The sequence below is a fragment of the Arachis hypogaea genome, chromosome 5 (genome assembly GCF_003086295.3).
Source record: "Arachis hypogaea cultivar Tifrunner chromosome 5, arahy.Tifrunner.gnm2.J5K5, whole genome shotgun sequence".
Classification (NCBI taxonomy): Eukaryota; Viridiplantae; Streptophyta; class Magnoliopsida; order Fabales; family Fabaceae; genus Arachis; species Arachis hypogaea.
The window spans coordinates 93,044,488-93,188,666 of record NC_092040.1 but is presented as its reverse complement, the minus strand read 5'-3'; the positions used below and the strand labels follow the sequence as shown (position 1 = coordinate 93,188,666).

The window sequence follows — 144,179 nt, the reverse complement described above, 5'->3', positions numbered from 1 at the left end:
TGACGCTACACGGATTACCTATTTCCCCATCAGAATGATTCTCAGCAAATCAAATTCAAAACAAGTCCGTGCCTGTAACGAATCAATAAATCATTAGTCTCACCAATTACTACATGTTATAATTTGAATAGAATTAGAATCCTAACCGATCATGTCACATGATACTCCACACACACAGCATCATGGGAATAAAGTTATCTGACGGGCCCCCTCAAAGGGAATCACAACAAAGTTATTATGTTTAAGTTTGAAGTATCAAATTGTCTTCAAACATGCTCTTTTGGTATGTAGATGCTCATTTTATAAAGCAATTACAATGTATTTTCCACACAATTAACTTAGATGTTCATTTTCCTACGACATTACATGTTCACTTTTGCAGTTATTTGGATGGTTATTCTTCAATTTAATAAAAAAGATAAACCCCCAAGGGAAAAGAACAATTATGCAAACAAGTGATCATCGATCGAAACCAACCATCCAATATCATGCAACATTTACCATCTACTTATTTCAAATAGATATCGGTAATGGAAAAAATTGACCTATTTTAAACCAAGCTTTTGCATATCTTCCCGCGGAAAAATAACATCGAAGCCAACAATTCACATCACAATTTTAATCAACAAGTTCCGGCACAATAATCAGGCAGCAAGGTGAGGTTTTCACTTTCATAAATTCAACAACCAAGCGATATAAACAGTAACCAGCACTAGATATGGCAGCAATAGGAATCAGGAAAAAATAATGAAGCCACTTACCGTATACTATGAATAGTGGTGGGTGTGATCGGTCAGGCAGGAGTTGGGACCCACGATGCCGACTAACGCGGATGGCATGCGCTTCCAACGTCGGGTGATGCAAGACGGGTCAGCTACGATGCGGGGTCGGTACTATTTCTGAAACATTTGTAATTTTTTATATAAAAACCAAGCTTTCTAGGAAGATTATTGAGTAAGGACTTGCATTGAAAGAATCTAGCCGTAAATTCATTAGATAAAATCTACAAAGGAGCCACCTTGATAGATAAACAACCATACATCTAATATTATAGCAACCTGAGAATGCTGGTGTTTCACAAAAGACAATAGCAATCCAATTTTTAATTGATTGATTGACTGAGTTCTTAGCTTGACTTGAGTAAAAAATACACCTTTATATTACTAAATCGTTTCTTAAAGAAGAGTAACATAGAGAGCTTGGTTGCTTAAAAAAAACAACACTTCAAAATAGTGAAATGATTAAGATAAATCACAGCCAAGTAACATGCTAAAATATTTTTTAAAATATTTAAAAAAATTGTTAAAAATGATTAAATAAGTAAAATGATTAAAACAATATTTTTTAAAACAAATCACATCCCCCATAGTGAAAAAAAAAAACCGTCAAATAACATGCTAAAACAACCCGCCAAGTAACATCAAAGCCAATAATTCACATCACAATTTTAATCAACAAGTTCCAGCACAATAATCATGTAGCAAGGTGAGGTTTTCACTTTCAGAAATTCAACAACCAAGCAATATAAATAGTATCCAGCACTAGATGTGGCAACAATAGGAATCAGGAACAAAAATAATGAAGCCACTTACCTTATACTGTAAATAGTGGTGGTGTGATCGATCACGCAGGAATTGGGACCCACGACGCCGGCTAATGCAGGATGGCGTGCACTTCCGACGTCGAGTGATGCAAGATGAGTCGGCTACGATGCGGGGTCGGTACTATTTCTGAAACATTAGTAATTTTTTATTTAAAAATCAAGCTTTCTAGGAATATTATTGAGTAAGGACTTGCATTGAAAGAATCTAGCCGTAAATCCATTAGATAAAATCTACAAAGGAGCCACCTTGATAGATAAACAACCATACATCTAATATTATAGCAACCTGAGAATGTTGGAGTTTCACAAAAGACAATAGCAATTCAATTTTTAATTGATTGACTGACTAAGATCTTAGCTTGACTTGAGTAAAAAATACACCTTTACATTACTAAACTGTTTCTTAAATAGAAGTAACATAGAGAGCTTGGTTGTTTAAAAAAAAACAACGCTTCAAAACAGTGAAATGATTAAAACAAATCACAGCCAAGTAGCATGCTAAAATATTTTTAAAAAATCGAAAAAATTGATTAAATCAGTAAAACGATTGAAACAATATTTTTTTAAACAAATCACAGCCCCCAAAGTGGAAAAAACTATCAAGTCACATTCTAAAATAACCTGCCAAGTAACATCAAAGCCAACAATTCACATCCCAATTTTAATCAACAAGTTCCAGCACAATAACCATGTAGCAAGGTGAGGTTTTCACTTTCAGAAATTCAACAACCAAGCGATATAAACAATATCCAACACTAGATACGGCAGCAATAGGAATCAGGAAAAAAATAATGAAGGATGAAGATCTAGTCTCAAGAAGTATTAAATAAATCTAAATGAACGAAGAATATAAACACGGGTGATGAAGTCCTAAACAAGGCAACAAACATTAAAAATTGAAAAGCATCCGAACGCATGCCAAAATAACCATCCGAAAGCATGCTATAATAACCATCCAAACACTTTCAACTATAGGTCAACAATAGTCAACTAATCTAGGTGTCATAACATGTAAAGGACCAGACAGCGAGCGAAATATTCTATGCTAGTGGACGAAACTTTTGCAAACCTTCCCGCGCTAAGATTATTTCAATATCAAACATGTACACCTACCGGTTCTTATGCACGTTCCGGCGAATCGAAATTGTAACAATTTATTTGTTCACTATGTAAAACCAAACACCAACACAAAGGTCAATGCATGTTATTCCAAAAACAACAAGAAACAATTATAATCACACACAAAAAAAACTAAATACTTCTCACTAACCTCCTTCGACGGAAAATTCGTGGGCACCCCTCACTGGGTGCTACATGCGCCAAAAGAGGAGTGCGATGGAAGGTGGAACGCCGGGTCTGGTCGTGCCGCCAGTGGCTGGGACTCGGTCGTTTGAAACAGCGCTGAGGAAGGGTGAGCCGCGGTGTTCCGGTACGACGCTGACGGTGGGTGACCCGGGGTAGGTGTTTCGGCTCGACACATCTTCGGTTGAACTGCCGGCGTCCTGTACGCCTGTGACCGAGGGCGAGCCGCTAGAGTCTGGTGGGCGGGAGACATGCGACGGAAGCTAGCGGTGAAGGATGCCCAGTGCTGATCAGAGTTCTATTGGGGAAGACGGTGGGATGTTCAACATTGTTTTTAAAGGGTTTGGTTTGAAACGTCACGATAACGAAAAAAGAGGTGATTGAGAGAAAATTAGGATTACTGATTTTTTGGTGGTGGATATCTCAAAAATAAGCATCACTTTTGAAATAAGGGTAAATGTGGGTAATTTTAATTTTTTATTCATATTGGATCAAAGAATCAGCTCATTATACACATTGTATACTTACTTCATTAGTTTTCTAGTGAAATTCTTCTAACAATTTTAATATTCAATTAACTTAAGATGACATTATAAAATACAACGTTGATTTATTTTATATAATTCCACAAGAATTTCTAATTATTAGTAAAGCTGATATCTTTTACATATATATATATATATATATATATATATATATATATATATATATATATATAGTAGTTTCATTTACAACATAGATGAGATGTTTATTAAGAAAGGACTACACATTTAATTTGCACACGTGAAACATATAGTTTTTACGTTAATTTAAAGGCAATGACATAATTATTGGATTTGATTATAGTCTTCATCATCTTCATGCTCATACATATAGAACTCGGCGACGATATTCTCCCAAAGCCCATATGGGAAATATGTTTCGATACGATGCGTAATTTAGAATACAGTTCCTCATAAACACTCCTGTAGTTTCCTGTATTTTTTTAATGGATAAACAAAATATTAGTGAGAGAAACATAGATATAAGATGTTAAGCGTTTTAATTGTAACTAAATTAATTAGTTTAGTGAAAATTAATTACCTGCTGAGGAAAGTCTCCGTCTTCCATTTGTGAATTGATTAGTAACTTTATTCCACGATGTATGGGTGTTGGATCAATTTCAGCCTTTTTATTTTTAAACAAACATTAAAATTATATATTAGGAACAAATAACATAATCAGCAACAATGTTCGGTTTCATTGAATAATTGTTTCATTTATGTTTTTATTTTTCAATACAAAAACTTTTCATTTTGTTTTCAATTTATTTCGTTTTCAAGATTTTATACATAAGACAATAAAAGTAGGAAAATATTAATGAGAGAATTAAAAATCTCGAGCATTTTTGTAACTAGAATTGATAGTAGCTAAAGAAAACTAAACTCCTTAAACAAAACAAACTAATTCATTTTTTTCATTTTTAATTCAAGCTTCATTTTTGGACTTGAATTGAAACCTCTTTTCAAACAAGCACCGAATTCTATTGGGCAAACCCACAACAATACTTGTTCAAGTATCTAGGCCCAATTCATTAAGACTGAAGCTTTTGATAAAAATGGTTTATGCAATGATATTGTTGAATTTGTTTTATGGACTTGAGTCATATTGTTGATTAAACCACTTTGAGAACCAGAATGAATCAATGGCTAGAGTTAGACCCATAAAATTTGGGAACTAGTGAAAAAGAACTCAGTCCAAGAAAGGAAAAATGGACCAAAAAGGGGAATTATTTAAGTTGCAGCTGAGTCCTTAGTCAAGTGGCAAATCATGCCCCTCCAAAAAAAAAAAAAGTGACAAATCAAGTGGCTTTTAATATGCTACACTCGGGTTCAAAATTTGGCAAAGACTAAGTAAAACCTTAAGTGTATAAGTGTGTAGTATGGATGAGTTTGTGATGTAATGTCGACTAAAAATAATAATTTAGGTTTAATTTTAGTGTTGTAATCTTATTTGGGTCTTTAGGCCTATTTCAATAAAAAAAATTTTCAAGATTTCAAAATTTCCTAGTGACTCTTTATAAAATCATTCTATATTAATAATCCATTCTGAGTTATATGAGGTGTTTGATTTGTTTCAAGTAATCTTAAAGGTTTGAGTGGGTTAGAAGTAGTAGTTTTATGAGTATATATTACAGAATCTTAAACCGTATGAGTTATGACTGTTTGGCTCTTTTATTTGAATGTTTTGTTTTTGGAGTCTTTGTATTCTTGACTTCTCTTTTGGGGAATTAAGCATTTGCATATATTAATTATTTTTAAAAAAAAATCAAAATGATCTTATGCTGTCTTTAATATCATGTATTCTCTTTGTCTAACAGTTTATTATTTTCTCAACTTTTTGTTCATCAACATTATATTATCCTATTATCCTTATCAATCACAAGAAGAAGATTTGTTATTAGGTAAAATATTTAAATCTATCTTTTAATAAGCCTTCCATTTAATTTGGACCTTAAAGTCTCAAAAATTATGAATAAAGAATATGGAGATATGCTAATTATTACTAATTAACCTGGCCAGCACCAATAAGGGATAGCAAAGCCCATGAAGTTTGAACCACGTTAGCACGATTGCCTTCTAAATTTGTATACACCTATTTGTCAACAAAAAAAAAAACATATTATGATAAATCAAAATATGTATAGACACAACAAATTTTTTATGCATAAAATATGATATTAATCTTGTTTGAATTGTACCACACACATTACACTTGAAATCTTTATATTTTGGTATACTAATTTCCTTTGAAGGTCAATTTACATATGATAAATCAAAATGAATCACATTATCGTCTAATCTTAAAGAATCCACCGCAATTTACCCCCGATTTATTTTTCTTTGATTCTTTGTACTCTAATATTTAATTTGTACTGTGGAGCATAATTTCCAATAATATAATAATAATAATAGACCTTGTTTTGACTTGATAAGTAACTTTCACTCCAACCACCATTGGGAAGTTGCTTGGACAACAGAAATTGACATGCTTTGCGCAATGAAGCACTGTTTTGATAGTTCTTTCCACATGCTCTCAGTCCCTTTACAGCAAACCAAGTTCCATAGGTATAACAAATACCCCAGCAACCATACCTATACAAATAACTTCTTAATTAATTAGTTATAACATTACCAGAAAATTCGTGATAGATTTTGTGTGTTTGAATAAAAAAAGCATATATTATGCATGTTAATAAGATGACAGTTATTTGAATAAAAAAAGTCAACAATACCATGAGCCATCTGGATTTTGTGTGTTTTCAATGTAATGAATTGCTTTAGAAATGGAGTGATTTATTTCTTTTCTTCTGTGATTTGGATATAACTTTCTAAATAGAGCCAAAGCTTCCATTGCTGATCCTGTGCATTCTACATACCTATTATTTCATTCACAACATCAACCATATATATAACAAGTGGCAAGTAAGATTGTACATAAGGCTAAATAAACAATACTAATTCAATTAATAATTCTAACAATAATAACAACGTATATATGTAATAGTCTTACTCCATCTCAATCAGAGTATCTTCAAAGAATTCGGTTGGATTGAATTTCTGCAATGCACATAATAGTTTCTCACACTAATTAAAACACTGTTTCTAATATCATCTATTAAAGAATTTTTTTCGATAATTAAATTACTAATAATTGAGTTAACATGCGTCTTGTACTTTTAAAAATATATGTTAAGGATATTAATTAAAAAAATTATAAAAATTTCAATTCATAATAATTTTAATAATATTTCATAGATAATATAATCATGAAATTAAAGTTTTATTTTATATATATAACTAGATTTTCCTTAATTAAAATGGAACTATGTATATGTATGTGTGTGTGTTTTTTTTTTTGTACCTCTAACCATCGATAGGCTCTTTGAGGTTCCCAAGCAGGAAAACCACCATTGTTGCTCTGTAGAGAAAGGATGACATTAACAGCATCATAGAATCTCTCTGATTCTATTTGTTCTCCAACCACATCAGATGGCATTTTTGACAATAAGAGCGCAGCCTATAATTAAATTTAGTAGCAAGTGAGAGAAATTTAATTAATAATTAGTTCATAATGGAAAAACTATCATGATATTAGACTTACCATAAAATAAATTTAATTTTAATGCACTGTAATTATAAAATTTAAACATTTCTCTAATCATATATTATTGTATTAGCAAAAATTTATAATAACTCAATTATTTACCACGTGAAAAATTTACGAATTAAAATAAATGATTGATTTTATTATAAAAAGTACTTTCACAGTTAAGTGTAAATCTGTGTCACTGTTTGATATCATATTATAAAATTATTTATCTAAAAAATTTTAAATTATTAGGTCAAAATATATAATTGATTATATATCTAACTTATCTAAATTAAAAGATTAATTTGGAGAGGATTTGTATGAATACTATATATAAGATAACTTTAAATTACTATATATTAAATAAGATAACTTTAAATTACTATCTTCTTAAATTACTCCTCACTAAATTAGAAATTACTTTATAAATTTATTAATTAATTTATTGGAAGAATTTGTGTGAACCTGTAATCCTTCAGCTGTGCAATCAGAGACTTGCCAACCTTGGTCATGCATTGAGAATGTCCATGAACCTTTTGAGATGTGTCTATACATTCGCATGAAGTCACCACTAGGGTTTTCACTAACCTTCAATTTCAAATTAAAGTCTCTTTTAATAGTATAGATATGTATAATGAAGAAACATTAATTAATTAATTAATAGTTATTAATTGGTACCTGTGAAGCCTTGACAAAATCGTGAGCTTTTTTAAGTGTAGGACCGTACTCTTCACTTAGATTACAAGCAAGTATTGCTTGTATAGCAAATGCTGCATCCCACGTTTGACTACCAAAACTCTACATATCATTTTGAAGAACAATTATTAATTACTATTTTTTTATTTCATTTAGCGTAAAAAATTTTTACATTTTACATCTTGTTGTATAATTAAACAAAATTATTTTAAAAAAGCAATAATTACTTGAATTTTCAAGCCATCTTCGGCGAGCCAAAAATAATCAGGAATTCGAGCTAAATGGAGTTTGTATGCCTCCGAATTAGGATCTTCAACCCAACGCGCAATCAAACACAAAACCTGCATTATATCATGATTTTCATTTGCTTCAATTGATCATATATAAGATTATTGTAAATGAATAAAATATAAGATTATTTATTATTACCTTCTCTACACTTCCAATGCAAAGGTATCTACTATTCTCATCCTCATATCTGACATGACTAATTGCAATTTCTAATGCTTTTTGTCTAAGCTTAGAAAAGGGCCAAGAATTCAGCAAAGGCTCTCCCACGTGATGAAGAAATCCCCATAACATATCTTGAATTAAAGGATGTGGATAATACAAATCCTCCTATATATATATATTTGTATCATGTATGTCATTATAACATTAATTAGGGATATAAATATATAAGACAGCGTTTGAAAGAAAAATTGAGACCATAAGATTAGGAGGAGATTGAAAAATAGATTAAATCGAGTATTTTTATTATATTTGGTGTAAAATATATTAAATTAATGAGTATAATTTAAGATAAATATAAAAATTGAAGAATAATAAAATTTAAAAAATTAAATATAAATATTTTAAAAAAATATATTATTAAAATTTTAGTCTTTTATATTCTATTTTTGAAAAATACTAAAAGAACTAAATTTTATATTCTAAAACTGAAATTTTAGTTCCAATATTTAATTATCGAACACAATATTGAATCCAATTCCTTAGTTTTAGTCTCAATACTCTCTCAAAATAAATAGTACCTAATTGCATGCATGACACAAAGCACAATATTTAAATGAGTATTAATCATTATTAGAAATTAAATAAATATTCAATGAACCTTAGCAACACAATTTCGAGCTTTATTCCAGTTGATTTGATCATAAGGTTTATTGTACATTTCTTCTCTCAAAGATGTGATTAAATTGGTGACAGGACCCACAAACTTCTTTCCATATAAATATGACATTGGCATATAAACCAAGCGACAGTAGCATAACATATTCCCTGGCACAATATTTGTTAAAACCACTTAGAGAAATTAAATGGTAGTACCAAAAATAAAAAAGAAAAGAGAATAACAAATTATGAATCTTGAGATATATATACCTGGGTGAACAGAGATGAAATTGGGAACAAGCCAGAACTCTGGTGGAGACCACTCATAAACTCCAAGTACCTTCACCAATAAATCAAATTAAACATGATTCATATTCATTTTAGATAGAAAAAAATAATTTACTTATTCAACAAGTAAAATGAAGCACATATACATTATTAACGACTAAATTGAACATTACTTGTAATAGAAAAATAATAGTTGATAAGTTTACCGAAACCCAGAATTTTCCCCATGAAGGAATAGCCACCAAACCACCATGGTCAAGGATCCATTTTCTGGCTCTAGCCATTGCCATGTCTTCACCATCTTCAAGTCCTTCTCCAAGTATTCTCAAAGCAATGTAACTCAATCCTGATCCAAACATTGTGCTGTGTCCCTCTATATGAAAACCCCAACCTCCATCTTTGTTCTGTCTCATTAATTACCATGGGAAAATGCCAACCAATAATTCTATTGGGTATTCATCTTTTCACTTATTGACAATTTAAATTAAATGGACATGCTTCCTTAAAAAATATTTTTTTTAATTTTTTATAAAGATATTTGTTTAGTAACATAACTTATAAAAAAAAAGTAACTATTTAAAGAAAATAACCATATTTTTAGATAAAGATAATACTTTTATAACATCTTAAAATCAAATTCAACAATCAAATGGATAAAAAAATATTTTTTCATATGAAAATAGTAAGAGTCTTCATTGTGGTATTAAAAAAATTACATAAATTTTATATTATATCTTTATAAATATCCCATGCATGAAAATGGTGAAGAAGTGTATGTATATAGTAGTAGCTACCTGGTGATTATACAAATAACGAATAATTTCTTTCTTGTGTTCTGCTCCTAAAACAACATCAAGGGATCCTGTAATATATAATGTCATTACCTGCACACATGATAATCATGGTCAATTAAATCAATAATTAAAGCTAAAAAATACTCATTAACATCCATGCATATATATTTATATTTATATGATATCATCTCAAAAATAAATAAGATTACCAAACATGATCAAATGTAATGCCAGCACTTACTTAGCAAAGTGACATAATTATTAATAAGAGTTAATACTCAAAATCGTCCTTGAAAGATACTCGATCTCCATTTTGGAACTCAAAAGATAAAATTAATCGAAATCGTTTCCGAAAGATACACGACTTGGTCACATTAGTCCTTTCGTCAGTTGGATGATGATGTGGTAGGTTAATGTCACGTGTCACGAGATGATTGGTTGACGTGTCAGGTCAGTGACACGTGTGTCACTTGACATGTAAAAAAGTTATTTTTAATCAAAATAGTCTTTCAAAGTTCAGACGTAAGTCATTTTCATCCCTAAAATTTTAAAAATTAATCAAATTAGTCTTTATATAATTTTTTATTTTTTTTGATAATATTAAATTTGAAATACTTTTTGATACTACTAATTTTAATAGAAATGTAATTGACAAACAAAAAATTAGTAATTGTATCTTTTCTTCTTAAAAATTTTGTCAATAAAATTATCTCTCTCCTTTAATTCTTCTGAAAATCTCTCTTATTCTTTTCTATTCTAAAACATTTTTCTTACATTATCACATTTTGCTGGAATATATATATACTCAAAATTGAAATGTATGTATTTGTTGACCTAAACAAAGTTATATGCTCAAAATCAAAGTTTATGTATTAAAAGAAAAATTATATAATCTATCTCAAACATATGAAACACACAAAAATTTATGTATCAAAAGAAAAATTATATAATCTATCTCAAACATATGAAACACACAAAAATTTATTATGATAGATTATATGTGTATTTCATATGTTTCATATGATAAATTACATAAATTTTTGTGTGTTTCATATGTTTGAGATAGATTATATAATTTTTTTTAATACATAAATTTTGATTTTGAATATATAACTTTGTTTAGGTTAACAAATACATACATTTTAATTTTGAGTATATATATATTCTAGCAAAATGTGATAATGTAAGAAAAAGATTTTAGAAAAGAATAAGAGAGATTTTGAGAAGACTTAAAGGAGATAGATAATTTTATTGACAAAATTTTTAAGAAAAAAAGATACCATTACTAATTTTTTGTTTGTCAGTTACATTTCTATTAAAATTAGTAGTATTAAAAAATATTTTAAATTTAATATTATCAAGAAAAAATTTAAAAAAATTATATAATGACTAATTTGATTATTTTTTAAAATTTTAGGGATGAAAATAACTTACGTCTGAACTTTCAAAGACTATTTTGATTAAAAATAACTTTTTTACATGTCAAGTGACACGTAGCACGTGTCACGTGTCACTGATCTGACACGTGAACCAATCATCTCGTGACACGTGGCATCAACCCACCACGTCATCATCCAACTGACGGAAGGACTAACGTGACCAAGTCGTGTATCTTTCGGGGACGATTTCGATTAATTTTTTCTTTCGAGGACCAAAATAAAGATCGAGATATCTTTCAGAGATGATTTTGAGTTTTAACTCTTATTAATAAATATAAAAAATAATATATATATATATATATATATATCATAAAATTATTCATTCCAAAAGTTTAGACTAATAGGAGAAAACAATATGAATAGTTATATTTCTAACACTCTCTCAAGTAAAAGTCTCTTTTGAATTTGTTTGATTCTTGTATAGACATTTTTTTATTTGCTTTATCTTTTTTTTTTTTTACTTTTGGAATTCACTAAAATCGAACTCTAGATCTTTTGAAAATACCATATCATAAAACTATTCATCCTACAAACTTAAATTGATAAGAGAAGAAAATATAAATAGTTATATTATTTCTACCGATATAACAACTTTGTATAGCAAATAGCATAGAGGCTAAAATTGTAGTATTAAAATACTAAAGCTCACCAAAGGTTGAAGGAAAAATAAAGGGCCAGCAGATTCAGCGGGCCAGTGACCATCATGTGCTTGAATAGAAGAAAAGAAAGTGAGAGATCTTCTCATTGTTGTAATCAATGCTTCTTTTGTTATCTTCTCTTCTTCTCCCACTTTCACTGCTTCTGGTATTGCTCCACATCTGTTCTCTTTTGTGAGCTGCCACCGGTTAAATGCATTTCAATTTTTGTCAATACTCAACCACCCCATGACCAGAGTCATAAGTGAAGTGATCAAGTGAGTCATAGCAATAATTGTTTATTATTGTAAATGTGAAGTTGGCAGAAAAAGAAGAAGAAGAATAATACTTGATTTGACTATATTTTAGCTGATGAAAAAAGATAATAGTTATATTTCTAATATTTCGTAAATTTTTATTGTACGTATTGTATAAGTATTCTATTGACTCTTCGTACCTTCCCTTAATATATATATCTACTTATTCCTACTACCTTATAGTTGAAAGCTTTCCTATAATAATAATAGGGACATGGAAGAGATTCGGTATATTTCTTAAAAAAGATCATTTATTACATATAACTCATGAAATTTGTTATTTATAAAAATAAGCTAAAACTTTTTAATTGGAATATCATGCGCATTCAATTATATTAGGTGTACATTACAATCAGTTGCTAAAATTAATTATTTGTGTAGAATACGTATTAAAATACAAAATATAAAATACACGTTAAAAATAAATTAAACTACATATATATTTATATAAAAATATATTTTGGTAATTAATTTTAATGTGTAAATAATATTTTTATAATGCATTATTATCTTTACTATATATTTATTATTATTTCAAATTTGATATAGTAAACATGAAAAGTATTTTACATAATATATGATATGTGCTCATATTTAGATAAGTAATTATTTATGGATAATTTTTTATTTATTTAAATATTTGAAATAAGTAGGTTTACGATATTATAAAAAAATATTATGACAAAAATATTTCAGAATTTGATCTTTATTATTTTTAAAAGAATGATTTTAGTATAAAATAAATAAAAAAAATACATGCAAATTTTATATAAATTAAAAATCAACCATAAAAAATAACGGTATAAAATATATTTTTCTTACAAATGAATCATTAAAGAATGTAATGCTACTTTTTAAGTGGTGGTGGTGGTTAAAACAAAGTGCAATGTGAGTTGTGGGAGGAATGAAGTGGTTTTTCCATGTAATAATTTAAAGAAAAATGTTGATATATATGAGGGGAGATTTTCAACTTAAGAGAAAGTGAGACAGAACTAGTGATGTATTCTTTTGAAGGGCTACAATGCAAATTGAAGATGGAGTTTTGGCATGATGTATGGATAAGGGATGGATAAGGAATACACAACAAACAAAAATCGAACTCTAACTCTTTCGGACATTGATACAAACCATTGAAAAATTACCTGCATCCTCATTAAGAGGTCAGAACTTTGTTTGATGGAAAATTTATTTTTAGTGAACTCTTGGCGTAGCCTTTCAACCTCAGCACGTTCTTGTGGTGTTCCTGCATTTGGATCGAATTCCCAATGTTGTCTTCCTATGAAGTTGTTCACTGAAACCAAGTTCTTTCCTCCTTCTGCTATCTTCAACTTCCACATCTTCAACTACTATGTATGTTTCTGTTTTTGTTTGATCTCTTTTTACTTCTCCAGTTCTCCCTCTGTTGCTACCTCTTTTGATGAAACCACAGAGTATGTAGCTTTATATAATATACACTACACTATGCAACAGAGTGAAATAATTAAATTTTGATTCTTAGACTATGTATCTATAAGAGAAATTAAATCTATTTATGTGCCTCTTTCTTAGCTTTTTGCTTAAATTTATGGAAGATATAATTTTATGACATCTAATTAGAATTTTAATAATTGAAAAATCTGGATTTTTAATTTTATTATTTCTTTAAAAAAAATAATATAAAATAAATAAAAATAAAAAATTATGTAAAAATGTAAACAAATTTAAAAAAAAAACTCTTCTACAAAAAAGTAAGTTAAAAATATAATTATTTTTATATTTTTTTATCCGTTTTTAAGTTTTTTAAAAAAACTAATTTTATGAGAATAACTTTATGTACTATATAGTATGTATCCAAGAGGGTGAAATAGTTAAATTTTGATTGTTAGACGGTGTAAATTATTTTTAAATTGTAATATTAACTTTCTGTATATAATAACGCGCCACTCACATTGGACGTTAAAGATAACTTGCGGAAGGTAATAATATTTTTTCAATAACTACCGAAAGTGTGTCCTAAATTTCAATTAGGCAAGTATCATCATATTAAACTAATCGGTTCCAGCCTCGTTAATTTATAAAAAGATTGATTTTGTAATTCATTATGCTCATTAATTTTATATTGTTATTCAATTTTTATTTTATTTTTTAAAATTCAATAAAAAATATTTTTTATATAATCAAAATATTATAAAATTTTAAAATATATTCATTATTTTTTGAAATGATATTTTGTATTAAAATTAATAAAAAGTATTTTTTATTGAAATAAAATTATAAATTTTAAAAACATGCTCACCACTCTTTTAAAATTATATTTTTCACTAAATTTTACAAAAAAAAAAATTCAAAGCATACAAATTATAAATTTCTAAAACATTCTTGTCACTCCCTAAAATTATAATTTGTGACAAATTCTAAAAAAAATTGTCAAAATAAAATATTATAAATTAAAAAAAAATCTTAATTTTTCTTCTCAAATTGTATTTTGTACCAAATAAATTTTTTAAAATATCCATTATTCTCTTAAGATTATATTTTGCTTAAATTCTATAGAAAATAATTTTTTTCTTAAAAGTAAAAAGTTGTAAATTTCTAAAGTATACTCATCACTCTTTTGAAATTATATTTTGCACTATAAATTATATTAAAAATAATATGTATATGAACACAATTTATTTATGATAAATAGAAGTATCACTTTGAATATGTTATTGTTTTGTCGATTTTTAGCAAATCGATGGTGGTTCGATATCTAATAGTTTGGGAACAAAATTTACTCCTATTTTGCAGGTACCAATTTTCTATAAGTGTATCAAAGTGTCTTGAATTAGACGAGTATTAAAATAAAGGGTAAATTAAAATTTGTAAAAGAATAAAAGAAGTGAAAAACAAAGAATTCAAAAAGTAAATTGACTAAAATAAAAAAGGGTTGCGTTGAACTTTAAAGAAAGTAATAAAGATGCGGTCAAAGAACTTTGGACATAAAAATTAAAAGTACTGAAATGTAAATTAAATACGAAAATTAAACATTGCTTAAACATAAATTTGCTTGAAAGATAAAGTTTTACAAGAATCATAAATAAAAAAGATAAAGATAATGGAAGGAACCCTGCAGAAATTAAACTCAAATGCAGACTCATAAATTCTCTAGGATGTGAATGTGCTTGAGTGTATTTCTGAAGAAAGATTCCAACCCTTATTTCCTAAAACTTGCTAATATTTATAATCTACTTCTATAACCGACCATTAATTGCATGGTGCTGCCTTCTATGCACATTCTCAAATAATTGTTCCCATTCTTTTGCTGATAAACGTTATCCATAAATTCCTCATTTGAAAACAGCCTTCAATTTCTCTACTTAGTGTAACTGTTCGATTCTTTATTTAAACTTCCGTTCGATTCTTCAATTGAATACCTATTCGATTTTTCAAGATATATAAATCGAATATGTGTAAAAATAACTTCTAATAAATGTATGCATGTGCATTATTTCGACTTTCGTTCCCATCCTAACATCTTTTTAATATTTCGAATTATCTTATCTTAATCGAAAATATTTTTTGACTAACAATTATAAAACTTAAAAGAATGAAAAATACTACCTTTGTTCCAATTAAGTATTTAGTTTTAAAACTTTATTCGGTTCCAACAAGAAGAGACTAACTAAAAGAATTAAGTAAATAATATTTATTATTGTTTTCATTACATGGAGTGGAATAAAACGGATCACAATGTTCATTGGTCATCTTTTTTATTTTTTTTAAAATTAGATGTAAAATAAAAAATACTTTTTATATTAATTAATTTTGATCTAAAATATATTTTTAGAAAAGATATGGTTATGTTTTATAAATTTATAAATTTTTACTTTTACAATTATTTTGTAGACTTTGATACAAAATATAATTTTAATAGAATAATAGTATTTTTAGAAATATATAACTTTATTTTAATAAAAAATATTTTTAGTATTGATTATAGTGTAAAATATAATTTCAGAAGAGTGGTGAGTATGTTTTAAAAATCTGTAACTTTTATTTTGACACAAAAAATTTTTTTGTAGACTTAGGGCAAAATGTAATTTTAAAAGAATGATGTGTATTTATAGAAATTTATTTGGTACAAAATATCATTTTAAGAGAATAATTAATATATTTTTTAAATTTATATAGCATTTTATTTTGACACATTTTTTATGGAATATACCACAAAGTATAATTTCAGAGGGTGATGAGAATGTTTTAGAAATTTATAATTTTTGTGTCGTAAAGTTTAGTGAAAAATATAATTTTAAAAGAATGGTGAACATGTTTTCGAAATTTATAATTTTATTTCAATAAAAATATTTTTTATTAATTTTAATATAAAATATCATTTCAAAAAATAATGAATATATTTTAAAATTTTATAATATTTTGATTATATAAAAAATACTTTTATTAAATTTTAAAATAAAATAAAAATTGAATAACAATATAAAATTAATGAGCATAATGAATCGCAAAATCAATCTTTTTACAAATTAACAAGACTTCAACCGATTAGTTTAATACAATGATATTTGCTTAATTAAAATTTAGAACACCCGTTCGATAGTTATTGAAAAAATATTATTGTCTTGATCATAAGATGTTTTTGGCATCTTTATGTGAGTAGCGCCCTAATAATAATTATAGGTGTACAAATTAAATTTATCTTTCCCATTCTCATGCAAATTACATATATATATATATATATATATATATATATATATATATGAGAGTTTTTATATATGCATATTATATTATATGAATAAATTATCATTTCTATTCATAAAAGTTTAAAATGCTGACAAATGTATCCACAAAAAATAAAAGTAACTTTATACCTATAAAAAATAAATTTTTACATACAAATATATCCAAACTTTAAAAAATTATTTAAAATTTTCAATTTGCCCTTTAAATATAATCTAATTTTATTTCCCATCTTCTCTCCCCCAATTCCAAACTCTACGTCTCTACCACCGTTCTCATCCTTTGCTATCCCATAGCCATCAACATCACCATCACTTTCGTTGCCGTTATACTCAACTCCATCTTCATCATCGTTGTCTTCAATCTCATGTACCTCAATAAAATCATCATCGTCCTCCTTGTCTTCATCTATCTCCTCTCCAGACTCATTATCCTCTTCATCAATTATAAAAAAAAAAATCAAACTTTAAAAAAAATCAGGCACCCTACAAATCAGTAACACAAAAAATCAAAGTGAAGGAGAAAAGAACCCGCGATTGAGAAACACAAATATGAACATTGTAGAGGCTTTGACGAACTAGGACTTCGACGAGGTGAGTGAGGCTAGGAAACTAAACACCATCGCTGTTGGTAATATTTATTTGTCAAATAAACGTTTTAATTTCTAACAGTAACTCTCTCTCTTTCTTTGAATACAATTATTCAATTAAGCTAAGCAAACAAAGCACCCATGTTTGTACAGAAGGGAGAGAGAGAACAAAAATAGTATAGAGACAGAAGATATGTCTATTTTTGATACCTTCAGCGGCGATCGACTCCGATCACCACCAAAACTATGCCGACGAAGACAACTTCTCCGGATACGGCGGCTACTCCAGCTTCTCCGGCAGTGATGTCCTCGTTGTTGACCACACTTCTCCGTCTACTTCACCGGACATCTTCAGGTTCAGCGATTTAGATCCAAGTTACTCCTAGTCTTCCTTCGAGTTGGTGCATGTAGCAAAAAATGGTAACGACAACGGCTACCACGATGACAATATTTTCATCTCAAATGAACCAATGCTTCCAGCGCCCACAAAGATGAAATCGGAGGAAGGTTATGCCCTTCGTAAGTGGCACTAGTAAGAAGTGAGAAATGCTGGAAAATTTGGGAAATTTGAAATATTCAAAAAACTTTATTAAGGATGTTATTAATGTTGACGATGAGAGGAGAAAGAGGTTGTTGAGAAGAGACAGAAATGTCGAAAAGGGAATACGGTGGATTGAATTGCCAAACCAACAGATTTAGGATCAAGTCTGTTGTGAGAGATGATGTGGAGGAATAAAAGGCCGTTTAAAAATTTTAAATAATTTTTTAGAGTTTGAATAGAATTATTTATAAAAATCTATTTTTTGTAAATATAAAATCACTTTTGTTTACTTTTGTTTTTGTATAAATATATTTGTGAGCGTGTTAAATTTTTATGGATATAAATAATAATTTATTCTATATTATATGATATGTTTTGATAGTATTAAATATTAATAATAGATATGGAAATAACATGTGGAGATCCTGGTAATCTGGTATGCTGGCATATATTGACTTAATTATAATTTCTTGTGACTTTTTGAGAGTTCTTTTTCTGACCACTTCCGCAAGGAACTCACATTGGCGAAACTTGACCACTTTGTCACCAATATAATATTGTTTACCAAGATATTTTAACCCTTTTTTATTTTTTGGTCAACGTATTTTTTTTAGTGACATGGTCAACATATTTAATAAACTACATATCCGTGGATTTTTATCACATGCATGTATAATTGGGTCTACATAGATCAATTAATAATTTAACTAGTCACCAAAAAATTAACAATTTAACTAGTACACTGTAAAGTTAGTGATTGATTAAAAATAGTATAAAGAGCGGATATATGAAATCTCGTAAAAATGTGGTTGATGAATACGTACGTTGAAAAGTATATTGGTATTTTATTTTGCGATTTTGAATTTGAGTCTCAAAAATAAAAAATAAAAAATAAAAAATTATATGTAGTTATTTTTATGTGAAATTATTAGTTGAAAATTTTTAAATAATTTAAAATATTTGATTATATTATTATTTAATGACTCTCAACTATTAATTTCATAAAAAAAATTGTATGTGAATCTTCATTATAAAAAGTTCTCTATATTTTATGGAATTTGAGTTAAGTTGATAAAAATTAGTCAAACTCTTTATCATCTGTAGACAAAAATATAAAATCAAAATAAATATTAGTATTGGAATATATATTTTGTTACTTTTGAGCTTTCTTAAAATTTTGTAAATTTGAATTATTAGAGTGATGAACTCACTTAGTTTGTCTAACACAAGTGTTTGTGTGGAGTACGAATTTTATTTTATATGTATTCAGGGGCGGAGCTAGGTACAAGCAAAGGGGGCAATGGCCCCCCTAATTTTAATTTTTTACATGTAAATTATATATAAATTTCAGTTTAGCCCCCCTTTAAAATTTTATTTTAGTCTTATTTTATTGTGTAAATATTTTTCGCCCCCCTCCAATATTTTATCTAGCTCCGTCCCTGTATGTATTTAATAATTTATTGACAAGCGCAATAAATTTTTAAATAGAATTTCAATTTGCGACAGATTAATCGATAGATTAAGAAATATCGTGCGAACAAAAAAATTATCTTTGAACTTTTATCTTCTTTACTTTATTTCAAATCAATAATTCCTTTTCCCCTTAAAAGCACAAAAAAATTATCTTTGAACTTTTATCTTCTTTACTTTATTTCAAATCAATAATTCCTTTTCCCCTTAAAAATTAAATCACACTCTAACATCCACACGTTTATGATATTTTCCATATTTACACGGTTACACCGATATACATAGTACATTTACAACCACCATAATTCTATATGATACCCTATTCCAAATTCAAACCCTTCCGTCAAACAAAATAGAAGGTAATATGACACCGTATACCATTACCTACTTGTTCATCAAAGATACATTCTATCATAAGTCAATTGAATGATGAATTCAGTAACATTTATAAAGTGTTAGAACTGTTTCTTATTATTATGTGTTGCATGTGTAACATTGTTGGTTTATTCTTTTTTGGTTACGTTCTACTTTATTAGGGGTGTGTACATTAATTTTTGCATGTGACCGCTGATATTTTGCAACAAAAGACAAAAGATATCTAAATTCCGAAGACAAATTAATCGACATGCTCTGCATGCATATGTTCGTTGCACCTAACCATCCATGCATCTCTTTTAACATTTTTCTAAAATCAACTATATAATAAAATTAATCGTCAAAATCAGCTGTTAATACAAAATATTTATATATAAATATATAATAACTAATTTTAATAACTAATTTTAGTGTATAAATAATTTTTTATTAAAAAATTACCATAAACGAGATTATGATTACCTATTCTATAATTGTATAATACAAATTTGTAAGATCGAAATTGGAGGTTGCAATGGGGATCTCTTTGCTCAAAGTTAATGTTTCCACAACGATGGAATTGTAAATGTAAAGAACTTCAGCGAGCAAGTAATCAGAGGTCCATGAGGACCATAGATGGATATCATTTTTCCTACCCTTTAATTTATTTATAGTGTTCGCAAGGAAATTCGAGGAGAATCCGGGTATAGATCTGTTTCGGATTTAGATAGGATCTTATACAGGTATGATCCAGATTATGTCTTTTTTGAGACGTGAATTGTCTTAGGCCCAATACACTTTTTTGGTGATGTAAGAAAGAAAAAAAAAACAGTCAAAACTTGTTTTATTTAATATTCATTAATTATTGTAAGAATTAATGAATGCTAAATAAAATAAGAGAAAATGACAAATAGGTCCCTGACCTTTTGCCCTGCGAACATTTTCGTCCCTAAGTATTTGAAAATACTTTTAAATCCCCGACCTTTACAAATCTTGGACGGTTGAGTCCCTCCGTCGAATTGCCTCCGCCAGACCCGTCGGAGAAGTCTGATGTAGCTCCCTTGAGGATGACGTGGCCCAACTAGTTGACACCTGGACTGCTTAGTGGAAAGGTGCATTCAAAAATTGGACAATTAAGTCCCTGAACCCTAAATTACGTCGTTTTGCCTTCATCCCTAATCCTTAAATTGATTGTGTTTCTTTCATGGAGGCCAGTGGTAAGGAGCTCAACCTGCATCAACCATGGCTGCCAATGTAGCACCAGCAACCTCGAGAAAAAGCCGCAGGGGAGTAAGAGAAGAAAATTCTGCTTCAAGCTCAGACCCTTGTGTTGTGCACGACGGAGACCTAAAGGACGATGTCGCCCCGAGATACTTATGTGGAGTTTATGCGATAATGTATATGTCGAGGACGATTAGCAACCCAAACAGAGTCTTCTTGGGTTGCCCATTCTATAAGGTAAGATAAGAAACCTGGGGATTTTGTTCTGTTTGAATGGTTTTACATAACTTCATTATTTTGGGGATTTTGACAGGAAAACCAACAGCATTGCAAGTTTTTTCTTTGGGTCGATGAGCATCTTGCTAGAATTGGAAGCAGTGGTTGCATCTTTGATAAAAGATCTCTGGTTGAGAAAGAGGCGGAAGTTGTTGAAGATGAAGAGGGATTTATCATAGGATGGCTATTCTGGAGGAGAAGGTTACTATGCTAGAGAAGAAAAAAAAACCATTAGCTTGTTGTGTTGTTATAGTTGTATGTGTTGTTGTGGCTGCTTTTTATGTATGTAGTGACTAAGAAATGAATTCTAGGCAATTTATGTATCCTATTATCTATCTAAATGCAATTAAAGTTAACCTATTAGTAGGTTGTTGAAATTATGTTATCAGTTAACAATGAAGCATTGAATGATTAAGGAAAGTAGGCATAGAAGTTGTATACAGACACACATAACATATATTGAAAGTTATAGGTAATATGCGACAGTCACATTTTCTAAAAGCTGCCCAAAAAGAAACAAATATGTTCAAGTGTATAGCATTATGAAGTTTAAGATCACAAAAGTAAGCCTAACAAGTCTGCAACAGTTTATAAAATCCTAAGAGCTTCTTCAAAAAACCAATTCAGAAAAAAAATATTGTTGTCACATTCAAGTTTCCCAAATGCTATTACAAGGCATAGTGGGATGCCCAAAATGTCATATTTCTTCATGTCTTTGGATTGATGGATGGTGGATTAAGAATGAATTTAAACAGTCTTGTTGTTGCTGTGCTTGCTGCTGCTAATGTCTCCTTGGAAGCTGCTATACTAGATCCTGGCCTGACTTGAGATGGTTGTGGGCCATGTGTAGCACCTTGTGATTGGGGCTGTGGAGCTGCAGGCTGACTTGGAGGTGGGAGTGAATTGGGGCAAAATGGGGCAAAGTCTTCACCTGGTAGCACTGCAGAGATTTGTTGTATGATAAATGAACCAGCCACGGACACTCATCTCCATGCATCCCACCCTCACTCTCTCTTTATCATTCTTAATCCACCTAAACTCCCTACCCTCAGCAATGAATGAGTCTTTTACAACTTCCTTAAATCTCTCTATGGTGGCAAACCTAGTCCCTAACTAAAACCCCCCCTCTCCATGCTTATAATCATCATCAAACTCAGAGAATTTATGCTTGCTAGCTTCATCATCTGATGAAATAGGTGTATGTAAATTCTTAGATTCATAATCATATACCGGGTCATCATCATCATCTTGGATCAGGCTCACATAGAACCTAACATCTTGGTCTCTGTTGGGTTGTGGGCCTCTGTTGGGCTGTACATTAGGATCAGGCCCAACATTCTTTCTGGTCTGCTGCTCATTGGGTCCACTACTTTGTCCCATCTTCTTCCACGTCTTTCTCTTTCTTTTAGCACCTGTCTTCTTTGCAGTTATTTTCTTTGGAGACACAACTTTCTTCTTTCCCTTCATTACTCTCTGCCTTTTGCTACCCTTATCATCAGCACTAGTATCATCATCATCAGTGTTACTTTCATACCCGGGAGGTGGAGGTTTGTAGGGCTCATCCTCCGTACTCTCCCTCAGATGACGAACTTTGATCATCCACCAAAACCTCTCCCTCATCAGGACTGTTACTTTGCTTTCCAGCATCTTCCACAATCTCAGGTTCATCAACAGGGTGGTCAAAGTATAGGTAAAACTCGTCTGTCTCTGTATTCTTCATTTTGTTTTCTCGCATTTCGTTAATCCCTGCATCTCCTGTCAAAATATGCAGCCCAGACTCAATATTAGGACTCCTGGGATCATACCAATAAACTGTCTTGTATGATTGGTACCCCAACCCCTTGAACAGTGTGATCAAGTCTCCGAAATTAACGAAGTCCAGGTCCATTTCTAGAAACTTCTCCACCTTCCCATTTTTGTAAACCAGAGAGCCATTACTTTCTCTCACAAAATTACCTTCATGGTGGAACACAGGCATTACAAACATATCAACTATCTGAAAAAAGAAAAACAAAAAACTGTAAACATTGATCAAAAAACAAGAATCACCCCAGAAGCTTTCTTTACCCTAACAGTAACTCAATTTCAATCGAAAAACCCCAATACTTTTTTAACAACTTCTTTCAACATGCACGATCAGTCCTTTCACAACACAGTTCATACTTGCATACGTATTTAACCTCACAATCCACTAACTAAGCTACAATACAGACTTCTTATCTCCGGTGACGAAGGCCGCAACTCAGAGAACAATGGAGGCCTCTTCGACAGCCACTACACACGGCAAACGTCTCAGCCTGGGTAGTGATCTTTTTGGAGAGAGAAACAGAATATGATGATCGTTCGTATCCTTAGGGTTGAATATAATTCAGAAAGGGTGGTATGGGTGTAATGGGTATTGTAAGGGACTTTGTAAGGGATGAAGGCAAAATGACGTAGTTTAGGGTTCAGGGACCTAATTGTCCAATTTTTGAATGCACTTTTCCACTAAGCAGTCCAGGTGTCAACTAGTTGGGCCACGTCATCCTCAGAGGAGCCACATCAGACTTCTCCGACGGGTCTGGCAGAGGCAATTCGATGGAGGGACTCAACCGTCCAAGATTTGTGAAGGTCGGAGATTTAAAAGTATTTTCAAATGCTCAGGGACGAAAATGTCCGCAGGGCAAAAGGTCAGAGACCTATTTGTCCTTTTCTCATAAAATAAATTCTAACTGTTTTTGACTAATATTTTCTGTCACCAAATATTTCGGATACTTTTTATACTATGAAAAACATGTTGATGAGGTAACTCTTTTGTATACTTCTCTTCATAGTCAAGATTCGATTTTATTACCTGTCCTAGAAGGCAAGTATAATTTGCCACTTTGGAGTTGAACTAAGTTAGGGTGAGTTTTTTCTTAAGAGTCTCCGAAAAAGTTTTACATTGGACGGTGTCTAAGGCTCCATCAAAGCCATCCAACTTTCAAAGGTGCTTAAATGGTGTTAGTTTTGTCTGTTTGTCGTCTTATCTTAGGTATATATGCATATCAAGAAGGTGTCAAAAGCGTTTAAGGATAAGTTTGTCTAGAATTTACAGAGAACGAGTGAGGATCTCTAGCTATACTTGCTAGCTTGCATCTCAGATGCATTTTGAGAGTGATTGGCGTTAAATTTGGCCCAGAAAAATATGATGATGACTTATTTTTAATTTCAGCCTAATTACATATCCAAATATTTTTGTATTCAAGTCCAACTAAGTTGGTCCAAATTTTTTTTGAGTTCTTATCACTTTTAAATTAATAATGTCACTTTTAAATTGTAGATGTTACTCTCACGACAAAACATACTTGTGACAAAAGTTTATGAAATTCAGAGTGATTTATTCCATTTCCTACCCTTTTTTAGCACTGAACTATTTTTAAGTTCAACATATAGATTTGATTCAAGATCATGTCTTATGAGTTTTCTTAACTTCTTCTCCATAAATGAGATTATCTATTTTTGGAAGGAAGAAAAATACTTCTCTTCCTTTGCAATTATTTTATTTTGCATGAGTCTCTTTTTCTATATTTTTGCATTTGGTTTTAGAAATAAAATACAAATTTAAAGAAATAGATGAAGACAAAAATAAAAAATACATGTATTAAAATAAGATAAAATTTTAAAATTTTTCATAGATGAAATAAGATTTAAACTCTTAAATAAATATTATATTTGGTAACATAATGGACCTAAGCCCAAGACAAAAGATTACACGGAATATAATTATTCGCCAACAAACCTTAATTCACATGACATATTTCTTCCTCCTCATTTCAAAGGTGTGACGAGTGTGTGTGACGAGCGTGTGTGTGTGTGTGTTATTAATTGAGTTGCAATATTGACTTTCTCGCAATCATGAAGAGCTTAGTCCACAGGCTTATTCTATTAATCTCCTGAGAACTGGCATAAACTGCAGGCAGAATCTAACCCTGTTTCCCACTACATCAAATTTGTAGAAGAATAATAACATCTAGCTTCTGGGTTCTCAGAATTTTTCCTAAGGTGCGGCTAAAAGCGTTATTAGCCGTCCCTCTACAATTTCATGATAGAATAATCATAGGAAAAGGAAAAGAAACATGGACCTTAGTGACTATTGCATCTCTATCCATTGCTGGTCTTCTTCCCCTTGGCCATCCTCAATAGACTCTTCTTCTACATTCTGGGACAATGCTTCCTCCTCCTCTTCTCCATGATTCGCATATATCATAATAGCTTCAATCATTATATATGTATTAACAAAGTTAAAATTCAGATAGCAAATGTGTACTTTGTTGTTGCTGCATATGGATATCTGAGTATATTTTGCTAGGATTTTTAGACTAGTCTAGTAGCAATGGTTTATCCTAGGATCTTTTTCAGTTTCGGGTTGACATTGGTTTGGGCTTGGAGTGTTCCATACTTGTTCTTATTAATTTGGGTTAATAGGTTCTTTGAACTACTAGAGGTATTGGGTTGGTTAGTATCATTGGATTTTTCTTTTATAGCATTTGTGCCATCATGATTTCAATTCCTGCAAAATAGCAAACCTCGTACCTTTCATATTCTGATTGTCTCTCCTTCCTTCCTCGCTCGTACCAGCCCCATTGTGCACCACTTTCTATTATCCATGGCTCATAGGCCCCACCTCCATCCTCAATGATTAGGTCTAGTCCTTGCCTTAGTGGTGGTAGGGGTTCGTGATCTCAGGAATGTCCTCCTTGGACATAGCCTCCTCTCATCGGACGGTCTTGTCGGAGAAAAAGAATAGAAAACACACAAGTGCAGTGAGAGAACAGATAAAAAAAATTTTGATCGCAAAAGTTTATAGTAAAAACCTCCTTCACTTACTACTACTAAATACTAATAGTAAATGAAAGGAGGATGAATCCCTTTGGCTCAAGTATATCCTAGTTTTGTTGAAATTAGGAATAGTAGGAGGCCTATCTACTAAAGATGATTCCTTAAATGTGTTAAGCCTACTCATGGTCCAAAACTCAAATGTCTCCAAGTTTATGGACAAAAAAACAAACTGGTTTCTTGGCTAACAACTACGAAGTGAATCAGAAGAAGTGTTTTCCAAATAACAACATGCAAACACTTCTAATCATAAGTTCAGATCATAGTTCTACTGCGCTTAATAATTAATATTGTGCTTAAAGGTTTATTTGATGAGTAAACATATTATATGTAATTATTTTAACATTTTGAATTTTTGAAAATCTTACTGAATAAATAAAAATAAAAAATAAAATTTTATTTTATTCTTTTTATATTTTTTTCTACAAATCTTGAAAATATATGCAATATTTATTCCTCTCGTCATCATTTCTGTACAATTTTATTAGTTCATTTGAGCTTACATTATGATGAACAGTTTAAGAATCAAAATCACATGCAATATTTTTCACAAATATTTTTTTTTTCAAAAACTGAAATTGATATTCCATGCATATTTCAAGAATTATACTAACCTTTCATATATTTTGAGAGACAAAATAGTTAATTAGTAAATAATATTAATAATAATTTATATATTCAAGTAATATTTGTTATTAATGGATAGTTTTGTTAAATATAAAAATATCATATCAATGATATTTTTATATTGTTATAATTAATTATAACTACAATATTCTCTGAGTACTCTTTTATATATTCATTATTAGAATAAAATATTATACATATAAAAAAATACTGTAGTTATAATTAATTATAAAATATATTTTTATATTTATCAAAATTATCCTTTAATATTTACATCACCTTCAAGAGAAAGTGAAAAACTCGTGCATAGACGTCTCCAAAACATTTTTCTTGAGGCCCTTTATTATAGCATTTAATTGATAACAGTATTTTAGTGCAATAAAAGTGTGAGTGAAGCGCAAATCACGTGTTACGAATTGCAAACGTTTAATTAGATGCAAACAAAAATTCATACAATAATTACTTAAATATTAAAGGAGGCAAGAGAAAAAAAGATTAATTATTTTTTTTGTAATTTTACTACATTTTTGAATTAAATTTTATAATTTAAAAATTTGTATTTGAATTTTTATAATTGATAAAACCTTAACTAAATTTTTATTAACTAGCCTTTGTTAAAAAATACAATGTTTTCTTAGAATATTATTTTTATGTTTAAAATAGGATGATTTTTTAAAATATTCTAGGAGTAAATATTTTAAAATTATTATATTTATTTATAAAAAAATATCTAATAAAATTTTAAATTATAAAAATTTAACTAAAAATTTAACAAAATTATAAAAATAAATAAAATAATTAAAATTTTAAAAAATAAGAACATAAAATATTGTATCTAAAATAGAGATAATATAACTTTATTTTATTTAATATTTTTTTCTTATTTCATACTTCTATCAAACAAGAACCATTATAGTATTTTTATTTTTCGTTCATACAAAATAATTATACATCTATTATTTTAGTATTTTAATATTATATATAAATAATAATATCATTATTATTAATCATAGTGTCACTCCACACATAATTTTTTTATTGTATATTTATATAAATTCAAAAAATTAATATTATCAAAATAAAAATATAAATATCTTTTATGCAAGTTAACATGTCCAACAAGAATATTCCTCTATAAATATTTGTAGAATAAATAAAAAATAGAAAAAAAGGTCATCATTCATCGAGATATCAACTCATTATTTTTCATTTTTTATTTTTTTTTATTTTTATTTTTTTTGTTGTTTTTTTTATTTGATCCAATCTTTAGTATTATTTTTTTCTTTTCATTCACACCACTTCTCCTTCTTCTTCAACCATCTCTTTCTCTTTTTCTTTGTCAGTTCCAATTCCAATTTTTTTTCGATCTCTTCAAATTTCAACTTGATCGGTCAGAACTCCAAAACCAGTCAAAAACTCCAAAACCACATTTTTTTTTTATCTCTTCCTCCCCAGTTTAGATAAACCTTACAAGATGACGTCTCTAATTTAGTATCTTCAATCAAGGCTTCGATGAATTTTAGAGTTTTTACACTTTCTATTCTTTATTTTTCACCCTTTTTGTGATTTCACTCACAAATTCGTTAATTGAGTGCTTAATATTGTGTTTAAAAGTTTATTTGATTAGTATGTTATATACAATTATCTTAACATTTTGTATTTCTGAGAATCTTACTAAATAAATAAAAAATAAAAAATAAAATTTGTTTTATTATTTTTACATTTTTTTCACTAATCTTAAAAATGCATGCAATATTTATTTTATCTTTATTTTTTATACAATTTTATTAGTTTAATTAACATTACATGGATTATGTATCGTTTAAGAATCAAAATCACATGCAATATTTTTTACAAATATCTTTTTTTTTTGTCAAAAGAAGAAATTAATATTCCATTCAGGAATTATACTAACATTCCGTATATTTTATCATTTTAAGAGACAAAATAGTTAACTAGTAAATAATATTAATAATAATAATTTTATATATTCAAGTAATATTTGTTATTTATAGTTTTGATAAATATAAAAATATCCTATAAATAATATTTTTATATTTTTATAATTATAGATATAATTTTTTATATATTTATTATTAAAATAAAATATTATGTATTTTAATTTAAGATATTATGCATATTATCTTATTTTAATAATAAACATATAAAGAGTACTTAAATAGTACTATATTTATAATTAATTATAAAAATATAATTTTATATTTATCAAAATTATCCATCAATATTTGCATTGTCTTAGAGATTCATGCATAATAATAATAATAATAATAATAATAATAATAATAATAATAATAATAATAATAATAATAACAAAACGTTACATTATATCATTTAATTGTTAACGTGATAGTGTGTATCTTAATGCAATAAAAGTGTGACGGAAGCGCCTCATACTATTCAATCCCAAGAGTTTAATTAAAAAAATTAGATAAAAAAATGATACAATAATTACTTAATTATTAAAGGAAGTTAAAGAAAAAAAAGAAAAAAAATATTTAATTATTATCTATTGATATTTTTCCATTATTTATATTTTCATATTTTTAATTGACATTTACTCTATTATCATTAGATTTTAGTATAAATATTTATTCAAACACCAAAGAAATAATTTTTTAATACAAAAATTGGATTTAGCTAGAATCTATTGTCTTACCAAAACATTTAATATAATGAATGGTTACATTTATTGATTATAAAGTTAAATCTTCACTTTAAGTAGAAGCCACAATGGTATATTCCATTATCAGTAATCAAATAATAAATACACAAAATTTTGTTTGATAGTTTTATTAATATAAAAATATAAACAAATATTTATTTATTAAAGGATTAATTATTTTTTTGTATAAATTTACTAAATTTTAAATTAAACTTTTATAATTTAAAAATTTGTAATTGAATTTTTATAATTAGTAAAAGGTTAACCAAATTCTTAATAACTAGTTTCTGTTAAAAAATAAAAAGTCTTCTTAAAATGTTATTTTTATGTTTAAAATAGGATAATTTTCTAAAATATTCTAGAAGTAAATATTCTAAAATTATTATAAATTTTTCTAAAAAAAATAGTTAACAAAGATAATATAACTCTCTTTTATTTAATATTTTTTTTATTTCATATTCCTATCAAACAAGAACAATTTTAGTATTTTTATTTTTATTTTTGTTCATACAAAATAATTATACATCTATTATTTTAATATTTTTGTATTATATATAAATAATAATATCATTATTATTTTTTATAGCGTCACTCAACACATAATTTTTTTATTGTATATTTATATAGATTTATAAAAAGATAATAATATAAAAATAAAAATAAAAATATCTTTTATATATATTGAAATGTCCAATTAGGATATTTTTCTATACATATTTGTAGAATAAATGGAAAAATAGGAAGAAAAAGGAAAAAAATAAAAAAGGTCATCACTCATCAATACATCAATTCATCGTTTTCTATTTTTTTTTTGTCTATTTCTATTTTCTTTGTATTTGGTCCAGTCTTCGGTGTTATTTTTTTCCTTTTCATTCACACCACTTCTTCTTCTTCTTCAACCATCTCTCTTTCTCAGTTTCAATTCCAATTCTCTTCGATCTCTTCAAGTTTCGATTTGATCAATCAGAACTCGAAAAACACACTCTTTCCCTTTCCCTCTTCAGTTCAGGTAAACCTTACGGGTTGACGTCTCTTCGTGTCTTCAATTAGGACTTTTGGATTTTAGGGTTTTCACACTTCCTGTTCTTTGTTCTTGATTCTTCCTTATATGATTTGTAATTTTACTCACAAGCTCGTTAATTGAGGAGAATTTAGCTCAATTTAATTTATTTCCTTTTTAACATTTTATTAATTTTTAGTTCCGTACTTCGTTTGACTAACGAGCTGTTTCACCTTTCGCATGTTTCTCAGTCATATTTGGTAGCTTTTGATACAAGGATTAGGGATTATGCTGCTGGTGAGTTTTGTGGTATGGTCTCTACCAATTGCTATTGTTGTTGTTGTTGTTGTTGTTTATGTTGTTTATGTTGTTGCTGCTGCTCTCGTCAATTTTGGTTCTAATGGAGTCTTCTTGTGCATTGACTTGTAAAAGGGAATGCTATTAGACTTAGACTCTGTGGGTATTTTCCTTTTATATATGCATTTCATTTGTCGTTTTGATTCTGAACAAAATGTTACTGTTGAGTAGGGTTTTCCTCATACCCATTTGTTTTTATTTGTGAAATTGAAAGCAATCTCTTGAATTTAGATGCAGTATATGATTACTTATTCAACAAAAAAAGGATGTTAGATTATTATATTGATAAAAGATTTTTTGCATTAATTATTTGTGAAGAATGGTAAATGAAATGCATACCATACAGGGAGTTACCTTTGTTGGAGTTGTTTTTTGTAAATAATGTTTATAAATAGAAATGCTTAACATTTCCATTTTCTGATTCTGAAGGAATAAGAAGATATAAAGTTCTTTTGTTTACAAGACTGAAAAGATGTTGGAAGGTGGTGCTAAATTCCCTGGATTAATAGATCTCAACAAGCATACAACTGACAACTATTATGATTTCTCTCAAGGCTTTTACCATAAGCTTGGGGAGGGTACTAATATGTCGATTGACAGCATGCAAACAAGTAATGGTGGGGGATCTGTTGCGATGTCCATAGATAATAGTAGTGTTGGGTCTAATGATTCCCATACTCGCATATTGAACCACCAAGGGTTGCGGCGGCGTGCAAATGATAACTACTCTGTTCAAAACAGTGTAAATCGTCGAGGAAGAGTCACACATGCACTGAGTGATGATGCTTTGGCTCAAGCTCTAATGGATAGCAATTCTCCAACTGAGGGACTTGAAAATTTTGACGAGTGGACAATTGATTTAAGGAAGCTTAATATGGGCGAGGCCTTTGCTCAAGGAGCTTTTGGGAAACTCTACAGGGGTACTTACAATGGTGAAGATGTTGCTATCAAAATCTTGGAAAGGCCTGAAAATGATTTATCAAAGGCTCAGTTGATGGAACAACAGTTTCAGCAGGAGGTTATGATGCTGGCTACACTAAAGCATCCTAATATAGTTCGTTTCATTGGTGCATGCAGAAAGCCGATGGTATGGTGCATCGTAACGGAATATGCCAAAGGGGGTTCTGTTAGACAGTCTTTAATGAAACGTCAGAATCGATCAGTTCCCCTAAAATTGGCCGTCAAACAGGCTTTGGATGTTGCTAGAGGAATGGCATATGTTCATGGACTTGGGTTGATCCACAGGGATTTGAAGTCTGATAATCTTTTGATTTTTGGGGATAAATCAATTAAAATTGCTGACTTTGGTGTTGCTCGGATTGAGGTGCAAACGGAAGGAATGACACCTGAGACTGGAACATACCGTTGGATGGCTCCGTAAGATTTTTTTTTTTTGTTTCCTTTTTCCTTCTAATATTATTTTGATGTGCATCCTGGTTGTGATCCTGAAAATTGGAGATATATGGATGATTGTATTTTGAGTTAGCATATTTCTATAATCTATATGTTTCCGGTGCTTCTGAAGAACGAGTCTACTATGTATTTTTTGATCCAATATATTCTCCAATATATGGCAGGGAGATGATCCAGCATAGGCCTTACACACAAAGAGTGGATGTGTATAGCTTTGGGATTGTTCTTTGGGAGCTTATCACTGGAATGCTTCCATTTCAGAACATGACAGCAGTACAGGCAGCATTTGCAGTTGTAAACAAAAATGTTCGCCCGATTATACCCAATGATTGCTTACCTGTTCTCCGTGAAATCATGACCAGATGCTGGGATCCCAACCCTGATGTCCGGCCACCATTTGCAGAAATTGTAGGAATGCTTGAGAATGCAGAGACCGAGATCATGACAACTGTTCGGAAGGCTCGATTCAGGTGTTGCATGACACAACCAATGACTGCTGACTGATCCTGATAAAAAAAAAAAGAAAGAAGAAAAACAGATGAAAGAGTCATAAGACTGATGATGTTTTGGAGGGAACATGAGACTGAGGTAGTAAAGGGTTGACTATATTATAGATTTGTGTATCATGTGTGTTTAATTTCTTTCTTCAGAAGGAGAAAAATTGAAAATCTTAACTGGAACCTTTTGTTTTATTGGCTTTCTATTTATTTTCTGTTTTGAATTAGTAAGAGGAGATTTGTGTATGTAATACATGCATGCACTACAGTTATGTATAGCTTTGAAAGCAAAAATGGTTGAAAATCTTGTGTTCTGCTCGTGTATGTACAATTAGGATTGATATTTTCTTAAAAACCTGTGGGATGTGATTCTCGGAATATTCATACAAATATTTTCTTGGACCTAATTTATTTAGGATGTGATCCTCCATCTCCAATTACAGCTTCGGCTTCCCCATATTCGGTGCCAATGTTAGTTTGTTACCTGAGGTTGCTGGGGGTGAGGAGGAGACCTCTAGCTGTAGTCCAGGGGGATGAGGCTATCATTAGAGGAACGATGGGGTGATACATGCAAAATTACTGACACCTAAGTCAATGTTTCGGTTGTGAGGTTAAGAGTATTAGGGTAAAATTAGTTACCTGTAGGGAGGTCAGCCTCTCCCTTTATATACTGGTTGTCTTTTTGCAGGGCCTCCCCCGAAAGAGTGGGGGTCTCACTATCTCTTAGATCTCTGCGTATCTTATAGCCATCATGCTTTTTTTTTTTTTTCGGTCATTACACTACTCACACACCCACACTTTGAGGTTTTCTCAAACCTCATCCGAGTCTCAGCTGGGGTTTGAACTTAGTGCAGCTTGATTATTGCCCACTGGTCTAAGCCTCCGCTGCAACCGTCATGCTTTAGAATCATCTGGTATGAAAATCGGTAATCCTAACATGTAGCCGAGGGGCCGAATAGCATATACGTGGCCAAGTTTTTGTAATGGGTTAGTCCAGAACATTTTTCAAATGATGAATTATCAATTCGGTCTCTATTTTTTTGAATGATAATATGACCCTTCAAGAAAAAAACAATTCATTTCGGTCCCTATTTCTTCTATAATACAACACAGTTCTTGTGGATTTTTTTGTCAAGAAAAGTATAGAAAGACAATGAGAATAGTAAACAATGTGAACAATGGAGTAAAAAAAAGAATAAAATTATTTATTTATTATTTTTAATTTCAGATTTTGGAATTTGAAAAATAAAAATTAACAATCGAACCAAATCATAGTTGGCACAGTTACTCCCAATTTTACGCTAACTTCCCATTCTTCATTTGCGATCTACGGTTTGCAGACTCACCTCCAGCGCCGCTGCGCTTCCCCGCTGTCCAGTCCGACATTGCCTAGCCTCCTGCGGACGCCGCCGAAGCATCTCCTCGTCCCGCTTGCACTCCGTAGCAACGTCAGATCGCTCCACAGCAGCGCCGTGTAGTCCCCTCCGCAGTCCCCTCCACAGTCCCCCCGCCTTCACCGTTGCAACCTCATTGTGCGCGGCAGTTCTGTCGGCATCCAGGGGCATACTTAGCAACATTTTCATACATGCATCACCCTCGCATGTAAATGGCGTCTAGTTCTCTGCAGCCGCACTTGTGCATCCCCCTACTGCTGCAACCCCCGCTGTGCCGACGCCACCAATCCCTCACTGACACCATCGCAGCCTCACCATGCACGGCAGTTCCCTCCGCAGCCACAACCGCACCCATGCCTTCCCCCTCACATGTCCGTTGATGTGGAGGGTAAACAATCTAACAAGGTAAGCAGCGAAAGTCTATGCATTGATAACGAATAATATGCCAGTTGTTTAGTTCACTAGGTTGGCAGATGGTTATTGTATTTCTTATGAGAATGGTTAGTTTAAATAAATACAAGTAAAACATGTTGAATGTTCAGTTTAGAAGGTATGCAGATGGTTATTTGAATTCTTAATTGGATGGTTATTTTGTTCGATTTGGTGATGTCCGGTGAGGGAGAGATTGACGCCGGTGAAAAGGGATGTTGATAAAGGTGCGACGGCAACATGTTTGGAGAGGAAGATGTTGATTTCGTAAATTAGGTTATAGGAGATGGTTAAAATTTTGGAATAACTGAATGAAATTTTTGTTTGAGTAATTTAAGTGGTATTTTTTTCACCTTCATTGGGCCAAATTTTCAGCCATTGTTCGCATTGTTTAGATTCTCCATTATCTATCTAGCGGAGCCATTTCTGTCAACTTCGAACGGAAAACACTAATTTGTCACAATAACTGTGTGTGCTGACACCTTTCTTTGCTGAGGCGGATGTTTGCTACATATGTGTACACCTCGAAATGGTTAGGGGGTTAGCTGTCTTCTTCCACGTTCGCAAAATCGTTGTCGTTTCCATGGGAGGAGACTTCTCATACATTGTCCTCTCATCCATTCATGACTCATTGACTCATATCCATGAATGAGTACTATGATCCATCAAAAAACCAACAACAATAATCATAATCTAAAAAACCATGTCAATTGTCAAACATCATCAGAATCAAAACAGCAAAACAATGCTTGAAAGTGGCACGTGGCTAAAATGGAATGCATCAACAATCTTGCCGTCTCTTTCTGTCTCACTGGAGCACCTTTTTTCTCCACCAGCACTGCACCTGCGATCTCATCTTACCCACCACCATCGCCACTTGCACCGGCCCCAAGCTTGGGTTAAACGCCACCGATTCTATGTTAGATCCCTTATACAACTTCCTGTCGCAATCCACCAGAGCCACCCCTGAAGGGGACCACCCACTGTAAGATGCATGCGATGCATTCGCAACCTCTAAAGCCACAATCTTTAACTTCTCATCATCAACGACCGTACCGTGTTTATTGCAAATATCACCATTTTTGGATCTCAAATTCTCATCTTCATCATCGTGGTTCATTCGGGTTCGTGTTGTGAGCCTCAACTCATTGTTTCGGGGCTCCAAGAGAAAAGGAGAGGTTTCGAGGAAGAGATCGATGGGATCGTAATGGTGTGGGAGGAAGTAAAAATTGGTCATTGTTGTCCGAAGTTATGAGGATTTAGATGTTCTCTAAATCGCGGAGATTTTGTAGGAACTGGCGTAGTCACTGCAGGGTACGGCGGAGACAACGAAGGAAGTAAGGGAGGTCTCACAATTGAGGAGGAGGTTGATTATGAGGAACTGTTCGGCATGATTGGAATGGTGGAAGGGGAGACCTGAGAATTCGAAATTGACGCCGACGTAGATGCGACCAGAGAATCCAAGTCCTACAGCAGCAACCTAGAAATTAGAGATTGGTGGGCGGACGAAGGTGTGGGTTGAGTCGACGAGAGAGATTGAAGATTAGCATGATGCTCATTCAACAACGTATGAAAAGTCTCCTTTCATGAAAACGACGATATTTTTGCAGACATGAAAGATGACAACTAACTGCCTCACTATTTTGAGGTATATATATATATATATATATATATATATATATATATATATATATATATATATATATGCAGTGAACATCCACCTCAGCAAAAAGGGGGTGCTAGCACACATGCTTATTGTGATAGGTCAGTATTTTTCGTTTAGAATAGATGAAGAAACATCTACAGAAATTACATTATGTCACAAAAATAGAAAATAAAGGCATGAATTATTTTTTTCTCTAAAAATCATATTGTTATTAAAAAAATAGATTTGTAGTTCACTCTTTTCCAAATACTAGCCTGCTAGCACTTCTAGTAATAACTTCAGATCATAGTCCTTTATTATAGTCCTCTTGTACTTAATACTGATCCCCCAAAAGAAAAAAAAATAGGGAAAAAAACCCCGATTGGTATATTCCCATTTTAACAAAGTTTAAACTAATTCACACAGAAATATCTATCATAAATAATAGGTGATTAAGTTCTATGTCTAAAATTTAACTTTTAAAAATGACCTATATGGTAGCAAGTTTTGTATGTTGTGATAAAGAAATGGATGATCGTGTATGGCTTGAGTGGCTAACTTTTTAATACTAAAGAAATCACTTTTTAAGACAAAATCAAATAAATAAAGTTTGAAAATAAAGGCTTGTTATATGTATAAATAGGAGAAGCCACGCTGATGCGTGAGTATCTTTTTTATCTTTTCCTAGTGAATTTGCATTTAAATTGTTGAGTTTAATCAAGATTTAATTACTTTTAGCCACTATGAATGCTACTTTGAATTGTTTACAATTTTTGTTTATTTCAGGTAGCATTTGGATGGATTTGACGGAGTTTTGTAGCAGAAAAGGAAGAAAGCGAATGATGTTGTCAACCCCGACCTCCTTGCACTCAAACAGGAATAACTTGAGTTATAGAAGTCCAATTGACGTGATTCTAGAGGCATTGGAAATCTAACTTCCAAAACTTTTCAACGATATATAATAGTATACTCTTTTCGTCCATTTCACTCTGCCTTCTCTATGCTGAACTTGAGCTTTCTCAAGTTCAACGTGGAATCCAACACACAGAAGAAGAATCACGTATCATCCCACGCTGAACTTGGGTTAATCCAAGTTCAGTGTGGATTCAAGCTCCAAAGGACGCGTATTGCTCTAACCCACGCTGAACTTGAGAATTCTCAAGTTCAGCGTGGACCTTAATGAACCCAATAGTCCCTATGCACTCATACAAAGCTGCGCTGAAGTTAATTAATTTTGATTTAATTTTTATTTTATTTATAATTAGGAAAAGATATTATTTTAGTTTTAGGAGATATATTTTACATTAATTAGAATTAGAAATAAAAGGGAAAAGAATCGGCCTTTGGGGTCTTCTCTTTTCTTCTATCTCATTTCGCAATTTACAGTTTACCAGAATCCTTATTTTCTCTCTGAACCATGAGCAACTAAATCTCCACTGTTACGGTTAGGAGCTCTATCTATTGTATGGATTGATACTATTATTTTTCTATTTTAATTCATGTACTGATTTATAATTCAAGAATTATTTTTGTTCTTTATCTTATGAATTTGGGTGGAACGGACGTATGACCCTTGTTCTAATTGAGTTCTTGTATAACTTGAAAAAGCTCTTTACTTGAACAACAACTTGAAAACATATTCTCTTAAATTTCTAATTATCTGGACTTAATGGGATACGTGACATATAATCCTCTTATATTTGGGTAATTAGGATTTCTGTGGCCTATAAACTAGAGTTGAACTTCACCTTCTAATTGGAATTAAGTGACCAAGAAATTGGCGGTTAATGAATTTTAGAGATTAAAAACGTCTAAGGAATTAGGGTCTAGTCACATACAGTTTTCCATGAATTAAATCTTACATGATTAAAATAGTTAGTAAGAAAAATCAATCCGAAAGATAGATATCTCTGAAGCCTTAACTGTTTCTCTATATATTATTCACAACTTGTTTTCTGCTTGTTATTCTGATTTTCTGATTTACTGTTTAATACTTTTGAACTCTCAAACATCATTTTCTGCTTGTCTAACTAAGTAAATTAATCAACCATTATTGCTTAGTCGATCAATCCTCGTGGGATCGACCCTCATTCACTTGAGGTACTACTTGGTACGACTCGGTGCACTTGCTGGTTAGTTTGTGGTTGTAATTTTTGCACAAAGTTTTTGAACGCTTGAAGCAATACATAAGCAATAAAACAATTTTCTTTCTTTTTTTATTTTACAACTATTATGAATATTCCTCTCTCTCACTCTTTATAATATTAGTAAATATATTAATCATTTCTATTATATTGAGATAGTAATTGTGGTGAATATTGTTATCTAATTATACTTCTTCATCTTATATTACATCTTTCTTATATATTTATTTATTTTACAACACGTTATCAGCACGACACTCTGATCAAATTTTAGGAAGACTTAGGTAACAAATTTTTATTATGTCATAGCTCTCTCATCTTGAATTTAATGCTCTTGATATACCTGAAAATAACTATTTATCATAAATACTAGATGCTGAAATCTATCTTGATTCAATGGATTTTGGAGATACCATTAAGGCTAAAAATAATACATTCCAGAAGGATAAAGTCAAAGTCATGATCTTCCTTCGTCGTCATCTTGACGAAGGATTGAAAAATAAATATATCATATTAAAAGATCATGCAGATCTATGGAAAGACCTTGAAGAAAGGTATAATCATCAAAAGACAGTGATACTTCATCAAGCCCGATATAAATAGACGCACTTGCGTCTACAGGATTTTAAACCCATAAATAAATATAATTCAGCAATGTTTCGAATCACCTCACGAATGAAATTATGTGGGAAAAAGATAACTGATAATGATATGTTAGAGAAAATTTTCTCAACCTTCCATGTCTCGAATGTACTCCTACAGCAGCAGTATTGAGAAAATGGATTTAAAAAATATTTTGAGTTAATTTCTTGTCTTCTTGTTGCTGAATGCAATAATGAGTTGCTTTTAAAAAATCATGAAGTGTGCCCAGCTGACGCCGTTCCATTTCCTGAAGCAAATGAGGCAAATCATAACCTCAGAAGAAGTAAATGGCAAGGTTTTGGCAACAAGAAAAATTATGGAAGAAAGAAAAATTATATTTACAAGAAAGGATCTCACCAGAAGTGGGATAAAGAAATAAACAATGGGCAAAATAAATCAATAGAGGATAAATATTTCTGTTGTAGTGGAAAGGGCCATTGGTCGCGTACCTGTCGTATCCAAAGGCACCTAGTCGATCTTTATCAAGTATATTTGAAAAAGGACGACAAAGAAACGAATTTCGTTTCAAATAATACTGAAAATTTCACCACTCATGATGATGTATCTGATTTCTTTGAAGATCTTGAAAGAAATATTGGTCATTTGATGAATGATAGAATAATTTAATACGTGAGATTGTTAAGTTTTATTTTCTAAGTTTTAAATATGATGTATATAAATAATAAAATATTAATGTTTATGTTTGAGAATTTTAAACTATTAAATGTGTTAAGTTTTAATAATAATAATAATAATAATAATAATAATAATAATAATAATAATAATGAAATTTTAGTATATGACATTATTTTTATATATAATATTTTTTAGAAAAATAATTCCAATTAAGAATTCAATTTGACTATGCATGTACTACTACTCATTTTATTATTATTATTTGTCTTTGAAGAAAATGGAAAGAATATATAATGAAGATGTATGCCTTGCGGATAGTGCAAGTTCGCACGCCATTCTCAAAAGTGATATATATTTTACCCATATTGTGCCGAAAGAAAAATATGTTAATACTATTATTGGTCCAGGCAATGTGATAGAAGGCACTGGAAGAGCTATAATTTTATTTTCTGGAGGAACAAAATTCATAATAAATAATGCACTATTATCTACTAAGTCTCTAAGGAACTTATTGAGTTTTAAAAATATTCGCCAAAATGGATATCATATTAAAACAATAAATGAGAAAAATCATGAGTACTTATGTATCACAACTCATGATTCAAATAAAAATGTTATTTTAAAAAAGTTACCCTCACTTTCATCTAGGTTGTATTATACTAAAATTAGTGCAATTGAATCACATGCCATTGTAAACCAAAAGTTTACTAGCCCAAATGAATTCATAACTTAGCATGATCGATTGGGTCATCCGGGAACAACCATGATGCAGAGAATTATTAAAAACTCCTATGGACATTCACTAAAGAACCAGAAGATTCTTTAATCTAGTGAATTTTGTTGTGTGGCATGTTCTCAAGGAAAGCTAATTTTAAGGCCATCACTAGTAAAGATTGGATTTGAGTCTCCTGAATTCCTAGAAAGAATTCAAGGCGATATATGTGGACCCATTCTTCCACCATGTGGATCTTTTAGATATTTTATGGTCCTAATAGACGCATCTTCAAGATGGTCACATGTGTACTTATTGTCTTCTCGCAACTTGGCATTTGCAAGATTATTTGCTCAAATTATTCAATTAAAAGCACAGTTTCCAAAAAATTTAATCAAAATAATTCGTCTTGATAATACTGGTAAATTTACTTTCCAAGCTTTTGATGCTTATTGTATGGCTAATGGAATAAATGTTGAACATCCTGTAGCTCATATTCAGACACAAAATGGGTTAGCAGAATCACTTATTAAACGCCTCCAATTAATTGTTAGACCCTTACTTATGAGAACAAATCTCCCAACCTCGACTTGGGGGTATGCTATTTTACATGTCGCAGTACTTATTCATTTGAGGCCAACAAGTTACCATCAATTCTCTCCTATGCAATTAGCTTTTTGCCAGCAGCTAAATGTTTTCCATTTAAAAATATTCGAGTGTGTGATATATGTTCTCATTGCACCATCTTTTCGCACCAAAATGGGATCCAAAAAAAAATTGGGGATATATGTTGGATATGATTCTCCCTCTATAGTGAGGTATATTGAAATACAAACTGGAGATATATTTAAAGCCAGATTTGCAGATTATTATTTTGATGAATCAAAATTTCCAACATTAGGGGGAGAGAATAAGCTTCCTGAAAAGGAATTTAATTGGAGTGCATCATCCTTAATGCATCTAGATCCTCGATCAAGGCAATATGAACTAGAAGTTCAAAAGATTATACATTTGCAAAGAATAGCAAATGAATTGCCTGATGCATTTTCTGATACAAAAAGGATAACTAAATTCTATATACCAGCTAAAAATATTCCAATTCGAATTGATGTCCCAGTCGAACAAATAACCACTAAACAAATTCACGCCAGAAGCATGGTAGGCCTGTCGGTTCTAAAGAAAAAAATCCTTAAAAAAGAAAAGAGATAAATATTATTCCTATTGAAAAAGGTATAGTAAAGACACATGTAGTTGTCTAAAATTCTGATATAATTTTGACGTCAAAAGACGTTCAAGTACTTGAAAATTGTAAAAATTACGAGATCTCGATAAATTATGTCTTTACAAGAGAAAAATAGGACCGAAATAAGACAATTGTCGATGAAATATTTGCATATAATATGGCATTAAATATCATGCATGAAAATAAGGATCTTGAGCCAAGAATAGTCGAAGAATGTCGACAAAGAAATGATTGGCCAAAATGGAAAGAAGCTATGAAGGCTGAGTTAGACTCACTTGCAAAACCTAAAGTCTTTGGACCTGTAGTCCGTACACCAGAAGATGTAAAACCTGTTGGATACAGATGGGTATTTGTGAGAAAACGAAATAAGAAAAATGAAGTTGTGCACTACAAAGCTCGACTTGTGGCACAAGGTTTCTTACAAAGTTCCGATATAGATTATGAAGAAACATATTCCCCTGTAATTGATGCAATAACATTGCGTTATTTAATTAGTTCACATACCATAAACTACATATGCATTTAATTGTTAATAGCCTACTTATACGAATAATTAGATTGTGATATCTATATGAAAGTTCCTAAAGGATTAAAGATATCTAAATCCCCTAATGAATATTTGCATGGGGTATACTTAGTCAAATTGCAAAGATCTTTATATGGTCTAAAGCAATCTGAACGAATGTGGTATAATCGTCTTACTGAGTATCTGGCCAAAAACGGATTCAAGAATGATGATATATGTCTATGTGTTTTTATAAAGAAATCTGCATCTTAATTAATTATAATTGTTATGTATATTGATGATTTAAATATCATTGGAACTCTTGAAGAAATTCCAAAAATTATAAGAACTCTAAAAGAAGAGTTTGAAATGAAAGATCTTAGAAAAATTAAATTTTGTCTCGACCTGCAGATCGAGCATACAAAAAATTGGATCTTTATTCATCAAACAACATACACAGAAAAGATCTTGAAGAGATTTTATATGAATAAGTCACATTCATTAAGTACCCCAATGATCGTAAGATTTTTGGATGTAGAAAAGGATCAATTCCATCCTAAAGAAGAGAATGAAGATATCCTTGGTCCTAAAGTACCATATCTTAGAGTCATTGGAGCACTAATGTATCTTGTTAATAATATACAACCTGATATATCATTCACGGTGAATTTATTAGTAAGGTATAGTTCCTCTCCAACCAGAAGACAGTGGAATGGAATCAAACACATCTTTCGATATCTTTATGGAACGTTGATATAAGATTGTTTTATCCCTATAGATCCAAGTCACAACTAGTTGGCTATGCAGATGCAGGATACTTGTCTAATTCACACAAAGGGAGATCTCAAATACGATACCTGTTCACATATGGTGGTATAATTATATCATGGAAGTCCACAAAACAGACGATAGCAGCAACCTCCTTTAATCATGCTGAAATACTAGCGATACACAAAGCAAGTCGCGAGTGTTTTTAACTCAAGAGTTTGTTCCAATATATTCTATCATCATGTCGACTAATTGATCATAAGATAGCTTAAACTGTCCTGTTTGAAGATAATACAGCATGTATTGCTCAATTTAAAGGCGGATACATCAAAGGTTAGAACAAAACATATTTCTCCCAAATTTTTCTTCACTCATGATCTTCAAAATCAAGGAACAATTGATGTCCAACAGATTCGCTCAAGCGATAATTTGGCAGACTTATTTACAAAGTCACTTCCGAAATCCTCCTTTAAAAAATTGGTACATTAAATTGGGATGCGCCGATTTCAAGACATTAAATGATGACAACAAGAGAGGGAGACTGTACTCTTTTTTCCTTAGTTAGATTTTTTTCATTGGGTTTTTCTTGATAAGATTTTTAATGAGACAGTCTCACCACAAAGGATTTTGTACTCTTTTTCCTTCATTAAGATTTCTTTCTATTGAATTTTTCTTTAGTAAGATTTTAACGAGACATAATCATGAATGGTCATGTAAGGGGGATGTTATGATAAAGATATGGATGACTACGTATGACTTGGGTGGCTAACTTTTTCAACACTGAAGGAATCACTTTTCAAGACAAAATCAAATAAATAAATTAAAAATAAAGACTTGTTATATGTATAAGTAGGAAGTAAAACAATTATTAACCGTACTTGAAGAAATACACAAGTAATAAAATAATTCTCTCTCTTTTTTATGTTATAATTATTTTGAATATTCCTCTCTCTCACTCTTTATAATAGTAAATATATTAATCATCTCTATTATATTGAGATAGTAATTATGAATATTATTATTTAATTATATTTTTTATTTTATATTATATCTTTCTTATTTATTTATTTATTTTATAATATTGTAGTCTTTTTTTGAGTAATCATACTAATATTTCATATATTTAAGAGACAAAATAGTTAATTAATAAATAATAATTTTATATATTCAGGTAATATTTGCATCACCTTAAAGAGAAATGTAAAAAAACTCGTGCGTTAGGTGTGGGAAACATTTTTCTTGTGACAAAACATAATAATAAAAGAATTATACTACCTTACTAATACAATTTAGATTTAAGTTTTGGTGACTGAAATAAATTAAACAAAGAAAAACAAAACAAATAAAACAAGGAACTGCTTGAATAGAGGAGCAGTCCTGTTTAAGACTACTCTTAAACTCCTCCCAAGGTGAAAGAAGCTCCACATGCGAAAGTTGTAACTTCATCGCCATCTTTGCCATAGTATCTGTCACTGTGTTTGCATCTCTCATAATCAAACGAAAGTCAACACGCCAATTCCAATGCATGATATCTCTTATTTTGAGCACCAATGGATCAATAAACCCAAAACCATCTTGAGTAACAAGATTAAATGCTTCCACACAATCCGTCTCACAAATAACATCTCGTTGACCCACATCCCAAGCTAAGAAATATCCTCTCCAAATAGCAAACAATTCTCCTTAAGAATACTATTACTCTCAATCATTCCCAAACACCCCATTTGCCAGCTCCCATTACAATATCTAATAACACAAGCAAAACCAACACTATCACCCGAACCAAAATAACTAGCATCACAATTAATCTTAAAAGTACCAATGGATGGGGGATTCCAAAAACCATTTAGAGTAGAGGGAAGGGACATACGTTGTAATTCAAAAATATTCCTAAACTCTTTTTCTGAGGTTAATGCCAGACAAATCACTTTTTCCGGAGGCCAAGTTTCATGGGGATTAAATATATCATTATTCCTTGCTCGCCATATCCACCAAAGTCCCGAAAAGAACTTGAACGGATGCTCTCTGCTATGGTACAAGAACCAGTTCTTCAAATCCAAAGGATGACAAGAAATATCCAACTTATGCCAGACAAGCTGAGCTTTTGGACAATCCCGAATACAATGTAAAACCGATTCCTGGCTAGAAAGACATCTTGGACACCTATCCGATGACGACATCCCTCTTCTAAAGCGAAAACTTGCAGTAGGAAGAGCCTCCTTAAGACACAACCAAGCCAAAAACTTATGCTTTTCTGGAACAAGCTGACGCCAAAGCCAAAACCAATTCTCCCGCTCCTCCCAACCAAACAGTTGCTTACACAACCACAAGTAACCATTGCGTGAGTTATAGACTTTGGCAGCAGACCCACTCCAATACCAACCCACTTCTGGACCTGCTTGTTCATCTGGATTGTAAGAGAGAATATTACCTTTCAGATTGAGATAAAGGAGAATAAAGAGTATCCAAATGCCACCTACCAACTGACCAAATATCCTGTATCCGGAGATTCGAATCAGAAATGTGAACATAATCCATCTCATTAGATAACCGTCCTTCTCTCCTCCAGCTAGAAAACCAAAAATTCTGGTTCAAATCTCCAATACACCAAGCAAACCCATCCTTCAACACTTCCCAAGCCTTGCAAAGACACCTCCAAATGGGAGAGTCCTTGTTCTTAGGATAACTAAAACAGTCATATAGAGATGATCGGTACTTGGCATCCAACAATTGGACCCATAGCTTGTTTGGCTGCTGGAAAAAAGTCCAAACTAGCTTCCCAAGAAGAGCAATATTTACACAATAAGGATCTCTAATCCCCAAACCTCCATATTTTTTTGGAGTAACCAGTACCTTCCAACTAACAAGATTCAATCCTCTTCCATCAACTTGTCCTTTCCAAAGAAAATTCCTCATCATAGACTCCAATTTACTAATGATTCCTTTGGGAAAAATAGAGACATGCATCTGGTACGTGGGAATAGCGGCGGAACAAGAATTAACCAAGCAGAGTCTACCAGCCCGATTGAGTAAACTCCCTTTCCAGCTTGCTAGCCTACTCCAATCTTATCCAGGACACCATTGAAAGCTGAACGAGTCACCCTAGAATGGCTAAGGGTAACTCCAAGATACTTGCCCAAGTCCTGGACAAATCTGATAGAGGATACCCCAGTGAAAACCTTTTTCCTTGTTGTAGAGACATTCGTAGAGCAAAGTGCTTTAGACTTCTCCACATTAATCTTCATCCCAGATGCTTTGCAAAAAGTCTCTAAAACCAACATCACATTTTGCACTTGTCTCTTTGTAGCTTTACAGAATAGAAGTAAGTCATCCGCAAACATTAAGTGGGATATTCTTGGTCCCTCTCTAGAAATAGCAACCGGCTCCCACAAGCCCAAATCAACCTGAAGACTAATAAAGCATGCCAATCGCTCCATACACAACACAAAAAGATAGGGTGACATAGGGTCTCCTTGTCTAAGACCTCGGCTAGGAGTAAAGTCATTCAGACGACTCCCATTCCAAAGAATAGATAAAGAAGAAGCAGTGACACAATTCATAATCAAATTAAGTGTAGGAATAGGAAAACCAAAGCTCTTAAGGGTATGAGCTAAAAACCTCCAGTCAATTCTGTCATAAGCTTTCTCCAGATCAATCTTAAAGGCCAGTGTGCCTTTCTTTGATTTAGTCTTCTTCATAAAGTGGAGGACTTCTTGAGCAATAATGATGTTGTTAGGAGTTCCTCGTCCCGGAATAAATCCTCCTTGAAGCGGGCCAACAATCTCCGCAAGATGAGGACGAAACCTATTAACAAGGACCTTCATGATGATCTTATAAACTACATTGCAGAGACTAATCGGCCTGAAATCTTTCATAGATACCGGTGATTCAACCTTTGGAATGAGAACCAGTAAAGTCTCCAACATTCTCGGATCAAGAGTAACATCGGAGAATGCCTGCTTAACCATCTTCCAAACATCAAGACCAATGATCTCCCAATATTCTTTGAAGAAGAAAGCTTGAAATCCATTAGGTCCCGAAGCTTTAAAAGAGTTCATATGAAAAACAGCTGTTCTGACTTCCTCCATAGTAACTGGTGCCGTAAGATTATTGCAAACTTCCTCATTCAGAGAAGGAAGAGGCACATCACCAAGGCAACCCAAATCAACATCATCCAAATGACAGAATAAGCTTTTATAGAAAGACTCTGCTTCTTGACTCAGAACCTCTGGATCAGTTTCCCACACTCCATCCTTGAGAAAAAGGCCATGAATCTTATTATGCTTCCTTCGCGCAAGAGTTTGAATATGAAAGAATCTTGTATTCCTATCCCCAAACCTAACCCACTGCTCTCTGGACTTTTGGAACCATAGGAGCTCTTCTTGCACTAGAGTATTATTATAATCATCAAGCAACTGTTGCTCTTTTTGTCGCAAATAAATACTATCCACCACTTCCAAACGCTTTTGTAAATAATTAATATGCTGCTCTAATTCACATTTCTTAACAAAAATGTTACCAAATACCTTCGAGTTAAACTCTAGTGAATTCTTCTGTACTTCCGAAAGCTTGCCATGAATCCCTCTATTACCAGACCACCATGACTGGTTCACAATATCCCTATACCCAGGATGAGTAGCCCAAGCAGCAACAAATCGGAAAGGTCGATTCCCTTTAGGCTGAGGACGACCTTTACAACGCACCAGAATAGGGCAATGATCAGACTGAAACCTATTTAAAATTTCTGCATAAGCCTCTGGAAAGATAGATAACCAACTACTATTTATACTGACTCGATTAAGCTTTTTTGCCACGTCAACATAATTTTTCACCCTTATGTACCAAGAAAATTGCCTCCCAATAGTCTTCAGATCAAACAAACCACTATCCCCTAATGAAGTAGCAAACATGTCTGCTCTTTGATGAGAAAATTGACAGCCCTTAGATTCATGAGAAAACTTGACTTCATTAAAATCACCAAGAACAATCCAAGGTCCTTGAAAAACCATGGATTGTGCAACAATATAATCCCAAAGGAGAACCCTTTTCTTAAATTGAGGACTGCCATAAATACCACTACACCTCCAAATTAAATTATCAAAGTGAACCTCAACAGTAACACCCTGATCAAAAGCATCAATGAACTTACAACAAACACCCTTCATAGAGGATAGAAACCAAATACCTCCCTTATGCCCCTCTGCTTCTACTATACCAACAGAGTGATACCCCAATCTTTCCCAAAATAATTTTAAATGCTGAAAAGGGGAGTGAGTTTCAACCACAATAAAGAAAACATGTCTAAATTTCCTAACAAGTTCCTTACAATGCACCCGGGCTAACTTATTAGAAGCACCCCTAATATTCCAAACAATCATATTTAAACTATCCATAAATAATAGGGACAGAATAAATAAGAACATAAACTCTAAACAGAATCATCAACCTCAATAGGTGGTTTGTCCTGCAGTACTGGCACACTCTGATCCTTAATAATTGCCACCTTCGGACCTCCTGACACTGCACCTGCCATGCTTCCATCTACTAAAGTTTTCTCCGATGTGCCACCATTTTTATCAACTGGCGAGTTCTGCAAGGAAGAAGGCCAAGGACACTTCTGTATAGAAATTCCACGACGTGCAGGAGTTCTGCGCAATGGAGATAGCGCAATTTCATTTTTTCTCGCTTCCCCATCCTAATGCCAATTGATTTGCCTCCATCATCATGCAAATTGAGCCTTGGAACCCTTCTCGAACCAAACTTGTGCTGCTTTCCATCTTGGTCCTTCAACCCTGATGACTGGCCCATTGTGAATTTTCCCTTACGCAGCACTTGTTGCCAGCCCTCTTCATCATCCATGCATGTCTCATTAACATGATCATCAGGCACGTGAGGAGCCAATGATTCCGTAACCACATCCTTCCCTTTAACAACTACTAATTTCTCACACAAATTACGAGAATTCTCACCTAAATCACGAGCTTCTGATTCAGCCTCTTTTTAATCTCATGATTGTTGTGTGGCACTAGTGTCGGGGATTCATTATTTTTTCCATCACCAAAGGAATTTCCGTTTCCTTCCAAGGACTCCTTCTCCATGCACAACGATTTATCATGCCCATACCGTGCACAAGTAGCACAAATCAACTGTAAACTCTCATACTCCACTTCATAAGTCACACCCTCTACTATAATATGTTTAATTACAAGCAACTCAAGATTAATTTGAACACAAGCTCGGGCATATTTTCCTCTTTCTGCAAGCTTAGTGGCCAAATCTACTTTCACCGGAATCCCTATTGCAGAAGCAATTCGCAGCATTGCTTGTTCCTGGTAGCACCAAATTGGAAGTCCCGAGACTCGAATCCATACCAGCGTTGATCCAAAGGATTTTTCGCATGGCCTAAAATCCACATCCCATGGCTTTACTGCAACATAGTGACCGTCTATCAACCACGGGCTACCAAGAATGACTTTCTCACGATTCTGCAGCAATATCAAATTTAACCAAAAAGTATCCAAACCCCACATCCAACAAATCAAACCCTCCTTTGATGCGCCATACTATCCGAAGCTTATGCATGACTCTTTGCCTCCTTGGTAAAATTGACACTTGGTGGACGAGAATCACCTTGCTTACCTGTGACAGTCGCGATACATTTCCCAGATAAAGACCCTACTAATGCAAAGGCCTTAGACTTTTCTGCACCAATGACTTTATCTCGAAAAGAGACCTTGGATGGCTTTTCTAACCCCTCTCGAGAAGAACCCTCCTTAACACCGGATACACACCCACCCACACTCTCCTCCTTATCTCTTCTGATGGCATGACCATCTTCCTCACCGTGTTTCACCCTCAACTCGCCCCCGCTCTCTCCTTCTCTCATTCTCCTTGAGTACGGAGTACGTACTCTTTCGGGTTTAAAAATATCAAAATATTAATTTAGTATTAATTTAAATTTAAATTAATATATATTCTTAGAGTATATGATCAATTTATTAATTAAAAAATCTTTATAAAAATATAAAATTTTAATTTTAATTTATATTTTTAAGATACAGGTTAATTAAATTTTAAAATTTATTATTTTTTATTAATACTCAATTAATACTTTAAATTTAATAATATAAATCAAACATTCGCTAATATTAGTAAAAAAAAACGGTTCTTATCCTTTCTCGCAATGAAATAAATGAAACGTTATATTACTAACATTTACCTGATGCTTATCAACAAAATAGCATTTAATTGATAACGGTGATGGGGTGTATTTTAGCGCAAAAAAAGTGTGAGTGAAGCATGGCTCACGCTATCCCAAATTCCAAGTTTCTAGTCTCTCTACCTGGAAGAAAACAAGTTGAAAAAACAAAAAGAGAGAGAGATTTATTTAAAAAAAATAAACAATTGATAAATTAATTAGTTAATTATTAAAAAATTAAAAAAATAGCAACTAATAAATAAAAACTTTAATTATATGTATTGATGTTTTTCCATTCTTAGAGAAATATGGTCTCCACTTTATTTTTCATATTCATAATTGACATCTACTTTATTATCATTGAATTTTAGTACAAATATTTATTCAAATACCAAAAAATATTTTTTAAAAAAAATTGGATTTAGCTAGAATCTATTGTCTTAACAAAATATTCAATATAGTGAATGATTGCATTAATTGATTAATATAAAATAAAGTTATCAGATTATAAATACATAATTTTATTTTGTAATTTTTAATATAAAAATATAAATCACCATATATTTAGTAAATGCTTAATTTTTTAAATTTTATTAAATTTTTATAATAAGTAAAAATTACCAAATTGGAAGTCCCGAGACTCGAATCCATACCAGCGTTAATCCAAAGGATTTTTCGCATGGCCTAAAATCCACATCCAATGGCTTTACTGCAACATAGTGACCGTCTATCAATCACGGGCCACCAAGAATGACTTTCTCACGATTCTGCAGCAATATCAAATTTAACAAAAAAATATCCAAACTCCACATCCAACAAATCAAACCCTCCTTTGATGCGCCATACTATCCGAAGCTTATAAAATTGACACTTGGTGGACGAGAATCACCCTGCTTACCTGTGACCGTCGCGATACAATTCCCAGATAAAGACCCTACTAATGCAAAGGCCTTAGATTTTTCTGCACCAATGACTTTATCTCGAAAAGAGACATTGGATGACTTTTCTAACCCCTCTCGAGAAGAACCCTCCTTAACACCGGATACACACCCACCCACACTCTCCTCCTTATCTCTTCTGATGGCATGACCATCTTCCTCACCGTGTTTCACCCTCAACTCGCCCCCGCTCTCTCCTTCTCTCATTCTCCTTGAGTACGGAGTACGTACTCTTTCTCTGCTAGGGTTTAAAAATATCAAAATATTAATTTAGTATTAATTTAAATTTAAATTAATATATATTCTTAGAGTATATGATCAATTTATTAATTAAAAAATCTTTATAAAAATATAAAATTTTAATTTTAATATATTTATTAAAATAAATTATTTATAATTTTTATTATTAATAATTTTAATTTATATTTTTAAAATACACGTTAATTAAATTTTAAAATTTATTATTTTTTATTAATATTCAATTAATACTTTAAATTTAATAATATAAATCAAACATTCGCTAATATTAATAAAAAAAACGGTTCTTATCCTTTCTCGCAATGAAATAAATGAAACGTTATATTACTAACATTTGCTTGATGCTTATCAACAAAATAGCATTTAATTGATAACGGTGATGGGGTGTATTTTAGCGCAAAAAAAGTGTGAGTGAAGCATGGCTCACGCTATCCCAAATTCCAAGTTTTTAGTCTCTCTATTCGGAAGAAAACAAGTTGAAAAAACAAAAGGAGAGAGAGATTTATTTAAAAAAAATAAACAATTGATAAATTAATTAGTTAATTATTAAAAAAATTTAAAAAAAGCAACTAATAAATAAAAACTTTAATTATATGTATTGATGTTTTTTCATTCTTAAAGAAATATGGTCTCCACTTTATTTTTCATATTCATAATTGACATCTACTTTATTATCATTGAATTTTAGTACAAATATTTATTCAAATGCCAAAAAATATTCTTTTTAAAAAAATTGGATTCAGCTAGAATCTATTGTCTTAACAAAATATTCAATATAGTGAATGATTGCATTAATTGATTAATATAAAATAAAGTTATCAGATTATAAATACACAATTTTATTTCGTAATTTTTAATATAAAAATATAAATCACCATATATCTAGTAAATGCTTAATTTTTTTAAATTTTATTAAATTTTTATAATAAGTAAAAATTTAGTTAATCTTCATTAACTAGTCTTTGTTAAAAGAATATGAAGTCTTTTAAAATATTATTTTTATGTTTGAAACATGATAATTTTGTAACATATTCTAGAAGTAAATGTTCTAAAATTAGTATATTTTCCAAAAATTAATAGCTATTAAATATTTTTAGAAAATTCTATCTCATATAAAATTTAATTATAAAATTTTAAATTATAAAAATTTAATTAAAATTTTAATGAAATTATAAAAATAAATTAAATAATTAAATTTTTAAAACACAGGAAGAAAAATATTGTTAAAAAGCCTTTGACATTAAAGATGTGATTGAAATACTATGTTTCAGGACAACAAAAGTTTATATATTTTGTATCCAAAATAGAGACAATATACCTTTCTTGTATTTAACATCTTTTTTTTCTTATTTCATAGTCTTATCAAACAAGAACAACTATAGTATTTTTATTTTTGTTCATACAAAATAACAATTATTTTTTATTGTATATTTGTATAAATTTATAAAAAAAATAATATTATCAAAATAAAAATATAAACATTTTTTTTATATATATTAACATGTCTAATCAGGATATTCTTTTATAAATATTTGTAAAATAAATAAAAAAAGATTTTTTAATTAAAATTTATATATAATTATTTTTATATAAAATTAATAGTTAAAAATAATTAAATTTTAATTTAACTAAACATAATTTTTACTTATTAATTTTAAGTACAGACAACTGCATGTAAATGTCTACCTTTGCTTTTTTTTTTTATTTCTTTCTTTGTTTTTTTATTTGGTCCACGCCTGGGTGTTATTTTTCCTTTCATTCACACCACTTCTTCTCCTTCTTCCTCAGCAATCTCTTTTTCTTTCTCAGTTCCAATTCCAATTCTCTTCGATCTCTTCAATCTTGGATTTGATCAATCAGAACTCCAAAAACACACTTTCCCCTCCCCTCCTGAGTTGAGGTATACCTTACAAGTTAACGTCTCTTACTTACCTTCTTCGTTTAGGACTTTCATGGATTTTAGGGTTTTCACACTTTTTATTCTTTGTTCCCTTCTTCATTTTATGCTTTGTGATTTCACTCACTAGCCTTTTAATCGAGGAGAATTTTGCTCAATTTAATTTATTTCCTTTTTTACATTTTATTAATTTTTAGTTCCGTACAGCGTTTGACTAACGAGCTGTTTTACCTTTCGCATGTTTCTCAGTCATATTTGGTAGCTTTTGATACAAGGATTAGGGATTATGCTGCTGGTAAGTTTTGTGGTATGGTCTCTACCAATTGCTATTGATGTTTGATGTTGTTGTTGTTGTCAATTTTGGTTCCAATGGAGGCTTCTTGTGCATTGACTTGTAAAACGGAATGCTATTAGACTTAGTCTCTGAGGTTTTTTTCTTTTTATATACGCATTTGATTTGTGATTTTGATTCTGAACAAAAATGTTGCTGTTGAGTAGGGTTTTCTTCATACCCATTTGTTTTGATTTGGGAAGTTGAAAGCAATCTCTAAATTTTAGATGCAGTATATGGTTTAGTATATGTTTGTTGATAATTACTTTTTAAAAAAAAATAGAAAAAAAAAGGATGTTAGATTATTATATTGTTAAAGGATTTTTTGCATTGATTATTTGTAAATGGTAAATGAAATGTATACCATACATGGAGTTACCTTTGTTGAAGTTGTTTTTTTTGTAAATAATGTTCATAAATAGAAATGCTGAACATTTTTCAAAGTTTAGTTGGGCTTTAGTTTTTTCCTTTTTGTTTTCCCAGGTTTTTTAAAGTTTCCAATTTCTGATGCTGAAGGAATAAGACATAAAGTTTTTTCCTTTACAAGATTGAAAAGATGTTGGAAGGTGGTGCTAAATTCCCTGGATTAATAGATCTCAACAAGCATACAACTGACAACTATTATGATTTCTCTCAAGGCTTTTACCATAAGCTTGGGGAGGGTACTAATATGTCGATTGACAGCATGCAAACAAGTAATGGTGGGGGATCTGTTGCGATGTCCATAGATAATAGTAGTGTTGGGTCTAATGATTCCCATACTCGCATATTGAACCACCAAGGGTTGCGGAGACGTGCAAATGATAACTACTCTGTTCAAAACAGTGTAAATCGTCGAGGAAGAGTCACACATGCATTGAGTGATGATGCTTTGGCTCAAGCTCTAATGGATAGCAGTTCCCCAACTGAGGGGCTTGAAAATTTTGATGAGTGGACAATTGATTTGAGGAAGCTTAATATGGGTGAGGCCTTTGCTCAAGGAGCTTTTGGAAAACTCTATAGGGGAACTTATAATGGTGAAGATGTAGCTATCAAAATCCTGGAGAGGCCTGAAAATGAGTTATCAAAGGCTCAGTTGATGGAACAACAATTTCAGCAGGAAGTTATGATGCTGGCTACGCTAAAGCATCCTAATATAGTTCGTTTCATTGGTGCATGCAGAAAACCGATGGTATGGTGCATTGTAACGGAATATGCCAAAGGGGGTTCTGTTAGACAGTCTTTAATGAAGCGTCAGAACCGGTCAGTTCCCCTAAAATTGGCTGTCAAACAGGCTTTGGATGTTGCTAGAGGCATGGCATATGTTCATGGACTTGGGTTGATCCACAGGGATTTGAAGTCTGATAATCTTCTGATTTTTGGGGACAAATCAATTAAAATTGCTGACTTTGGTGTTGCTCGCATTGAGGTGCAAACTGAAGGAATGACACCTGAGACTGGAACATACCGTTGGATGGCTCCGTAAGAATTGTTTTTTCTTTTATTTTTTGATACTATTTTAATGTGCATTCTGGTTGTGATCCTGAAGATACAGATATATGTTGTGCCTCCTTAAAACGAGTTTACTATGTGTTCTGATCCTATATGTTTTCCAATATTTGGCAGGGAGATGATCCAGCATAGGCCTTACACACAAAAGGTGGATGTGTATAGCTTTGGGATTGTTCTTTGGGAGCTTATCACCGGAATGCTTCCATTTCAGAACATGACAGCAGTGCAGGCTGCATTTGCAGTTGTGAACAAAAATGTTCGCCCGATCATACCCAACGATTGTTTACCTGTTCTCCGTGACATTATGACAAGATGCTGGGATCCCAACCCTGATGTCCGCCCACCATTTGCCGAAATTGTAGGAATGCTCGAGAATGCAGAGACTGAGATCATGACAACTGTTCGGAAAGCCCGATTTAGGTGTTGCATGACACAACCAATGACTGCTGACTGATCCTGATGAAAAGAAAAAAAAAAAAAAAAAACCGAATGAAAGACATAAGACTGATGATGTTTTGGAGGGAAACATGAGACTGAAGTAGTAAAGGGTTGACTATATTATAGATTTGTGTATCATGTGTGTTTAATTTCTTTCTTCAGAAGGAGAAAAATTGAAAATCTTAACTGGAACCTTTTGTTTTATTGGCTTTCTATTTATTTTCTGTTTTGAATTAGTAAGAGGAGATTTGTGTATGTAATACATGCATGCACTACAGTTATGTATAGCTTTGAAAGCAAAAATGGTTGAAAATCTTGTGTTCTGCTCGTGTATGTACAATTAGGATTGATATTTTCTTAAAAACCTGTGGGAAGTGATCCTCGGAATATTCATACAATTGTTTTCTTGGACATAAGTTATTTTGAGCGATGCTGAAACTGACTCTTGTCTGATTGTTCTTAAGCAGTGATATCCACACATAATTTCTTCATAGATTGTTGATCCCCCAACTGTTTCTGCAAAAGAAGCATCCTTTAGAGAAGGCTCATGCTAAATGCTTGTATAATAACCAAGTTCATATAATCACTGTGATGTATTCTGTTGGCACAATTATTGGATTATCAATTTTATGGATGGTGTTCTATATTTGCAATCCATGTTGCAAGTATTCGTCATACGACTTAGGACGTTAAAACTCCAATAATGCATTGTCAATACTCAATAATTTATTAGCACATTAAGCTTACTTTTGAGATCAGTTCACACGTCCAATGATCTACTAAGTTGTCAAAGAAATTAGCAAAATTCAAACTTAGAACAGTGTGACCTAGTATCTATGGCACTAGATTGGAGTATGATACAGTTTGATGTGTCAATCACTGTTGAGGTTGGACTATAATCGAAAATTAATTTTGATATCATGTTTAAAAGGAACGTTATTCAATTAAGAATTTCAAGTTATTCGATCAAATGACTGTATACAAATGTAGAGATGTTACATTTAACACCTTAATCTAATCTTATATCTAAAAATCTTTTATTTCCGGAAACTTAACATTCTCATTTACAAGGCATTTTTTATTCTCATGTGAGAGTTACGTTTGCAAGATTCCCATTCGACGGAAATTATAAATTATTTATTGTCATTTGTTGTTTAAAATTTAAAGAATAAAGTAACAATTAGGTCTTTGAAGATTTTGACCTTGAATTAGTCTGTCTCTAAAAAAAAAACAAAAAGTCTAAATTTGACCAAGATAACAAACAATAGACACATTATGTCCTTCTATCAATTCATCACAAAAAGTTTAATGATAATATTTATATGCACTGATAATTAATGTGACATTTATTTATGAAAGATTCTCACATACATAACAATTTTTGGAATAAAATTTCATTTTTTTTGGTAAGATTCGTGGTAAATAAAAAATAGTTGATAAATGTTATATGAAAACCCAAACGATAATGTTTTATTGTTTAAAACTATATTATTTTTATGCTCATGTGACAATAACGAAACATGAATCACTATAATAATGTAACTCCATATCGTTTCGTACTACTTATTGATAGAAGGACATACATGTCCATCATTTACTATCGTAGAAGAACTAATTGGTATTTCTTGTTTTTTTTTCAAAGATTAATTAATCCCAAGTCCAAATCCTTGATAGTATAATTGTCACTTAATTCAAATTTAAATGATAGGTACTAGTATATTGTGATTGACGGAAGAAAATCAATTTTTAATAAAATTATTAGGGACATTTCAGACAGCTAACATAATATTCTTGGGAGTATAACTATTAACAAACAGAAACATTAATTCCTAGAAGTAGTATTTCTATGAATATAAGCAAACACAGGATTCTAATTTTTCCTAGAAATGTGGTTTCCAGGAATACCATTTTCCGGAATTTGGTTCTTGAAAGACAAAAATAAATTAAAGTTAAAAAATCATAAACCAACACTCCGTTAGTACAAGACGTACCCGTAGTCCATCCAATTAAAACTATTGCAAAGTTTAATCAATTTCGATTGCTAAAGGAAAAACTAAAACAAAATAGTTCAAGGAACTATACAAAGGAAGCGAATCTCAATATCAAATCAACATTTGGTCCTATTTATTAGCAAAATATTGGGTGGTATATCTCTGTCCATATTGCTTTTCAGCAGGAACTAGAAATTTGACGACTCTTGGAAAATGTTGCCAACTCTGACCATATATATTTCAAGGTAAAAAATAATAGCCCAATTGGCCAACATGGTAAAATCATTGAAAAATTTTCACATGCTTAGAAAAGCATGTGATAATGTAATTATTTGTAAATGAAGAGTTCAATGTATACAACTGCACACATGAAGAATGAACGGTTAGGGTGCAAAACTGAAGAATGTTTCAGGTGACAAATCCAAACCGCATTAAGATAAAGGTCTCTGATGGTGCAGGTACAAAATTCTCGACTAGTGACGCTTCATTTCCTGGAAAATATTTGATACCTTGGGTGACAATCTTGGGAGGTATTTGAATAGCTGCATCACAAGAGAAAAGAGTGATAAGCATGAACAACTAGGAAGCAAACTGAAACATAAAAAATTCCAACAGCAATATACAGAATAGAAAACTTTTGGGACCCTTTAAGGTTGTTTAGGGGAAAAAAATGTTTTGCAGATAGCTGCATCAGACAACAGACAATCCATTCTATCAAAGGCTTCCTTTTAAAGGTGAATTTCAGTGCAACATTAAGGTTGATGCGGGAGACAGTTAGACTTAGGAGGCTCAGATCTAATGTCAGGTTAATAATATAAAACCAACGGCATGTTTTGATTTAACAACAAAGATGATTCCGAATTCCCTTAAAGGAGGTTAAATGAAGTGAGAAAATGATCTTAACTATAATATAGTGGTTTGGAAGGTCCAACATTAGGAATCATAGATACACCATTCCCATCTATCCCTCGTGAAACATGGTAATTAGAGTTGCCATTACTCTGACTACCTTTCCTTTCTTTCATGAGAAATATTTGCATTAATTTGGAGCACATTAATGCATGTTACAGGAACATTCATAGTCACTTATTTTCATATATGATATTTAGAATTTATATAAAAGATTGAGAATCAATGACCCGGAATATCCAGGAGTAGCATTAAATTTGCTCCAGGAACATGCAAGTCTCTCTTTCACCCTGATGAAGAAAATAAGTGGTTGCTGTGAAATTAATGACCAAAGAGGATTATTCTGTTAGTTTGCGACAACCTAAGGATCACTTAGAAGCGATGACAATGGTCATTTGCTGGTCTTGGTGCTGGCTGAAGGCGAAAATTATGTGCAAAAGGTGTTAAGTTATCGCCTATACTATATCTGGAAACTAATTAATACCAAAAACTGGAAATTGAACCAGCAACATTTAGCAGCCACTGAAGATAACATACCCAAAGTTTCACACAAGCATCAACAACAACGGGGACCAGACAAACAAAAATAGTTATAGCAGCCTGATCAACTTCAAGCCCATAGTGCTCAACAATTATCTCAATCAAAGTTTGCCAACCAGATTCAGAATGGTACCTGCAAGCATCCCATATGCATCAAAAGCAGACAACATATGAAGCATAGGTGAAACAAAGGGGATGCAACAAGTAAAATACTATTCAAAATATCTAAGATATTAAAGCAAGTAACAAGTTAGAAAAGGAAAAAAGAAATTACCCAAGGAATATATCTGTGATAAGTATAATTAGGAATGCCTTCCCAGTATCTGAAATATTATTTATAATTTTATAACCAGTAAATTTGAGCAAAGCTACCTGCACAACAGAAGCATAGAGAAAAAAAGGGACAATAAATAGACATATTCTAGACATATTCAAGATAATTGTATAAATAAAATATTAGTAAATATCAACAATCAAGCTGGAAAACAAACTAAATTGCAAAATGTTAGAAATAAAATGCCTAATTGTATCCCAAATTAGGTTCTATGCCAAAGAAGCTTCCTTAAAATATGAATATTACACTTAAATCAAGTGCACTAAATAGTAGGCTAAGATCACACCTCAGAATAAAAATTTTGAAACCACACTTGGCTAGAGATAATAACGTGTAGCCTTTATAAGTGCTAGGACAAACCTCTCCTCTTAAGCAAACTGTTGGGTCAATTTAGGCCTACTTTGTTCCAAGATATTCCTTAGATTTTGTAGCGGTTTCTAAGTCTGTCAAAGAGGCTCTTGCTCGTTGTAGGAAGAGAGAAGCAATGTTGGAATGGCTATTGAGAGGAATAAAACTTTGGGATATTGTTTTGTGCAAACAGATGTGTCAGGGTCTTCTAAGAGTATCCCAAATGATTGTAATCAACGAACCATACATGTTCTCTAATTTGATCTTTGGAAACATAAGTATATCAGACAAAGGTTTAGATATAACCTTAATCATCTCTTCCTTCTTCTTTTTTCCCTTTCAATGATTACCTTGTCTTCATTCTTGACACTTCTTTATTTTAAGGAATTACTTTATAAAAGAAATTTTCTTCATCTATTGAAGAAACTATACTTGTGTCTTAGGTTATTCACAAAAATTAATAGTAATAGAATTACAAGTCCAACAAAAATATAAAAAATTCAGAACCTTTAGAATAAAGAAAATTGTAAACTTACTTTACTCTTATTGAAGTATAAAAGAATAAATAAAGAGATCCCATAAATTGCATCTGACCATATGTTGGCAAATGCTTTGCGATTCTCCAATCTCCACTCTTCTCGCAACTCTAATCTGTCAGATCAACAAACGGAAGATAAATAAGGATAACAAATAAACAACAACTGAAGCTCATATTGAATAATAATTCACATAAAATACCATAACTATATATATCCAGGACTAGATTAATTCTCTTTTGCTCAGAGCCTTCATCAGTTCACAAGGTTTATTACAAGGCAGAATTCAGGCAACGAATGACATGCAGATTTAATGAAACATTATGGAACATTCATTAAATGACGAGTTATATTTCACACTTTTTAGCTCAATGGTTTTTTGAACTTTCATAATGAATTTATAGTTCCAGTTATTGCTCATAAAATAAAGAATGCCATTCAACAGAAAAAAGTAAAAAAGAAAAGGAACAGGTTGATCTTACGCTTTACGCCTTAGTTCCCACCAAACTTCATCATCAGTAAGAGGTGGAGCTTTACCAATCTCTGTCTCAAGCTCAAATCTTCCTGACTCAGTCTTTAATTCCTTTATCATTTCAAGTTTTTGACTTCTCCTCACATCAAGCATTTGTGCTGCAAGTGGTACTTTCTTCACATATCTGTCAACAGAATAAGGTCAACTTGGCAGTTACAAAAGATTTTTAAATTCAATTTAAAACAAATGCAAAACTGGAGACCAACATTTGAAAATTTGTACTCCAAAGACACTCACTTCTAGGGTAGTGGACCCAGAGGCACATAAAAGTCAAACTTTAAAAAAACAGAAATTTAAAGAATCCTAAGATTCTATCTAAGATACTATTTATTCTTAACATTGATGAATTTGGGTAATAATACATCAAGTGCTGCTCTACCAGTCCAACAAGGATTTTTATTCAGTTGCATAATGCTTTAAAGGAAAGAATTATTCAGGAAAATACTGATTTCTTTTCTTTCTTTTTTTATATGGAAAACGTCTAGGTCGGTTCAGCAGCAGTCAGTCCACCAATGCCATGCTTCCAGGATCAACATGTGCTTACGGAGGTACTTATATAATAGATCGCCTACCAAAGGAGTTGTCAGTCACAGTGGCAGGAAGAACTAGAACCCAAGTCCTTCTGGGATATCTTCTGAGCCTTTGCCACTTGTGTCAACTCTCCTGGGCAAAAACTACTAATTTATAATGATGTTGTGTTCTTATGTCATTGAATTATGAAACTAGATTAACTATATCTAATATCTTGATCTCTTGATTGATTTCATCCTATCAATTCAGCACCCTGCATTCCAAGCCTATGCTACATGTCATTTGTCATATCCTCCACACATCACACTTTTAACAAAACATGATGCAGACAGAAGCACATACTAACGTGCATATCTATTTGTGCATATACCTTCAACTATATTAGCAAAACAGAAACACATTCGGCTAATAGAGGAAAAAAGACTACAGTTTAGAAGTAATTCAATTTCCAACAATTACCTGTCTAAAAAAGGCATCAGTACATAGTCATGAACCAGAAAGTCCATGGCCCAAGGTATAACTATCAACACTGCCAAAAATTTAGCCTGCATTAACAAATTAGGTAGATAGAAATAAGTTACCGAGAAGAGTATATATTTAAGCAAGCAGTGGAACATCATTCACTTAGTATGACAGAAATTGAAGGCAAGCAACATTATAGAACAATTCAAATTCTTCTTAACAATGTGACTACCGTCATGACTGAAAGACCCTCTTAAATATCGTCTTTATGGAAAATACTTCTTGAAAATTTGATTATCGTGGTCCATATCAACACCTTCAGATTCTAATATGGCCCCAACTTCCCCCTTAAAACTCTTATTTTCTACTCTTAAATCTTGCTTGGGGGTGTTCAAATAACACTATTCTTGTCTTACAAAGGAAACAAACATTTGATTATCCGCGAGAGTACACAGCTCGCTAATACTGCATCCAACTCTTTGGGCTAATGATTGGAATAATAGTAACTCAAATTAACTAACGTTAAGCATCCCTACAATAACAACAATTACATTATTCAAATTTTGAACTTTGATTAATGCAGCTATCATAACATAACACTAGAATTTGGGAGAATCAAACTTCGCCATCTACCTAACAGATTCAACGATACAACACTTAACTAAAACGGCGAAAATCGCATACCGAATTGGTGGAAGCATACTTGAAAACACGGTCCTCATAGAGCAAGTCATCATCATCTTGTTCCACAGCACCGAAAATTAACGACCTAACAGACTCCACCAAACCCTTCTCCTCTTTCTCCATCACAACATAATCCTCCTCTTCATCTTCTTCTTCTTTCACCCTTCCCCCCTTTTCCTTGTTCTTGTTCTTGTCATCATAATCCAAACCATCACTCCAAGAAGAACCAGAATCAGAAGCAGAATCATGCTGATCAAGAAGCCAATCCTCCCACATCCTATACTCCTGGTTCCTCACATCTTCCTGTGCTTCCCTCAACTCAACAATGGCTTCAGCTCTCTGCTTCCACGCCTCGAATTTGTCATCTTCCGATAACTCCTCTTCCTCTTTCCGTTGTTGTTCCTCTTCAATTTCAACCATGTCATCTTCCTTCAATCCAAGCCAGTTGCCATCGTCCTCAAAGAAGAACCTGCGCCACCAACTCTTGTTCCTCTTGTTCTTCTTCTTAGCTTTGGAAACGAACTTGTCGCAGCGTTTAGGGTTAATGGGAGCGAAGTGAAGAGTGAAAGAGGAAGAAGAAGAAGAAGGTGCATGCGAAGTAGTGAAGTGGTTAAAGAAGATTAGGTTGTTGTGGCATAACAAAGTTGAAGAGCTCATTAATTAAGAGCACAAAATATTTAACCACATTTTTCGAACACAAGAAGAAGAAAAAGAAGCAAGAATGCAGAATTGGAAGTGGTTAAGAATAATGGTGATTCTGCTTATCCGCTCCGCAGAGAAGGGAAGACCGAAGAGTGAAGAGTGTGTCATGTTACATGTATGTATATATGTATGTATGCGTGTGTTTATTATATACGTATTTATACGACGGTAGAGAGTAGAGAGAAGTAAGTAAGTAGAAGAAGAAAACTGAGAAGTATGAGTATCTGATCTTCACGTGGGGATTGGCTGTTGTTGAGCCACGTATGCTTCAAACATGAATCAATGGATTTTAACCTTTTATGAAACAGCTAACATTTTGTGGAGGGACTTTAGTAGGAAACATTAAAATTTTAAAATTTTAAAGACTTAACTACTCAATTAGTATTTATTTTATAATTTTAATGAATACTTTTTTATCTTAGAAAAAAAACTAATTTAATATTTTAAAGATTTTATACTAACAAAAAAATATTTAAAAGATATTATTAATAAAATAATCTTAAAATTTAAAAATACGACAAAAATAACTAATAAATATTATTTTTATAACTGATAAAAAAATTATATTTAGCAATCCACTTATATATTTGATTCGAATTTTTTATCAATATTTGAATAAATATTTAAAAAATATACAAAAAAATTCAAAACAAAATTTGATTTCTAAATTTTTTTATTTTTTGTTTTTAAACTTTGTTAACATTTCAAAAAAAAATTATTTTGTTTTAATTTTATTTCAAAAATTTTTACTTTATATCAAATATATCTCTCTAACAATTAAATTTTTAAAAAATTTTAAAACAATCCCACAATAATGCATCATAATTAATTAATTATGTAGTGAATGTTGTTTTGTAAAATTAATGCAAAGGTGGTCATAATTTAAAAAAAAAAAATAGCTATTAAAAATAAATTTGATGTAGATAAAAAAAACTTTTAAAATAAAATGAAACTTGTGAATTTTTTAAAAATTTTAACAATTTTTTTTATCATCATCTAACAAATATTTTTTTTTCCTCCACCGTCCCACAATGGCAAATTCATTAGTTAAATGTGTATATGCATTTTCTTGATATACTAACAACAACTATATATAATCCATTTTTTTACTTTTCTCTTTTATGTTTAAACGAGTTCAATTGCCAAATTATACACTTGTAGTTCGAAAAAAAATGTTTTATACATCAAATATCTTTTATATTCCAATTAATTAATTATGTATATATATTAGATAAAATGGATAATAATTTAAAGCCAATTTACAATTTTCTAATAAACAATAACATTATATCTCTTCTAGTGTAACCAAATAACTCAATCTCTAGTAGGATGTGCATGGTTTAGTCCGGTCCAAAGATTCGGTTCGGCTCTGAATATTTTAAGAACTAATTTAGTGTGATTTCATCGAATTTAGGACTCTGTAAGGGTCTCAAAAATAAATTCGATTATTATTACGGGTCGGGTCTAAATCATAACTCGCGTCACCCAAACTCGGCCTGGTGGCTCGGTCATCATACACAATTAATATTTTGTATTATTAGTGATAGATGATGACTATTTTTATGTCGAATTTAAATATTGTAAACCTGAATATTTTGTATTATTAGTCATTATAAAACTATAAATTAATGTTTTATGTTTAAAATGCATAAGACTAACTAAACTAATACATAATATTGTGTTATTTGTATTGATTTAAATATTGGTGTTATTAGACAATATTAGTATTGATTGTGGTTATGTTTTAATTTTAGAGAATGATTAGTTCTTATTATATTTTTCTAAGTGAATTTTACCATGTCAAATAATGGTTGGAATCTTGAAAATTTGGATATTTTCACATGCTAGCTTGTAAGAAGGTAATGTTAATGATCCGATTTTCACCCGGTATAATCGTGGTCCGAAAGTGTGTAGATTTCATCGGATTTAGCACCAGGTTCAAGTCTAATAAATAGGTCTAGTATATATTTCGGACCGAATCTAGATCACATCAAATTCAATTTTCACCCGACCCATGAATACTCCTAATTTCTAATACTTTTTAACTTGTTTTCTCAATATTCACAAAAATTGAGTTTCATGCTATAAAACTTGCCTTTAAGTAGTAGCACAAATAACTTCATCCGAATGCACAAGTTGGATTGCCATTCCTCATGTCCACCTCACTTTTTGGCACAAATTATTTTTTATATTAGGGTGAGAATGGTATTTTTTAGATTATATATTATAAAAGTGTTATTTTTAAATGTAGAATTTTTTTATTTAAAATGTAAAAATCAAATTTTTCAAATTTTTTGGAACAAAAATTGAAGCATCTAATTTGTTAGAAACAAAAATTAGACCCTTTGATTTAAGATTATTTAAAAAAAAAATCACAACAAACAAATTCGATCTTCTAATTTGATATTAAAAAAATTTTAAAAATCAACTTGCAACGTATTGGCAAGTCTAATTACTTACTGATTCTCATACCAAAATAAAAACAGGAACGGATTTTCTCCAGTAGAAGAAAAATTGACACTGTCCAGTGAAAGATCTCAATCCTTAATAAAATCAACGGTCCTAATTATAACTATAATTATGACTGTCACTTTTTTTTCTAGTATTCTCATGTTTCAGCTTCAGCACTTATTTTCTCTTCACCATCTTCTCTGAAAAAATAAACTTTTGAACTTCTATTATATTCTTCTTCTCAAACAGTTGATGTCTTGTGATGCTAATAAAAGGTCATTACAAATTCATTTTGAGGATAACGATTCTTCTCCTTAGACATTGAGATTTTGTACTTTTATTCTTATTCTCATTTTCTTTTATCTAATTCCCTTACTCAAGTCTTCCTTCCCAATCATTTGCTAATATATTCAGTTTGATATATTTTTTTAAGCTATAAGTTTTCTAATTGAAAATTAATAAACTGTGTTGTATGAGTACTTTTGATTTTAATGTTCATATTCCTATAATGAATCTTTAAATTAGTTTTTCTGTTAATAATTTAAAAAAAGTACTTTTTTTTAATATTTTTTCTTTTGATTCTTATTTTCATTTTAGGATGTCCAACGATTCTATTGTTTTCTTAAATGCCCAAAATATGGACGTAGAATTTGATTGGCTATCTAAATTGGGCAAAATCAAAATCTTTAACACTGTAGAAGAGGCATGGCAATTTTGGATTGATTATGGTGGGAGGATGGAATTTGGTGTCCGCAAGCAATATTCTAACAAAAATGCAAATGAAAAAATTCTAAGTCTTAGGTTCGTCTGTACCAAAGAAGGTGTTTGTAAATCAGACAAAAAAGATTCTTTGACTGTCATTCCTAGACTTGAAACAAGGAGTAATTGTTTGGTAAAATTAGGAATCAGATATATTAAAGGCATTGAAAAGTGTGAGAATCATAATTTTTTTAGTGAGCATAATCATCCTTTGCATCTTTCACAGACAACTCACATGTTAGCATGTCAACGAAAAATATCTCAGGTTCAAATTCGAGAAATTGAATTGGCAGATGACTCGAAAATCACACAACGGGCTTCATTTGAATTGATGAGTAGACAAGTTGGTAGAAGAGAAAATATTGGTTATACACGTTTAGACCAAAAAAAATTTTCCGTACCAAAAGAATGAGAAGCATGGCATACAGGGAGGCAGGCAGCTTGTTAGCATATTTTCAACAAGAATCTCTAAAGAATGATTGATTCTTGTTATATTTTTCTAAGTAAATTTTACCATGTTAAATAATTGTTGGAATATTGAAAATTTGGATATTTTCACATGTTAGCTTACAAGAAGATAATATTAACGGTCCAGTTTTCACCTGGTATAATTGTGGCCTGAAAGTGTGTAGGTTTCATCGGGTTTAACACCGGATTCGAATCTAACAAATAGGTTCGATATATATTTTGGACTGAGTCTGAGTCACATCAAATCCGATTTCACCCGATCCATGAACATTCTTAATCTCTACTACTTTTTAACTTGTTTTCTCAATATTCACAAAAATTGAGTTTCATGCTATAAAACTTACCTTTAATAAGTAGTAGCACAAATAACTTCCTCCGAATGCACAAGTTGGATTGCCATTCCTCATGTCCACCTCACTTTTTGGCACAAATTATTTTTTATATTAGGATAAAAATGGTATCTTTTAGATCATATATTATAAGAATATTATTCTTAAATGTAGAACTTTTTTTATTTAAAATATAAAAATCGAACTTTTTGATTATTTTTTGGGACAAAATCGAAGCATCCAATTTATTAGAAACAAAAATCAGACTCTCCGATTTAAGATTTTTTAAAAAAAAAATCACAACAAACAAATTCAACCCTTCAATTTGATATTAAAAAAATTTTAAAATCAATTTACAAAGTATTAATAGGTCTAATTACTGATTTTCGTACCAAAATAAAAACACATGTACAAATAGAATTGAATTGCACACATTTTTCTTCTGTAATAAAAAATGGGCATCTCTGGTAGAATTCATAAAGCAGCTTGTAGGAACCTCTTTACATTTAGATATTCGAAAGACAAGTGCTAACATACTTGAACCTTGCAATTAATTTACTTGCATGAAAGTTGAAACTGCTATGCAATTTACTCTTGAACGCGCCACATGCATCATGTTAAAATGTATGATAACAATGCTTAATCATGCAGGTCATAACACTTTATAAATAAAATGAAATAAAATAAAAAACACCGCTATTTCTGGAGAGACTGTAAGTAGAAATAACAAGTTCCCAGTAGAACAGTAGCAATGAAAAGTGAAACTAATACATGCCTTTTGTAAACAAGCATCAAAATCTATCCTCGGCCATAGTATCAGTCACGGTAAATTTAAGATAGTGATTACTTCAAGGAAGACATCTTCGTGTAAAGATATCTTCATAGAAGTAATTACCATTCAAGATTTAGGGTTCAGATGATATTACATGTTACGCCCCTTGATTCCTCATTTTACATTGACTTAGCTAATGACTTGATTGAAGGAAGGTGACCAGTACATACATATAATCCGAAAGAAAAAGAGGAAGGGAAGAACAGACCCCTTATGTAGAAATTGAAAGTCTCACCTATCCAAATGCTTAGATAAGTAACAAAAAACTATACAAATTACATTTTAGGATTTCTAAATGATATATGCTTATGTACTTGGGTTAGAAAATTAACTCTTATTGGGAAAACTAATGTAGGACAGAAGACAGGTTAACATTTCACAATAAGAATTAGATTGAACAATCAATTTTATCTCTGTCTATTTCCCTAAAGAACAACACGATCACAAACAAACAAACAAAATAAGGGGGAGGCAAATTTGGCCCCTTGCCTATTTGTTATGAGACAAGAGACCCCTTTATAAAATTCACGATGAATTATTAACGGAACTTGCATAGCTAGCATATTATTGAGATGATAGGTCCATTAGTTAAGTGCCAACCTGGCAAATTCTGTTAATAGTTCATGGTAGATTTATGAAAGGGAATCCAAATCATCTAACCACAAACAGGTCAAATTTTTTTTTTTCCCATCATGGATTGTGTTGTCTTGGGAATTGGGATTGGTATTTACTGTAAGAATTAGGGACTTGGGAATATTACAGGTTGATATTGGTAATAAAAAGCGAGTAAAAAAATAAAAACAATTCGTTTTCAAGGGTGAATGATAATTTACGCCCAGGAAACTGTCCTTTGCAGAATTAGGGTTTAGTGTGTGGTTGGATAATAGGATTTTGACAGGTTAAATAAACTGATAATGATATCAACCACAGCAGTCAGTTCATCACAATGCATAGCCTAAATCTCGAAAGAAGAGAATATTAGCAGAGATCTCAAAATAAAATATCATAAAGTTCATTGCAGGCAGCAAAATCCAACACTTTCAGTTTGCCTATCATACTCAAAGGCAAAGCTCAAGCTTAGAGCAACTGTTTAAGTTTAACCATTCCAGCAAGGTCATGGTCATTGATTGTTGCAAACATATAAAAAACAAAAATTATTGTTTATCAGTTCATCCTTCAAGGTGGGGTTCAGCCATATAGATCATATGATGATGAAACTACAATAGGCTCTATGGAAATACAGAATTTGCTAAGTAGGTTCTTTTAAAGCAAGCTCATTTTATCATCTTCCTGTACTCTCATTTGGACAATCTTGTTAAAGAAGAATTCAAACGTGACATAGGAATGATAAATAAGGAAAATGGAGAACATATAAAAAATGAGAGAGCACTACCCCTATGAAGAGAAATGTAGACAGAAAAGTAGGAGGAGGGGTTACAAATTGACACAACCTCAAAAATAATTCTGGTTTGGGAAGACGGAACTTGATGGCAAAGTTTCAAGGCATGCAAAAACAATCAGGCATGTGGTGCATTGGGAAGTTCTAATGCACTGAATGAGAAAGAGTTGCTGTCCAACTTGCTATGTCATAATTAATAATTCTAGGAGTACCACAGAGTCATTCACCAAATGCAAAAGGACAAACTAATATGGGTGATCATTAACAAAAACCTACATAGAAATAATCCCCTTTTCAATCTAATAGTGCTTCAAAACTGTGACGCAATCTGAGACTCTTACTGGGGAGGTGTTTCAAATCGAAAAATGTCGGGAACAATGGAGGAGACAATTAAATACCACAAGAAAATTTCATTTCCACTTTGTCAAATCACGGGTTTCCTGATTCTAGTTCCTTGAGGTAACCCTCTATATCCATTATAGAAAAGGCTAAAGTTAAAGTAATACATCATTAACAAGACAAGAAAGAATCATCTATATTCCTCTGGCAAACGGTAACCCGGCATGACTATTTTATCTGCAAACATTTTGCCCGTCTTTGGCATAACATGCCAGTGCATAGTCAAGTTAAATTCTTTACCACGCAAATTCCTTCCCTGAACACAAACGAAAAATGTCAAATATCAGGACCTGATAAAATCTAAAGCAATTCATACCAGTGGTCACATTCTCAGAGTTGTGTACCTGGTCGATGAAGCGGTACTTGTTTGAAGTATGAATCCAAAACTTTGCATGCTCTTTAGAGGGAATGATACCATCCCATAGCGATATCTGCAAATGGCAGCTCAAGAATGTATTCAAAAGTCAAAACAAATGCTATAACATACTATGGCAGAAAAGCAGCATATTAATAGGTGATGGGAGTGTTATCTTAGCGAGATGAATACTACTCTGGTTTCTTTACTCCCTCCTCAAAAGGAGCAGATAAACTTATTAGTGTTTTATATTTCAAATCGTACCTGATTTAAAGAATTCTTTGGAGTTTCATACTCGGCAGCTAAAAAGACAAAAACCTGCAAGCATATACGGAGAAGCAAAATAAGTGCCAGGGCAGCCTGAAGTTATAGCCTAACTGCTTAGAAAAATTGATCAAATATTATTATCCCAATCCAATACATTTTATGTTATATCAGGCAGTTACAACAATAACATGGAAATACATTTGGTTATGCACCATAGAAATGCAAAGATGGGAGCAAGAATAGAAATATATTTCAGAAAATTAAACAAGATATAACAGTGGGCAAGGCTTATTAAAAATTACGACATGCATTATTAAGGGAGGAACAGAGGAAGATCATGCAGATTTTGCCCATTGCATCCTGATGCACTAATTTGCAGTCTCCCACTTATCTTCCTACCTTCCGCATCCATACTTTTCAAGAACCAAAGGGGACAAGTAATGCAAATTCTATTCACAAACCTGTTTTGTGTTCCATGTGAAAAGAGATTGTAAATCTGCTGATATATTCATTGTCATGCTGACCTGCAAGAAAAGAAAGGTGTTCCACTTCAGATTAAACACCGGATAGAGATGTTGTATAAATATAAAAGAGAATGGCATCACAAGAAGGTTGTTTATGACACAATGTGATATTAATATCAAAGTATCACATGCAGCTAAAAATTCAGAGCTGGTACAGAGAAGTAAACACATGCATACAATATGGTAAAAGATAGAACTTTGAGAAGGTGATATATGCTTCAAATGTTCGTGATATGAAGAATTCAAATATTATTTAGAAGTTATTAGTTTATATTTTTAGAATGTTCAATTTAATTTTGTTTATTTAGTTACTAGATTGGGCTTTGTGTTTGTGGGTTTAGGGTTTTATTTGTTTTAACCTAATAAGAGGTTATAAGTTGTAATATTGAGTTATTAGAGGTGTCAAAGCATTTTTTGGTTTCGTGATTAAACCATGGTGTGGATAACTGAGGTTGAGTGAGTCCCTCTTTTATTGCATCGGAGAATTGGGTAGAAGGTTAAAGAGTCCCTTCGATTCAATTCCCAAACTATGGCACGGACAAGTTAGGTTGAGGAATCCTTTTCTTATTGCGTCAAGAAATTAAGTAGAAAGTAAAGTGATTCTCTTTGTATTTAATTTTAATTTATCTCTTTTATTTCTGTTTCAAATTTAATGTATCTTTTTTATTCAGTTTGAATTCTTATCTTCTTGTTTATCCTTTTTTTACCTGAGCTCTGATGCCAAATAATACAAAAAAGATAAACAAAATGACATGAATTAATATTGAATAAGAAACATGCATTAAAATTGAAATAGAAAATAAAAAGGATAGATTGAAATTGGATACAAAGAGAACCACTTTACTTTTTATCCAATTTCTTGATGCAACAAGAAAGGGACTCGTCAACTTAACTTGTCCACATCATAGTTTGGAAATTGAATCGAAAAGACTCCTCAACCTTCTATCAAATTCCCCGTAGAACAAAAGAGGGACCTCACTTGTCCACAATATGGTTTCATCTACCAAAAAAAGTGCTTTAGCACCTCTAGCCAGTCAATACTACGACTACAATAGTTTATGAGGTATTTATAACCTCTTATTAAGTTAAAACAAAGAAAACCATAAGCCCACAAACACAAAACTCAATCTAGTAACTAAATAAACAAAACTAAAATACATCAAATTAAATTGCACATTTAAAAAATATAAACTAATAATTTCTAAATAATATTTGAACTCCGAACATTTGAAGCACATATCAGAAGGTCTAACATGACAGGGCAACTAAATAGTTGCCTTCTTCCCCTTTCAACAGCAAAAAAATCTAAACCTTGTTGCATCTTTGAACTAGGTTGTGTTGGTTACAATTATTAGATGACACCATTGTGATGGTTTCAAGTCCAATTATTCCTGGCTTTATGCTTTGATTATTTCCAATTTTCAAATATATGAATATCTAAAAAGTAATTAAGCAAATGACATAGGAAATATTTCGGATAAAGGTCAAGACGTGTTGTTCATCAAATTTATCTATATTCTACAAAGCAATAGTTCCAAAACTCAAGTAATAAAATGATCCCAATTCAGCATAAACCTTCAGTTCAGACAATAAGGCATTGACTATATATTCACACTGCTGAGAACTAGAGATTTTATCAGACCTAATCACAGTCACATATGTTATCCATTTCAGTATCCCAAGTGTGGGCAAGTTTTATCAATTCAAACAGTTGGCTCAATTGCAGAATGAAGTGCCAAAGCTACAAGAATTATTGCTGCTAAGCGTAGACTATAGCAACGAGTTGAAAACACCAGAATTGAATATAAAAGAGTGATATTGACAAATTACTAGCAAAACCCTTTGGGCAATTAAACCCTAATCGTAGATCGGAACAAGAAATTAAACCTCATCGTTTCCGTTGGGCTGTTTCTGAAACCAGTTAATGTTCAAGACCTGGACATGGGCAGAGGGAGAGGGGGAGTTGAGGCTGTCGGAGAGGGAAGCCATAGCGCACACAAGGGCAAGAATGGTAATGGCGAACGTGAACAAAGCGTTCGCTCTGTAACCGAAGGAATGCATATTCGGACTAGAGGACCACGGAGATTGAGGCGCGGTGAATCGTGGACGGCGGACCTCGAGGCGCGGTGAAACGCGGATGGTGGAACTCCGGGTGTGGTGAATGGCGAGCGGCGGAGCTCCAGGCGCAGTTAATCGCGGACAGTGGAGCAGGAGCTTGAGGCGCCGTGAATGGTGGACGCTGTCTTTTGCTGCTTTGTTTTTCGGTGACTGTCTTTTGCTGCTTTATGATCATGAATTTGGTATTATTATTATTATTATTATTATTATTATTATTATTATTAGGGTAAAAAACAGAAATAAGCCATTGGAAAAAAGTTGTTACATGATTAAGTCAAATTGAAGATTGATTTATGAATGAGTCAAAGCATATTTTTATGTAATTCAAACCTATTTGGTTCGAACTAGGTTTCCATATAAATCGAACCTATTTGGTTCGAATTACTCACAAATTGGTCCCATCACATAATTCGAACCTAATTGGTTCGAATTACTCATGATTTAGTGCGTCCACTAATTCGAACCTAATTGGTTCGAATTACGTTCAATTGGGCTATATAAGGAGTTCGAATCAAGCAAATTCGAACCACTTCTCACTTCCCATACCCCACAAAATCCCAGAGAAAACGACCCAGATTCGATCCGAGAAATAGTTGAACCGAAGACTCAACTGATGGGAGACGATCCTGCAAGGCTGTACCGGTTGGACGGGGTTGCTCATATAGCCGGGGTCATCAACGACGAGGTTAGTAGATAGAAAATTTTATACACACGATTTATTTGAGTTAGTGGTTTTGCACGTGGTTTTAGTGGCAGTTTATGTTAGTGGTTTATTGTGATGGTATTGCAAATGGTTTATTTAAGATGTTTTGCATGCGGTTTAGTTGGTGGTTTAGGGTAAGGGGTTTTATGTAAGTGGTTTTATATGCGGTTGTGTTAATGGTTTATGTAAGTGGTTTATGTTAGGTGGTATAGTTAGTGGTTTATTGTAGTGGTATTGCAAATGGTTTACTTTAGTGGTTTTGCATGCGGTTTAGTTGGTGGTTTAGGATAAGTGGTTTTTGTAAGTGGTTTTATATGCGGTTGTGTTAATGGTTTATGTAAGTGGTTTATGTTAGGTGGTATAGTTAGTGATTTATTGTAGTGGTATTGCAAATGGTATACTTTAGTGGTTTTGCATGCGGTTTAGTTGGTGGTTTAGGGTAAGTGGTTTTTTGCAAGTGGTTTTATATGCGGTTGTGTTGATGGTTTATGTAAGTGGTTTATGTTAGTGGTTTTATATGTGGTTGTGTTGATGGTTTATGTAAGTGGTATATTGTGTTAGTTTTTTTTTTTTTTTTTGGTTATCGGTATTGTATGTGGTTCTAATAATGCGGTCCATTTAATGCGCAGCCACAGCGATGCATCAGGAGCATGCGGCGGCAACAAGACATGCCACTCGATGAGCGTTATGTTCCCTACTTGCAGATGGCCGGGTTGTACCATCTGGCTAGGCTGAACGATAGATGGTTCAGGTTAGATGAGCCCCTTGTCAGCGCCTTCGTCGAGCGGTGGCGTCCTGAGACGCACACCTTCCATATGCCCTTTGGAGAGTGCACGATCACGCTTCAGGACGTGGCGTACCAGTTGGGGTTGGCAGTGGATGGGCATTATGTTAGCGGTTGCCTTACAGATTTCCATATGTATATCAAGGGTGGACGTACAGCTTGGGTTTGGTTCGAGGAGTTGCTTGGAGTGATTCCTCCTCCGAGCCAGGTTCAGAGGTACGCAGTAAATTGCACCTGGTTCCAGGAGACTTTCGGAGAGTGCCCGAGGGAGCCGATGAGGAGACTGTGCGCCGATTTGCTCGTGCCTATATCATGATGTTGTTAGGCACCTAGCTGTTTGCCGACAAGTCCAACAACCGCATTCACATCAGATGGCTTCCATACGTAGCTAGGCTTAAGGAGATGGGTTCCTACAGTTGGGGGTCTGCAGCATTGGCATGGTTGTACTGGTGCATGTGCCGAGTGGCAAACAGACATGTGGTGAAGTTAGCGGGCCCACTACAGCTACTTCAGTCCTAGATCTTCTGGCACTTTCCCAGGTTTAGGCCTGTTGGGTATGATACGTGCAGCTGGCCTTTGGCATCGAGGTATGCTACTCAGGCTTTTATATTTCAAGTTAAAATAGCTAATGTTCATGTACACTTGTAGTGTATTACAAATATGTCATACTTCTGATTAACCATAACACCCATGTGCGCTGCAGGTGGTCAGGTTACAGCCATTCCTACAGCGAGAAAGGTCCTAGAGTACAAAGCACGCGACTGAAGATAGACATGTTGCAGCCCAGGGATGTGAGTGTTGTTCCGGTTACTTTTATTTGAATAACTAGACATCAGATGTTTCTGTATAATAAGAGTTGGCGTGACAACATAGCTATTTTTTTTTGCAGTTTATCTGGATGCCGTATAGCTCCCCCGATGTACTTCAGGTTGTGCATCCGGAGGCGTTGGAGCCTCGACACATGGCGGTTTGGCGGTCTGTTACGTCGCTTATATACTTTGCCGTTGTAGAGTGGCATCAGGTAGATAGGGTTCTACCGCAGTTCGGTGGTGTGCAACCCCTCCCGCGTCCCGCCCTTAACATCGACTTTCTGATGTTGAAGGACGGGAGAGGCGGTGATCGTTGGTTCCCGTCCGCTTTACAGCATTGGCATATTCTTTGGGAGACCCGTGCGGACCACGTGCTCCGGTTCGATGTTGTTGCCGACCCTGGACCTTCGCACGCCTACCTAGACTGGTGGAGTCGGCATGGAAAGAGGTTCTTATCACCCGAGTTTGATCTGGGGGATCCGAGGGGCGTTCCTATTCCTGTCGAGGCGTCACAGAAGGGTCCTGGCCGAGTTTCCGACATGGATCGAGTCGACGACGTCCCTGATAGGCGTCGGGTTTAGAGGAGAGCTCGTGTCGGGACATGACAGAGCCAGCGTGAGTGGAGGTGGCTACAACAGGCTATGGAGGGGGCTGATGAGGCAGGTAGGGGTGGTGGTCGAGGACGAGGTCATGGAGGCAGACGGAGGGCACCCGTTGCGGGACACGACGATGGTGATCTTCGTGACGTGGACAGTGGGGGTAGGGGTGCATTCGGAATTGTTAGTCCCCATCATGGCGTCCTTGGTGGAGAGGGGTACGCCACCGGAGATTCCACTGCCCATGGTAAGGCTGGACTTGGGGAGGGGCCGCTCGGAGATCACTTCGTTGGAGTTCCCTCTGACGACCACACACTTCAGGAGAGTACGCCATGGGTGAGTCCGGGCAGCACATTTTCAGACTTTCTTGCCGGTGTTGGGTATGGTGGGGATTTTGATGGATCCCTCTTCTTAGATGAGATCAGTGCCATCATGCATGATAATGAGGCTGCCCGTGGGCAGAGTCAGACGACGGGAACACAGGCACCGTTACATGTCGATCTGAATGAGCCTCCCTCCGTGCCTCCTCCTGAGTATTTCGCTTTGGGTGGTACCCCAGCTTCAACACATACTGCTGGGTCACATTCAGTTGTCAGGCCGTCCTCATCCCGACCGGTACATGTCCAGCCTAGGACGCCTGCACACCCAGCCCCGCAGGACGAGGACGAGGACGACGAGATCGAGGATGAGGAGCCGCTTATCCGGAGAGGTCAGAGGACACGGGTTCCACGTCGTTGCTTCACGGGGTCGCACCTGTTTAGATGATTTCTATGCCGAGTTGTGTGTTACCTATCTTCGTCTATGTATTTTGTCATCAGTGTTACTTAGTATCCACCTTTAAATGTATGTCTGTGTTACTATGAAAACATCTGTACTTTGCGTTTTTATGTTACTTAAATTCCGCATCATGTCTTAATTAATTTAATTCGTAGACTAATTTATATCCATGTGTATTCAACAGACATTTCGTTTAAAACTCCTTAAACGAAACATATTTATCAATTATGATCCCATGCACGTAACATATTCAGGTCTGTTCCTTAGTAATTCGAACCAACTTGGTTCGATTTACAACTTTAAGTAATTCGAACCAATTAGGTTCAAATTATGTGATGCAACCAATTCGTGTGTAATTCGAACCAATAGAGTTCGAATTATGATGATGAAGTTCGAACCAAATAGGTTCGATTTACGTGAAAATGTAATTCGAACCAAATAGGTTCGAATTACATATAAGTGTGCTTTGGCTCATTCGTGAGTCAATCTTCCATTTGGTTTATTCATGTAACAACTTTCCTCCTATGATTTATTTGTGTTTTTTACCCTTATTATTATTATTATTATTATTATTATTATTATTATTATTATTATTATTATTATTATTATTATTATTATTATTATTATTATTATTATGATAAATGGTAAAATTCGCTCAAAAACATCATTAGTGTTTTAAATTAATCTCCAAAAATATTTTTTAATTAAATTCATCCTTCAAATATTTTAAATTATTCATGTTAAATTGACGACGCCAAAATTTATTAATATGATACGTTAAGTGATCTTATAACATATATATTGGATTAATTGGAATCTTAATTGATTATTAATATGATAAATTTATGAAATTATATTAAATCAAAATTTAATTGAAGAGAACACTTGAGATATTAGAATCTCTCAATTTGGGTTGATTTGATATAATTTCATAAACGCATTATGTTAGCTGCCAATTATGACTATTAGGTGTGTGTTGTTGTGTCTTACATGAATAAATTTTGATGTTGTTAGTAACAAAAGTGACGAAAGAACTAAAATAATTAATTTAAAATCTTTGAAGGATGAATTTGATTAAAAAAAATTTTTAGAGACTAATTTAAAAAATAAGTGATCTTTTATTGATTAATTTAATCATTTATTCTTATTATTATTTACCAATTTAATTGTTAAATGTGTATTTTATGAGTGATGTTTTAGTAACCAAATTTAATTAAATTAGCCTAATAAATGATAACAAAAAAATTTTAGTTGAAAATAAAAAAATAGTTAGATTTAATTATATAAATCAATAAAATTAAGGGTTCAAGCTTTTTTAAACTAAGTATTTAATCAGGTCATAACGGGCTTTATTTCGAACATACGTATACGTACTTATTGTTGTTTCTTATTTTTCTTCTTTTTTCTCGTCCTTCTTCTTCAACAACGTCATTATCGTCATCATCTTCTTCTTTATTTGTTCTTTTATAACGTGGTTGTCGTCTTCTTCTTTAATGTCGTCTTCTTCTTTTGTTTGATTTTTTCATCCTCTGTCATTATTATCATTGTCATCGTCTTCTTCTTCTACATAGATTTAAAAAATTAGAGCACATAATTTTGATCACAGTACAAAAATTTTTAAAAGACCATATGCCAAAAACATTGACACTCAACTAACAAAATACACACAACACAAAATTTTAGTACATAACATAAAATATTTGGTACACAATATAAAAATTTTTGTAGTATAAAAGACTACACGTTCAAAAATATTGACATTTAACTAATAAAATAAAATACATATAACATAAAAATTATAGTGCATAGTATAAAAATTTTTTACGTACAGTAAAAAAAAATTTTAAGAACTATATATAAAAAACATTAATTTTTCCAACTAACAAATTACATTCGAAACACATTGTGCTATATGCAAAAATTTCTGTATATCAATAGATTTTTATGCTTTTTAATAAAAAATTTTACACTAAAAAAATAGTAACGCACGTACGCATTTGTTATTAAAAAATTGATTAAAAAAATTTGTATATATAGAATCACCGTATTAAGAAATTGCAGACATAAAAAATACTAAGACAAAAGATATTAAGAAAATGCAAGCAAGAATGCATTACTGTTACTGTTATTTATATATGAAGATTAATTAATGACTCATTTTTAATATATAAATGATATTTTTATACTAAAAATGCATATAAAGTATATAAATTACTATTTTTTATCATAAGCAAATATTTTTAAAAATTATTATTATTATTATTTGAAGTTTAAAGTGTTGTAAACTAATTAAATAAATAAATAGAGAAGATGTAACAGATACAAAATATGAAAATATAATTACATAACTCTACTAGTAATATTTTCTAGAATTACTATATCAATATTAATATATTTAATTATATTATAATAAAGTATATAAGAGAGAGAAATATGTGAAAGAGAGAAAGAAGAATATTTGCTATTCTTATTACTGTTGTGTGTTTCGTTAGAGACAAAGTCTCTATTTATATACATACATAAGGTTACATTGTCAAACCTTATTAAATGTAATTTCTCTTGAAAACTGATCCCTTCAGTCTTGAGAAGGTTAGCCGCCCAAGTCATGGTCATCCACATTGTTATCACAACACTCACCCTTGGATGACCATTTAGCATTATGCATCGTTAAAACCTTACTAAAGAAAAATCCAGTGAGAAAAAATCTTAGTGAAGGAAAAAAAGTACAAAATCCTTTTGTGATGGGGACTGCCTCATTAAAAATCTTGTCAAGAAAAACCCAATGAGAAAAAACCTGACCAAGGAAAAAAGAGTACAGTCTTCCCCTCTTGTCGACATCATTTAACATATCGAAATCGACACATCTCAATATGATGTACCAATCTTTCAAAAGAAGATTTTGGGAGTGACTTTGTGAATAAATCTGCCAGATTATCACTTGAGCGGATCTGTTGGACATCAATTGTCCATTGATTTTGAAGATCACGAGTGAAGAAAAATTTGGGAGAAATATGCTTTGTTCTATCACCTTTGATATATCCGCCTTTAAATTGAGCAATACATACTGTATTATCTTCAAACAGGACAGTTGGAGCTATCATATGATCAATCAGCCAACATGATGACAGAATATATTAGATCAAACTTCTGAGCCAAAAACACTCGCGACTTGCTTCATGAATCGCTAGTATTTCGGCATGATTAGAAGATGTTGCAGCAATCGTCTGTTTCGTGGACCTCCAAGATATAGCCGTTCCACCATATGTGAACAGGTATCCTGTTTGAGATCTCCCTTTATGTGGATCAGACAAGTATCCAGCATCTGCATAGCCATCTAATTGTGACTTGGATTTATAGGGATAAAACAATCCCATATCAACCGTTCCATGAAGATATCGAAAAATTTGTTTGATTCCACTCCAATATCTTCTGGTTGGAAAGAAACTATATCTTACTAGTAAATTCACCGCAAATGATATGTCAGGTCGCATATTATTAGCAAGATACATTAGCACTCCAATGGCACTAAGATATGGTACTTCAGGACCAAGGATATCTTCATTCTCTTCTTTAGGACGGAATTGATCATTTTCCACATCCAAAGATCTTACGATCATTTGGGTACTTAATGGATGTGATTTATCCATATAAAGATCCCATTTTTTTATATGCTCGGTCTACAGGCCGAGACAAAATTTAGTCCTTCCAAGATCTTTCATCTCAAACTCTTCTTTTAGAGTTTTTATAATTGTTGGAATCTCTTCAGGAGTCCCAATGATATTTAAATCATCAACATATACAGCAATTATAATGAATCCAGATGCAGTTTTCTTTATGAAAACACACGTACATATATCATAATTCTTGAATCCGTTTTTGGCCAAATATTCAGTAAGATCATTATACCACATTCGTCCAGATTGCTTTAGACCATATAAAGATCTTTGCAATTTGACTGAGTATAACCCTTGCGAATATTCATTGGATGGTTTAGATATCTTTAGTCCTTCAGGGACTTTCACATAGATACCATGATCTAATGAGCCGTAAAAATAGGCTGTTACCACATCCATTAAATGCATATGCAATTTATGATATGCAGATAAACTGACCAAATAACGCAATGTTATCGCATCCACTACAAGGGAATACGTTTCTTCATAATCTATAACGGGCCTTTGTGAAAAACCTTGTGCCACAAGTCAGGCTTTATAGCGCACAACTTCATTTTTCTCATTTCGTTTTCTCACAAATACCCACCAGTATCCAACAATCTTTACATCTTCTGGTATATGATAAACGAAATTTAGCATGTCGATTTAGAATTCAATAATGAATATGATCGTGAGTATAGTCTAATCGACACTTAAACTTCGCACCAAACAATCCTACAATCTATAACCGAGAGTACTAGTCTCCCGAGTCGTCCTCCCTTGGAATTGCTAGAGTGTGCATCTTATTGATTAGGAAGCCTTGTTATGATTCTTTGAAGGTTTTAGCAAAATAGAAAACAAACAATCAATCCTTAAAAGACTTGGCTTAGGGTTGGCATTAGAAATTCTATCCTTATAGTTCCTTCAATGATGACAACAATTAGGCCTTGCTTCATTTAGTTAACCCCTAGGCATAGAGGAAAGTCAAATGAAAGTAATCAACTTGAGTCACAAGTTCTAGCTTTACCTTATGGAAATCTAGCTTTAGTGTACTCCAAGTCAATTAGCAATCCCTAATTCTAAATCAACAATTGACACAACTATTCAACTTCTTCTAATGACCCAAACCCTATGCCAAGTAAGAAACTTTTACTCCATAACTAGTGTTGGCATTTCATCAAACATTTGGTGAGCAAGATTGAAAGTCATAGTAAAATTGAGAAGAAAGTAGAATTAAAAGTATTCCAACATAAGAAACTAACAACAATTAACAAAGAACAACAATGGAAATGAGATTCTAAAGGAATTGATTAAATCCAAAATTACAAGATTGAATCTAAGATCTATGAGAATTGAGCAATTACAAACACTAATGGAGATTGGAGAAGATGATCTATGACATGAACAAAATGAATTGAGAATTGCAAGGGATCTCACCAAAGAGTGAATGAAAATTCAGAAATTAGATGAAGATGAACCCTAGTGAGAGCTTGGAATCTCTCTCGTTCTCCCAGAGTGTAACTAACTATCTCCCAAAATATCTAGAATCTAGAAAATGAGCTAAAAGTCCCTAACCCTTGTTCCCTTTGGTCTTTTTATGCTTTTCCCGCCAGGACACTTCCCCAAAATGGGATTTCCAACTGCCTCCACGCCCAAGTCACGTGGCTCTTTTAAAAAAATCAAATTCGAACATCGGCGCGCACGCGCAATGTACGCGTGCGCGCCCACGGGGCATCTTGTAATGTGCGCGGAGGTGTAATGTACGCGTGCGCGAACACGAAGATCATGGCCTAGCCGCTACGCAAGCCGGCTCGTGGCTTGGCTCTTGGCTTCGACTTCTAACTGCTCGATCCACGCGGATGCGTCAAGTGCGCGCACGCACCCATGCTGAGATTTTCAAAGTTCAATTCTCATGCTCCCTTCCTTTGCACTCGTCCTCCTTCTCTTTTCCGGTCCATCCCTGCCCTATATTCTGAAACCACTTAACACACAGGTCACGGCATTGAATGGCACCAAGAGAAGATTAGAAATGTATCTGATTTAGTGCAAAATAAGCATGTTTTCATCCATGAGGCAAAATTAGGAAAGGAACACAAAGTCTTGTATTTTCATATAGAAAGCGTGTGGAATTATTGATAAAACCCCTGAAATCAACACAGGATAAACCCTCAAAATGGGGTATATCAACCTCCCCACACTTAGATTCTAGCATGTCCTCATGCTTAGAGAAATGCAAAAGAAACACAAAGACCGAGGGATCATAAAGGTATAAGACTCATGAAGTGCAACCTACTTATATGAATGCAACTATGACTAGTGCTATTATCTACTTGGTTAGGAACAAATCGACCTTCTTAAGATATATGCAAGCATATAGGGTCCGATGGCGGTCAATATATAGGACTTACCAATTTTAAGTGTCAGATGCAATATATGCAACTTTGCATGAAGGACGCTCGTGAGAGCCGGGAACCAAGGAATTGAGCATCGAACCCTCACCGGAAGTGTTTGCACTCTAGTCGCTCAGTGTTTGGGGTTGGTTCACTCAATCCTCCCCTAATCATGCTTTCCAAGATTTGTTTTTTATCTAACAATCAACAATTATTCAATGCATGCATACAATTATCATGAGGTCTTTTCTTTAGGTTGTAATGGGGCTAGGGTTAAGGTAGGATGCACATTTGGTCAAGTGAGCTTGAAGTTTGAATCTTTGATAGGCTTAGACTTCCCTCCTAACCTATGACATCCTATACAATTAAGTTCTAACCTAACTGCCCATTCCTTCACTTTTTCACATACTCATGCATTTTCTTTTCATTTCGCGGCACTTATGCATTGATTTCATTGGACTACACTTTGCCTTGGGGCATTTTGTCCCCTTTTTATTTCTTTCTTTTTCTATCTTTTTCTCTTTTTTTTTTCCATATTATTTTTATTTTTTTCTTTTCCCCCCCTTTTTTTTATATATACAAGAGCATCAATGCATAAGGTCTATACATTTGATCAATACATGAGCATGTACCCAATTCCCAATATTTTCAATAAAAATATAAAACTACCATTTTATTCCTCCAATGTCCCAGGATTCCCACACTTGAATGATACTCACACACACTAGCCCAAGCCAATCAAAGATCCAAATTAGGGACATTTATTGTTTTTCGCTTTAAGGCTTGTAATGTGCTAAATTAAGAACAAAGTGGGTTAAGCATAGGCTCAATTTGGCTAACAATGGATGATGAAAGGTAAGGCTATTTGGGTAAGTGAGCTAATGAAATGATGGCCTCAATCATATAAATGCATGAATACAAGGAATAATGGACATATAGACTCAAACAAAGCAAGGATCACACTCATAGAGAGAGGACAATTTCACACAAGAAGGAGAGTAGGTGACTATAAGATGTAGCCACAAAACAAGGCTCAAAGCTCACTAGCTTGTGTTCTTAACTCAAAATCCATGTTCCAAGATATAATTCTTCATGCAATTTTGGCATCAAAATATTCAAAATTGGCAGTGCCACGGTTGCCCCAAAGTATTGGTTTCCTAAGAAAAAGTTTCATTGTTCCAACCAAGTAAACTTATCATGCAAATGGTGTCAAATAAGACCTAATCATGCAACCTATCCTAATTACAAAGGAGTTCAAAGAACAAGAATTTATTCGGGTGTTACCTACGGAGATCGGTCGGCCGACCTCCCCACACTTAAAACTTAGCACGGTCCTCCGTGCTATAGGTTAGGCGCAATGGTTGGTCAAATCCCGAGTGTCCCTCATCTCCAATGTCATCGCTATCGCCGCTTGAAGTTGCGGTGGATGTGGAGATATCTGGTTCCTCCATAGGTGGGGTGACTATGCTTAGAAGTTTCTTCACGTGAGCATATCGGCATTTGTTACGCCTCTCATAACGGTCCAACTTCTTGTGCAGGTCTTCAAGGCGTTGGGTGGCTGATTTTTGTGGTGTGGATGGTGTGGTGGTGTTGCGAGTTGGTGTGGGTAGTCCAATGTCCTTGGTGAATTTCGGAGGCTTGAGGCACCACTTGGTTGGAATAACATCGCCCTCGACCGGAATTGAGGTTCTCCTATCCTTAGCCTCCCGATGGACACCGGCCATTGCGACTAATTTGGTCACCATAGCAGGGAATGGTAGATTTCCCTTGGCATGAATGCGCTCCATGGATTGACGAATGGCATGCGAAATGTCGACCGGTTTCTCGGTTAGAATGCACCATATCAATAATGCAAGCTCGGCGGTAATGGATGACCTGTGGGTGCTTGGGAGCATATAGTGAGCTAGAATTTGGGCCCATGCCATGGCTTCTTGAGTGAGGTAGCGGGCATCTAAACCCTTTGGTCGTTGCTTTATGGTCCCCCGAATCCAACATGCGTCGGGTAAAGCAATTACGCGGAGGATCGCGCTCCAATCAAACGCACGGTCATCGCATGCAGTCAAGACTTCTTGGTAGGCATCATATCCATCCGTCAACGGCCCAATCCCAAGGACTTCTCGGATGGTTTCCACTGTGACTGACACTTGCTTCCGGCGCACAAATATTGATGTGAGAAGGGGTGAGTGGTAGTTGGAGTAGAATTCCACCACCCATGAGAGATTGGCCTCCTTTGGTTGCCTCTAGAGGAACCTCCATTGCCTCCGGTCAATGTGTGGCATCACTATCAGAGTGAGGTGAGCTGGTAGGACTAGAAGAGGTTCCGGGTGATAATTCCTTTCAATCATTCTTGAGTAAACAAGTTCGCAGTAGCGGTTAGGGAACTTATTTGAATCCTTTGGAGGGTTGTCCTTCTCTAGAACATCAACGGGGCCCTTAGCCTTCTTTAGGAGTGGCTTGGCCGTTAGTTCTTGGCGCGCTCTATTGGAAGCCGGCTTCGTCGGGGCTTTCCCTTTGTTCCTTTTGATTACCATCCTGTGATAGCAAGGAAAGGGGATAACATCAAACCCAAAGAAGCGTAATTGAATGCGATTATGCAAATGAAGAGTTGTGCCATAAGAATATGGGTATCATTATTACATGACAGCTGCAACATGTAACTCAGATAACATGTGATGAGCAAGGTGAATCATTTGCATGTGGTGCAAGGGTGGTATAAGCATGCAAGTAAGAAGCATGAGAGGCATACACCCTCAAATATCAAAGTGGTTTCAATTTGTGAAAAGGTGAGTGGATGGATTGGAGAATGTAGGGATGCACCCAAAAGTGGTTAGTTAAGAGGCAATTAGTCAAAATGAGCTCAAAACTCAAGTATGCCTTTTCTCAAACACTTGGCGTGCATCCTTTTTTGTAGTATGTAATTAGATGCAGGTGAAAGCAATGTAACAATCCACAATCCATCAATGCAAGATAATCCAGTATTAATGATTACAGTGCACAGTGGGTGTAAGAGAATCAAGCAACACATCTCATCCATCAATGCAAGAGAATGTAGAACCCAAATGCCTATGAAGAGTTAAATGGAAGAAAAAAAAAACAAAAACACCCCAAAGAAGTAGCTTAAAAAATATAGAGGAAAATAGGGGGTCTACCTAAAACAAATTGAAATTGAAGATTAAGAATCAAAAAGAGAGAAGTAGAGCAAGAGAGGAGCCTAGTAAAGTACCTTGAGAGAGATGGGAATGGGTATGGGAGAGGGGGTTGTAAAGTGGAATGATGGAGGATGGAGGGGCAATGTATGGGCCACCGGAGGTAGGTGGTCGGAGTTGGTTGGAGGGAAGGAGAAAGGGTAAGAGGGAGAGGGGTAGTAGAGGGGGTAAGAAGAAGAAAAGGGGAAGAAGAATGAAGGGGGCAAGTGTGCTCCCGTTAAGTTGGTGTCGATCACCCACGCGTGCGCGTATGGTGCGCGCACGCGCCCATGCGCTTGTGCTGGTAGCACAAGGGTGGCTTAGAGTTGGCACAACTCTCTGGACTAAGTACCAGAAGTTGGTTGCAGAGCTATTGGCGCGCGAACGCACGGTGCGCGGGGGCGGCAATGTGGTTATGCCCTAGGCATGAGATGGGCCTGGGGTGGGCCTAACTCTCTGTGAAGTGGCCTAGAGGAGGGTGCAGGACGAGGGACGCGTGCGCGGCCTAGGCGCGCGCGCATATCATGCTGCGAGCATATGGACGTGTGCGCGCCAGGTGCGCGCACGCGGCAGAGGTGGTGGGCTGGTGGCTTAGTGCAGGCCTGAGAGTGGCCTAACTCTCTGGAATATGTGCCAGGAGTGCACAAGGGTAATCGGCGCGCGCGCGCACGGTGCGCTGGCGCGTCGATCTGAAGATTTGTGAAAGCGTGCGACAGTGCCATGTGCGCGCACGCGTGATTGGCCTGTGCCTCAAGCATGGAGCTGGCGTAGGGTGGGTTCAACTCTCTGGAAAATGTATGGAGGGGCGCTTTTGTCGATCCATGCGTCCGCGCACGGTGCGCGTCTGCGCGGATGGTCGACAATTGCTTCAAGGACGCGCGCGCGCCAGGTGCGCGCACGCGCAGAAGGGTGCCTTTTCCAAAATTCTGCATGTTTTTGCACCACTTACGGCATTCCAACCCTCTAAACAGTCACTGAAGCACTATAGAAGGATGTTTTAACTTGATACTACCAAATGATCTCAACAAATGAAGCAAAATTAGAATTGAAATCTAACTACAACTACTTCTATTTCCTAGGTACTAAACATGAAGTCAAGTGTCAAGCGAGTGGCAATCAAAGAAGAATTCAATGGCTATGTACAAAAGAAGATCTTACCATGGTGGGGTGTCTCCCACCTAACACTTTTGTTTACCGTCCTTAAGTTGGACTCTCTCTAGCTCAAAGTTCTTGTTCAAGAGATGCATCCCTCAAGAGGAACACTTCAAATTCCTTGAAGTTCTTTCTTTGCTCACCATGGTACAATTTGAGACGGTGCCCATTTACCTTGAAAATGTCCGGACTTGATGGGTGGCGCAAGTGGTAGACTCTATAAAGTTCTACTTTCTCCACTTGGTAGGGTCCATCCCACCTTGATCTAAGTTTTCCGGGTAGTAATCTCAACCTTGAGTTGTAAAGAAGGACTAGGTCACCGGGTCGGAATTCTCTTTTCCTAATGTTCTTGTCATGGATGGCTTTCATCTTTTCCTTGTAAAGTCTAGAGTTGTCATAAGCCTCTAATCTTAAGCATTCCAATTCCGCTAATTGAAGCTTTCTCTCTACTCTGGCTCCACCCAAGCTCATATTACATTCCTTTATTGCCCAATAAACTTTGTGTTCGATTTCTACCGGTAAGTGGTATGCTTTACCATATACAAGCCTAAAGGGACTCATGCCAATGGGTGTTTTGTAAGCCGTTCGATATGCCCATAGTACATCGGAGAGTTTAGCGCTCTAATCCTTCCGATTCGGCTTCACAACCCTTTCCAACACATGTTTGATTTCCCGGTTAGAAACCTCAGCTTGGCCGTTTGTCTGAGGGTGGTAGGCCGTGGCAACTTTGTGTATAATGCCATACTTCCTCATGAGGCCGTCCATTTTTTTGTTGCAAAAGTGGGATCCTTGGTCACTTATGATTGCTCTTGGGGAGCCAAAGCGACAAATGATATTGTTCCTCACAAAAGAATAAACAACATGAGCATCATCTGTTCGGGTGCGGATTGCCTCCACCCATTTTGACACATAATCGACGGCTAACAAGATGTAGAGAAAGCCATTGGAGTTTGGAAATGGTCCCATGAAGTCGATTCCCCATACATCAAAGATTTCACAAAAAAGCATATTTTGTTGGGGGATTTCGTCCTTCTTAGAAGTATTTCCAAACCGAATGCATTGGGGGCAAGATTTGCAATAGAGAAAAGAATCTTTGAGAAGTGTTGGCCACCAAAATCCGCAATCAAGGACCTTTCTTGCCGTTCTTTGGGGGCCATAGTGGCCACCTCCTTCGGAAGCATGGCAAGCATCCAAGATTGCTTGGAATTCGGTTTGAGGTATGCACCGTCGCACTATTTGGTCCACTCCACACCTCCACAAATAGGGATCGTCCCAAACATAGTATTTGGATTCGCTTTTCAGCTTATCCTTTTGATGTTTGCTGAGATTGGGAGGGAGGGTGCGTGAAACCAAGTAGTTTGCTATTGGGGCATACCAAGGAACTACTTCCGAGATTGCGTGCAACCCATCTAGAGGAAAGGAGTCATTGATAGGAGTGGTGTCGCCTTTTGTGTGTTCGAGGCGACTTAGATGATCTGCCACTAAGTTTTGGGAACCACTCCTATCTTTGATCTCCAAGTCAAATTCTTGTAACAAAAGCACCCAACGAATTAATCTCGGTTTTGATTCCTTTTTGGCCAATAAGTACTTTAGTGCCGCGTGATCCGAGTACACTACAACCTTGGAACCAAGTAGATAGGCTCAGAACTTGTCCAAAGCAAAAACAATGGCTAGGAGTTCCTTTTCGGTTGTAGTGTAATTGGATTGGGCACCGTCTAGTGTTTTGGAAGCATAAGCTATGACGTAGGGAGTCTTACCTTCGCGTTGTGCTAACGCGGCTCCTATCGCATAATTTGAGGCATCGCACATGATTTCAAATGGTTGAGTCTAATTTGGTCCTCGCACAATAGGGGCTTGTGTCAATGCTACTTTAAGTTTGTCATATGCTTCCATACATTCCTTGCTTAGCTCAAATTCAGTGTCCTTTTGTAGTAGTCGAGAGAGAGGTAAGGCCACCTTGCTAAAGTCTTTGATGAATCTCCGGTAGAATCCTGCATGTCCAAGAAAAGAACGGACTTCCCTCTCGGAGGAGGGGTAAGGTAAACTAGATATGACATTTATTTTTGCCGGATCTACGGAGATGCCTTCTTTTGAGACTATATGTCCCAAAACAATCCCTTGTTTGACCATGAAATGACATTTTTCAAAATTTAAGACAAGGTTTGTTTTGGTGCATCTCTCTAAGACTTTTTCAAGGTTACCTAAGCAATGATCAAATGAATCACCGTACACACTAAAGTCATCCATGAAAACTTCCATACATTGTTCTAGAAAGTCCGCAAATAAGCTCATTATGCATCTTTGAAACGTTGCCGGTGCATTGCATAGGCCAAAAGGCATACGCTTGTAAGCATACGTTCCAAAGGGGCAAGTAAATATGGTTTTTTCTTGGTCCTCTAGAGCAATGTGAATTTGGAAGTATCCGGAATAACCATCAAGAAAGCAATAATATGATTTACCGGCTAGTCGATCAAGCATTTGATCAATAAACGGTAGTGGAAAGTGATCTTTTCTTGTGGCCGCATTCAACCGTCGGTAGTCTATGCATACTCTTCAAGAATTTTGCACTCTTGTCGCTATAAGTTCACCACTTTCATTTTTGATTGTGGTCACCCCGGATTTCTTTGGCACCACTTGGACCGGGCTCACCCACTCGCTATCTGAGATAGGATAGATGATGTCCGCTTCAAGTAGCTTAGTGACTTCTTTTTTCACAACCTCAAGAATGGTTGGATTAAGTCTCCTTTGAGGTTGTCGGACCGGTTTTGCTCCTTCTTTAAGAAATATGCGATGCTCGCATACTTGGGGGCTTATTCCCACTAGATCCGCCAAATTCCACCCGATTGCCCTTTTATTTTTTCTCAATACATCTAGCAATTTTTCTTCTTGTTGAGGAGTTAACTCTTTTGCAATTATCACGGGCAGCTCTTGGGCTTCATCAAGATATGAGTACTTTAAATGGGGTGGTAGTGGCTTCAATTCTATCTTTTTGTCATTCTTTGAAGTTTGAGTTTCCGGATGGTTTGTATGGTGTGTGGTGTTTAATTTGCTTGGACCTTCATTTGTTTCTTCAATCATGTACTTCTCATCTAACTTTGCAAGGTGTACTTCGGCAACCATGTTGTCAATTGGGTCACACCGGAATAGAGAGTGATTCTCCGGTGGATGCTTCATTGCTTCTTCTAGGCTAAAACTTACGACTCTCCCATCTATTTCAAATGAGTAGGTTCCCGAGTAGGCATCTAGCTTAAATCTAGAAGTTCTCAAAAATGGTCTTCCAAGTAGGATAGATGATGCTCTCTCGATTTCGCTTGATGGCATTTCAAGGACATAGAAGTCAATTGGAAACACCAACCCTTTGATATTCACCAATACGTCTTCCGCAACACCCGTCACGGTTATTATGCTTTTATCCGCTAGGACAAATCTTGCCGTCGACCTTTTTAGTGGTGGCAACTTCAATACCCGGTAGACGGAGAGTGGCATGATGCTAACACATGCTCCGAGGTCACATATACAATCGATAAATTGAACTCCATTGACGGTGCAAGTGACCATACAAGGGCCCGGATCATCACACTTCTCGGGCAATGCTCCCATTAAAGCGGAAATAGAACTCCCCAATAGGATGGTTTCCAATTCAAGAATTCTATCCTTGTTCATGCATAGGTCTTTAAGAAATTTTGCATATCTAGGAACTTGATGGATAGCATCAAAGAGGGGAATGGTTACCTCAACTTTCTTGAACATTTCTACCATTTTGGGGTCGAGTTTCATGCGCTTTTTAGCTTTCTTTGCAAGTGTTGGGAATGGGAGTGGTTGAGCAATTTCTTCTTCCAAGGTTCTCTTGGCCTTGGGGGTCTCCTTTGTTGGTTGAGCTTCATCCTCAACTATGACTTGTGGTGTCTCCTCTTCCACTATCTCTTCTATATCTATTTTCTCCTCCTCTTGGGTGATTGTGATAGGATTTGAGTCCTTTGCTTCCTTCTCTTTTAATTGTGTTCCAGATCTAAGGGTGATGGCATTGATGCCCCCCTTAGGATTTGGTTGAGGTTGAGAGGGAATGACGCTTTGGATTGGGGTTTGAGGAGTGGGATTTAATGGTGTATCCATGCGTGCAAGAAGAGCTTGTAGTGTAGAGGTGAGGCCGGTAAGGCCGAAAGCAAGTGTGTTTTGTAGTTCCTTTTGGCCTTGGATGATGGTCCAGAGTGTTTCGTCTTGGTTGGAGGGGGTGGTTGCATATGTGAGTTGAGGAGTTTGTGATTGGTTGGGTGGTGGTCTTTGATGTGGTGGTTGATATGTTTGGTAGTTTCTTTGTGGGTTTTGTTGGTTGTATGGTTGATTTTGTTGGTTGTATGGTGGCCGGTTTTGTGAGAAATTTTGTGAGTTGTTATTCCATCTTTGACCTCCTCCGTTGTTGTTGTTGTTGTCCCTATTCCCTTGTTGATGATTGTCTCTCCAATTTTGATTGTGATACCCACTCCCTTGATTGTAGCTTCCTCCTTGATAAGGGTGCCCTTGGTTAGGACTACCGCCTTGGTAGTACCCTTGATTTGGGCGGTCATAGAAATTATGGGTAGCCACCAAGGTGTTATCTTCTTGAAGGCTTGGTGGTGCGCGAAATTGTGATCACTACTTTTCACAACTCAAATAATCCCCGGTGATGAAACCAAAAACTTGGTGTTCAATACCATGGCATAAACACAACTTCGCACAACTAACCAGCAAGTGTACTGGGTCGTCCAAGTAATAAACCTTACGCGAGTAAGGGTCGATCCCACAGAGATTGTTGGTATGAAGCAAGCTATGGTCACCTTGTAAATCTTAGTCAGGCAAACTCAAATGAATATGGTGATATACGAATGAAACATAAAGATAAAGATAGAGATACTTATGTAATTCATTGGTAGGAACTTCAGATAAACGTATGAAGATGCTGGTCCCTTCCGTCTCTCTGCTTTCCTACTGTCTTCATCCAATCCTTCTTACTCCTTTCCATGGCAAGCTTATGCAAGGGTTTCACCGTTGTCAGTGGCTACCTCCCATCCTCTCAGTGGAAATGTTCAACGCACCCTGTCACGGCACGGCTATCCATCTGTCGGTTCTCGATCAGGCCGGAATAGAATCCAGTGATTCTTTTGCGTCTGTCACTAACGCCCCGCCCTCAGGAGTTTGAAGCACGTCACAGTCATTCAGTCATTGAATCCTACTCAGAATACCACAGACAAGGTTAGACCTTCCGGATTCTCTTGAATGCCGCCATCAGTTCTAGCCTATACCACGAAGACTCTGATCTCACGGAATGGTTGGCTCGGTTGTCAGGCGAGCACTCGGTTGTCAGGCGATCAACCATGCATCGTGTATCAGGAATCCAAGAGATGTTCACCCAATCTAAGGTAGAACGGAGGTGGTTGTCAGTCACACGTTCATAGGTGAGAATGATGATGAGTGTCACGGATCATCACATTCATCAAGTTGAAGAACAAGTGATATCTTAGAACAAGAACAAGCGGAATTGAATAGAAGAACAATAGTAATTGCATTAATACTCGAGGTACAGCAGAGCTCCACACCTTAATCTATGGTGTGTAGAAACTCCACCGTTGAAAATACATAAGAACAAGAGTGATCATTGGCTTCGGTCCCAGAGAGGGAACCAGAAGAACCAAGATTAGATTACAATAGTAAAAGGTCCTACTTATAGAAAACTAGTAGCCTAGGGTTTACAGATATGAGTAAATGACATAAAAATCCACTTCTGGGTCCACTTGGTGTGTGCTTGGGCTGAGCATTAAAGCATTTTCGTGTAGAGACTCTTCTTGGAGTTAAACGCCAGCTTTTATGCCAGTTTGGGCGTTTAACTCCCATTTTGGTGCCAGTTCTGGCGTTTAACGCTGGGATTTCTGAGGGTGACTTTGAACGCCGGTTTGGGCCATCAAATCTTGGGCAAAGTATGGACTATCATATATTGCTGGAAAGCCCAGGATGTCTACTTTCCAACGCCGTTGAGAGCGCGCCAATTGGGTTTCTGTAGCTCCAGAAAATCCACTTCAAGTGCAGGGAGGTCAGAATCCAACAGCATCTGCAGTCCTTTTTGGTCTCTGAATCAGATTTTTGCTCAGGTCCCTCAATTTCAGCCAGAAAATACCTGAAATCACAGAAAAACACACAAACTCATAGTAAAGTCCAAAAAAGTGAATTTTAACTAAAAACTAATAAAAATATACTAAAAACTAACTAGATCATACCAAAAACATACTAAAAACAATGCCAAAAAGCGTACAAATTATCCGCTCATCACAACACCAAACTTAAATTGTTGCTTGTCCTCAAGCAACTAAAAATCAAATAAGATAAAAAGAATAGAATATGCAATGAATTCCAAAAACATCTATGAAGATCAGTATTAATTAGATGAGCGGGGCTTTTAGCTTTTTGCCTCTGAATAGTTTTGGCATCTCACTCTATCCTTTGAAATTCAGAATGATTGGCTTCTTTAGGAACTTAGAATCCAGATAGTGTTATTGATTCTCCTAGTAAAGTATGATGATTCTTGAACATAGCTACTTATTGAGTCTTGGCTGTGGCCCAAAGCACTCTGTCTTCCAGTATTACCACCGGATACATACATGCCACAGACACATAATTGGGTGAACCTTTTCAGATTGTGACTCAGCTTTGCTAGAGTCCCCAATTAGAGGTATCCAGGGTTCTTAAGCACACTCTTTTTGCCTTGGATCACAACTTTATTTCTTTCTTTTTATCTTTTTTTCCGTTTTTTTTGTATTCATTGCTTTTTCTTGCTTCAAGAACATTTTTATGATTTTTCAGATCCTCAGTAATATGTCTCCTTTTTCATCATTCTTTCAAGAGCCAACATTCATGAACCACAAATTCAAAAGACATATGCACTGTTTAAGCATACATTCAGAAGACAAAAATATTGCCACCACATCAAAATAATTAACTGTTATAAAATTCAAAATTCATGCAATTCTTTTCTTTTTCAATTAAGAACAATTTTTTTATTTTTATTTAAGAAAGGTGATGGATTCATAGGACATTCATAACTTTAAGGCATAGACACTAGGACACTAATGATCACAAGACACAAACATAGATAAACATAAGCACTAAAATTCGAAAAACAGAAAATAAAGAACAAGGAGATTAAAGAACGGGTCCACCTTAGTGATGGCGGCTCTTTCTTCCTCTTGAAGATCCTATGGAGTGCTTGAGCTCCTCAGTGTCTCTTCCTTGTCTTTGTTGCTCCTCTCTCATGATCCTTTGATCTTCTCTAATTTCATGGAGGATGATGGAGTGTTCTTGGTGCTCCACCCTTAGTTGTCCCATGTTGGAACTTAATTCTCCTAGGGAGGTGTTTAGTTGCTCCCAATAGTTTTGTGGAGGAAAGTGCATCCCTTGAGGCATCTCAGGGATCTCATGATGAGTGGGGTCTCTTGTGTGCTCCATCCTCTTCTTGGTGATGGGCTTGTCCTCATCAATAGGGATGTCTCCCTCTATGTCAACTCCAACTGAATAACAGAGGTGACAAATGAGATGAGGGAAGGCTAACCTTGCCAAGGTAGAGGACTTGTCCGCCACCTTATAGAGTTCTTGAGCTATAACCTCATGAACTTCTATTTCTTCTCCAATCATGATGCTATGAATCATGATAGCCCGGTCTATGGTAACTTCAGACCGGTTGCTAGTGGGAATGATTGAGCGTTAAATAAACTCCAACCATCCTCTAGCCACGGGTTGAGGTCATGCCTTCTCAATTGAACCGGCTTCCCTCTTGAATCTCTCTTCCATTGGGCGCCCTCTTCACATATGACTGTGAGGACTTGGTCCAACCTTTGATCAAAGTTGACCCTTCTAGTGTAAGGATGTTCATCTCCTTGCATCATGGGCAAATTGAATGCCAACCTTACACTTTCCGGACTAAAATCCAAGTATTTCCCCCGAACCATAGTAAGCCAATTCTTTGGATCCGGGTTCACACTTTGGTCATGGTTCTTGGTGATCCATGCATTGGCATAGAACTCTTGAACCATCAAGATTCCGACTTGTTGAATGGGGTTGGTAAGAACTTCCCAACCTCTTCTTCGGATCTCATGTCGGATCTCCGGATATTCACCCTTTTTGAGTGAAAAAGGGACCTCAGGGATCACCTTCTTCAAGGCCACAACTTCATAGAAGTGGTCTTGATGCACCCTTGAGATGAATCTCTCCATCTCCCATGACTCGGAGGTGGAAGCTTTTGCCTTCCCTTTCCTCTTTCTAGAGGTTTCTCCGGCCTTGGATGCCATAAATGGTTATGGAAAAACAAAAAGCAATGCTTTTACCACACCAAACTTAAAATTGTTGCTCGTCCTCGAGCAAAAGAAGAAAGAAGAGAGTAGAAGAAGAAGAAATGAAGGGAAAGAGAATGGCTTTGTGGTTCGGCTAAAAAGGGGAAGAAGTGGTGTTTAGGTTGTGTGAAAATGAAGGAGTGAAGATGGGTTTATATAGGAGAGGGGAAGGGTGATGTTCGGCCAAGTGAGGGTGGGTTTGGGTGGGAAAGTGGTTTGAATTTGAATGGTGAGGTAGGTGGGGTTTTATGAAGGATGGATGTGAGTGGTGAAGAGAAAGATGGGATTTGATAGGTGAAGGGTTTTTGGGGAAGAGGTGGTGAGGTGATTGGTGAATGGGTGAAGAAGAGAGAGAGTGGTAGGGTAGGTGGGGATCCTGTGGGGTCCACAGATCCTGAGGTGTCAAGGAAAAGTCATCCCTGCACCAAATGGCAAGCAAAATTGCGTTTTTAGCCATTTCTGGCGTTAAACGCCGGGCTGGTGCCCATTTCTGGCGTTTAACGCCAGCTTCTTGCCCTTTTCTGGCGTTTAACGCCAGTTTGGTGCCCCTTTCTGGCGTTAAACGCCCAGAATGGTGCCAGACTGGGCGTTAAACGCCCATCTGCTAACCTTACTGGCGTTTAAACGCCAGTAGGTGCGTCCTCCAGGGTGTGCTATTTTTCTTTCTGTTTTTCATTCTGTTTTTGCTCTTTTCATTGATTTTGTGATTTCTCATGATCATCAACCTACAAAAAAACATAAAATAACAAAAGAAAATAGTTAATTATAAAACATTGGGTTGCCTCCCAACAAGCGCTTCTTTAATGTCATTAGCTTGACAGAGGACTCTCATGGAGCCTCCGAAATGCTCAGAGCTATGTTGGAACCTCTCAACACCAAACTTAGAGTTTGAATGTGGGGGTTCAACACCAAACTTAGAAGTTGGTTGTGGCCTCCCAACACCAAACTTAAAGTTTGACTGTGGGGGCTCTGTTTGGCTCTGTTTTGAGGGAAGCTCTTCATGCTTCCTCTCCATGGTGACAGAGGGATATCCTTGAGCCTTAAACACAAAGGATTCTTCATTCACTTGAATGATTAATTCTCCTCCATCAACATCAATCACAGCCTTTGCTGTGGCTAGGAAGGGTCTGCCAAGGATGATGGATTCATCCATGCACTTCCCAGTCTCTAGGACTATGAAATCAGTAGGGATGTAATGGTCTTTCACTTTTACCAGAACATCCTCTACAAGTCCATAAGCTTGTTTTCTTGAGTTGTCTGCCATCTCTAATGAGATTTTTGCAGCTTGCACCTCAAAGATCCCTAGCTTCTCCATTACAGAGAGAGGCATGAGGTTTACACTTGACTCTAAGTCACACAAGGCCTTCTTGAAGGTCATGGTGCCTATGGTACAAGGTATTGAAAACTTCCCAGGATCCTGTCTCTTTTGAGGCAGTTTCTGCCTAGACAAGTCATCCAGTTCTTTGGTGAGCAAAGGGGGTTCATCCTCCCAAGTCTCATTTCCAAATAACTTGTCATTCAACTTCATGATTGCTCCAAGGTATTTAGCAACTTGCTCTTCAGTGACATACTCATCCTCTTCAGAGGAAGAATACTCATCAGAGCTCATGAATGGCAGAAGTAAGTTCAATGGAATCTCTATGGTCTCATTTTGAGCCTCAGATTCCCATGGTTCCTCATTGGGGAACTCATTGGAGGCCAGTGGATGTCCATTGAGGTCTTCCTCAGTGGCATTCACTGCCTCACCTCCCTCCCAAAATTCGGCCATATTGATGGCTTTGCACTCTCCTTTTGGATTTTCTTCTGTATTGCTTGGAAGAGTACTAGGAGGGAGTTCAGTAATTTTCTTGCTCAGCTGTCCCACTTGTGCCTCCAAATTTCTAATGGAGGACCTTGTTTCAGTCATGAAACTTTGAGTGGTTTTGATTAGATCAGAGACCATGGTTGCTAAGTCAGAGGTATTCTGCTTAGAACTCTCTGTCTGTTGCTGAGAAGATGATGGAAAAGGCTTGCTATTGCTAAACCTGTTTCTTCCACCATTATTATTATTGAAACCTTGTTGAGGTTTTTGTTGATCCTTCCATGAGAAATTTGGATGATTTCTCCATGAAGGATTATAGGTGTTTCCATAGGATTCTCCCATGTAATTCACCTCTTCCATTGAAGGGTTCTCAGGGTCATAAGCTTCTTCTTCAGATGAAGCTTCCTTAGTACTGCTTGGTGCATTTTGCATTCCAGACAGACTTTGAGAAATCGTATTGACTTGTTGAGTTAATATTTTGTTCTGAGCCAATATGGCATTCAGAGTGTCAATCTCAAGAACTCCTTTCTTCTGACTAGTCCCATTGTTCACAGGATTTCTTTCAGAAGTGTACATGAATTGGTTATTTGCAACCATTTCAATCAGCTCTTGAGCTTCTGTAGGCGTCTTCTTCAGATGAAGAGAGCCTCCAGCAGAGCTATCCAAAGACATTTTGGATAGTTCAGAGAGACCATCATAGAAAATACCTATGATGCTCCATTCAGAAAGCATATCAGAGGGACACTTTCTGATTAATTGTTTGTATCTTTCCCAAGCTTCATAGAGGGATTCTCCTTCCTTCTGTCTGAAGGTTTGGACTTCCACTCTAAGCTTACTCAATTTTTGAGGTGGAAAGAACTTTGCCAAGAAGGCATTGACTAGCTTTTCCCAAGAGTCCAGGCTTTCTTTAGGTTGTGAGTCCAACCATGTCCTAGCTCTGTCTCTTACAGCAAAAGGGAATAGCATAAGTCTGTAGACCTCAGGGTCAACCCCATTAGTCTTGACAGTGTCACAAATTTGCAAGAATTCAGCTAAAAACTGATGAGGATCTTCCAATGGAAGTCCATGGAACTTGCAATTCTGTTGCATTAGAGAAACTAATTGAGGCTTAAGCTCAAAGTTGTTTGCTCCAATGGCAGGGATAGAGATGCTTCTCCCATAGAAGTCGGGAGTAGGTGCAGTAAAGTCACCCAGCACCTTCCTTGCATTGTTGGCATTGTTGTTGTTTTCGGCTGCCATGTGTTCTTCTTCTTTGAAGAATTCGGTTAAGTCCTCTACAGAGAATTGTGCCTTAGCTTCTCTTAGCTTTCTCTTCAAGGTCCTTTCAGGTTCAGGATCAGCCTCAACAAGAATGCCTTTGTCTCTGCTCCTGCTCATATGAAAGAGAAGAGAACAAGAAAATATGGAATCCTCTATGTCACAGTATAGAGATTCCTTGAGGTGTCAGAGGAAAAGAAAATGGAAGGCAGAAGTAGAAAATTCGAACTTATCAAGAAAGATGGAGTTCGAATTTTGCATTAAGGAATAGTGTTAGTCCATAAATAGAAGGATGTGAGAAGAAGGGAAGTGATTTTCGAAAATTAAGTAAGAAATTTTGAAAACATTTTGAAAAACACTAATTAATTTTCGAAAACCAAGAGTGGGAAAGAGATCAAGTGATTTTTGAAAAAGATTTTGAAATTAGAAATTAAAAAGATTTGATTGAAAACTATTTTGAAAAAGATGTGGTTAAGAAGATATGATTGGTTTTAAAAAAATTGTGATTGAGAAGATATGATTTGAAAAACATTTTAAAAGATTTGATTTTGAAAATTAATGACTTGGCTATCAAGAAAAGATATGATTCAAACATTAAACCTTTCTCAACAGAAAAGGCAACATACTTGAAATGTTGAATCAAATCATTAATTGATAGCAAGTATCTTTGAAAAAGGAGAGAAATTGATTTTGAAAGCATATGATTGAAAAGATATGAATTGAAAAAGATTTGATTTTGAAAAACTTTGAAAACTTGAAAAAAAATTGCATTGAAAACAGAATCTTCCCTCTTGTGCCATCCTGGCGTTAAACGCCCAGAATGGTGCACATTCTGGCGTTTAATGCCCAAAACTATACCTTTTTGGGCGTTAAACGCCCAACCAGGTACCCTGGCTGGCGTTTAAACGCCAGTCTGTCCTTCTTCACTGGGCGTTTTGAACGCCCAGCTTTTTCTGTGCAATTCCTCTGCTGTATGTTCTGAATCTTCAATTCTCTGTATTATTGACTTGAAAAGACACAAATTAAAAATATTTTTGGATTTTTAATACTAAGGAGTAATCAAAATGCAACGAAAATCAAATAACAATGCATGCAAGACACCAAACTTAGCAGTTTGTATACTACTGACACTAATGAGAATGCATATGAGACACATAAACACTCAAGTCAAGAGAATTCAAAGATCAGAGTAAGAAATCATCAAGAATTACTTGAAGATCCTTAAGACACATGAATGAATGTATGCAATTGACACCAAACTTAAAATTATACTCCAGACTCAAACAAGAAATATTTTTGGATTTTATGATTTTGTAAAATTTTTTTGTACTTTTTCAAAAATAAAGTGGAAAAAGGTATCAAAATTCTTAATGAGAATTCCAGGAATCATGCAATGTTTAGTCTAAGACTCCGGTCCAGGAATTAGACATGGCTTCACAGCCAGCCAAGCTTTCAAAGAAAGCTTCGGTCCAAAACACTAGACATGGCCAAAGGCCAGCCAAGCCTTAGCAGATCACTGCTCCAAAAGCAAGATTGATAGAAATCAACAAGCTTTTGTGATGATAGGTTGAAACCTCGGTCCAATAAAATTAGACATGGCCTCTCAGCCAGCCAGACTTCGACAAATCATCATGAAACTCTAGAATTCATCTTCAAGAACTCTGAAGAAAAAAATACCTAATCTAAGCAACAAGATGAACCGTCAGTTGTCCAAACTCAACAATCCCCGGCAACGGCGCCAAAAACTTGGTGCGCGAAATTGTGATCACTACTTTTCACAACTCAAATAATCCCCGGTGATGAAACCAAAAACTTGGTGTTCAATACCATGGCATAAACACAACTTCGCACAACTAACCAGCAAGTGTACTGGGTCGTCCAAGTAATAAACCTTACGCGAGTAAGGGTCGATCCCACAGAGATTGTTGGTATGAAGCAAGCTATGGTCACCTTGTAAATCTTAGTCAGGCAAACTCAAATGGATATGGTGATATACGAATGAAACATAAAGATAAAGATAGAGATACTTATGTAATTCATTGGTAGGAACTTCAGATAAGCGTATGAAGATGCTGGTCCCTTCCGTCTCTCTGCTTTCCTACTGTCTTCATCCAATCCTTCTTACTCCTTTCCATGGCAAGCTTATGCAAGGGTTTCACCGTTGTCAGTGGCTACCTCCCATCCTCTCAGTGGAAATGTTCAACGCACCCTGTCACGGCACGGCTATCCATCTGTCGGTTCTCGATCAGGCCGGAATAGAATCCAGTGATTCTTTTGCGTCTGTCACTAACGCCCCGCCCTCAGGAGTTTGAAGCACGTCACAGTCATTCAGTCATTGAATCCTACTCAGAATACCACAGACAAAGTTAGACCTTCCGGATTCTCTTGAATGCCGCCATCAGTTCTAGCCTATACCACGAAGACTCTGATCTCACGGAATGGTTGGCTCGGTTGTCAGGCGAGCACTCGGTTGTCAGGCGATCAACCATGCATCGTGTATCAGGAATCCAAGAGATATTCACCCAATCTAAGGTAGAACGGAGGTGGTTGTCAGTCACACGTTCATAGGTGAGAATGATGATGAGTGTCACGGATCATCACATTCATCAAGTTGAAGAACAAGTGATATCTTAGAACAAGAACAAGCGGAATTGAATAGAAGAACAATAGTAATTGCATTAATACTCGAGGTACAGCAGAGCTCCACACCTTAATCTATGGTGTGTAGAAACTCCACCGTTGAAAATACATAAGAACAAGAGTGATCATTGGCTTCGGTCCCAGAGAGGGAACCAGAAGAACCAAGATTAGATTACAATAGTAAAAGGTCCTACTTATAGAAAACTAGTAGCCTAGGGTTTACAGATATGAGTAAATGACATAAAAATCCACTTCCGGGTCCACTTGGTGTGTGCTTGGGCTGAGCATTGAAGCATTTTCGTGTAGAGACTCTTCTTGGAGTTAAACGCCAGCTTTTATGCCAGTTTGGGCGTTTTAACTCCCATTTTGGTGCCAGTTCCGGCGTTTAACGCTGGGATTTCTGAGGGTGATTTTGAACGCCGGATTGGGCCATCAAATCTTGGGCAAAGTATGGACTATCATATATTGCTGGAAAGCCCAGGATGTCTACTTTCCAACGCCATTGAGAGCGCGCCAATTGGGTTTCTGTAGCTCCAGAAAATCCACTTCGAGTGCAGGGAGGTCAGAATCCAACAGCATCTGCAGTCCTTTTTGGTCTCTGAATCAGATTTTTGCTCAGGTCCCTCAATTTCAGCCAGAAAATACCTCAAATCACAGAAAAACACACAAACTCATAGTAAAGTCCAGAAAAGTGAATTTTAACTAAAAACTAATAAAAATATACTAAAAACTAACTAGATCATACCAAAAACATACTAAAAACAATGCCAAAAAGCGTACAAATTATCCGCTCATCACTTGGGCACTCATCCGTGTAGTGGGAATAGCAAGAACAAATGCCACACACTTTTTGAGGGACCACTTGTTGGTTGTGTTGTTGAGGGGGTGGGGGGTGTTGTTGGTATGATTGAGGTTGTTGTGGTTGTTGTTGGTTCAATTGGAGTTGCCTCAAGATGGATGTCATTTCGCTCAAGGATTGAGTTAGAGCGGTAGTTTCACTACTAGTTGATACCTCATTCACTGTTCTCGGGCGGTTGACTCTTCGTCTCATATGTTGATTGGATTCGGCTAAGTCAATGATAAGTTGCCATGCCTCCTCCGCTGTTTTATATTTAGACAAAGAACCATTGCTAGATGTGTCCAAGAGAGTTCTATCTTGTTCTCGCATCCCTTGACATATGTATCCAAGCAATACTTGAGTGTCAAGCATGTGATTAGGACATGCGTCTAGTAGCTTACGAAACCGTCCCCAATACTCGTATAGCGGTTCCGTTTCACCTTGCACAATACAAGACATTTCCTTCCTTAGCCTATCCATCTTCTCCGGAGGCAAGAATTTATCCAAGAATCCTCTTCTAAGTAAGTCCCAATCGGAGGTGATTTCACTAGATAGAGTGTAGAACCATTCTTTCGCCTTGTCCTCAAGAGAGAAAGGGAAAGCAAACAACCATATAGCAACTTCATCGGATCCTTCCCGTCTAGTGGTTGAGCATATACGATGAAAATCCTTGAGATGTCGAATAGGGTCTTGTGCGGGAAGCCCGTGAAACTTGGGTAGGAGGTTGATCAAAGCGGTCTTCAATTCAAAGTTTGCATTCAAGTTGGGATGAGTTACATGAAGGGGTTGAAGGACATAATCCGGTGCACCCGCTTCCTTGATGGTAACCCTCCTCGGAGCATCCATGGTGTTAGTACCTAAAACAACAGAAGAATTGTTAGTGATATTGATGGAAGTGTGACTAATGCCTTCTTTCAGTGACGGTTCAATGTTCACTTTTAGTAAGGTGGTTGAGGTGGTGAAGACCTCTTCACCTTTCCCAAACTTTAGCCGCCTCCGAGCTTGTCTAATATGAAACAAAGTTCGTTCTATTTCCGGATCAAAGGGGACTAACCCTTGCAATTATATGCTTTAGACCATATAAAGATCTTTGCAATTTGACTGAGTATAACCCTTGCGAATATTCATTGGATGGTTTAGATATCTTTAGTCCTTCAGGGACTTTCACATAGATACCATGATCTAATGAGCCGTAAAAATAGGCTGTTACCACATCCATTAAATGCATATGAAATTTATGATATGCAGATAAACTGACTAAATAACGCAATGTTATCGCATCCACTACAAGGGAATACGTTTCTTCATAATCTATACCGGGCCTTTGTGAAAAACCTTGTGCCACAAGTCAGGCTTTATAGCGCACAACTTCATTTTTCTCATTTCGTTTTCTCACAAATACCCACCAGTATCCAACAATATTTACATCTTCTGGTATATGATAAACGAAATTTAGCATGTCGATTTAGAATTCAATAATGAATATGATCGTGAGTATAGTCTAATCGACACTTAAACTTCGCACCAAACAATCCTACAATCTATAACCGAGAGTACTAGTCTCCCGAGTCGTCCTCCCTTGGAATTGCTAGAGTGTGCATCTTATTGATTAGGAAGTCTTGTTATGATTCTTTGAAGGTTTTAGCAAAATAGAAAACAAACAATCAATCCTTAAAAGACCTGGCTTAGGGTTGGCATTAGAAATTCTATCCTTATAGTTCCTTCAATGATGACAACAATTAGGCCTTGCTTCATTTAGTTAACCCCTAGGCATAGAGGAAAGTCAAATGAAAGTAATCAACTTGAGTCACAAGTTCTAGCTTTACCTTATGGAAATCTAGCTTTAGTGTACTCCAAGTCAATTAGCAATCCCTAATTCTAAATCAACAATTGACACAACTATTCCACTTCTTCTAATGGCCCAAACCCTATGCCAAGTAAGAAACTTTTACTCCATAACTAGTGTTGGCATTTCATCAAACATTTGGTGAGCAAGATTGAAAGTCATAGTAAAATTGAGAAGAAAGTAGAATTAAAAGTATTCCAGCATAAGAAACTAACAACAATTAACAAAGAACAACAATGGAAATGAGATTCTAAAGGAATTGATTAAATCCAAAATTACAAGATTGAATCTAAGATCTATGAGAATTGAGCAATTATAAACACTAATGGAGATTGGAGAAGATGATCTATGACATGAACAAAATGAATTGAGAATTGCAAGGGATCTCTCCAAAGAGTGAATGAAAATTCAGAAATTAGATGAAGATGAACCCTAGTGAGAGCTTGGAATCTCTCTCGTTCTCCCAGAGTGTAACTAACTATCTCCCAAAATATCTAGAATCTAGAAAATGAGCTAAAAGTCCCTAACCCTTGTTCCCTTTGGTCTTTTTATGCTTTTCTCGCCAGGGCACTTCCCCAAAATGGGATTCCCAACTGCCTCCATGCCCAAGTCACGTGGCTCTTTTAAAAAAATCAGATTCGAACATCGGCGCGCACGCGCAATGTACGCGTGCGCCCCACGGGGCATCTTGTAATGTGCGCGGAGGCGTAATGTACACGTGCGCGCACACGAAGATCATGGCCTAGCCGCTACGCAAGCCGGCTCGTGGCTTGGCTCTTGGCTTCGACTTCTAACTGCTCGATCCACGCGGACGCGTCAAGTGCGCGCACGCATCCATGCTGAGATTTCCAAAGTTCAATTCTCATGCTCCCTTCCTTTGCACTCGTCCTCCTTCTCTTTTCCGGTCCATCCCTGCCCTATATTCTGAAACCACTTAACACACAGGTCACGGCATCGAATGGCACCAAGAGAAGATTAGAAATGTATCTGATTTAGTGCAAAATAAGCATGTTTTCATCCATGAGGCAAAATTAGGAAAGGAATACAAAGTCTTGTATTTTCATATAGAAAGCGTGTGGAATTATTGATAAAACCCCTGAAATCAACACAGGATAAACCCTCAAAATGGGGTATATCAGTATACGGACTACAGGTCCAAAGACTTCACGTTTTGCAAGTGACTCTAATTCATCCTTTGTGGCTTCTTTCCATTTCGGCCAACCAATCCTTTGTCGACATTCTTCGACTGATCTTGGCTCAAGATCCTTACTTTCATGCATGATATTTAATGCCACATTATATGCAAATATTTCATTGACAAATGTCTTATTTTGGTCCTATTTCTCTCCTGTAAAGACATAATTTATCGAGATCTCATCATTTTCACAATTTTCAGGTACCTGAACGTCTTATGGCGTTAAAACTATATCCAAATTTTGGACAACTGCAGGTGTCTCTACTATGTCTTTTTTAACAGGATTATTGTTTACCTCTTTTCTCTTTCGAGGATTTTTGTCTTTGGAACCAACAGACCTGCCACGCTTCTAGCGTGTATTTGCTTCGATGGCAATTTGTCCAACTAGGACATCAATTCGAATTGGGGCATTTTTCGCTGGTATATAAGATTTAGTTATCCTCTTTGTCGAAAAATGCATCAGGCAATTCATTTGCTATTCTTTGCAAATGCATAATCTTTTGAACTTCTAGTTCACAGTGCCCTGATCGAGGATCTAAATGCATCAACGATAATGCATTTCAATTAAGTTCCTTTTCAGGAAGCTTATTCTCTCCCCCTAATGTTGGAAATTTTAATTAATCAAAATGACAATCCGCAAACCGGGCTTTAAATACATCTCCAGTTTGTATTTCAAGATACCTCACTAAAGAGGGAGAATCATATCCAACATATATATCCAATTTTATTTGGGGTCCCATTTTGGTGCGATTAGGTGGTGTAATAGGAATACATATCGCACACCCAAATATTCTTAAATAGAAAATATTTGGCTGTTGGCCAAAAGCTAATTGCATAGGAGAGAACTGATAGTAACTTGTTGGCCTCAAAAGAATAAGTGCTTCGACATGTAAAATAGCATGCCCCCAAACCGAGATTTGGAGATTTGTTCTCATAAGTAAGGGTCTAGCAATCAATTGGAGGCGCTTAATAAGTGATTCTGCTAACCCATTTTGTGTGTGAACATAAGGTACGGGATGTTCAACATTTATTCCATTAGCCATACAATAAGCATCAAAAGCTTAGGAAGTAAATTCACCAGCATTATCAAGACGAATTGCTTTGATTGGATTTTCTGGAAATTGTGCTTTTAATCGAATAATTTGAGCTAGTAATCTCGTAAATGTCAGGTTGCGAGAAGATAATAAGCACACATATGACCATCTCAAAGATGCGTCTATCAGAACCATAAAATATCTAAAAGATCCACATGGTGGATGAATAGGTCCACATATATCACCTTGAATCCTTTCTAGGAATTCAGGGGACTCAAATCCAATCTTTACTGGTGATGGCCTTAAAATTAACTTCCCTTGAGAACATGCAACACAACAAAATTCACTAGATTTAAGAATCTTCTGGTTTTTTAGTGAATGTCCATGGGAATTTTCAATAATTCTCCTCATCATGGTTGTTCCCGGATGACCCAATCTATCATGCCAAGTTATGAATTCATTTGGGCTAGTAAACTACTGGTTTACAATGGCATGTGATTCAATTGCACTAATCTTGGTATAATACAACTCAGATGAAAGTGAGGGTAACTTTTCTAATATAACTTTTTTATTTAAATCATGAGTTGTGATACATAAATACTCATAATTTCCCTCATTCATTGTCTCAATATGATATCCATTTCGGCGAATATCTTTGAAACTCAACAAGTTCCTCAGAGACTTGGTAGATAATAGTACATTATTTATTATAAATTTTGTTCCTCTGGGAAACAAAATTATAACTCTTCCAGAGCTTTCTATCACATTTCCTGAGCCAATAATAGTATTAACATATTCTTCTTTTGGCACAAGATGGGTAAAATATATATCACTTTTAAGAATAATGTGCGAACTTGCACTATCCACAAGGCAAATATCTTCAGAATATGTCATTGCCATTTTTTTAAAAAACAAATGATAATAAAATGAGTAGAAGTACATGTAACATGTACATTAAAATTATTCACATGAATACTTAACAAACACATACACATATCAAACTATTCCATCATTGATCAAATAGTCAATATTTCCTTCAGAATCCTTAAAAAAATTAGATACATCATAATGAGTGGTGAAATTTTCATCATTTGAAACAAAAATTGTTTCCTTTCCTTTGTCATCCTATTTCAAGGATGCTTGATAAAGATCAACTAGGTGCCTTGGGGTACGATAGGTACGTGACCAATGACACTTTCCACCACAACGGAAGCATTTATCCTCAATTAATTTACTTTACCCATTGTTTCTTTCTTTATCCCACTTCTGGTGAGATCCTTTCTTGTGAACATAATTCATTTTCCTTCCATTAGTTTTCTTGCTACTAAAACCTTGTCATTTACCTCTTCTAGGGTAATGATTTGCCTCATTTACTTCAGGAAATGGGGCGGCGCCAGCTGCGCACGCTTCATGATTTCTTAAGAGTAACTCATTGTTACGTTCAGCAATAAGAAAGCAAGAAATTAGCTTAGAATATATTTTAAATCCTTTTTCTCGATTACTACTGCAGGAGCACATTCGAGGCATGGAAGGTCGAGAAAGTTTTCCCTAACATATCGGGCTTGAGGAAGTATCACATGATTGTACCTTTCTTCAAGGTCTTTCCACAGATCTGTAGGATCTTTTAATGTGGGATATTCATTTTTCAATCATACTTCAAGATGATGACGAAGGAAAATCATGGATTTGGCTTTATCCTTTTGGGATGTATTATTTTCAACATTAATGGTATTTTCAAGATCCATTGAATCAAGATGGATTTTAGCATCTAGTAACCATGATAAATAATTATTTCCAGATATATTAAGATCACTAAATTCAAGATGAAAGAGCTTCGATATAATGAAAATTTGTTACCTGGAGTCTTCCTAAAATTTCGTTAGAGCTTCGTGCTGATAACGTGTTGTAAAATAATTAAATAAATAAATAGAGAAGAGGTAACAAATATGAAATATGGAAATATAATTACATAACTCTACTAGTAATATTCTCTAGAATTAGTAATTCAATATTAATATATTTAATTATATTATAATAAAGTATATAAGAGAAAGAAATATGTGAAAGAGAGAAAGAAGAATATTTGCTATTCTTATTACTGTTGTGTGTTTCGTTAGAGGCAAAGCCTCTATTTATATACATACATAAGGTTACATTATCAAACCTTATTAAATGTAATTTCTCTTGAAAACTGATTCCTTCAGTTTTGGGAAGGTTGGCCGCGCAAGTCATGGTCATCTACATTGTTATCACAACACTCACCCTTGGATGACCATTTAGGATTATGCCTTGTTAAAACTTTACTAAAGAAAAATCCAGTGGAAAAAAATCTTAGTGAAGGAAAAAGAGTACAAAATCCTTTGGTGATGGGGACTGCCTCATTAAAAACATTGTCAAGAAAAATCCAATGGGAAAAAACCTGACCAAGGAAAAAAGGGTACAGTCTCCCCCTCTTGTCGACATCATTTAACATCTCGAAATCGACACATCTCAATATGATGTACCAATCTTTCAAAAGAAGATTTTGGGAGTGACTTTGTGAATAAATCTGCCAGATTATCACTTGAGCGGATCTGTTGGACATCAATTGTCCCTTAATTTTGAAGATCATGAATGAAGAAGAATTTGAGAGAAATATGCTTTGTTCTATCACCTTTGATATATCCGCCTTTAAGTTGAGCAATACATGCTGTATTATCTTCAAACAGGACAGTTGAAGCTATCTTATGATCAATCAGTCCACATGATGACAGAATATATTGGATCAAACTCCTGAGCCAAAAACACTCGCGACTTGCTTCATGAATCGCTAGTATTTCGGCATGATTAGAAGATGTTGCAGCAATCGTCTGTTTCGTGGACCTCCAAGATATAGCCGTTCCACCATATGTGAACAGGTATCCTGTTTGAGATCTCCCTTTATGTGGATCAGACAAGTATCCAGCATCTGCATAGCCAACTAATTGTGACTTGGATCTATAGGGATAAAACAATCCCATATCAACCGTTCTATGAAGATATCGAAAAATTTGTTTGATTCCACTCCAATGTCTTCTGGTTGGAAAGGAACTATATCTTACTAGTAAATTCACCGCGAATGATATGTCAGGTCGCGTATTATTAGCAAGATACATTAGTGCTCTAATGGCACTAAGATATGGTACTTCAGGACCAAGGATATCTTCATTCTCTTCTTTAGGACGGAATTGATCCTTTTTCACATCCAAAGATCTTATGATCATTGGGATACTTAATGGATGTGACTTATCCATATAAAATCTTTTCAAAATCTTCTCTGTGTATGTTGTTTGATGAATAAAGATCCTATTTTTTATATGCTCGATTTGCAGGCCGAGACAAAATTTAGTCCTTCCAAGATCTTTCATCTGAAACTCTTCTTTTAGAGGTTTTATAATTGTTGGAATCTCTTCAGGAGTCCCAATGATATTTAAATCATCAACATACACAATAATTATAATGAATCCAGATGCAGTTTTCTTTATGAAAACACACGGACATATATCATAATTCTTGAATCCGTTTTTGGCCAAATATTCAGTAAGACCATTATACCACATTCGTCCAGATTGCTTTAGACCATATAAAGATCTTTGCAATTTGATTGAGTATAACCCCTGAAAATATTTATTGGATGGTTTAGATATCTTTAGTCCTTCAGGGACTTTCATATAGATACCCTGATCTAATGAGCCGTATAAATAGGCTGTTACCACATCCATTAAATGCATATGAAGTTTATGATATGCAGATAAACTGACCAAATAACGCAATGTTATCGCATCCACTACAGGGGAATACGTTTCTTCATAATCCATACCGAGCCTTTGTGAAAAACCTTGTGCCACAAGTCGGGCTTTATAGCGCACAACTTTATTTTTCTCATTTCGTTTTTTCACAAATACCCACCGGTATCCAACAAGTTTTACATCTTCTGGTGTACGGAATACAAGTCCAAAAACTTCACATTTTACAAGTGAGTCTAATTCATCCTTCGTGGCTTCTTTCCATTTTGGCCAATGAATCCTTTATCGACATTCTTCGATTGATCTTGGCTCAAGATCCTTACTTTCATGCATGATATTTAATGCCACATTATATGCATATATTTCATTGACAATTGTCTTATTTCAGTCCCATTTCTCTCCTGTAAAGACATAATTTATCGAGATCTCGTCATTTTCACAATTTTCAGGTACCTGAACGTTTTCTGGCGTTAAAACTATATCTGAATTTTGGACAACTGCAGGTGTCTCTGCTATGTCTTTTTCAACAGGAATATTGTTTACCTCTTTTCTCTTTCGAGGATTTTTGTCTTTGGAACCAACAGGCCTGCCACACTTCTGGCGTGTATTTGCTTCAATGGCAATTTGTCCAACTGGGATATCAATTCGAATTGGGACATTTTTCGCTGGTATATAAGATTTATTTATCCTCTTTGTATCAGAAAATGCATCAGGCAATTCATTTTCTTTTCATTGCAAATGTATAATCTTTTGAACTTCTAGTTCACATTGTCCTGATCGAGGATCTAAATGCATCAACGATGATGCATTCTAATTAAGTTCCTTTTCAGGAAGCTTATTCTCTCCCCCTAATGTTGAAAATTTTGATTCATCAAAATGACAATATGCAAACCGGGCTTTAAATACATCTCCAGTTTGTATTTCAAGATACCTCACTATAGAGGGAGAATCATATCCAACATATACCTAATTTTCTTTGGGGTCCCATTTTGGTGCGATTAGGTGGTGCAATGGGAACATATATCGCACACCCAAATTTTCTTAAATGGGAAACATTTGACTGCTGGCCAAAAGCTAATTGCATAGGAGAGAACTGATGATAACTTGTTGGCCTCAAACGAATAAGTGTTTCGGCATGTAAAATAGCATGCCCCCAAACCGAGGTTGGGAGATTTGTTCTCATAAGTAAGGCAATTGGAGGCGCTTAATAAGTGATTCTGCTAACCTATTTTGTGTGTGAACATAAGCTACTGGATGTTTAACACTTATTCCATTAGCTATACAATAAGCATCAAAAGCTTGGGAAGTAAATTCACCAGCATTATCAAGACGAATTGCTTTGATTGAATTTTCTGGAAATTGTGCTTTTAATAGAATAATTTGAGCCAGTAATCTCGCAAACGCCAGGTTGCGAGAAGATAATAAGCACACATGTGACCATATCAAAGATGCGTCTATCAGAACCATAAAATATCTAAAAAATCCACATGGTGGATGAATAGGTCCACATATATCACCTTGAATCCTTTCTAAGAATTCAGGAGACTCAAATCCAATCTTTACTGGTGATGGCCTTAAAATTAACTTCCCTTGAGAACATGCAGCACAACAAAATTCACTAGATTTAAGAATCTTCTGGTTCTTTAGTGAATGCCCATGGGAGTTTTCAATAATTATTCTCATCATGGTTGTTCCCGGATGACCCAATCTATCATACCAAGTTATGAATTCATTTGGGCTAGTAAACTATTGGTTTACAATGGCATGTGATTCAATTGCACTAATCATGGTATAATACAACTCAGATGAAAGTGAGGGTAACTTTCTAATATAACCTTTTTTATTTAAATCATGAGTTGTGATACATAAATACTCATAATTTCCCTCATTCATTGTCTCAATATGATATCCATTTCGGCGAATATCTTTGAAACTCAACAAGTTCCTCAGAGACTTGGTAGATAATAGTATATTATTTATTATAAATTTTGTTCCTGCGGGGAAACAAAATTATAACTCTTCCAGAGCCTTCTATCACATTGCCTGAGCCAATAATAGTATTAACATATTCTTCTTTTGGCACAAGATGGGTAAAATATATATCACTTTTAAGAATAGTGTGCGAACTTGCACTATCCGCAAGGCAAATATCTTCAGAATATGTCCTTGCCATTTTTTTTAAAAACAAATGATAATAAAATGAGTAGAAGTACATGTACAGTAAAATTATTCACATTAATACTTAACAAACACATACACATATCAAACTATTCCATCATTGATTAAATAGTCAATATTTCCTTCAGAATCCTAAAAGAAATTAGATACATCATAATGAGTGGTGAAATTTTCATCATTTGAAACAAAAATTGTTTCCTTTCCTTTGTCATCCTATTTCAAGAATGCTTGATAAAGATCAACTAGGTACCTTGGGATACGACAGGTACGTGACCAATGACCATTTCCACCACAATGAAAGCATTTATCCTCAATTGATTTACTTTGCCCATTATTTCTTTTTTTATCCCACTTCTGGTGAGATCCTTTTTTGTGAACATAATTCATTTTCCTTCCATTAGTTTTCTTGCTACTAAAACCTTGTCATTTACCTCTTCTGGGGTAATGATTTGCCGCATTTACTTCAAGAAATGAGGCGGCAACAGCTGGGCGCGCTTCATGATTTCTTAAGAGTAACTCATTGTTGCGTTCAGCAATAAGAAAACAAGAAATTAGCTTAGAATATTTTTTAAATCTTTTTTCTCGATTGCTACTGCAGGAGCACATTCGAGGCATGGAAGGTCGAAAAAGTTTTCCTTAACATACCGGGTTTAAGGAAGTATCACATGATTGTACCTTTCTTCAAGATTTTTCTACAGATCTACAGGATCTTTTAATGTGGAATATTCATTTTTCAATCATACTTCAAGATGACGACGAAGAAAAATCATGGATTTAGCTTTATCCTTCTGGGATGTATTATTTTCAGCCTTAATGGTGTTTTCAATATCCATTGAATTAAGATGGATTTTAACATTTAATAACCATGATAAATAATTATTTCCAGATATACTAAGAGCATTAAATTTAAGATAAAAGAGATTCGACATAATGAAAATTTGTTACCTGGAGTCTTCCTAAAATTTCGTTAGAGTTTCGTGTTGATAACATGTTGTAAAATAATTACATAAATAAATAGAGAAGAGTTAACAAATATAAAATATGAAAATATAATTACATAACTCTACTAGTAATATTCTCTAAAATTACTATATCAATATTAATATATTTAATTATATTATAATAAAATATATAAGAGAGAGAAACATGTGAAAGGGAGAAAGAAAAATATTTGCTATTCTTGTTACTGATATGTGTTTATTTAGAGGCAAAGCATCTATTTATAATTTATATACATACATAAGGTTACATTGTCAAACCTTATTAAATGTAATTTCTCTTGAAAACTAATTCCTTCAGTCTTAAAAAGGTTGGCCGCCTAAGTCATGGTCATCCACATTGTTATCACAACATAAAGCACTTCAATCACCAAATTATATACTTGTACTTTTAGATAAAAAATTATACATAAAATATTTCTCAATTATCGAATTTACCATATTCTCTGTAATAACACATTATATCTCTTCTAGTGTAACCAGATAACTCAATCTCTCCTTTTAGGCATCACAATTCACAAATAACTTCATCCGAATGCACACGTTGGATTGCAATTCCTCATGTCTACCTCACTTTTTGGCAATGGGGATCTGTGGTAGGGTTCATAATGCAGCTTGCAGGAACCTCTTTAGAAATTAATTGCATAATTGATTAATTGTATGAAAGTTGAAACTAGTATGCAATTTACTCTTGAACACGCCACATGTATCACATTAAAATGTATGATAACAATGCTTAATCATGCAGTTCATAACACTTCAAAAATAAAATTAAAAACACCACTACTTCTGGAGACAGCAAACAGAAATCACATGTCCCCAGTAGAACATTAGCAATGAAAAGTGAAACTAATACATGGCTTTTGTAAACAAAGAAAAAAAAATGCCCTTCCTATCTATCCTTGAGTTCTTGCTCAAATTGAAGCAACTTTTCTCGAACAGGCTCTAAAAATAGCTTCTTCAAGTCGTTGCATATCTCTGTCTTATCTTGAGGCAACATATCCTTATCTTCATTTAGTTTCACTTGCATCTGCACAAAAATCATTTGCCGCAAAAAGAAACAAGCATCAAAGTCTATCCCTGGCGGTAGTTTTAGTTGGGGTCAATTAGAGTTTTGGTGATATTATATGTGAATCCCCTTGATTTTTCATTCTACATTGACTTTGCTGCTGACATGTTTAAAGGAATGTGACTAGTACCATACAATAATCCAAAGAGGAAGAAGAACAAGATGCTCTCCATAGAAATTGAAAGTCTCAACTACCTAAATGCTTAGAAATTGATAGCCAGCGACATTACATTACATTTGTTGTGACTTGTGAGACAACACGGCCCCTACATTAAATCCACCTTAAACTGTTAATGGAACTTGTATAGCTGACATGTCCATGATGTCATTGTAATGACATGACCGTTAAGTGCCAGCTAGACAAATTCTATTAACAATTCACAATGGACTTCATGGAAGGGACGCATAATGCAGGTTAGGGGCCTTTTTTTTCCCCCTTGGGGGATGTGTTGTCCTTCAAAGAAATAGAGAGGGACCGAATTAGGACTTCTTGGTAAGATTACAGGTTAATATTGGTAAAAAAGAAGCTTGAGGAGTTAAAAAATCAAAATAATGTGTTTTTAAGGATCAGCCAATGATAATTTACACCCGGAATCTGTCCTTGCAGAATTAGGGTTCAAGGTGTGGATGGATAATAGGTTTTTGACAGGTTAAATAAATTGATAGTGATATTAACCACAGTAGTCAGTTCAGCACAATGCATAGCCTAAATCTAGAAAGAAGAGAATATGAGCAGAGAAGAAATAATTAAAATAACATAAAACTCGTTGCAGGCAGCAAAATCCAACACTTTCAATTTGCCCATCATACTCAATGCTCAAGGTAGAGCAACTGTTTAAGTTTAACCATTCCAGCAAGATCATGCATTGATTGTTGCAAATATATAAAAAACAAAAATTACACTTCATCAGTTCATCCTTCAAGGTGGGGGTCAGCCATATAGATCATATGATGATGAAACTACAATAGGCTCTATAGAAAAACAGAATTTGCTATGTAGGTTCACTTAGAGCAAGCTCATTTTATCATCTTCCTCTACTCCCATTTGGACAATCTTGTGAAAGAAGAATTCAAACGTGACATAGGAATGCTAAATAAGGAAAACGGAGAATATAGAAGATGAGAGAGCACTTCCTTATGAAGAGAAATGTAGACAGAAAAGTAGAAATGGAAAAGCGTTACAAATAGACACACACCGTCAGAAATAATTCTGGTTTGGGATCCCACACTATTCAATCTAGTCTCAGGAAGACAGAACTAGTTGGCAAAGTTTTAAGGCATGCAAAAACAATTAGGCATGTCGTGTATTGGGAAATTCCTAATGCACCTCATGAGAAAGTGTTGCTGTCCAACTTGCTATGTCATAATGAATAACTAATTCTAGGTAGCATCAAGTCAGTGACCAAATGCAAAAGGACAAACTACAATATGGATGATGGATACAAAAAAACAAATCTAAAAGCTACACATAGAAGTAAGCCCTTTTTCAATTTATCAGTGCTTCAAAAGCGTTCAAATAAATATTAACATAACAAGTACCTGCAAGTCATCCAACTCGCCAAACGAGAATTCTGGGACATCTATATGGCCTCCAACCGACTTCTTCTCTCCTCTCAAATTCAATTCCCCTGTTTCAATTTTGCAAATCAGTATGCGATTCAAAAAAGGCAAGTAGTTGAAATGCACACTAAAAATTAACAGTTAGATTGAAGTCCTGAATAAAAAATGATTGATAGTGACTTACCTTTGACCTTTAAAGTCAACTCATATGTGTAACCAACTCGTTTTTTATTCCGAACTATCACCAAGAATGCCTAAGAACAATCATAAAGAACTAAATCAACAGATAGACCAAAAACTTGCATACAGCATATAACTTCAGTAGAAAAAAGGGGCTAAGAGCACAAATCAAGGAATAGACCAAAAACTGGCAAAATGTTTTTACTGGCTTAACAAGAGAAATTTTCATTTTGTCAAAATCTCATTCACAGACTCCACAGTTTAAATCACCCACAACCACTGCATTCATTCTTGTGTATTGTCTTTTGAGTAACTGGCAATCCACTTTGGAAAGACTATTGGGTATCTTCACCAATAAATTTATTGGACATAAAGAATTAAGTTCCCTATTGTTTCAAACTTCCAACCTAACAGAACAAATAATCCAGATTCTCTAGGCTCCATCACCCAAGCACATCATTAACATCATAAAAAACAAATAATAGGTGAATGTGAATATAAGCCTACTTCCAATGTTATGACAATAAGAAGAAAAACCATAGTAACAAATCCAAGACATGGAAACTCCAGGGAGCCAGTTTGGTACCCTTGCAAGACTTGGGGGGATGAAAAATGAAAACTTGAAGTAGGATTTAGTTTTTCATAAACTTCTTGGTCCAAAACTTGTCACCCACTTTAAAGTGGGCATCAACTGAGCCAAAGTTGAACATGCATATGTCAGTATGAATAGAATACAACACCATAGAATAGAAGTAAATTACATAATAACACACTTACATCCCCAATACATTTGGTAACTTCTTCTACTTTTGCTGTGCCAGAGGATAACTTAATGGAGCCCACTGAAACAAGCAACTCCTGCAACCAAAACATAAAAAATAACACAACTTCAAATTAAGAATGAGTAAATAAATAACCCAAAATATGAGATTCCTTAGGTACCCTTAGATAGTGATTACTAGTTAGGTTACTATCCTTAGCTAATGAGCAGTAACATTTAACATACTACACTCACTAACTTCATTTTTTTTCTTTTTTTAAAAGGTGGGACATATCACTAAATATTAACAAGATCTATTAAGAAATACCAGTACCCTGGAAAATTTAAAACATCCCCAATAAAAATATGTTTAATCTATAGGTATGAGAAGTTGATATACATACCTTAATTCTTGGAGTTGCCCAATTGTTGAGGCTTTTCTCTTCCCAAGTTCCAGCCTTTATTCAAAAATAAAAGAGTACACATTCAGATTTAATTGACCAATAAGAAACAAATTTGAGAAAATCAGAGAAAACGAAGAGGAGGAAGAGATGTGAAATTTACGCGATTCCAAGCAGAACCAAGGGTTGCAGAATTAGGTTGAGATTGGGGATCTTGAGGAGAAAGCTTGTGAGGAACAGGCAAAGGAGCAGCGTCTTCGGTAATCTTGCGAACCCAATAAGTGTAAGAAGCTCCCTTTTGTTCTTCCTTCTCCGAAGAAGAAGACACCACAGCCTCCGTCATTTCGCTCCCAAAAAAAAAAAAACGAAACGCGAGAATGGAAAGCGAAACGGGAACGAAACGAAACGGAAGAAAAGTTGAGCTGAAAATGAGGAATGGAGAAGAAGACCGAGAAGCCTGGAAGGAGACAAATGGCCGTCAAACTTGAACTATACAAAATGGGAAACACGCGAAAACATGTTTTTTATATATTTTTTATTATTTTAATTTTAATTTTAATTATTTAATTAAATTGGTAGTTTGATGTTCGGGAAGTTTCCACAAGGTCGGAGAAGGAGCAGGATTCACCGAATTACCGTTGCAGCTTCTTATGCGTTTGGGTTTAGGGTTCGTCCAAATTTAACTAACTAGTAACTACAACTGTAATAACCGTGTCATGCACATGCACGTGACTATTTTGTAATGAACATCGTTATCGAGTTATTGATATATTATGGAATAAAAAACACGTAGATCTAATTAATTAAAAAAATAAAAACCGTTTATTAATTTAAAAGACAATCACTAATATCGCTATTTTTAGTTTTTCACAATATCCTCCAATTTTTTGTCGCGGATCTGAGACATTTATATGAGCGTACTAATAAACTAACTAAACGGCTAAACCAACCCAAGTTGATTATCATTAATATCACTCTAGTTATAATGCTATTATTACTAATGTAGAAAACAAAAACTTTATCATATTCATCAAATGTTTTTCTTATAAACGTTAAACCTGTCTTTGTTGTGTTCTATGTTCAGTGTAATAACAAGTTGCACAGTTTTGGTGCATATATTATTAAAAATGTAGAAATTTACGTGTAGCTATTTTCATGTGAATGTGAAGTCGACAATAAGAATCGTTAGGTAATTTAATAAATTTGACTAAATTATCATTTAATCGTTCTCAACTATCAACTTCACATGAGAACAATTACAAGTAAGTCCCACCTATTCTTAATTAACGTAAAAACCAAAAGTCTTATAAGTTAAAACATAAAAGTGATTGGGGGTTCGAATCCCGCCTTGTGCATGCAGCAACCCATTGGCCAGCGGCAAACCCTTAAATGGAGCTCAGTACCGCGGCGGATTAGTCCTTGGCCTGCCGGGCTGGGGGATACCGTGGGAAACCAAAAAAAAAAAAAAACATAAAAGTGATTAACATATGAAGTCGGTGTTGCAAGTGAAATTTGGCTATTAAATTATATGTTAAAAATTTAAAATTAAATTATGCTTTTCACGTTTCTTTATAAAAATTAAATTCTATAAATCCGGTGGTTAATAATCTATCTATCTATCTATCTATTTATCTATGTACTATAAACAAAATGGAAAAGTGCAAGAAAAAAACAGATGCTCTCTTAACCGTAGTAAGGATGACTAAAGCTTCATCGATCTTGTAGACTATTTGATTCTGAATAGTTCTTTGCTTGCATAATATATTTTGATTAATCTTTGCTCAACATCATCATCGTTTTTCCCAATACGTGATTTGGAAATTCAAAAGTCAAACGATTCACTGCACTGACACCTTGGAATAACTAAAACTATGATTGAAACTTGCAATGCCTAGCAGCTTAGCACATAACCACATTACATTGCATGTCAGCATGTGCTTCAAACCAAACATTGCATAATAAAACAGCATTTTCCTTCAACAAAAAGATCATTAGACAACTATTCTTAAAACAAATTATAATGACCAAAAAGGGAAAAAAAAACCACCAATCTTATGACGACCCCACTTTTTTTCAAGTTTTCCCCTTATATTAACATAAGATAGGTGAGAATAATGTGCTGAAAGAAACTAATAAATTACAGAGTTTTATAGAGCTCAACATTGAGACAGGGAAAAAAAAGTACTGCATCAAAGTGCTAGCTAAACTAAAGTTTAAATAAACTTACAATTTGCTGCGGCATCATTCTCATAGCAGAAAATTTTACAATCAAACTACAAAATTATGTACGTCTATGTAACCCCAAATAGAAAAGATTATGTACTTCTATCAAAAAGACATAGTAAAAATCCTTTCCGGTCCAAAGATATATCTTTCCACAAGGCCTTGTACTCTTGTTAGTAACCTGCTATAATCAAAATTCATTATAGTAGCTCGAAACCTTAATTAATCTTTGGTTTTGGTCGCCTTGGCCTCAATACCATATAAAGGCACCCTAGAACAATCAAGAACGCAGGGATTGTCGTCATATCAAAGACCATGTGTACTTTTCTCTCTTTTGTGCAGTTAATTGGATGGAGAAGAGCAAGAGTTGCATCAACTTGTTCAACAAACCTGAGGGATATTGTTAAGACAAAATGAACCAGATAGACCGGAAAATTGAAATTTAAATTGCCTTCGATAGAGACAGAAAAATAATAAGAGTGCAGTCTCTTCCTTGAAGAGGCCGACATGGGAACACAAATGAGCAAGCTCATTCAATGAAGAACAAAATAGAATACAGTTTCGCTTCCACTCCTCTACACGCTGGGATAAACTTCTGTGCTACTATATATGAATGATAATATAGAGAAGAAGAAAAAAGACACCAATGTAATACGGACTACAACGGTCAAATACATCCCATTAAAATTAACCAAGAACCACAAAGGAGCCAATAACTTCATTGAATTATAAAAATGCACGTTGCAGAATGGTTTAGGTTCCTAACCTTTTGGATGCATCCTCCAAGGTGATTAGCAGCCTCAACGCATCACCATAACGCAATTCCCCAGTTACAGTCGATAACTGAAAAGACACAATATAACCCATTTAACGGCATCAACTGTTTAAGCATAAGATTATTATAAATTTGATAGAAGCTACAAATTACTAGTACTCACCCTTTTCCAAAGACTAACAATATAGTTGTACTTATTTACAAGCTCATGCTCCTGGGACTGGAAAAATGTGAAAGTTTTTTTGGCTGTATTTGGTTAAGTATCCATGAACAGATTATTCATCTCATATCACAACAAAAATAAAAGCAGTACAATATTTATAAGATAAAAAACCTACAGGATTGGATTCCCATTATTTTACTCAATAACAAACACCTTATTCATTAATCTTAAGCACCCATAAATACTATCTGATAATAAAGATATCAACCTGAAAGAATAACCCATTATGCTTTAATGCAAAGAAAAATATTACTCAACCAGAGAAGGTAATACACTCTCAGATGAATGAGTGGTCTACAGAGTCTTATCCAACAATCACCTTAGAAGGCCGGAGATTAGTGCCACAATCATTTGGTCACAGAATGCTTTCATATCATGTCTGCTAAAGAACCAATGATCACATGAGCTTAAACTTTCAGGTGGATGGACCAAGAAAAATTGTAAATTAATCAGTGGCATAATGCAGAAAAAACAAAACTCAAGGCTGAAAAATTGCCCCTTAAAACAACTATTTTCAGACAAGCTTATATAACTCTGTTATGCCTGATAAATATCTGGTTTTTGTATGTTATTGACAAAAAGAATAACTATTTAGAGAGGAAAGATATGATAGAAATAGTGGATAGGGCACATTCCAAGAATCAAGTCATAAATGTCTTCAGGAAAATGAAACTTGTGTCATTAACAGCCACCCTACTCAACAGAAAGGATACTAGTACGCTCCACCATTAGAAGATGAATAGCTGAATTAACTAGTTGTATTGATTCTTCAAGAGTTGTGATGATATAACTCCGAGCAATTGAATCAGACTGGAACTGTGAAATGTGCCATCCTTGTGATGTAATGGAGAAAGGGTTGCATCCTACTGACCATATCCAGTCCTGTCATATTCAGAAATAAATCTTAAGACACAGTAATTCAATTAGGCCAGATAATGGAGTACATTTAGCACATTAACTATTCTAGGAACCTAGACAGGAAACACAGAATGCAAAGTCTCTAAAAATAAAAATATACGTAGTCAACTAAGGTGTTAAGCATATGGTTCGAAAAAAACTGAAAAAGTTGGCCAGCTTACTACGTATCCATTTCCTATGTGAATGTCATTTTCTTTTTTTCATTTTAAAAGGCTAATGTATGACCAAAAGTAGATATGTATGGCTACCTACAGTTTATGCACAAGAATTGAAATCCCTAAACAAATGGCAGGTATCTGGATTGCTTGACTTAAAAACACTACATATAGAAAGAGGTTAGACATAAAAATTGTACCTCAGTTGCACTCTCATGGGTCTGACTATAAACAAGATGGAGGGGAAGCAATCCCGCAAGGTGCTCAGCAGTAGCAGCCACAGCAGCTTTTACAGGCTGTCTTTATTCGAGATAAACAATTAAATAATAAGAAATACATAATTATTTGATAGAGGGCTTTGGTTCAATAAATAAGAATCTTATCAGAATTATTGAAAATAGGGTTCAAAATTGTTGATGCCCATCATCAGCCAAGTGATATTTGAATAATATTGTAACATTGTATTACTTTAGACAAATAAAATTTTACCAAGAAGTTCACTTCTTTCCCTTCCCCTTAAAATTGAAAATTTGAGGCCTATGATGGAGATAATTAACATCCACCAACATCCTGAGTTCTTTAGATCCATCATCAATACAATGTCCCCTAGAGCTAATTCGATAATAAGTTTATAACTGCTTTGAAGGCCTGGCACATAAGCCACTTTGAAAAGAACGGGGAATGTTTCTGAATCTTACCTTAAATTAAGTAAAAGTGAGTGCCCATTACAATGTAGATGGCTTTCCCAGGAAGACTGTTCTGATTGGACGACGATAATCATGTCAGAAAGTGATGTTGCCTGAAAATGCTTGTCCAATAATAGCGGTTCATTGTAAATGAACCAAAAGACTGGGACCTCCAGTGTGGACCTGGAATGTGCATGCCCACCTGCATCATCCTAATTTATTATCTTACTGACTTCCCAGAATATCAAGCAACAAAAGAGAGACAACATTTTTTTAATTCTCGAATCGATTTTAAAATGCAGGGATCTAAAAGATCTCATGTAACAAACTATGTCTAATGACCAAAGGCAATTCCTACACAGGCTAAATGTGGAAACCTATGTCAATGCTTATCACCTTATTGGCTTGTTCAAGGTAACCATAAAAATAACATTTAAATACTCTATCGTTTTCTGTTAGACTATAATATACAACAGGCAATCGGGTAAATAATTTTGCTTATGGTTTTCTTTCAAATTCGAAATGATTGCAAAACCTATTCTTTTTCCGTGTACCTATAAACCGAAGTCTAAAAACAAATGAGAATTTGAGGACATAAGATGTACCTTTAAGAGAACCATGTTCATTCAGCCTTTGTAACCGATACTGAAGAATGGCAGAATCAAGATAGGTTCGAACTGTCTTTCGATAGGTTCCATTGACAAGCAATAGAGGGACCGCAGCTGCTCGTCGTGCTACTGAGAAGGCCATTGCTAAAGCAGGGTCATCTGATAATGCTAACCTGATAACCTTAGCTATGTCAGTAGAAAAGTAAGAAAGAAGAAAAACCAGAAGCCAAACAACAGGGAATCAAACATGTATCATACATTTGCTGACTGAAAATTGGTTTCTGAGATGGAACCAGCAATGAGGAGAATCCCTCCATTATAGACTTCAAATCCACAGGGAGATATTTAATGTGTCTAACTTTCTGTAAAAATAATTGCAATGCAAACATAAATATTTTATTATTTGCAAACCTACTCAAATGATTAGCCAGGCATCTTACCTCCTGTGTTATGAAAAATAATTGAAAGGATATCTTCTCATAATAATGGAAGGCACCATCTGCAATAGAAGGTGATATGATATGTCTCATAGACCCCCAGAGTGTCGCACCAAGATGTGCAAGGAAAGTATCACGTGCAACAGTGTAATTGTGGAACTCCTGCACAGGGGAAACACCAACAATAAAGCTAAAAATTGTGGTATAACCACACTTTCATACTACCAAATAAAATGGCAGGCTTAAAATTAATTAGAAGAATCCAGCAAATTAACACATTTGGCTTACCTCCTGTGTGTCACTAAATAAATTCCAGCTCTCCATCCGCTTTAATGCTTCCATGGCCTTTTGCTTATGATTTTCATCATATTCTTCACCTTCAAATGACTGTAGCTCATTTCTCAAATCCCGCATTCTCTCATCTAGTTCTGAAATGGCCATACCTCAATATTTTAAAATATATATATATATTAAAACTAAAACTGCAATAAAATTCCTGTGGATATGGAATTTTTTTAAGCACTGAGATGCAAATGTGCAGGGTTTGATAGTTAAAACAAAAAGAAATAAAGAGAACAAAAATGTACTTCGCAAAAATCAAGGAAAGACTTGATAAGAAAATCCCATATGGCAGGAAGCACAGAAACTTCCACATGATGGACATAATGGCACCAGTCATGCGTCATGTTGGATAGTCCTCAGGCATCTATACAATGATCCTAATCTATATTACAGATCTTTACTATTATTCTTTGAGTTTTTACATTAATGTAGGTGGAATATACTGATATAATTGTGAAATATTAATGTCCTATTTCATTTCTTTTCTTTTGTTCCTTCAAATTTATACTAGGAGTTATCATGTAATGATTGTTATATTCAAAACATATGTGCTCATGTTTGGATTTGTATTTATATTTTAAATTTCAATAAAAATTTTCATTTCATTATTTTATTTATTTTTTTTGCATAAAATGTAATCTATCTATGCTGTGTCCTATAGGTTTCAAGATTAGTCCATGTCCCATGCCAATTTTGAACCCTCATCCAGCATTACACATGTTTTAGCTCAAATGCCAATGCGAAATAATGCTATGCTGATAGGTTAGCTAACCTATTGGAAAAACAAGTTTCAACCGGCATGAAAACATTTTTTTAAACAGAAATAAAACAGGGCATTGTACCAAAAAAGTAAACAAGTGAGGGAGAAAGGCATTAAACAAATTGAGTTGGATCCAGAAAACAAGGTCCAAAAGCTACCAAGACAGAACATACTAAATAATGAGGTTACCTTCGCAAAGAGCAAGTTTAACTTTCCTTCCTTTGCAATGTTTAAATGCGAAAAGCTCATATATATCGATCTCAGCTAGAAGAATATCAATGGCCTGGTGCTCTTTCTGCAGCATTGAAAACAACAATGACCCACTTTGAAACTCCAACAAGAAAAATGAGTAGGGTAAGAAGGGACTTTTCTTATACAAATATTCAGGCACATTCCTCTCCACTTCCTAATTAACATTCCAACCACAGTGAAACCTAAAAACACTGCAAAAGATCCCTGTAAACTTCAATAAATATCGGTATGACTAAACTTTACAAACAAAACAACAATAAAGCCTATATCCACTATATGGGATCGGCTACATGGATCAAATGGTGCCAGTGAGCCCTATCATGTCTATAGTAAAACTATTTACACATTATGTTAACAATTTCTTTAGCATATATCAATTATTTATTGAGCCACAAAATTGTATTTCATCGAGCCCTCTTAATTGCCGAACAAAGAAAGCAACAGCTCCCACAACAACTACACAGTGCTATACTTTTCCCCCCTTAATAGTTAGGGTTCATGAGGAAGGATTCTGATCTGCTAAATGATTACAATCTGGTATTGCAACAACTTACTGAAAACCTGTTCTTAGAAGCACAAAATGGAATATGCAAACTGTTGTCAAGCCAATATATGCACATACATCACCAAATACAGCAAATTTTTCCTGAATAGCATCTTGCAACCGGTCTTCAGCTTCTGCTTCTGAAATTTCTGCAATCAGCAAAGAGAAAACTGTCAAAACAGTAATACATTATTAAAGGCATTATAACCATGCAAGATGAATCAAATAAACAAGATACAACTTAGCTAGGTGTTAACCATATCTTTTGTATCCCCAAGGATTTCTCATCGTCTTTTATACATTCTCTTTTCTCATAAATTTAATACCTGAAGTTGCACCAATTGTCTTGTCCACATTTGGTAAACTTGCTTCTGTACGCACACCTTCTCCACCAACAGCAGGTCCCCATGAAAAGGGACCTGCACTTAAGTCAATAAATGCCCATCTGATACAAAACATGAATATTGTAAACAGAAAGAAAGAAAGAAAACTTAGAATGGTGTGATGTGACAGAACTTGCACCTGTCCTTTCCAATCCAAGTGTCTGTGAGACATTCTGCTTGAAGGCCACTAAAGTCCCCAGATTTTAATACTCTTTCATAACGGATCTTCTGGTCTTGATCCTTCCCTTTTAGAAACTTGAACAAAAAAAAAAACGATATAAAAAATGTTCAGGTAAGAAACATGTAGAAGAGATGGAAAAATCTGTAATTAACTCTAGATTCCTTAAATATTGTGTTTGGAAACTTATCCAATGAGCAGATACCTGTAATGTTTTGACTTCAATGATACCAGCTGCATCTCTCCCTTGATACAAGCTACCAACATTATTTAGCGCATCCAACCAAATATTATACCATTCTGCCTGCATTAGGTTGTCACAAAACAACAAACCAACAAAAATGAACACTACCTCTTCCATGAAATCAAGAAAAGGCACCAAACCAGAAACAAAGGAGAGCAAACAACTATGATTGAAAAGCAAGTCTTCTTTTGGTTTCTACAAACACATCTTTTTGGAATAGAGATACATCATTATAGAGAAAAGAGGGGATACAGTGGAGTATTACTAGGTTGATAATCAAGCATGCCTCTTTCCTTTATCCAGGGCATGATTCCCCCAGACAAATGGCAAAACCTGCACTAAATCGAGTGGTCTCATATTCCTAGAAAGTATATGGGTCTTCCCAAATATTTGGTTTAAAAATAGTGCAATAGGTTCTGCTTAAGATTTTGGGTACCCACCCAACCACTTGCAAGCTACTTCACAAGAAAAAATGAAAGTTCCCCGGCATAATATTGGGAATTATGTGGCAGGAGATATGGCAAGATAGTCCAACAAACTAGGTAAATCACTGTGTAGGTAAGTCAGCAGTATCAACTAGTTCTATGGTGCATCAATTTGCTCTGACATACAATTTGGAGCTCCACTCAGCCAGTTTAATAGTATTCAATTGGCATCATTTAGTTTGTTAACATTTTCTTTCTTTTTAAGGATGCCTTATCATCATTTGTAATTTTAACCTTCTCTCCATTTCTATTCTCTTCCTAGTAAAATCTACCTTTTTCACAAGCTCATTGAATCATGTAAAGATTGGCAGAGCACTCATGGTGCAGAGCAAACACTGATGAATTCTATGCATCACCGTAGATATTAATGCATCTAAGACACAACATAAGCACTGATGCCATAAAGAGGAGAGAAATACTTACAATATCAGTGTCCTCAGTTCTTGTCCATGCAAATTTCGTCATTGGGTGCTTTGCGTATAATGGTCGCTGAATCTTACTAAGAGCTGCAAAACAATTTCTCTACTGAATGAGGGGTCCAGTGAATAAAGAGTTAAAATGTTAAGAAGCATTGCATTCATTAAGATAGTTTCCTTTAGGAAAAGATGTAGAAATATGTAACAATGTTGATGCTGATTTTTAGGGTTGTGTTTGAAAAGCTTCAGGTCGGAGAAATTTCATACCAAGAATATTCTCGGGAATGCCTTCTGACTGAAGGATTTTCGTTTGCAAACTCTTATTCTGCATGATACGGAAGCTATTAGTGCTGGCTCTAACAACATAATTAGAACAAACGGAAATCATTGTCAATCACAACTTCTGCAAGAAATTTTCCAGAAACACTGCAAAGGAATGCCAATCATAATATGGATCCATTTTTCAAAAGGAGCAATAACATTACATCCAGGAAGTTAGTTCTACGGAGAAAAGAAAGTAAGTTCCATATACCTCTTGTAGCAAGTTTATTTCGGGCTGTGATAAACCTCTCCTGAAATATTTTGTAAATGAACGAAAATCAAGCTAGTCAGATAATATAAACATGCGCATCCACAACCCAAAACAAAGGCCTAAAATGACGAACATTATTAATTTACATTGCACAAATCTAACAGCACAGACTCTTCTTGTACAAGGGAGAAACAAATTCTGGAGCAAACACATATTGCATTTAGCAACAAAAAAATGGAATGAAGAATGCAAATGAAATTAACTTCCATTGGCCAGAGCATACTGCATCGACCATATCCTCACATGCTAAATATCTTGTATAAGTAATCCATTTAAAACTTAGAATTATATCCATACTACAAGATAGATATATAGTGAATAACAACATTTGACAAGTACCATCAGTTCATTACCTATACCCATATTTGGGTGTCTTCCCATCACGCTTAGGATTCAGAATGAAAATATTATATGCATTTTCAAGTTGAAGGTATTCAACAAGGCTAGCAAAAAGGCCATCTATCATGTCTAAATCTACTTGCCAAACACCACCATTATCCCTGCAAAAGAGGATTTGAAAGACTAAGAGAAACCAAGCAACGTATAAAAACAAAACAAAAGAAGTCACATTGTGTTGTCAAGCATAAAGAGAAGAAACAAAGAAACTGTTCCAATGAAGACCTATTTGCAAGTTTAGGAGATCCTTTTCATGAATCATATATTCATTTAAAATCCCATTTCCAACTAGGTTAAGATTTGCCCGTAAAAACTATGAGCTAGTGCAGTAGAAGTCACTTTCTTATGTTTCTTACGATTGACTAGTCATCTTGCTTGCCCACTTGATGCAGTGCAGTATTTGGACTTTGCTTGAGTGCAAGATATACCAAGTTGATTGATACATAGTTACTTGGATCTTGAGAGGTTTGGTATGTGAGGGATTACAAGAATGACATTGAACATTAGAAAACAAACATGAGGCAAGGTATCAGTGGGTATGTTATGATTTGCTAACGAAGTATTAAAAATCTTTGAATGAATCACACACACATATTCCTCTTTCTTATGTTGCTCCGAATATTTTTTCAATTAACAATCTTTGTATACATTTAGAAGTCAATTTTTTTTTTTAATCCCATAATTACCCTATGCTAATTTTTTCTTCTTTTCTGATCCCAAGCTATGCATTTTGATTAGAGTCAAGGTCTTAGATTAACTTGTTTTTTATTATTCAACTTTCTTTTAGACATAAATGAATTTTTTTGTTCTCGTTTCCCACTAGCACTTCAACCTCCTTCCCCGTTTTATTCGCAATACTTAACTCCAAGCAGCAATTGCACGCACTCCATCTCCATTCAAGCATTGGGAGCCAGCATCCTCCCATCTTTGAGCTACCTCTCTCTCTTCCTTCACTCTAGTCTCTCGTATACTTCTAGAATTTTAGAAATCAGTATCGATCACTGCACCAACAATGAAGTGAAAGTAGTGCAATCTAGGATGCGCAACCCATAATAAAACTAATAGGATTAATAAACTTCAACACCATATGTCATCAAGAAACGAGAAATGATGCTGGAGAATGGAAAATATGAAAGGATTCATTAATCAAAAAGGAAAGAGAGCTTGTAGTGATAAGCATAAATGTTCAAAGAGGACTTATAAGTTCTTATCTAAACAAATAAAATATTGAACATAATTTACCCACTGCCAGCTGGATCGACTTTGCGACCGAAAACGTTTATGGCACACTCCAATATGGAAGTGACCTTCTCTCCCATTTCAATAGCATGGACAGAAAAGCTGCACCAAAATGTCCACCATCAAAAGCAAGAAATAGTACACATTTTCTCACTACAAGGAAACTTACAATATCAGATCTACTTTGCACGCGCAACATTATATAGGTTCAACACCCAAAGAAAAAGCCAAAGGAAAAAGTCACTTTAGAGTTTCTCTTATGGATTTGCAAAGGGCTGGTAAAAAACTTGAGTCAGTAACCTCACTTAGTTAGAGTTCATTCAGAATAACACTTTGTCCTCCTTCTATTAATTCTCTTCACTCTGCTTATCAACTCAATTGTTAAAAAGATATATTCAAATCAAAGATACGCTACAGAATGAGGAAGACAACCAAATCAATCTATTTCCCACAAACTCCTCTATACATAGAAAGGAGACAACCAAAGCCTTCTCCCACCTAGATGAGGAAGACTACGTGACCTGGCAATACCACAGTGATTACAAAAAGAGATAAACACCTCTAGATACTAAGAAATTAAATTTAGCCATAAAAGTTTATGTTAAGGCGTACGCTTTAGATGAACAGACTACAACAAAAACTAAGCATTGTTCCATTAGGTGGGGTTGGTTATATTGATCAAATGCTGCCATAGTAGTCTAGCAAATTTATCAATGAAAAAGAATAACATAAATCATTTTTATATTTAAGAACATACAGATTAGAAGCAAAATGAATTTTTTTTTTTCAATTAGAGGTTTAGATAGAAAGCATTACTTGTAATTTATGTGACTGACAAGAGGAAGGTGGTGCAATTGCATTTTATTTATACTGGTTTTGTAAAATGGGGTCAGCACTTCTTCATGTCGAATCCGTGTATGTTCAAAGATGTGATCAATTTTTGTAAACCAGCGCTCAATTTCTTCTGGGAGAAGCTTGAATTCTGTAGGACATAAAAAGAAAAACTCTCCAAAATCCACAATACCAATAAATTGACATAACAGTACAAATGATTCATCAGTCTTCCAAGTATGTACCTTGGTGTCCCTTCCCTTCAAATCCTATAAATATAAAATTCACAGGAACCGGAAGGTGGATGGCATCAACTTCCTGAAGCTTTAGATAGTTTGCAATATTACCTGAAATGCAACAAAAATTGAAAACAATACTAATAATTATGATTACTATTTTAGGTGCCTTTTTATATGAAAGAAGAAAATTACTCATAAGAAGAGAAGGAAATTACAACGACCATGGAGGACAGATAACAGAATTCTCCGAATCCAGATAGTAATGTAGAAAGAATTCAACAAGGAGCATACCGCAAACTTGTTTAGGATCTAAGAAGCACAGACACGGACACGGACACGGGACACGACACGGACACGGACACGGAGACACACCAAAATTAAAATTTTACCGGACACGGACACGGCATATATATATTAAATTTTAAGAAAAAAAAATCAAAAGTCATAATATATATCATATATATAATATGAAGTCAAAATTTACAATTGAACTTATAATCACTTCCTAACCCCTCAAAAAAAAAAAAACACATGGAGTATTCTTTAACTATCTTTTGAACTTCACTACTTCCTATTTCCATATCCTTTCCAAAAAAATATGGGGCATCAATTCTAATGATATATCCAAAAAAAGCTATGCTCAGAGGACCGGCGCGCAGAGGACTTGCGTGCAGAGGACGGTGCGTGGAGGAGGGTGACTTTTGCTATGCTCTGAAGGTGAAGGGTCGTGTAAAAAATGAGGGTTGTTTTTTTATGAGTTATTTAAAATGTGTGAGAGACTCCTTGTGCTTATGGGGTCCAAGATTTTTTTGGGTTAAAGGTAATTTTTTTTTAAAAAAATTTCTGCAATTTTTACATGCCAATCGTGTCCTGGCGTGTCCAGTGCCGTGTCCTCGTGTGTCCAGTGCCGTGTCATGGCGTGTCCGAGTAAAAAAAAAAATTTTTTTTTTTGCGACACGTGCTCAGGTGTGTCGGACACGTGTCCACCGCGTGTCCGACACGTGGACACGGCAGTAATTTGGTGTGTCCGTGCTTCTTAGTTTAGGATATAACAAATATTTACAAGAAATGTTTTAAAAGTATACCAAGGTCAGTTAACCCAGAGAAGAAAAGGAAAAATAGAAAAGCACAATATCAAAGATACAAAGCTAGTTTTAAGAGTCATGAAACATGTACCAGCAATCGTGTAGTTCAATGCGCTTGCTTTGTCAGGGCTTGAAGATGTCAAATCGTCAAAATCTGAAGAACCAACATATTTAGACAATCAAAAGATACCAAAACCACAGAGAATGAATATTGATGCAGTCATTCAATTAACATATCAAGACATACCACTATGTATAACATTCTCACTCCAAAATCGGCTCTTTTCTTTGAGGTTAAATAGTGAGAACACAGATGATCTGCCACTTTTCCGAGTTTCATATGAAAATCCAGGTGAACTAACTGCTAAGAACTGAAACACCAAAAAAAAGAAAGAAAATGAAAAGCGAAAAAAATAGCAAACCACAGCAAACATAAAGGTAGTGAATGTCTAACAAAAATCACAAACACATGAAAAGGGACGGTGATTGGTGAATATAAGCATCATGCTAGAAATGTGAATGAAGAATAAAACAATAATCATCATATGTGATGAAATCACCAAAAATAATAAATCAATAATAATAATCATCATCATCATGATGCAGAAGGATCAAGGGTACTACAAATAAAGCTGAATGTAAGCACCAATCCTAGATAAATGGATAATAATCAATATCAAAAAAAAAAAATTTATCATTATTCATTAGTTAAAATTCATCATCAAGAACGTTAATGCAACAATGAACACACACATTAAGAATGCCGCACAATTAGCTCAGCTCAGTCAACAGTTAAATTGAAATGATCATACTTAACCGTGAACATCTCTAAGATTCCGTGTCGATATTTTTGCTCAAGTACTCGAAAATAATAATAATAATAATCACTTTAATTTTGATTTCCTTTTCAATCACATGAACCGAAATCAAAAAAATAAAAAAAGAAGCAAGTAACATAAAATCGGTGAGTTGAGAATAGAGATGGTTACGAGAAGAGCAGAGAGAGCGAGTTGGAGCTGCCATTGACGCTTGACGCTGAATCCGCCAATTTCCATTTTCGCGTATCGTATCTCTGAGAAACCCACGCGATTTTGAAGACGGAAAACCAGTGTCACTGTCTCTGGACTACTGAATCTCTGAACCCGGTTCAATCAGGATCGGATCCATATCTGGATCTTGGTTCGGTTGTGGGTTCATAGGGCCCAAATTTGTAGATACTTGAGTAATGGGCCGGCCCGACTCATTAAGATTAAGTTAAACTTTTTAAATTTCTGTAATAGGATTAATTTCAGACCAAAAATATAAGATCCACAAAATAAATAATCCGATAATTAGTAAATTATGATTAGATCTACGATCTATAATTTATGAAGCCCAGACACAAGTTGTTTGGACCAAATCTTTTTTGTGTTCAAAGATGAATAATTTATAAAAGTAGATAATGTACAATATTTAAAAAAAATAAAAATAAAAAATAAATGGTTACAAAATTCTAGAGATATATAAACACACAAACTATATTTCTAACTTTACTATCTTGACTTTAACATAAATAAATAAATAAATAAACAAATACTTGAATATTTTTTTACCCTCTTAATTGAAAGGACATAGCTATGCTGCACAAAGTTAGATAAACAAATACCCAGTGCATCATACATTTAGGGGAACCTAATTTCAAATTTAGTGCATTATTCATATAAAAAGCATTTTAAAGACCATATTGTATAATGCACCAAGCTTAGCCTAATGCACATAAGACATTAATTAAAAATTTCATCATCACATGGCTGAAAATTTTCTCGAGTAATGTTATAATAAAAATATATAATATAACTAAAAATGGTAAACAGTAATCTTTCCTAAAAATTTTAGAAAGACTAAGCTAATTTTAAAACCTTTGGATCCATTTCATAAAATATATAGGAAAAGATATGAGAGAAGATATAGGAGTATGTAAAACATTAAAAGAGGTGAAAGATAAAGAAGAATTTAAAATAACGAAAAAGAAAATTTTGCTCTAATCGAATATTTAAAGAAAATTGAAATAATTTGAAAGAATATTTGCTATAGAAAATAGAGAAAGAAGATTTAAATAATATTTTACAAAAACGATACGAAAGAAAGAATGACTAAGAATGAGAACGGCTAAGACTAATTGAGAACTGGAAACTGAGAAAGATATAGAAATTAGTAAATGAGAACTAAACAATTGAATGTTCGCCTAGCAAAGGCGAATGTTTTGTCCCACTTGCCCAGTACACGTATTGATTGATTGTTGAATTCGGAAAAACCCACATACTAATTGATTGTTGAAATCGGAAAAACCCAAATTGATTATTGAACAGGGGAACGTCCACTGTTGATTTCTGTTTTTCATTGTGCGTATATTATGGTGTATAATTTTGTGACGATTGCTGGTACCTGGTGGTCACGTACTGATGGTGTTCTTAACCGTATCGACACATATGCATGTACAATACACAATGGAAAAGCCATATCTGGGACTTGTTCTTAGGTAATGTCGGCTTGTAGGATGTAAACTGACACACGAACTCATGGCTTACATAGGACAAACATACATCATACTTGTTTGCGCATAATTCTCTGTTATATGTATTTCTGTGATTGTGTGTGCTTCTTAACTTGTGATTTGTTGAGTCTGCAGCAGAATTTGGACTTCTAATAGATACAAAATAATATGAAATTGAACACTACCCACAATAATGAACTAACTATAACAAAGCCAATATGAGAAAATATGATGTGATTACTCTATATAATATGATGTGAATTAATTTTCTTTCTTATATTTTGATGGTGTTTCAATTACAATGCTACAGAAATATATATAGTATTATCTATGCTATAATTTCAATGAACAAGAATAAAATTCTCCTATGAAAACTCCCTACAAGTTCTCTCCTATTAAAACTCTTTCCAAATCTTATTTTACTCCCTAAGTTTGCTGTTAACCTTCCTGTATTCTCATAATTCTCTACCTTGGTCATAATTTGAAAAACTTATTCAAATTTTGAACAAACAAATTGTAGTAGTCGTATCCGGTTACATCATCTTAACAATAACTGCCTACGTACTCTTTACTAAGATCAAACGAAACGTAGTTCCTTTATTTGCCATGTTATACTTAACATGGAATAATGTCAAGCAAATTCAAGCAATGCTGGAATTTATTTTCTGACACTATTTTAGTCAACATGTTTGCTAGGTTTTCATTTGTGTGTACCTTCACGAGAGAAATGTCACATTTCTCTATAACATCACGCACAAAGTGATACCTAACTTCAATATGCTTAGTAAGAGCATGATGAACCTGATTTTTAGCCAAATGAATCGCACTTTGGCTATCACAACTAAGATTCACACAATCTTGCTTAAAACCCAAATCATCTAGAAGACCCTTAACCACAATGCCTCCTTCACCCCTTCTGCTACTGCCATGTACTCAATTTCTGTAATAGATAGTGCCACTGTAGCTTATAACATCAATCGCCAACTAACCAGAGCACCATATATTTTATATACATAACTAGTTGTAGATCGTCGTCTGTCTAGATCACCAGTATAATCAAAATCAACAAAACTGCTAATTTGACATGATGATTTACCACCAAAGCATAAACCTGTGCCAATGATAACCTTCAAGTATCTTAATATCCACTTGACTGCTTCCCAGTGTGTCTTCTCCGAATTTGTCATAAATCTGCTAACAACACTGACTGCTTGTGAAATGTCTGGGCGTGTGCAAACCATAGCGTACATTAGGTTGCTTACAACACTTGCATAAGGTACACTATCCATGTAAGCCTTATCTCCTACTATTGTAGGAGATTGTTTACCTGAAAGCCTAAAATGTGGAGCCAATGGAGTCACCACCGACTTAGTATATTTCATCCCAAACTTTTTGATAACTCGTTCAATGTAGCATTTTTTACTCAAGACCAATTTTCGATTTGATCTCTCTCTTCTAATCTCCATGCCTAAAATTTTTCTTGCAGGACCCAAATCTTTTTGTTTCAAATTCTTCACCAAGTTGAAACTTTAACCTATTTATCTCCACCATGCTCTTAGAAGCAATGAGCATGTCATCCACAGATAATAAAAGATAGATATAATCACCTCCAGGAATCTTACAAATGTATACACAACAATCATAGTTACTTCTAAAGAAACCTTTTTTTAAATAAAGAAATCAAATCGCTTGTACCTCTGCCGAAGAGATTATTTCAATCCATAAGTGATTTTCTCAAGCGAAAAACCTGACCTTCTTTACCTTCAACCTTGAAACCCTCAAGTTGATACATGTAAATTTCTTCCTCTAAATCACCGTATAAGAACGCTGACGTAGGAAAATCGTCGATTTGGAACTTTCACAAAATAATCTCGTCGAAGTATAGATTTAAACCAACAATCAACCCTCAATCAAAGTTTAATTTGTTTGTCACAAGTGCAAACTAATAAAAACTGAGAGTATTTAAACCTCGGGTCGTCTCTCAAAGGAATTGCAGGGAAGTGTGCATATTTTTTGTTATGAGGATTTTCGGGGGTTTTGATATGATGAACAAGAAAATAAAGCTACAACTAAGGAACTATAAATGCTAAAAGACACTCGTGGCAAGGATCAAGAATCAAGGTTTCCTATATTAGATTATTGACCACAACATGGTAATTATAAAGGGTTAATTCCACTTAGCCATCCTCTATAATCGGAGAGTTAAGTCAAGTAAGTGGACATAATTGGTTCTAAAACCAACTAACAACTCTAAATTACCAATCACACTGGACATCAATGATTTCAATGAACTCAAGTCCTCAATTACACGTTAAGAGTATAAAAATCTATTCTAAAACCCAACCAAACATTTTATCAAACAATTTGAAGGCATAAAATGAAAGCATATTAAAATAGCAAGAAATATAAAATTTAAAGGTACTAAATGCAAGATAACAACAATAGCAACTCAATTAAGCAACAATAAACATAGAAACATCAAATTGTATTAAATGAAATGAAATTAACAAGATTATTCATAAATTAAAAAATGACAAAATAAAAAAATAACAAGTGAAACTAAGAAAACAAAGATGTAATAACAAGAAATTGTAAGAAAAACTAAATCAAGACAAGTATCAAAACCTAAATCTAACAGGAATTCAACCTAAATCTATCTTAATTGTAGAGAGAAGAGAGCTTCTCTCTTTATAATATGACCTAATTGCTCTCTCCTTATTTCCTCTTAAATTTAGCCTCAAATACTTCAAAAATGAGTTAGATTTGGGCTTGAAGGAGTTTATAAATCGCCAGCCACATTTTCTTTAAGTGAGTCACGTGATTGCATTCGTGCGTACGCATAAAAGCTTGTGCGTACGCATAAAAGCTTGTGGGTACGCATGGCTGTAAAATACTCCAAACTTTATTTCTTCAAGAATTCTTCATTTTTGCATGCTCTCTTCTCACTTCTTCAATCCAATTTTTGCCTTCTAAGCATGAAATCACTTAACAAACACTTCAAGGCATCGAATGGAATCAAAGTAAATCAAATTTAGCAAATTAAGGGTATAAAAAGCATGTTTTACTCTTAAAAACAATTTAGGAAGAATTCATAAAACATGCTATTTTAGTGAATAAATATAGGAAAAGTTAATAAAATTCACCCAATTAAAACAAACAAATACCATGAAATGTGGATTTATCAAACGTTGTCTTCACATCTAGTTGTTCTAACTCAAGATCGCAATGAGCTACAAGACATAAAAGCATCCGAATGGAAGTATGTTTCATGACAGGAGAAAATAACTCATTATAATCAACTCCTTCTTTCTGTGTGAATCTCTTGTCCACTAACCTAACCTTGAATCTTGTACCATCCAATTTAGTAGGATCTTCTTTTCTGTTATACACCCACTTACAACCAATAGCAGTCTTTTTTATGGGCAATGGGACCACCTCCCATGTCTTGTTTTTATGAAGCGACTGCATCTCTTCTTCCATAGCAACAATCCAAGTCTCACTATCCTTGTTCTTGATAGCTTGTTTAAAGGTGACTGGTTCATCATCCTCCACCAAAAGTGCATACTCTACCAAATTTAACTGCCCATAATGCCTCAGAGACGTGTCTGACCTAAGTTTTTGTACGAGTTTGTAATTCCTCTTTGGTCTAGTAGATGCCAAAGAATCCTAATGTTGCTATTGTAATACATGCGTATTTTCTTGTTGAATCTCCTCATGATCAAGTTCATCGTCCTCCTTATCTTTGTGAGTAGCATTAAAATACTCCATCTGAACATGACTAGAGTCTATTGGTTGATTTTTAGATTCTATCTCCACTACTTGAGTGTTTATAGTTTTTTCAACATCACCATCATCTGGCATCATAACTTTAGACAAAGCTACCATGGATCTTTCATTAGAGGTCACACCCCTACTGATTACAAATTTAGAATCACTTACACTCCAAAGACGATAGTCTTGAACCCTTCTTGGATACCCAAAAAGATTGCCTTCTTAGCTCTTTCATCAAGTTTATTATTTTTGACATGATAATAAGCTGTGCATCTAAAGATTCCAAATTTCTCGTAATGTGCATGTTCCCCTGATCACACCTTATAAGGTGTGTCTCCATCTAAAGAAGAATGTGGAGATCGATTCACTATGTAGCATGCTGTAGCAACTAACTCAGCCCACCATTCTCAACCTAACTCAGAATTAGAGCACATACACCTTTCTTTCTCAAATAGTGTACGATTCCGTCTTTCCGTGACTCCATTCTATTGTGGTGTGTCTCTAACTGTCCAGTGTCTCACAATGCATTCCTGATCACTGACTCCTTAAAATCTCCATCCGTATACTCTGTGTCATTATCAGATCGTAGAGTTTTTAGTTTCCCACCTATTCTGTTTTCAACCATTGCTCTCCACCGCTTAAAAGTATCGAATACCTCATTTTTATTCTTGAGGAAGTAAACCCAAGCATACCTTGAATAATCATCAGCAAACGTAACAAAGTACCTGGAACCACCCTTGGAAGTAACTTTAGCCGGACCCCAAACATCAGTATGTATGTAGTCTAATAACCCTCTGCTTTTGTATTTGCTTGTAGAAAACTTCACCCTGTGTATCTTTTCATATACATAGTGTTCACAAAATTCAATTTGTGGTTTCTTCATATTTTTCAGCAAACCTTTTCCGCTAAGCAATGATAGACCCTTTTTCGACATATACCCAAGCCGCATGTGCTAAATCCTCGTGCAGTCTATTTGGTCTTTACTTCCACCGATTCCAACTGCTAGTTCACTTTTAACAGTTGTCTCCAAAAGAGGATAAAGATTACCATGACGAACCCCCTTCATCATTACCAAAAAACCACGAACAATTTTTAAAACCATTTTCAGCAACAATTTTTCTCTAACAAACATACAGAGATCTATTTTTTTCACAAGTCAAGAATATGTTTCACATAATTCAAGGTTCTTACAACTCTATCATGTATCTTGATTCTTAGAGTACCTATCCCTACAGTTTTTGCAAGCATGATTGTTGCCCATCAAAACTGTGCCGCCATTAGTGCTTTGATAGATAGTAAACCACTTTCTATTTGGACGCATATGGTGAGAAGCTTCAGAATCAAGCATCCACTTACTAGATATCTCGTAAGAATCATATATTACACAGTAACAATCTTCATCATCATTTGAGACGTAACTTGCTTATTATTTTTCTTTTGAGTTGTCATTATTCTGTTTTTTGGAATTTATCTTCTTATTTGGGCAATTTGCTTTAAAATGTCCAGGCTCACCACAGCATGTTCTCTTCGCGTGAGGTCTAGATTTTAGCTTAGACTTTTCACGCTTACCTTTTCCTCTTTCATTACTCCTCCCTCTAGCTGCAAACAATTCTTGTGCTTGATCATTATACTCTCTTCCATTTGAAGATGACATTACACTCGTAGAAACCTTACGTAGATCATCCGCTAAAAGTAATGTCCTCGTCTCATCTATGGTCAGAGTGTCACCCACCAACATCAAAGTCTACACCAGATTTTCATAGGACTTTAGCAATGAAAGTAATAATATGAGTGTATCAAACTTATTGATATATTCTCGGATTGAGGTGCCTTCTTCTATCTTGCATGTATACAATTTAGATTTTAAGTAGATCCTGTTACTTAGAGTCTTTGTCATGAAGTTACTCTCTAACTTTAACCAGACGCCTGCTGCAGTTGCTTCTTCATTCACCAAGAAAGCAACATCCCACTCAAGGCATAAGATTATCGCAGCCTGCGCTTCAAGACCTAATTCTTTCCAATCCCCATCCTTCATATCCTCTGACTTTTTCTCTTTTCCGCCAGTGCCTTGTGCAATTTATGTGATATAAGTAAATTTTTCATTTGCATTCTCCAATAGGAAAAATCATTTTTCCCATTAAAATTCTGGATTTCATATTTGCCTACTTTGATATTTTTACTAGTAGAAGCCATTGTATTCAAACTTAAATTTTACCACTCAAATAATGAATAATATAATATTGGCTCTTGATACCAATTGTTGAGTTTGCAGCGGAATTTAGATTTCTAATAGATACAAAGTAATATGAAGTTGAACACTACCCACAATAATGCACTAACTATAACAAAGCCAATATGAGAAAATATGATATGATTACTTTATATAATATGATGTGAATTAATTTTCTTTCTTATTTTTTGATGATGTTTCAATTACAATGCTACAGAAATATATATAGTATCATCTATGCTATAATTTCAATAAACAAGAAAAAAAATTCTCCTATGAAAATTTTCTATAAGTTCTCTCCTATTAAAACTCTTTGCAAACCTTATTTTACTCCCTAAATTTGCTCTTAACCTTCCTGTATTCTCACTTTTGTGACCTAAAGTGTCTTTCCCTCACTTTTGTGACCTTAGAAGGGACTATGATTATAGAAAGAATGAGGCTAGCTTGGGTATCAATTTGAAGACTTTTTGGACAGGCTAGAATATGAAATATCATATGTATATATATAGATAAATATTATCTAGCTATGCTAGGAGTGTTATGACTGAATCCGTATGAGATTAACGACGCATGATTGTAGACTTGAGTTTTATATATATTGAGATAGTTAACTATATTACTAATATTATATGCTTTACTTGCTAACCTTCTATAATTTTGTGATGTATGTTTCTGTATTAATGAGTTAACGTTTTTAATAAAAAAAAATTATCTGTAAATTGACAACATGTTAACTACAATCAGACTCATATTTATTAAATAATAAATAATAATTAAAAAGATAAGTTAGTAGCACTTGACTTCCAATATTATCTAGACATACTAAAAATTAGTACTGAATATTGGATTGTTAGAATTTTATAATCTACCTACATTTTTTCACGCATTTTTTTTTGTCTTGTTTAAAAAATATACTATAAGAAATCACACTTTCTAATATTTCCAACTTGATGGCAAGATAGCAAATAATAGAGAATAATCATGGTTGACTTTTTGCATATGTTGACAGCAAACTTTCTCTGTTACATCTTTCAATCAACAGGAAAACTAACAAGACATAAACAATATCTTGTGTTAATATAGTAAGTCATATACACCAAAAAATACAATGTAGAACATGCTTTGTTTGATTCCATTAACAAATAGAAAAGACTATGATACAATACTTTACATAACTAATCTACATCAGGTGATTGTGATTGCTACACAAATCCTCACTATACAAATTTTTAAACAATAGGAATTTCAAAGAGGGAGAAAAAAATGAGTGAAAAAAAAAAGCTCCAACAATAACATAAGCTTAGAAACTAAATCCATTTCATAGTTCCCTTTGCTTCAATCTCTCTCTTAGATGTATTAGTTTTCCATGGACTTGTTTAGGAACCTCATCACATATCTCAATATCAGAACCTTCAACTTGTTTTCTCTGAATAATATCATGATACATTGGTAGAAACCTACTTTGGAATGATCTATAGCAAAAATAAGGTAGAAGAGCACTCACAACCACCAAAAGGGTAACTAGCCAATATAGCAAACTTGGAGCACAAGCTTCCACAAACACCATGTGAGCCGTCGTCGATATTTCCGGCGAGAGGTAGCCGTAAACCAGCACGAATACGTACCAGAATGCAATGCTGCCCCAGATGAAAAAATGCTGGATCCAAGTGAAGTAATTGATGGAAAGCGCCATTTGGCAATTCACGGTCCACACTACACACGTGTACATCGTGACGCCAAGTATCTCGAAATCGACCACTTGACCATCCCTTCTGAAAGCCTGAGTCATGACAGAGTTTGCAGTCAAGAAGAACATGGCTAAGGAGCTAAGGACTCCGTTAACCATCCAGCCGATAATGCGTGGCCAGCTGAAGAGGGTGTCCTCTACTCCCTCTAGATATAGAAAAGGATACTGTAAGAAAGAGATTGAGAGGATGGTTAGCAAAGGGTTCCTTAACTACCAACTGAATCAACTAACTTAAACTACGATACTGATTTTCATTCACTAACACATCGAAATCATGGGAATCGTCGCCATATCGTGATGGATAGTTACATAAAAATGGACCATGTTGGGAATTCCTTTTGATTCCTATTGAATGATAATGTAAAATTTAGTGCATGAAAATTAGTCTCTTTAAATTGGACCCAACGAAAGAAACCAGTAAGTCAGTAACCATATATACATGGTAGATCATAGTCTCTTTAAGCATTGATTGAAAAAGATTTCAGCAAATACACTTATTGATATGAACATAAGGAACTAAATGAATGACAATTTGGTACCTTTAAGCAAAGTTTAGCAGAAACATCTTGATCGAAAACACCGAGAGCAATAACTGGAAGTGAAGTGAAGAAGACATTGTAGAATGACATATACCAATCATTGTACGCAGCTTGACCGGAGAACGAAGCATACGCCTCGAACCAAAATAAGGTGAACCCAAATGCAATATTTTTATAGAAGAAATAGCATATCTGCATTCAACAAATGAAAACAATTTATCAGGGAAGAAGCTTTTTGTCAATGATGGTTCCTAAGTTCATATGCCCACAACAGAAATCAGTCTTTTTTATCTGTCAGACTAAAGCTTAATCTGTTATGGATCTAAGATGGCCAATGAATTGCTGCATATACAAGCGGAATTCGAATTCCTAACACTTGTTTAAGCGGACGAGTGAGCTAACAAATCAACCAATCCAAGTTGGTTTGGACATCGCAGTTAAATGCATTCACAACAATAGATAGATGGATGCATGGTTTTACCATCATTGATATTCGCCTATAACACCAGTGGCCATGCACCAATAACAAACGCTCCAGAAAACGGAATTGGGCTATTGCAAAATCACTTGCCATCACAGCCTGTAGAAAACAATAAAATGTTTCTTATTCATTCATTAGAAATTGATTAAACATTATATTATAAGACATTCATTGGTATGTCAGCAAATGTATATTTGGACCTGCATCCCTTCAGCACCACTAATGCCAACTCCAATATCAGCCTCCTGAAGCATGCCGACATCATTTGCCCCATCGCCGATGGATAATGTTGTCTGCCCTGTTCCTAATTTTACCATTTTTGTAACCTGCATTATTTCGGATAATGTGATTATAACTTTCACAACTCGAAACACCAACAACTCTTTACTAGACTACATTATTTGCATGCCATGGAAATTCAAATTGCATGTTCATAATACTTACACGAGCTTTCTGTTTCGGTGATGATCGGCAACATATGACGGAAGCACAACTAGTTGCCAACTCAAAGAAGGAATTCTCCAAGTTCTTGTTAAGCGAATAATCCAAAGACTTCCCATCAATTATCAATCCAAATGAAGAAGAACTCTCTTTATCTGTATTAGTACTCTCTTTCACAAACTTGATTTGCTTTATTCCCTCTCCAATTTGCTTCTTAATGCTTTCAAGAGATTCCTAATCACACAAAAAGCTACAACATTAAGAGAAAAATCAACTGCGAAAAACTTTCAAGCTCATTTACCTTTTTAAGAGCATCCTTATCCCCTTGCTTTTCAAGTGCTATAATATTAGGTGAATCAAGAGTGATCACTATCTGCTTCATGTCTTGCCTAAGTAACCCGCAAGCATATCTGTTCAAAGGAAAACAAAATAGTGTAAACTTTATGCATCGACGATATAAACAAAATCGAAAAGTAGTATTTCATAGTACCCTATATTGACTGCTGTTTCCATCTTGTCCCCAGTCAACACCCATAACTTGATTCCTGCCTTAGCAAGCCTTTCAATACATTCAGGAACCTGCATTTCCAAATATACAAAGCGAACTTCATCGTCTGTAGATCCAAGAAGTATTTCCCAAGTAAGTTTGAACAAGATAAGATGGAAACTCACATACAGTTGTCTTCAAAGTAGATGACAAGTCAAATATGTCAAACCATCTAATGGTTTTCAACTATCAACTTTACATGAAAACAACTGCATATGAGTTTTCACCATAAAGATTAAAGAAAGTTTGGAAATCTATACTTACGCCCTTTTGCAGTCTATCCTCAACTGCTGTAGACCCAAGAAGTATCAAATTTCTTTCCATCTTATCAGCAGCAGCATCGACCAATGCATCTCGATCTGCTCCAACAGATGTTTTGGCCTTTGAAAACTCTACTTCCCATAACTTATATTCTTCTTCATCAAGTTCACGGTATGTGATTACCAGAGTTCTTAAGCCTGCTTCGGCATACTGTTTGATATGTTCTTTGGTTTCGGCCTCATATTGTCTTCCTTTTTCAGACAGCCTTTCAAACATTACACTGAATACATGCAGGATAAATGCAAAATTTAGCATCACCACATGCAACTTACTCCCCAGAACTCTAATAATAACAATAATAATAATAAAAAAATAGAGGATATTGATAAAAACCTGTCTGCACCCTTGCATAAGAGCAACAACTGATTTTCCTCATTCCTCACTATCACCGACATTCTCTTGCGGGAACTGCTGAACTCTAGGACATGCAGAAGCTGGTACACTCTGCTCATCAAAATCAGATGATTGCACAGTAAGTTAAACACAATTTTGAAAAAGAACAAAATTGTGCCAGAAAAAGTTTGAATAGTTATACATTATAACTTCAAAAGCTATTATAAATTTATTTTTAATTAGAAA

The 144,179-nt window shown here is 34.4% G+C and overlaps 9 protein-coding genes, 1 non-coding gene and 1 pseudogene across 16 annotated transcripts in view; 4 read left to right on the top strand and 7 right to left on the bottom strand.

The window, feature by feature from the left end:
* Nucleotides 1–3,680: 3,680 nt before the first annotated feature.
* LOC112801977 (lupeol synthase) lies at nucleotides 3,681–13,833 on the bottom strand. The gene is made up of 17 exons (XM_025844950.3): nucleotides 13,458–13,833; nucleotides 12,013–12,198; nucleotides 9,925–10,014; nucleotides 9,337–9,534; nucleotides 9,113–9,182; nucleotides 8,844–9,010; nucleotides 8,162–8,350; nucleotides 7,960–8,073; nucleotides 7,715–7,834; nucleotides 7,502–7,624; nucleotides 6,809–6,964; nucleotides 6,458–6,504; nucleotides 6,180–6,323; nucleotides 5,862–6,039; nucleotides 5,459–5,539; nucleotides 3,989–4,072; nucleotides 3,681–3,880 (listed from the first exon to the last, which is right to left on the bottom strand). Exons 1-17 carry the CDS (start codon nucleotides 13,650–13,652, stop codon nucleotides 3,770–3,772), a joined length of 2,253 nt encoding a protein of 750 aa, XP_025700735.1. The 5' UTR covers nucleotides 13,653–13,833; the 3' UTR covers nucleotides 3,681–3,769.
* A 16,525-nt stretch (nucleotides 13,834–30,358) lies between these two features.
* On the top strand, nucleotides 30,359–33,230 carry LOC112801976 (serine/threonine-protein kinase STY13). Of its 3 annotated transcripts, none has more exons than XM_025844946.3 (4): nucleotides 30,359–30,658; nucleotides 30,901–30,946; nucleotides 31,436–32,383; nucleotides 32,584–33,230. In XM_025844946.3, the coding sequence occupies exons 3-4, from the start codon at nucleotides 31,479–31,481 to the stop codon at nucleotides 32,921–32,923; spliced, it is 1,245 nt and encodes a 414-aa protein (XP_025700731.1). In that variant the 5' UTR covers nucleotides 30,359–30,658; nucleotides 30,901–30,946; nucleotides 31,436–31,478; the 3' UTR covers nucleotides 32,924–33,230. The 3 variants fall into 3 exon arrangements, with proteins under 3 accessions (XP_025700731.1, XP_025700732.1, XP_025700734.1); XM_025844947.3 differs by having other exon boundaries at nucleotides 30,388–30,658; nucleotides 30,901–30,958; XM_025844949.3 differs by lacking the exon at nucleotides 30,901–30,946 and having other exon boundaries at nucleotides 30,388–30,658.
* A 2,198-nt stretch (nucleotides 33,231–35,428) lies between these two features.
* LOC112799768 (cytidine deaminase 1-like) lies at nucleotides 35,429–36,270 on the bottom strand (annotated as a pseudogene).
* Nucleotides 36,271–53,106: 16,836 nt separating this feature from the next.
* On the top strand, nucleotides 53,107–55,908 carry LOC112801975 (serine/threonine-protein kinase STY13). 3 transcript variants are annotated; one of them, XM_025844942.3, is made up of 4 exons: nucleotides 53,107–53,328; nucleotides 53,575–53,620; nucleotides 54,140–55,117; nucleotides 55,262–55,908. In XM_025844942.3, the coding sequence occupies exons 3-4, from the start codon at nucleotides 54,213–54,215 to the stop codon at nucleotides 55,599–55,601; spliced, it is 1,245 nt and encodes a 414-aa protein (XP_025700727.1). In that variant the 5' UTR covers nucleotides 53,107–53,328; nucleotides 53,575–53,620; nucleotides 54,140–54,212; the 3' UTR covers nucleotides 55,602–55,908. The 3 variants fall into 3 exon arrangements, with proteins under 3 accessions (XP_025700727.1, XP_025700728.1, XP_025700729.1); XM_025844943.3 differs by having other exon boundaries at nucleotides 53,109–53,328; nucleotides 53,575–53,632; XM_025844944.3 differs by lacking the exon at nucleotides 53,575–53,620 and having other exon boundaries at nucleotides 53,113–53,328.
* A 1,882-nt stretch (nucleotides 55,909–57,790) lies between these two features.
* Nucleotides 57,791–63,340, bottom strand: LOC112801973 (protein DAY-LENGTH-DEPENDENT DELAYED-GREENING 1, chloroplastic). Its single transcript, XM_025844941.3, has 7 exons — nucleotides 62,453–63,340; nucleotides 61,766–61,851; nucleotides 60,726–60,899; nucleotides 60,244–60,358; nucleotides 59,300–59,397; nucleotides 59,023–59,158; nucleotides 57,791–58,118 (listed from the first exon to the last, which is right to left on the bottom strand). The coding sequence occupies exons 1-7, from the start codon at nucleotides 63,107–63,109 to the stop codon at nucleotides 58,050–58,052; spliced, it is 1,335 nt and encodes a 444-aa protein (XP_025700726.1). The 5' UTR covers nucleotides 63,110–63,340; the 3' UTR covers nucleotides 57,791–58,049.
* A 6,447-nt stretch (nucleotides 63,341–69,787) lies between these two features.
* Nucleotides 69,788–73,257, bottom strand: LOC112801972 (signal peptidase complex subunit 3B). The gene is made up of 5 exons (XM_025844940.3): nucleotides 72,825–73,257; nucleotides 70,875–70,937; nucleotides 70,411–70,464; nucleotides 70,136–70,222; nucleotides 69,788–70,047 (listed from the first exon to the last, which is right to left on the bottom strand). Exons 1-5 carry the CDS (start codon nucleotides 72,996–72,998, stop codon nucleotides 69,922–69,924), a joined length of 504 nt encoding a protein of 167 aa, XP_025700725.1. The 5' UTR covers nucleotides 72,999–73,257; the 3' UTR covers nucleotides 69,788–69,921.
* Nucleotides 73,258–73,668: 411 nt separating this feature from the next.
* LOC140173244 (protein MAIN-LIKE 1-like) lies at nucleotides 73,669–74,858 on the top strand. Its single transcript, XM_072196035.1, has 2 exons — nucleotides 73,669–73,740; nucleotides 74,388–74,858. The coding sequence occupies exons 1-2, from the start codon at nucleotides 73,669–73,671 to the stop codon at nucleotides 74,856–74,858; spliced, it is 543 nt and encodes a 180-aa protein (XP_072052136.1).
* Nucleotides 74,859–97,985: 23,127 nt separating this feature from the next.
* LOC112804292 (small nucleolar RNA R71) lies at nucleotides 97,986–98,093 on the top strand. The gene has a single exon (XR_003202906.1). It is a non-coding gene; the product is annotated as a small nucleolar RNA R71 (small nucleolar RNA).
* Nucleotides 98,094–113,693: 15,600 nt separating this feature from the next.
* LOC112801971 (uncharacterized) lies at nucleotides 113,694–117,613 on the bottom strand. The gene is made up of 6 exons (XM_025844939.2): nucleotides 117,143–117,613; nucleotides 116,983–117,036; nucleotides 116,596–116,676; nucleotides 115,823–115,892; nucleotides 115,618–115,706; nucleotides 113,694–114,039 (listed from the first exon to the last, which is right to left on the bottom strand). Exons 1-6 carry the CDS (start codon nucleotides 117,320–117,322, stop codon nucleotides 113,902–113,904), a joined length of 612 nt encoding a protein of 203 aa, XP_025700724.1. The 5' UTR covers nucleotides 117,323–117,613; the 3' UTR covers nucleotides 113,694–113,901.
* Nucleotides 117,614–119,096: 1,483 nt separating this feature from the next.
* Nucleotides 119,097–132,122, bottom strand: LOC112801970 (uncharacterized). 3 transcript variants are annotated; one of them, XR_011882254.1, is made up of 25 exons: nucleotides 131,980–132,122; nucleotides 131,238–131,361; nucleotides 131,082–131,144; nucleotides 129,912–130,013; nucleotides 129,652–129,817; nucleotides 128,839–128,937; nucleotides 127,554–127,700; nucleotides 127,141–127,180; nucleotides 126,876–126,933; nucleotides 126,616–126,698; nucleotides 125,669–125,767; nucleotides 125,425–125,540; nucleotides 125,229–125,347; nucleotides 124,981–125,051; nucleotides 124,296–124,401; nucleotides 123,293–123,432; nucleotides 123,008–123,166; nucleotides 122,826–122,929; nucleotides 122,565–122,740; nucleotides 121,972–122,161; nucleotides 121,474–121,573; nucleotides 120,520–121,082; nucleotides 120,141–120,197; nucleotides 119,969–120,045; nucleotides 119,097–119,592 (listed from the first exon to the last, which is right to left on the bottom strand). XR_011882254.1 is itself a non-coding variant. In XM_025844938.3 (25 exons), exons 1-25 carry the CDS (start codon nucleotides 132,043–132,045, stop codon nucleotides 119,421–119,423), a joined length of 2,829 nt encoding a protein of 942 aa, XP_025700723.1. In that variant the 5' UTR covers nucleotides 132,046–132,122; the 3' UTR covers nucleotides 119,097–119,420. The 3 variants fall into 3 exon arrangements, 2 of the variants coding, with proteins under 2 accessions (XP_025700723.1, XP_072093557.1); XM_025844938.3 differs by having other exon boundaries at nucleotides 120,141–120,223; nucleotides 120,914–121,082; XM_072237456.1 differs by having other exon boundaries at nucleotides 120,141–120,223; nucleotides 120,914–121,082; nucleotides 127,953–128,937; nucleotides 131,980–132,089.
* An 8,460-nt stretch (nucleotides 132,123–140,582) lies between these two features.
* LOC112801969 (probable phospholipid-transporting ATPase 8) overlaps nucleotides 140,583–144,179 on the bottom strand; it is a 6,636-nt gene continuing 3,039 nt past the window's right edge. The window contains 9 exon segments of the mRNA XM_025844937.3: nucleotides 140,583–141,436; nucleotides 141,811–142,002; nucleotides 142,292–142,390; nucleotides 142,492–142,617; nucleotides 142,736–142,966; nucleotides 143,034–143,142; nucleotides 143,223–143,311; nucleotides 143,544–143,820; nucleotides 143,934–144,044. Coding sequence (XP_025700722.2) covers nucleotides 140,843–141,436; nucleotides 141,811–142,002; nucleotides 142,292–142,390; nucleotides 142,492–142,617; nucleotides 142,736–142,966; nucleotides 143,034–143,142; nucleotides 143,223–143,311; nucleotides 143,544–143,820; nucleotides 143,934–144,044 — 1,828 coding nt within the window. The 3' untranslated portion in view covers nucleotides 140,583–140,842.

Excerpts from the sequence above, each read along its gene's own strand:
- LOC112801977 (XM_025844950.3), bottom strand. The coding sequence starts at position 13,652 with ATGTGGAAGTTGAAGATAGCAGAAGGAGGAAAGAACTTGGTTTCAGTG. Across the intron at positions 9,535-9,924 it reads GTTATTTGTATAATCACCAG|AACAAAGATGGAGGTTGGGG; the intron begins GTAGCTACTACT and ends TTAATGAGACAG. Across the intron at positions 7,835-7,959 it reads AAGATGGCTTGAAAATTCAA|AGTTTTGGTAGTCAAACGTG; the intron begins GTAATTATTGCT and ends AATGATATGTAG.
- LOC112801976 (XM_025844946.3), top strand. The coding sequence starts at position 31,479 with ATGTTGGAAGGTGGTGCTAAATTCCCTGGATTAATAGATCTCAACAAG. Across the intron at positions 32,384-32,583 it reads ACATACCGTTGGATGGCTCC|GGAGATGATCCAGCATAGGC; the intron begins GTAAGATTTTTT and ends AATATATGGCAG.
- LOC112801975 (XM_025844942.3), top strand. The coding sequence starts at position 54,213 with ATGTTGGAAGGTGGTGCTAAATTCCCTGGATTAATAGATCTCAACAAG. Across the intron at positions 55,118-55,261 it reads ACATACCGTTGGATGGCTCC|GGAGATGATCCAGCATAGGC; the intron begins GTAAGAATTGTT and ends AATATTTGGCAG.
- LOC112801973 (XM_025844941.3), bottom strand. The coding sequence starts at position 63,109 with ATGAGCTCTTCAACTTTGTTATGCCACAACAACCTAATCTTCTTTAAC. Across the intron at positions 61,852-62,452 it reads AGTATGCTTCCACCAATTCG|GCTAAATTTTTGGCAGTGTT; the intron begins GTATGCGATTTT and ends TTGTTAATGCAG. Across the intron at positions 58,119-59,022 it reads ATGCTTGTGTGAAACTTTGG|CTATTCAAATACCTCCCAAG; the intron begins GTATGTTATCTT and ends CTTGTGATGCAG.
- LOC112801972 (XM_025844940.3), bottom strand. The coding sequence starts at position 72,998 with ATGCATTCCTTCGGTTACAGAGCGAACGCTTTGTTCACGTTCGCCATT. Across the intron at positions 70,938-72,824 it reads AGCCCAACGGAAACGATGAG|GTCAGCATGACAATGAATAT; the intron begins GTTTAATTTCTT and ends CTTTTCTTGCAG. Across the intron at positions 70,048-70,135 it reads AGTACCGCTTCATCGACCAG|GGAAGGAATTTGCGTGGTAA; the intron begins GTACACAACTCT and ends GTTTGTGTTCAG.
- LOC140173244 (XM_072196035.1), top strand. The coding sequence starts at position 73,669 with ATGGGAGACGATCCTGCAAGGCTGTACCGGTTGGACGGGGTTGCTCAT. Across the intron at positions 73,741-74,387 it reads CCGGGGTCATCAACGACGAG|CCACAGCGATGCATCAGGAG; the intron begins GTTAGTAGATAG and ends TTTAATGCGCAG.
- LOC112801971 (XM_025844939.2), bottom strand. The coding sequence starts at position 117,322 with ATGACGGAGGCTGTGGTGTCTTCTTCTTCGGAGAAGGAAGAACAAAAG. Across the intron at positions 117,037-117,142 it reads TTGGTTCTGCTTGGAATCGC|GCTGGAACTTGGGAAGAGAA; the intron begins GTAAATTTCACA and ends TTTTGAATAAAG. Across the intron at positions 114,040-115,617 it reads GCGAGTTGGATGACTTGCAG|ATGCAAGTGAAACTAAATGA; the intron begins GTACTTGTTATG and ends ATTTTTGTGCAG.
- LOC112801970 (XM_025844938.3), bottom strand. The coding sequence starts at position 132,045 with ATGGAAATTGGCGGATTCAGCGTCAAGCGTCAATGGCAGCTCCAACTC. Across the intron at positions 127,701-128,838 it reads GTCGATCCAGCTGGCAGTGG|GGATAATGGTGGTGTTTGGC; the intron begins GTAAATTATGTT and ends CCTCTTTTGCAG. Across the intron at positions 125,768-126,615 it reads GAACTGAGGACACTGATATT|GCAGAATGGTATAATATTTG; the intron begins GTAAGTATTTCT and ends AACCTAATGCAG.